At 41.0% G+C, this 121,513-nt stretch overlaps 2 protein-coding genes and 1 long non-coding RNA gene across 6 annotated transcripts; 2 read left to right on the top strand and 1 right to left on the bottom strand.

The window, feature by feature from the left end:
- The first annotated feature begins 8,909 nt into the window (after positions 1 to 8,909).
- LOC142600785 (uncharacterized) lies at positions 8,910 to 16,787 on the top strand. The gene is made up of 3 exons (XR_012834344.1): positions 8,910 to 9,108; positions 14,726 to 14,831; positions 15,537 to 16,787. It is a non-coding gene; the product is annotated as an uncharacterized LOC142600785 (long non-coding RNA).
- Positions 16,788 to 33,429: 16,642 nt separating this feature from the next.
- WIPF3 (WAS/WASL interacting protein family member 3) lies at positions 33,430 to 70,309 on the top strand. 2 transcript variants are annotated; one of them, XM_075745904.1, is made up of 8 exons: positions 33,430 to 33,549; positions 47,169 to 47,298; positions 61,555 to 61,687; positions 62,317 to 62,445; positions 63,987 to 64,748; positions 66,283 to 66,429; positions 67,117 to 67,218; positions 68,161 to 70,309. In XM_075745904.1, the coding sequence occupies exons 2-8, from the start codon at positions 47,224 to 47,226 to the stop codon at positions 68,199 to 68,201; spliced, it is 1,389 nt and encodes a 462-aa protein (XP_075602019.1). In that variant the 5' UTR covers positions 33,430 to 33,549; positions 47,169 to 47,223; the 3' UTR covers positions 68,202 to 70,309. The 2 variants fall into 2 exon arrangements, with proteins under 2 accessions (XP_075602019.1, XP_075602020.1); XM_075745905.1 differs by lacking the exons at positions 33,430 to 33,549; positions 47,169 to 47,298 and adding an exon at positions 59,958 to 60,094 and having other exon boundaries at positions 68,161 to 68,338.
- Positions 70,310 to 72,540: 2,231 nt separating this feature from the next.
- Positions 72,541 to 111,596, bottom strand: SCRN1 (secernin 1). 3 transcript variants are annotated; one of them, XM_075745906.1, is made up of 9 exons: positions 111,501 to 111,596; positions 100,690 to 100,849; positions 89,770 to 89,951; positions 82,396 to 82,598; positions 79,175 to 79,369; positions 77,361 to 77,526; positions 75,333 to 75,513; positions 73,123 to 73,282; positions 72,541 to 72,845 (listed from the first exon to the last, which is right to left on the bottom strand). In XM_075745906.1, exons 2-8 carry the CDS (start codon positions 100,846 to 100,848, stop codon positions 73,124 to 73,126), a joined length of 1,245 nt encoding a protein of 414 aa, XP_075602021.1. In that variant the 5' UTR covers position 100,849; positions 111,501 to 111,596; the 3' UTR covers positions 72,541 to 72,845; position 73,123. The 3 variants fall into 3 exon arrangements, with proteins under 3 accessions (XP_075602021.1, XP_075602023.1, XP_075602024.1); XM_075745908.1 differs by having other exon boundaries at positions 111,412 to 111,540; XM_075745909.1 differs by lacking the exon at positions 111,501 to 111,596 and adding an exon at positions 111,309 to 111,406.
- Positions 111,597 to 121,513: the final 9,917 nt, after the last annotated feature.

The following is a 121,513-nucleotide window of genomic DNA, read 5'->3' as shown; positions in this document are numbered from 1 at the left end:
CATGCTCTAGAACAGTTTCTAGATGTGAAACCAGGAAGTGTCTGCTATTTGGGGAGAGGCTAAAATGGCAGTACAAATTGGGTTTCTTGAGACTGGGTACTTATGCGTGTGAATGCCAGGTGTGCACTAGCAAATGGAGCATTTTCAGGACGTATGTGACACCCAGCCTTTGGTATCTGCACGTAAGATGCCACCTGCCAATATGTGTGAAGGATTTGCATTTAGGAGTGGACCTGTGCAAATCAACATAGGCTATTACACACAGGAAGCATTTTGAAAACGTTGTCTTTCCTGTCTTGCTTGGGGGTTGTAGCATAGGCTGGAGCGTCCCTGCACACCCCGCGTGACTCCTCTGTGGCACTGTACCTGAGAAGGCTCTGAGTCTATCACACCTCTCCTAGAGCACCTTGGTAGTCCCTCGAGAGGAAACAGGGCTGGCTCAACCAGCAAAATGGAAAGTAAAAGCTACTACTGGAGAAATTAGTGCCATGGGGATCCTGAAGGAGCATGTCTTAATTACTCTTTGCCAAATCAAAGCTACTTGTGCTTTGGCTTGTGGGAGCTGTGTTGCTGTTGCCTGTTGCTGTGACACCTCCCCTACCTGCTTTCATCTGCCTTTAAGTAGTGCGGTAATATATTTTGGATATGTTTGACAGATCTGAGAAGGGGTGTGGTTCACTAAAGGCTTGACTAAAGAATCATAGAATATCAGGTTGGAAGGGACCTCAGGGATCATCTGGTCCAACCTTTCTTGGCAAAAGCATGGTCTAGACAAAAGCACCGTCTAGACAAGATGGCCCAGCACCCTGTCCAGCTGAATCTTAAAAGTGTCCAGTGTTGGGGAATCCACCACTTCCCTGGGCAGATTATTCCAGTGGCTGATTGTTCTTATTGTGAAAAATTTTCCTTCAGAGTCCAACTGGAATCTCCCCAGGAGTAACTTGCACCCATTACCCCTTGTCTTTTCCATGTGAGTCCCTGTAAAAAGGGAGTCTCCATCTTCTTTGTAGCCACCCTTTAAGTACTGGAACATGGTGATGAGGTCTCCCCTAAGCCTTCTTTTCTCAAGGCCGAACAAACCCAGTTCTCTCAGCCATTCTTCACATGGCAGGCTTCCCAGTCCTTTGATCATCCTGGTGGCCCTCCTCAGGACCCTCTCCTGCCTGTCCACATCTTTTTTGTATAGCAGGGACCAAAACTGAACACAGCAAACTTGGAGAGAAGCCATATTTATGTGATAAAATAAAGCTAAATTTATGGGGAGGGATCCCCCTGTCTCAGGTCCATATCTATTCACAAACACACCCAAGAAATTCTTGTGAATGAGAGCTGCGGGATCTTACCTGAAGATGCAGCTGGTCTAGGTGCCCTTCTCCTCCAGGAGGAAGTGGTGCATGCTCTGAGGGACCTTCAGCCTGAGACTCGTTATCCTTCCTAACGGATCCAAATGCAATGTGTAGGAAACGTGCAGGCTTTTCACTCACATAATTGGTTTAAGAAACGCACATTGACAGTTCGCTTTTGTGCTGATGGCAATGTATCATTGCTGTGCAATTTTGATCATCTTGCTTGTGATGTTTGCTCATTAGGTCAGCTAATTGCTCTCTGCTTTAGACAGCTGCTCCATTACTCTCTGCTGTTAATCTTCACTCTGAATGTGCCCAGAAGCTATTAGAAATATGCCTGAGGATGAAGATGCTTTGCTCTATCAGACAGAGAAACCTGCCCACCCAACAGGCTGGGAAGATTTACCGCCTCAGGTAACTCTCCTGACAGAGGTAGTTTTGAGTTCCTGGAGGCATGAGGGAAACACAGTTGAGGTAGCCAGCTTCCTTGGTAAGTGCTTTAAATGTCAGGCTAGCTATCTCAGTGCTGTTGATGGGGCTCAAAAATCTATTAGGCAGATTCCAGTGAGAAAAGTCCATGGACAGCTATTAACACAAAAATGGGGTTATAACCTCCCAATGGGAATTTCTTAACCAGAAAGTCTTGATCTCGTCAGAAGTGGGAGAGAATAGCAGAGGTAATATCCCATGTTAGTCTTGTTCAGGAGATGAGGAAATGGAGTATTTGCTATCACTTACTGTCAGAGGGTACTGTACTAGATGGACGTTTGGTCTGACCTGGTAAAAATCTGTCTCTCTTGTTACGAAAAAAAAAAAAAGCAAGCCCTATGCACTTCTGTGGAAAAAATGGTGCTGGCACCTCTGCTCAGGAGGGGATCCTGGGCTCTGGAGTGTGCCCTTATGATAGCATGTCCCAGCAGAAAGAGAGAACACAAAAAACTTGTGCCTGTCCCCAGGTCTTCCACCCAAATCCAGCACCTGAGCTTTGAGGAGTCCCAGCCTGGAACAGAGTCCAAAACCAAAGCTCCATAGTGAATCTGGGCTGTGCTAGCAGGCCAAAAGTCATGCACTTTATTTACACCAGAGCAAGGACCATTTGCACAAAAACACAGTAAGGTCTGCATTCATCAGTGCTGATTTCTCTGTGGTTAAACCTAGCAGGCACCTTTTGCAACTGCTATGACAAGCTCTATCTTTGCTATGTTTTATCTGAATGTGGCTGTACTTTTGCACATCATGTGCTAATTTCTTGGCAGATATTTGCTAAATGCTTTTGAATTCCTCTGCATGGGAGCTGCATGAGCAGAAGGGACGGCTTTCTGCTCCTAGGGGTGAACAGGTACTTGGCAGGAATTCCTGTGCCTGCACTAGAACATGAAGTATCTACAAAATGCCTTGTCATAGTTTTGAGAAAAGAAAAACCCAAACGAGCTCCAGGCATGTGCAGGGTGACATGACATGCTGTTTTTTATAGCAGTTAAACTGTCCAATGTTCAAACAATAAAATATTCACAATTACACAGCAAGAGACAACGTCCTTCCTGCTGTAGGGAGGGGCTGATGGGAAAAGCTTTTCAGCCACATCCTTTGGGAGGAACTCGCATCCTCAGCCTCCTTCCCAACAGAGACTCCTACGCCTGTCAGCTCCAGGGGCTTTCCTTTTGCAGTAGATGACAGCTTTTACACTCCCGTACTCTTTCTGGTGACTCTCCAGATTTTAAACTTACCTACCAGGGAAAGTATTTTTTATATCAGTTAGGGTTTAACCTTAAGATGATCTAGAGTGCCCTGGTAAAAGTTTAATCTGCAAGAAGAATGAGAATTTTACTTGTATAGCTCCAGCTGTGTAAGGCTGACCATTGCATAGTCCCTTTTGTGTATGCATAAAATTGCTTAACTGATAATTTCTTGAGCTGGTACACAGTAGCTCCTTATAATTTATGTTCTCCAGCAACAGCCTCAGTCTTATAGAGACTGGCTGTCTTTTTACACCACTGTAATAAGGCCCAGGAAAAAAAAAATCACTAAAAATACTTCTTTTGTCATAGGTACTTCAGGATCTGTTTAAAAAAAGAAAAAATGTCAAAGTTTTTTTTAAAGGAAACTACAAGTTCCTCTGGAGCAGGGGCTATCAGAAGTTGCATGGCCAACAAGGCAGGCAAGGAGGTCAGACAACCAACTTTTAGTAACTACTGAGATTTTAACCTGTATGAATTGTGAATCCCAGGCTCAATCTACTGCTCACACAAGTTTTTTCTCACCCTCTTATCAGTTTGAAAACATGCCGTTTACAAGCTTTATTTGTTGACAATAGTTGCTGTTACTGATTCTGATTCTCTGTCAGGAGTGATCCTGTTTGTTTGGAGGATTTAAGCTCTCCATAACACTTAAAGCTTTTGCTATTTGATGCATCAGGTTTAACACTCACTTTGCCCTCCAAGGTCCTGAGAGGCATGCTAAAATTGCTGATTGGTACTTCAAGGGCAAATATAACCCTGGAATTCCAAGAGGTTTTAATCAGGCTTTTAATTACATTACACATAAATATCCCATGCAAACCTCATGAAGTTCAACAAGGCCAAGCATGAGGTCCTGCACGTGGGTCGAGGCAATCCCAAGCACAACTACAGGCTGGACAGAGAATGGACTGAGAGCAGCCCTGAGCAGAAGGACTTGGGGGCGTTGGTGGACAAGGAACTCAATGTGCGCTTGCAGCCCAGAAAGCCAGCCATGTCCTGGGCTGCATCAAAAGAAGCATGACCAGCAGGTCAAGGGAGGTAATCCTGCCCCTCTACTCCGCTCTTCTGAGACCCCACCTGGAGTACTGCGTCCAGCTGTGGGGGCCCCAACATAAGAGGGAAATGGACTTGTTGGAGAGAGTCCAGAGGAGGGCCACAAAGACGATCAGAGGGCTGGAGCACCTCTCCTGTGAGGACAGGCTGAGAGAGTTGGGATTGTTCAGCCTGGAGAAGGGAAGGCTCCGGGGAGATCTAATTGTGGCCTTGCAGTACCTGAAGGGGCCTACAGGAAAGATGGGGAGGGACTGTTTACAAGGGCATGGAGTGACAGGACAAGGGGTAATGTGTTTAAACTAAAAAATGGTAGATTTAGATTAGATATTAGGAAGAAATTCTTTACTGTTAGAGTGGTGAGGCACTGGAACAGGTTGCCCAGAGAAGATGTGGGTGCCCCCTCCCTGGAAGTGTTCAAGGCCAGGTTGGATGGGGCTTTGGGCAACGTGGTGTAGTGGAGGGTGTCCCTGCCCGCAGCAGGGGGGTTGGAACCAGATGATCTTTAAGGTCCCTTCCAACCCAAAACATTCTATGATTCCATGATTCTATGATTCTACGATCCTAAAGCTTTATTTGTTAGGAACACAGGTATAAATGTTAATTTTTGTGTTTGCAGGCCTTCCTCTTGACATGGTAAAGTGGATAAGGACACAGCTTTCACATGTTTTCTAAAGCTGTCTCCTATCCACAGCTAATAATACACTGCAAGAACAGCTTAATTTAGCTTAAATTTAAGAGTACTGTGTATAACTACATCAAGAGTAAGCCAGGCCTATAACTTCATTAGATTCCTTGGGAAGGGAGAGTTAATCTGATGTTCTTAACACTTCTGCAAAAGTATGTCTGAGTGCTCAAGGCATTACAAGGGACAAATAGTTCACTCTGCCAAAAGTGACGAAGGGAGAGCTTTAAGAAATAGCACATAATCCTCTCTCCAGTTCAATATATCAGCCTTGTTTTGTCTTGGGCCCGGAGCAATCTTAGTGGGCACCAAAATAGTTTTTAATCTCTGCTCTGTCGCCTTCCCTAGTAACTCGATTCACATCGTGTGGTTGCTGTTGTCCTCTGTCCAGCTGTATGTAGCTGCTAAGGCGTAGGTGAAAGGTCCTGCACTCTCACACTTTCCAAATTCTGAATTTTCTGCATAAGGCTTTTTAATTTCCCATCTTCATACATGAGAGGAGTGACTCCTTCACGTGCTAAGTAGCTCTGCTTTTTGATGGCTTAGAAAACCTGATAAATGGATGTGTCCCGCACTGCCAGCTCCACAGAAAGCGATGACATGCTGCACACGACCAATACCTGATCGACATCTGCTTCTGAAAATGCCCCAGAAGGCACCTGGAACAGGGAGCCAGAAATCTGGAGGGAAAAGTCCTTCTCTGTCCTACCTGGGGCATGAGGAATATGGTTCATTCTTCGTCCATTTGCCATGAGTGCTGCAAATGCTGCCAGGTTTGAACTGTAAGTTGTGCCAGGGCTGGAAGGTTGAAGGAGTAGGAAGACCAGCAGGTGAGGAGTAGGACACGATGTGTTGGTTACAAAGGGTAACCTGCCAGAAAGGAACAAGACACAACGCTAAGTTTTCAGAAGTGACATCCATTATAAAACAGGTTTGGATGTAAACATTGATGCATGTTGTATGCAAGCAGTCTAATTTAGTACAGTCAGAGAAAACAGACCAATAACGAACTGGGGGCAGGGTTGACACTCATTCCGTCCTTTATTGTTATTTGCCTTTTGAGCATGACTCAGTGCCTATTAGTAAATCCTATACTGGCATTTTAAGTAGTAATGTGCTAAAGTTGTTCCTGATCCGTGGCAGATAGATGAAAGGACATTGAATGTCCAAATTGAGAAAAGCTGCTAAGGGCAGAAAAGCTTTCTTATTGTACTGTTGATATGTGATATTCAGTGGAGTATACCAACTGTTCCTGCTGGCCTCAACCACAGTAGAACAGCTCGGAGGATTTTCTGCTTTTATTCTCCAAGTTTTATATGCAGAAAAATCTAGGTTTCCTGATACTTCTGGAAAACAAATTATTTTTGGTATGTATGCTGAGAGCTTTATTGTGTTTTACAGCTATGGTACCACTGGACCATAGGACTACATGGCCAAACCAATGCTTTGAGTGTGCAGCAACCACCATATATATATTTTTAAATGATACATATTTGATCTTAGGATCAAGAGCTGTTCTGTTTCAAGAAAGACATTTCCTTTTAATTCTGAGTGTGAAGACTGAGGCTGTGAATGTATAAAGGGCATAGGATTAAAAAGTTTTGTCTTCCACAGCAACCAGATCTGAACGGAATGATTCCCTTGTTACTTGGTAAATAAATTATTAAATTGGATAAGAGGAATTGTCCTCTCATGAATCAATATTAGATTAAAAGAAAAAATACAAAAAACAACATCCAAAGGGCAATAAACGGTCAATTTTCCAAGTGCAGGAAGTATCTCGTGGTGAAAAGGCAGTGGAGGGCGAGGTGACAAGACTGCGGATTTTTCAGAAGAGTCAGAGTTTAACCTACAATCTCAAGACCTGGCAAATAAAATGACAGGTGAAAGTCAAAATCAGTACAGTGATGGATCCAGGGAAAACAATCCTTACTATAGACTTACAATGGTAAACTCTCCAGAAGTTGCTACTATTCGGTAAAGAGAGCTTTGAAACTTGTGTTGGCTATTTCAGCAAAAATGCCAGCTCAGTACTGTGCGGTAGTCCAGAAAGGTAAATAAAATGTTAAGATTTATCAGTAAAGGAGCAGAGAGCAAAACAGAAAACTGCAAGCTCATGATGTGACCACAGTTTGACTCTTGAAGGCAGTTCTGGTCCTTACTTCAGGGAAAATATGGTAGGGCTAGAAAAGGTATAAAGAAAAGTAAAAAGATGATCATAGGTTCAGAAAGGTTTTTGTTCAAGGTGAGTGTAGACATATTTGCTTGGAAAAAGTGAGGCAGAGAAAAGACACAACACAGCTATACAAAATCATGAACAGCAAAGAAAGGTGAGCAGGATACCATGATTTTCTCCCTCTATGCAAACGCTTGAGAAAGCTGGTTTGAAGCAGTCAGGAAGTATTCTTCACAACCAATGAATTAAGCTGTGGAACTCCTTGCCATAGGGTGTCGTGGAGACAAAAAGTATAATTAAGTTGAAAAAAGTGAAACGAATAAATTTGCAGGTGAAAAAAAAATCCATCAAACCCTATTAAATACAAAGATATGAATTAAACCTCTGTCTCAGGTAGTCCCCAGCTAGACTGTTAGGGTCTGTGAGGATATACTGGAGGAAGTATAATTGTGCACTCGCTTTATTCTTACGCTCTTTCCCTAAACATCAGCTGCTGACTGCCGGCAGAGGCTGGCCGCTGGCCACTGGCCTGGACGGACCTTTGCTCGGATCCAGTATGACTGCACTTGGGCACCATAAATCTGATTGTTTGACAGGCAAATACACTGAAATGAAGTTTATGCATCAGATAGTACTGGAAGATATGCACTATCTTATGAGTCCCATAAAAAGTATACAAGCAATCTATCATTCTCTTGCAAAAATATTGCAGGCAGCTATTATAAAATGGCATGATATGCTCGTTATCTATGCTCTATCACACTATCAGTAGTAACTCAGTACTATTATATTGCCTCAGATTATATTACTTTCATAACACAGGTCACAGCAGAATCTTGGTGCCAGAACTTATGATACTTTAAAAGGTTATTTCTCTTTTAAAGTCAAATGGTTGCTTTGAGATCAAGGTCTTACTGCCAATCGGTCTGGTTTAACAATATATTAACATACACCATCTTAAAAATTAGGATATGCCTAAACTGCAGGTCTGAGATGCATTAGAGTTCACAGTTTTAGATGAATCTCTGAAAATAAAACACAACTTCAAAGAATTAAGAGTTTTCAAAATATTGCAAACCCGAATGAATTAATATTCTGAACGCGTGTGTTGGAGAGGGCTGAGAAAAGGATTTTTTTCCCCATGATTATAGAGAGATCCAGACTAAACAGTGGTTTATCTTTAATAGAGATCAACTTCATTTTCCTATTCATGTAGTGCCATTCATTACCTGAGGAACTCAAAGTGCTTTGCAGACATGAATTAGCTAAGGGCTGTGAAGGAGGCAGACACTAGGGTAGCCTCTCTTTTACAAAGAGAAGACTTCACTGCAGAAAATTCACATGGTTTAAGAAATTTCCCCTGGCAAAAGGCACCAAAAAGTGAATTTTGTGCAGACAGCTTTCTCTTACATCCATATCTCCACTATGTTATATTTTCACATTATTTTAATGTTGCACTTTGAATTAAGAAGAGACTGAATATTTACTAAAGGGATATCTGATGGTTCAGTAGAATACTGTGTTTTGTCAGAAAAGACACCTTTCTGTAGCTGTGGTTGAGTTCAACTGAACTTCACTCTTTATAATCCTGTTCCTGTTGGCAAACTTCACATCTGCCATTGAATTTCCAATGAGCTCGTGACTCATGGGGCTGAAATGGTAGGCGCTAGTTCAGAAAACACTCCTTTCTCCAGAATATTCTCTGTAGGTTAAGTTCATATACTTGAAATAGCAAAGCCATTATTCACCGATCAACATGCATTCCCTTTTTGAAAGGGGCAGAGAGGGTACGGCATTTTGGGGAAGCTGGAGGCTGGTGATTCAGGTGGAGCAAAGCTGGTGTCTGCTGCTGCCCTTTGCTATGAGCTACCGAAAACGGATGTTTTGTTTCACCTAGAGGATCAGTAACTGGAGATGTTTTAGCAAACAGGCTTTGGGGTTGGAGACAATGAATTGCTCCACTTCAAACAAAAAAAACCCACAAAAACATACAAACCCCACCATGACCAGACTTTCAGTGGAAGCAGCCTTTGCCCTGGTGAAATGGCTTGCGAATGTAAACAGTGAATGTACAGGAAGGGAGAGGAGGGAAAGCTGGAGGAGAGCACGGAGGTAAGGCTGGTCCTGGTCAGCCACATCGTTTGACTCGTGATCTGCCAAGTTTTGCGAAGTGGGTGGGAAACGTGGCTTCCTACTAAATGGATGGGATATTTCCAAGGGAAGTTTAAAGGCAGGTGAAAACAATCCTGAAACTTAACATTGCCAGGCACAAGCTGGCGGAGCTGGCTAAAATGCTAAATTCTGCCTCTCTTTTGGCAGTTCTGGTTTTCAGGAAAAGCTGAGCTCCTCCTTGAAAATTCAGGCCCTTTAAATTACTTTTCAAGTTGAGTACCCAGACCATGAATCACTGCTTCTTGCATTAGTTAGCGGTCAACTCATGCTCATATGCCTTGGCGTTTTCTGTGGTATATTTACCACAAAGTACTAAGATGCATTTTAATGTCTTCTATTTTAAATGAAGAACATTTCAATGAAAAAAAAGCAGCAGAAAAAAAGGCTGACTCCAAGCGAGATGGAACAAAATGTGAACCTATCCCTCTTTAAAATCCTTTACCTTTCATGGTGTGACTGCTTTATGCTCTCCATAAAATGAATTGTGGAATTACTCATGCGAGTAGGCAGAATGTTCAGAAATGAATCACAGTATTTTCAGGGAGTTACAAACAGCACCCTTTAGGATTAAAAATCTTTTATGAATAACAAGTGACCACTTGGCTTAAAACCTTTCACATAAGCCAGAGGCCAAGGGATGCTTTGCAATTTAGGTTTACAGAATTCTTATATCACTTCTTAAATTTTTAATAGGCTTTAGACATGCAACTTCTGCTGCCTTCTGTGGGAAAAGGAGCATGAAATTCCCTTAGTTATTCTTGAAATTTCCTTTCTAGGTTCCTAACCCCTCCAGCTGACCTCAGACGAAGCAGGCTGCTGAATTTAAGGGACCAGAAGAAAACAGGGAGGAGGATAGTCCTTGGTTTAGAGGGAAAACACCATTCAGAACCATGGGAATATGACTGTTAGGAAGAACTTTGCTATAGTATGGAACTTACCAGGAAAGTAGTGCAAGGACTGCATACAAATGACAGGCTGCAGTAGCAGAACAACTAGGGCAGCGAGAATTGCTGCAGTCTGGATGAACTGCATCACAGAAGTAACTCAATGAAAGTGAAGAATGACAGTAATTTACCAAAGAGTCTATATCCTTAATGAGCGTAAGATCCCTATAATTTTACTGACAATGCATTTGATGTACTGTTCTCCAGTTTATTGCAAAAGCAGCAGGAAGTCTCTTTGAAAGCAAAACGACGAAGACAAAAAAACCTGTAGACAATTATGTGTCCAAGCCTCTGAGTCCTTTTCTTCCTGAAGTTGCATTCTGACCCCTGTGACCAGGAATGCCATGTTGATACTTGGAGTCCCTTAAACACTGTGTCTCATTTTTTACCCACCAACAATGCCATTATACTGTTGCAGAAAAGGCGTTGAATCAAGAGTAGCGTGGGCTGGGAAGCAATTCTTCAAGTCTGTTCTGCATTGATGAGATTGCAATTGCAGCATGCATCCAGGTTTGAATCCTTCAGGCATTAAGAAAGAGGGAGAGTAAGTAAAGAGTCTACAGGAGGTACTTAATATGCATGAGCAGAAGCCTAGAAAGCATGATATATGAGAACAGACTGAAGAAATGAGAGTTTTTTAATCTAGAAAGCAAAAGAGCAGGAAACATAATGGTCTCGAAACACCTATAAAATTGCTGCAAGAAAGAATAATCTGCTTCCTGTGTCCTTGGTAGCTAATGCATGGAATAATAGGTCTGGACTACGAAAAAGGAGCTTAGATTTGACATGTGAAAAAGGAAAGCTTGGAAGGCTTGCCTTCGCCATATACAGCTTCAAGATAAGGTCCTTTCTGAAATATAGCTGACACTGCCTTGGGGCAGGCGGCTGGAGCCAGGGATCTCTTTGGTTCCTTCCAGCCTTCCAAGCAGTTGGTCATAAAGGGAGAAATAATGGCTGTCTGTCTCTGTTGGCTGTTTTATGGATGCAGTCCCACCAAGGAAAGAAATTTATACTAAGCTGATCTTGCTAAAAACATTTGTTTGGTCCTGGGAAACATGCTGAATGATTACAATCCCTGTATGGACCCAGGATAATTTTGACACCATCAAAGACCATAACCATCTTCATGATACCTGGCATGTGCTATGGGAAGGTAGAGTAATATAAAGAAAAGCCTCTGACTGGGTATGATCTAGGATCTTTCTCAGCAATAAAATTTGTAAGGCGTTGTAGATGCCAAAACTCGTCCCTTTCCAGAATGACGCTGAGGAGTGCAGCTATCTGGCCTTGGGGAAGCTGAAGCCATAAAGGACTTCTGCAAAGTCCATATTAAAAGGAATGACTAGCTCTGATAAAGAAGCAGTAGATAAAAGCTCTGTAAGAACTGGTGAGTGCAAGTGTTTCCAGAGTGCAGAGCAAACCAGGTGGGAGGATTCCAAATTTCACGCCAGTGCATGTGCTTTACTCTCCCGGCACTTCTCACAATGTGCCCACAAACATTTGCCTTCTCCAGCCTGAGCTGAAAACAGTCATTTCCTAACCAAGCAAAAATGCTGTTCAGATAGCTTGGTCTGCAGCCAGAGAGCCCTAAACCAGGCATGAACCAACATGAGGGAACGCCTCAGCTCAGCCCCTTGCAGCAGTCCCTGGATGTTTCCTTTACACAGCAGGCAACACAGTGCCCATCCTGCAGCTGCACAAATCTGAGGAGACAGCAAATATCCATGGTCAGATCTGTCAGCAGCAAGCACAGCCTTGGAGCAGTAAATCTGCCAACTCAGATTAGGGATTAGCAATAAAAATTCAATTATTAAATAGCACTGAAAGGCTTTGGCTGAGAAGTTTTAGAGCATGGAGCAAGAAGTGGCATTTGCTGGCCACCCATTCGGTTCAGCAGGAGGTTCATCTGTTCATGTAATGTGGCTGAGTCTCCTGACAGCGCGATGAGGACGCGCTGTCGCTGCTTACCTGTAAACAGGTTTCACAGACTTCTCACTTTCTTGTGGAAAAAGGAGAGCAGGTTAAAAATTGTCTGGGTAAACCTGTGTCCTGTCCGACTACCAAAATACCAGCATCTTCAAATAAGACTTCAAAAAATGAGGGAGAGGAGTTGGTTGCAGTACTAGTGGCGGTCCAAGAGGAAGCTAAAACTGTCGAGTGCTGGAGGAGACTGCAGAAGAGCATGTCCCTGAGGGGGGGGAGCGAGATCTAGGTGCAGACGGGTGCTCCTTTGGGAGCAAAACCTCTACAAAAAGAGCCAGCTCTCAGCTGACTTTGCTGTTGCTGATGTGGAGCTGGCTTTCAGTTTTGAAGATTAGGTGGAGAAATTGCAGAAGAAACATCTTTTATACTTAAATACCTTGACTATAAAGTGTGGCCCATAAGGTACAGAAACCCTTACGTGCAGAATTATTCATAGAAAGACACAAGTTTTTTAGTAAGAGTTAAAAGAATACAAAATAATATTGTACATATTTTTAATAGTTACAACTTGACAGGTCTAAAATCTCACTGTCAGTGGGAAATTAGCATGGTTGTGTTAAACCAGTAAAATCTCACATGAATTGGCTCTTACTTTCATGTCATTTAACATTTTTCATCAGTGACATGGAAGAAAAAATAATTTCCAGTCTTAACGATTACTGAAAGCTTGAGCTGACACTAAGACTGGAGGTAGTAAGTAAAAAAGAAAGACAACGGGTCATGGATAGAGACCACTCTGGGTCTTCTGGTGACATCAAACAATGTATACAAACAAAAATGAATTCTTACAGAGATTGGAGGGCAACCAGAGCAGGAAGGGCCAGCCCTCTTTCCAAGCTTCCAGTCATAAAAATCTTTGCTTCCAAAGGACCCTGATGCCCTCCGGGTGCAGGGCCGTTGGAGGAGTGCTGGGCAGACTGAGATCAGCAAAGCACGGTCAGGTGAGGCCAAAATATCTACTATAAACCTTGATGCGTGAACAGGAGACCGGTGAGAATGCGTGGGGAAGGCATATCGCCTCCATCATTCCACTGGTGTAGCCACTTCTAAAAGAACATCTAGTTCATTTATCTGGGAATGATTAGAGAGAAGACTGATCATACAAGATCATACAAGAATGATTAAAGCACTGGAAAATATACCTCATAGTGTAAGACAAGAGGAGTTCAATCTGTTTAGCTTAACAAAGGAGCCACAGCATGACAAAACTTTGATCTCAGGCTCCTTGATCTAACAGACAAAGATGTAACAAGATCTGGGACTGGATAGGAGCAAACCTAGATTATAAATAAGATGTAATTTTTTTATAAAATCATTGCAATTTTAAGCTAGTAATAGAATTATTTATAGAAAAGAGGCTCTAGTTCAATCAAGAAATCGTCATGAAAACCTCCTAAATCATGGTATATATGAGGTCAGATTCAATAACCAAAATAATCCCTCAAACCAGATAATCTATGGGTTACTAAGAAAATTTCCCATGACTACTACATTATTTTTTCATTATATGTTACAAGCATGTCAAGAGACTCTCAATAAAATCCACAGTTCCTTGTAGTCAATACTCCACGGCTATGTCTCAGAGACAAAGTCTCTGCCCCAAAAGGGTTCTAAAAGAAGTTATTTTATGCCCTATTTTGCCCATTAAGTAATTTGACCAAAATCAGACAAGAGGCCTGTAGCACAAAATGGATTTGAATCTACATAGTCCTCAGGACTATCTTAACCAAAATGTCATTCGCACCTCACTGAGACATCTGCCGATGTGTGCTGACAGAGCAAGTGCACTTCCTAAGATCTTTGTGGTGCCCTTATGTGCTGGTGGCTCACCCCTTGTGCTGCAAGATGGTGATGGAGGGGTGCAGAAGGAAACGGATGAGGAATACTGGCATGTGCACACAGTTCATAGGGAAGGCATCTTGACCATTGATGATGGGACAATACTGATGGGATATCTGGATCGGTGTTCCTTTTTTTATTAGAGCCTGCAGAGGACAATAAAATAAGATTCACATAATGTGAATTAGCTACTAACCTGACAATGCCAGATACAGAGGTAGATAATGGGGTACATGGGAACTGCAGGTGCATGCTCTTGATGTGCACAAAGCTGAGAACACCTTCAGGATTTGTACTGCTCTGGAAGTATTTGAAATGCAATGTATCAACTACGTCTCAGCTCACTATTACCACAACGACACTTTGCTCATTGCATCAGACTGACTGTATCTAGACTTTGGATGTACAGTGCAGTGTGCCCTGGGGTCCTAGTCCCATCACCTACCCCAGCTCTCTCCGTGTGCTGTTCCCTCTGCGTTGACAGCAATGCAAGGGGATGGGGGCAGAGGGGCTGGGTGCACAGCGAGGGCTCGCACCAGCTTGCCTCCAGCCCAGCACATCCGATGCATTCCCAGGGCACGGCCTTTACAGTGACGGGAAAGGTTTGTCATGGAAAATTGAGCATCCCTCAAGAGCTGAGGGGAACTATTTTTTATTGACAGCTATTCCTAAAATTATTGAATCTCTACAGGTTTGAATTTATTCCCTGTCTTCCTTCTTCTCCTCATTTACAGAAGAGGAAATGTTCTCTGCTTTTGTTTTAATTTTCTTTTTTCATCCTGCCTCTTCAGACTGCATTTGTAATGAAGCACCACATTTTGAGAGCTGTTTCTGCTTGGAGGAGGAAGCAAAAAACTGGGAGTTTCACTTGAAATATGAAGGCCCATTGTCAGAGAGGTATTGGAATGTATATACTATCCTCTGGGGACATTAAATCTGTAGGAAAGAATCACCCAGACTCGGTGGCTATTCCTTTGGCGGGGACATCCATATGCTTCACGGCTAGGTGTCGTGCACAGTGGGGGAGAGAGGCCTTTTCACATCCACTGCCTCCAAACATGCATGTGAACACACACACGCACTCTCAGACATGCTATACTTTTCCCTGTGTCCTAAAGAGTCGGCTGGTGCTTTCAAGTGTTTATGTAACACCGTCATTGATAGTTAATGCATTGAAAATGCTGAACGGCAATTAAATAGCAATTAGTAAGCAGAATGCTTTTTGTGGTCATAATTCCTTTCCATTTTGCTCAGCGAAGGCAAGAATGTCTTGGTCGCGAGCCAGGTGGTTGCTCAGAAGGGTGATTAGGCATTTCCACGGCATCGAGAGGGTTAAGTTTCCTGATGAAATCCAAAAGCCAACAAGGAAGAAGTAAGTCTGCGAGATGCAGGGCAGGAGTGACTACTATCGTAATAACATGTTACATACGGACAAACATTTTGGAAACAGTTCTCCAGCAGAGAAGTCACAGTCCTCCAGTCTTGTAGCTAAGCCAAGTGCTTTCTCTTCCCTTCTATGATACTGCTTTTTTATTGTATCATACTTTGAACACTGTCTTATGAACTCCAAAAATCATGGCACTTATTTTCTTATCTCATTAGGATAAGCAACAGATGAAAGATTGTAGAGATCCAAAGACCCTTATCCAGTTGGTCCTGTTGACCTCTCCAGTATATCCTGTGTATCACAAGCTGTTCAGCTGTAACTAAGCTGACTACATGAAAATAAAAAGGTAGCCGGGTGTGGTGGCAACCTTTGCTCATGCGCTTTTGTTTGCAGTTGGCAGAGTCCAAGCTCAACTTACTTATCTTATTCACTGAAAACCATATCTCTAGATGTAACTGTTGTCAAAAGGAAATGGGCATGTCTTGTGGCTCCTGACTGGCTTGGGAAAAGGCAGTGGTCAACTTACATTAAATCTAAATTTTTTGCTGCGGGACTGAGTTGCCTTCCAGGCCAAATGTGGAGCTTGCTATCGCTGGAGTTTTTAAACAGTCGTTAAAAACTTTAACAGAAGTCTGGCTATATATAAAAGATTTCTTCAATCATATTTCAACATTAATTGGAATTATCCTTAAACAGCACAATAACGCACACATCTGTGAGTTTTCACTTTTGTTAACCTTCTCAAACCTGGGAGATCTCTTGTTTTGGGATGCAAGACTGGCAGCTAGTTTTGTATCTAACCTATACCTAACTCTCATTTGAAAAACCTGCTAGTTCAACTAGTTCAGAGAACTTGGAGTATTCAGCAATGCTTCTATACAGACCGTGGCATTTTAAGGGTATATGATAAACCCATTTAGAAATCCAGTCTGTGGACAATAAATACAACCAGTATATTGAAAACCCTGATTGCTATGTTTCTTGAAAAAGTTTCTCTATTTTTGCCTGTCTTGTTGCTCACATTGCCTCCTTCACTTTCATATCTGAGGGCACGATAAAGGAATGAGTGTATCTATCTGCAGAACGGCACTTCGTATGCCATCGTTGCAGGTAAAGCCTTCCTGGTGGCTTCCTAATCCAGACAATAATCAAAGAATGAGAAGAAATGTATTTTAAGCAGCTACTCCACTCTGACTGTTGAATGTAGAGAAGGATGGTAAATAACAAGCACAGCAGCATTGCATATACTGAAAGTATGGTAAAAATCAGAAGGACTTTGACTTTAGGAAGCAGCACTCTTTTGTGAGAGAATGGTCACAGTTCACTCTCAGTATTACAAAATTTGCAAAACTATAAAAGACAAATTCAAAGACAGATCAGCTAATGTGACATTACACTCCTAGAGAGCTTGATTTCATTTAGGTGTGTCTAAATCTTTATTAATTCTTATACTAAATAGGTATACATTTGGGATTTGCTGACATGACAAAGTCCCTTCAGGGTGCAAGCAGAAAAGTTTTGCTTATGTGTAAATGCGTCCGGATCAACAAAAACCCAGCAGGTGATTGAAAAGCAACTACAATTCACTTCAAAATGCATGTCAGTCAGAGAGAATTGCACCTAAAACATTTCTCCAAAGCTGTGAGTTACATCTGGCTGTGCAGAAAGCCCTTTGCTTTTTCTGAGAAGTCATAATAAACTCTGCAGCATTTGAATACTTTGGCACAGGTGACATTATAAAATGACGGTATTGTTTTCAATGTAGCCAGGTCTGCTGGGAAATCTTGTGCTTAGAAAGCAGACTTTTGGATATTGTTTTCCTTTAGATTGACTTTACCACTGCTATTCAGAAGTATTAAAGTTTTATCTCTGAGTTTTTCTTTAGTTATACCGAAATTAAAAGATCGGGCAAGATACTTTCAGGGTTCATAATTTTTAAGAGATCGCCACCCAGTGGTAATAGAGAATTAATGCCATTTTTCAGCTCCTGTAGGCAGGCACAACGTGTATAGTAATGCTTAGAAATTATGGCACAGATCAAAATATCGCCATAATAACACATGCAAGGCAAATATTAAGGATCATGCAATCAAAAGAATTTTTTATTTTAGGGGGGGGATTAATCAAGGAGGTAAACTATTTGAAATGTAGATGAGATAGCTTTCACTACTATACTCTGCTGTAAAAGAAACAGCCCTAAGTAGGTTACTTGTCATTTGAACTATTGACATTGGTTATTATGAAGACAAGAACCACCTGGACTGTACAAATCTAACTTATCGCCATTCAGAAAATTCAATAGAAATGATTGCATTAACACACCTACTTCTTTAGCTGGCTGGGTTTCAAGTAGCTAAGTCTCTTAAAAATTAGCGTGCTATTATTTAGTCACATTTTTTTTCTGGACTAATAAATGTTACTTGTAAGCTGTACAATTGCAGTGGAAACTGGATTACTTATAGGGGGTCCTGGACAACAAGTTGGCCATGAGCCAGGAATGTGCCCTTGCAGCGAAAGAGTCCAAGAGCATCCTGGGCTGGAGCATCTCTCCTAATAGGAAAGGCTGAGAGAGCTGGGACTGTTCAGCCCAGAGAAGAGAAGGCTCAGGGGAGTTTCTCATCTATGTGTACAAATATCTGAATGGAGGGTATAAAGAAGATGGAGCTCTTTTCAGTGATGCCCAATGATAAGACCAGAGGCAATGGGCACCCGCTGAAAGATGGGAGGCTCTGTCTGAACATCAGGAAACACTTTCATACTATCATAGAATGGTTTGAGTTGCAAGGCACCTTTAAAGATCATGTAGTCCAACCCACCGACCATGCGCAGGGACAACTTTCACTAGATCAGGTTGCTCAAAGTCCCATTGAATCTGACTTTGAACACATCCATGGAATCAAATGGGTTGGGTTGGAAGGGACCTTCAACATCTGATAGTCCAACCTTCACTCTGAGGGTGACCAAGCACTGGCACAGGCTCCCCGGGGAGGTTGTGGAATCTCCCTCCTTGGAGACATTCAAAAGCTGTCTGGATGTAATCCTGGGCAACTGGCGTAGGTGACACTGCTTGAGCAGGGGGAGTTGGACTAGATGACTTCCAGAAGTGCCTTCCAACATCAACCATTTTGTGATTCTGAGGTGGGGTAATCCTCTGGTTTGCTTCCATTTACCACACCGAGCTTACCAAAAGCTATCACTTAAAAGTTCTTGATTCACAAAAGGAAACTGTCAACTTGGAAGTGCTTGAAGAACAGGAACTTCATATGCTACATCTACATAGTGGTCAATGCATTTAATCCACTGAATATGACTCTGCAATTACTTTATCCATTCTTACTTGCTTGCCGCTTAAAATTTTTTTTCAATATTCTATGACAGAAGTCATAGCATCGAGTCTTCTGCAAAACTGATGTACCTTCACATCACTTTTAGATTATCTTAATGCTTGTGATTACAACTAGCAATTTCTTTAAAGCAAAGTCATCTTTAAATAGTATTTTCAGACCAGTTCGACCCTGTCTTCCACAGGATCACTGGAAGGCTCTGCAATTAGAAGGTCTTCTCTGGTCTCACATTATTTACTGCTCACAAAAGCCAACTATGCAGAAGGAAAACATGGTGTTCAGGGAATTTGTGTTTAGGTACAGTTACAGAATCCACCATCAGAGGTGGTCAGCTCCTGGCCCATGGTGTGTCCCTCCTGTGTTTCTGGACTTCATGAGAAATAATTTCATCCAGAGCTTCTGCAAGCTGCAATCTGCCACCTAACAAAAGTGAAGGTGTTTGGGATCCTGCCCTATGTGAAACGTGGTGCTTACATAATCATTAATTCTCTCCTGTTTATCCCAGTTTTTTAAAATGTCACTCACAAGGTGGGGGAAAAGTCTCTAGTTTCAGATTATTTATTCCACGAAAAATAAAAATGCCAAAGAGCAACGTCTTTCTGGGCACTTAAACAAAGAAAGTATTTTGTGTCTCCAGTGATCCATGAACCTTATCATCATGAAATGTTTGTGTTGGTAATTCATTGTGATGTGACCAACCACATACATCACCTAATGCAATCAGCTCCAAAGATGGAAAAACACACACACATACACAAGATGACTTTTCCCTCATTCTCTGGAATAAAGAGCCTCCTGCAACACATTGTACCCTGTTTTGAGCCAGTGATCCAACACAGACAACTTTGGCTTGGGAACCTTGGCTTCTGTTTCAGCAAAGACCATTCTCCAAACTGCTGATACCAACAAGCTTCCTGTTGAGCAACAAGGACCAAGCGCCTCCCAGGAGCAGACCCAAAGGAAATTTTACATAAAGATTGCTGCTTTGTAAAATAACTTTATCTTTCAAGACAGATTGCATGCTTAAGTCCAACTTCTGGCAATTGCATTGGAAGTCACACCTGAAAGCAAGCTCCAGCTCCGGTCACTGCATGGGTTTCAGAGCAGACTGTGCTCAGGATGTGGCCACTACCTGTGTCACAGTCACACTGTTATGTACAATTCCTGTCCTGAAGGTACTGTTACAAAACGAAAATACCTGGTGCTTTATCATGCATGTAGCTATACAAACGTTACTCATAGTTGGAATATGTTCATAAAACCACGTAGCTAGGTATGTGTTTGTTTAAGACCTGGGAGGAATGCCAGACCTATATTTTCCTGCTTCCCATTGGTTGCTCAAAGGAACAGGGTGCTGTTAAAATCTGTTATGCAGAGGGCAGGATGCAGTCCTAAAGAGCGTGGGAGGTGTAAGGCTCCACCGCTCATGGGTGCATACAAACCTGTGAGGATTATATTGGATTACGACAGTGGCCTTGGTGCAAATGAACGCTGGTTGGGAATAAATTCTAAATTCAAGGGACTCGGTCAGGCTTATTTTAGCAGGGTGATGGTTAGCATGTTAATTGTATTTGTTTTTAAGCTGATATACCTTAAACAGCACAAAAACTAAAAGTAAACTGGGCAGCAGTAGGGAATAAACATGCAAAGCACCTCAATATCAGTGTATTATCTGTCCTCTACTCATGTAGCCGTTGGTGGACCAAGCTGCCTGATTTGTGCACCTTGTAATAATTACGCCTCCACATTGATCACACAATTGCAATTCCAAGCTTTACTTGGTGCAGGTACCATTCAAAGTTAATGCCTCAGTCCACTACATGGACAACTTATACATCAAAAGATGCTGATGCTGGCTGCCTAGGATGTGGTGTTGCCTAATCATATTTACTAGGCTGTCGTCTCAATCATATCAAGGTCTTACATGCAATTTCTTTTTTGCAGTGGAAGCTTGTGTGCAGGCTGCTGCCTTGACTGATACATTGAGGAATGAACCAGGGACCTTGGGGGAAACAAACCTCGAGGATGTATGTGCTGCTGCAGTTTGAGCTGAAGAGTTACAGCATCGTAGCTGTGAGCTGTAAAACGCCTCTGTGAATCAGCACAGATGGGATCTGTATCACATACCACAAGGGGTTTGCACTTCAATTCAGCCGAATCTGGCTACCTTAAGTAGATGAAATTTGGCCAGGGGGTTGAACAATGAACTGCTATGTTTAAACTTCTACTGGTTTAATGAATAAATAGCTATGAACAACACTATCAAAATGGTCTCTTAGTCTCTTTGCCTTTATTCTCATTTCTACAGTTATTGCAATAGGAGCAGTGTCAGTTTGTGACTTCTGACCTCTGCGATGCGACAAGGTTATGAATCCTTTTGTCAGCTTAAGCCATGTTAAGAGACTGAAGCAGAAAACGAGGATCAGCTTTCTTTACCAGCATCCTCCTGTGTTTGGGTGTGTATATACTTTGCTACAGTAATGACAATCACATTTATGTCAAACCAAACCCTTTTTACATATTCATATACATTAACAGAAATTTAACATGTTATCACAGATTTTATTTCTCTGTGTAGGTGAGTATGATGAAAATAGTCACAATTTTGGCAACTGCCTCAGAATATAAAGATCTGCTCAGGGTCTAAGGCAATGTTTGGTTGTTTCCATTTAATCTGTGCAATTCCCTTGATTATAATATGTTTATACAATTTCATTAATGTTAAAGTAATGAAATAACGTAGGCCAACTGTCTTCTCTTCACAGACCCAATGCTGCAATGAACAATCTGTCAAAGAGATAAAAAACTCTTATAGGAAGTAATCACCTGACTGCAGACATTCAGGGCAGATTTTGTAGGTGTCCCATGATTGCACTAATCTCTTCTGAACATGTGGCAGCCTCCTGGTGACTTGGCAGGATGATTTTGCCGCACCCAGCTCCACCAGCCGTTGACAGGTGGTCTTGTTCTTCATTTCACAGTAGGCTACCAAATAACTGCTGCATTTCATTACACAAATGGTGAGGGAAGAATATTCCTAGAGTTAATAACTGCAGAGAAGACCCTGAAATGCAAAAATTCGATCTGCATTTGTTCCATACTTAGCTCATTTTTCGAAAGAAGGTTGAGTTTGGACTCTAGTGAGGCTTGGATGTCAGGATTGCTTTGGTTCCACCTCTTGTGTGTTAGCAGGGTAAGCCAAGGCCCCAAAGGCTGAAAACATGGATAAGACGACGTTTGTTCAAAACCAGTTGTGTTCATTTGTTTCAGACCTGTTGTGTTTCATGCCAGGAGAACAAAGCGCTCTCAACTGAATTCCTCCCACAGCTCCCCCCCGTGCTGGCTGCTCCCCCAAGGTACGCCTCACTCCTGCTCCTGGCTCTCCAGGGTGCAGCTGCTAAGCCACAATTGGCTGGTCCTAAATTGATTTCAAATCCTGTTTTTTCCAGGAACCAAATTCACTCATAGACTTGCTCTGCCACAGAGCTCAACTTGACACCAGATTTATCACTAGCCTTACTTTATTAAGACGGGATAACAAACAGCAATGGTTTACTGTCAATCAAGCAGTGGTCAGTTGTCCAGCTACCTGAATCCCATAACCCTCAAGCTGCAAGTCTCTTTCGTATACATTTATTTAGTTCCTTACATCTTGTAGCATATTGCTGGGTATTATCTTTCATCATGCCCTTTCTAAATAGTTGCATACTTAACCCAACCTCCAAGGAGGCAAACAAGCTCCAGGCCTCAGCAATGACGGGTACTCAGCTCAGGTTATGTATCCTTTAACGCTGGACTTGTCCCAGTCTGCAGACACAATACCACGGGCATCTTTTGTAGACCATTCTTAGTCCCTGGATGGACTACAGACATTCCGTTCATTTGGCTGGTATCTGAGCCCTTAGCAGACACACTCTCCTCTTTACTTCAGTTGCACAACTGTAATAATTAGACTTGCTGTTTTCCAGGCCCTTTTTGCATTGCATTAACCTATGCCTCACTGCAGAGTCTGCATCTCCAGCATTTGCAATACAAATGCACCTGCTGCGTGGCCTGCAGCCCTGGCAGCCCCTCCGAGAGTTACCCCATAACCAAAGAAGGACTGCACCAAGGTCGCCCGCAAACAGCAGCCACACACCTGGTCTCGCATCTGTTGGGTGGCCTCATGCTCTTGGGTGCACCCATTATACTTCCCTCTTTGTCCATCATTTTTGGTCAGACCTTTGGAGCCTCGTGCATCAGCAGTCAGGTAAGATGAGAGCTCTGCTATCCAGCGGTAATTTGTTTAGAAAGGGATTTGCTGCCTGTGTGTACAGACATGTTTGCATTTACTCTTGTTCTGTCTGTCTGTCTTCTGTACTGAAAACCTTCCTCTAACCAGCCTGTAATGTTTAGTACGGACTTCCACGTAAGAGCAAAGTATCATAAGGCATCTGCAGCAGCAGCCAATAAAAGTGAAGTTAAAAAGGAAAGATTTTAAAGGTTAAATGTATAGCAGAGGTGATTTAATTACTTACAGGATAGGGGGATAGAGAGCCCAAATAGACAAATCAGTGCAACTGGAATAACGACACCCAGCAGCCTCCCAGGAAAGTACAGAGAGATAAGTCCATCATGAAAGAGGCTTAAGATAACTCACATCACATCATTACACCGCATTTGCTGTGGGCTAAGCCTGCACACAGGACAGTTGCCATGGTTTAGCTGATGTGCAGTTACTTCTTAAGCTCTCATACCTCAATCATGTGTGTGAGCCCTAAGGTTGCAGAAACACACTGGATGAGATTGGCAGAGTTCCATAATAGCATGCAGAACTTTAAAAACTAGGAAAAGAAAACAGAATTTGATTCAGAAATGGAAAGATAATCACTTTCTTCTGTCTTTTGTAGTTCAGTTCAGATTTCCACAACACCTGAACCTTGCAGTACTGTGATGGGTAAGAAGGGAACTGCTACAACAAGGGTGGGAGCCAATGACATGAAAGTATCTTGTATTTAAAATAATGTAGAACTAAATATAAGTTTCAATTGTGTGCTGAATAGGGTTAAAAACAGAATGGAAAAATGGGAATTTTGGTGAGAATCAAGAATAATTCCATGCTTTGGGAACCAGGAACCACATCCAGGTTTAGGGCCAGAGACACAGCAACAGGATTGTTTTCTCACAGTCCTTCCCACAAGAGTCGTTCATACACTTCAAATGTTCTTTGGGGCAGAGAACAAGCAACGGTGCTCTGTAAGACATTTGTCACTTCCAGGGCCAGCTGCAAGGACTAGAGTTAAACAAAGTGGATGGTTTTAAGAGCAGATGTTCCAACACACCCTGGCTTTCCTGAACTGTCCTCTTCACTCTTCACCATAGCTCTGTCGTTCCGCTCCCTCCCTTTCTCCCTTCCTGGGGTAGGAAGAACCCAGATGTCTTCTCCAGGTAGCCAAATTCATTTTTGCTGATGCTGCTAAGATGCCTTAAGGTGAATCCAGTGTAAGCACAACACTTCTGCCTAATAAATCTCATTTTATTCTGAACTGTATATACTTTTATTCAAATTCATGCAGAAATGAACCACTATCCAAGACGGAAAAAAGTTGTTTAATTCACAGGATATTTGTGAACTGCAAATTAAAAAAGTTTTCTAGTCAAACAGAAAGGATTTTTTTCTGTCTTTGCTTCAAATAACAAACTAAAAACTTGGAAATCTTAGAATGAAGTAAAATAAAGGGGCAAATGAAAGAGATATAGCTGACCTCAAAGATGGGTAGAGAAAAAGGTCTGTGGAAGATCACTAACTACATTAAAAGCAGTTGCTGTTGTAGAAGCCACATAGTATGAAACCTCTGATTTCAGCAAATTCTACGTCAAAATCCCTCCTTTTTTAGTGTGGACTCCAAAACTGGCCCCCAACTGGAGAAGAGAGTGGTATTCAATATGCTGGAGAGTACCAGAAGGCAAAGAAAAGGCAGAAATTAGCTGTTAAGACAAAGTAGCTGCCTGCTGGGTAAAAAGCAAACGGCATAACCGGTGAAGACACGGTGACCTTGTTGCCTGGAAACATTCAAAGTGTGTTTTGTTAGTGACTTTCCAGTTGGCTGGAGTAGACTTGGCAGCCCAGTACAACCCAGAGGTGTCGGCTGATTGCTAGCAAGGCGCCGGCGGCTTGTTTTCTGCAGGGTCATTCTGCCCTTTGTATCGAGACTAATTCAGCTGGTGCAATGTGCTGCATGAGGTTTGTCGCTGCAGAGCACCTGCGGAGTTTGGCACCCGCCTTGCTGCAGTGACTTCTAGAGGGAAAGGGTTACCTGGGTGGCTTCAGGGGAAGACCTTCCCCTTCTACAGCCTTCTTGTGCTAAACACCAGAATAATCAGCCTGATTAGTGCTGAGCTGCTCCTTTGCACAGCGGGTCTTTGCTAACCTTGGAACTCAATTAGGAATTATTTCATCTGGGCTTGTTCTGTTTATTTATTCGTTTATCTTTTGAGCTGGAGTGCACGCCATGCTTACGAGATGAGCTGATTGGGCAGGTCTGGATACTGCAATATGTTCTAAGGGAACAAATATTCTTACGGTTTTTTTACTGTTGCAGTATCTAGGATCCTCAGACAGTCTTCTCTGACCCTACCATGAACAGCACACTCCAGCCTCAGAATAAAACGGTGATGTCTGCCTTGATACATTTCATCCCCCAATAGTTTCTAAGAATGTGTTCAGCTTTTTAGCTCATATTCACATAAATTTTCTTTTTTTGTGAGAGTTTATCTGAGGATGAACATAGTAACTTGATAAATATATGATCAAAAACAAATGACAAAGCACAATAATAGCACTAAATGAAAGGGATTTTGATGGCAAGTTTATAATAGAGAAAGTGGAAAAAAAAGATCTTGCCCCAAATTCTGTTCTTAGATTTTCCATCTGTGGGACTTCTACATTTCTATAAATTACCATCTCCTCTGCAAATGATTTATTAATCTTATTTTTCCTAGGGAGAGATGAAAGTTGCAGTGTTAATCCCAAAATTTCATTTTCCTCTCAGTATCTAGAAAAGATGAATTGGCAATTAAGCCTTTTCTATGCCCTAGAGGGGAAGTGGATGCAAACAAGAAGATGAAAAAGAGTGGTTTTTGACACACCGTGCCTTTTACAACACTTCCAGGACAGTTACTGCAAGGCAACTGAACTCCTTATCTGGAGAGTTTTATCCCAGATACTTAAACATCTGGCTTTTAATGCAGAATTCATTAGCACTTTAAGTCATAATAACAGAAAGTGCATTGAGATCCTGAAACAACAACAGTTGTTACTGCAAAGTATTAAATGTTGAGTAAAAGAAGCAGCTCCTCAGTGGCATGTAATAGTTACAGCTCTTATTCCACAAATCACTTAAAGCCACTTATAACTACTATTATTAGCTATAAAAGCCCACTTGGGTTTTATGAATGCTGGAGAACTGAGACAAAAAAATTGCTTAAAAAAGAATGGTGTCTTGATCATTGTAAGTCTTTTGCCCCCCGCCCCCCCCATGGTCAAAAGAAAAATGGAGATTATACTAGTTCAATTACCTAGAAAAATGTCTGAAGATTTAAATGCAATTTATCTAGGAAGATTTTATTTTAATTAGAACATAGCAGAATAACAGCAGCAACCTGCAGTGATATCATCAAATCAAGGCTGTTTCTATGGGAACACCACCAACTCCCAGAAATTATCGTGTCAGTTTGCCATAAATAGAAAAAAAAAAGATTAAAACAAAAAAGAGAAAAAAAGAGAAAGGAATGAAAAAAAAAAAAGATTACAGGAGAAAGAGAATGAGGAGGAGAATCCAGTCCTCTCCTTTTGATGCTTATTGGCAATATGTTGTCAAGTTTTATTCTGCAAACAATTGTAGTGAGATAAAAATTTCAGTAAAATTTACACTGCTCCTGCCACACGTGAGGCCTTGAACACCTTTTCTGAAGACTTTCTAAAGGGTTTTATGAAAAAAAAAAAACAAAAACCAACGTGCAGTGCACTATTCTATACTGATCTCTGTGCTTCCCGCACTTTCTACAGCACAACTGAGCTCAAGATTGGTGTGGGAGAGAGATACTTTTGGTCATAGATATTTGCTATTATTTCCTCATTTCCATTTTTCTGCTAGCTCTGTACTTTGAAAGTCCGGTCTGAAAGGGATACAACTACAGAGCAAGGAGAGTAAGCAATGAATATCACAAACAGAAGCTCTTCCTTCCCTCCATCTGCTTATCTGATTGCCTTCCTTTCCCAACAATCTTCTTCCCAATAGCTGCCTCCAGCCTGGTGCCCTCAGCAACCACATAAACACAAGGGAAACCACTCGAGTTCCTCCCAGGAGCATCTAGAGATGCCCTATCTGTTTGAGACTCCAATCCAGCAGCATTTCTGCACTCTGGTGCTCAGCGGGCTTGTTTCTCCTGCTCTCCTCACCACTGCAACACACTTCCTTCTGTGGAGGCAGTGCCTTTCCGATGAGCTGCCCAGGCCAGTGGCAGCAGCTTCCCAGCATTGTATTCCCAGCTGTAAAATTCTCTCTGGCTCATGGTTTGTGACTACTGTTTTTCCGTTTTATAAGATGCGCATTCTACTCTCAACGATTCTCATTTATTTCCCCCTCGCCAGTCATTCCTCCTGAAATTATCCATTATAATTTTTTTCAGCCCTGCCTTATTGTAGCTAGTAATAGTGCCTGAATGTCACACCATAACCTGTATCATTTGCTTCATATGTACTTAGAAGAAATTCTCCACTTAGAAGTAGTCCATGACAATAAATTATTATTGAATTTTATGTCATTGAATGACTGACAATAATAATGTCACTTTAGGCAAAACCAGACAGTGACAATGTCGGTAACTGCTGCTGAGAATATGGACAGTGAATTTGATGATAGTGCTTCAAATGTAATCTTTCCCCTTTAACAATTTGATTGAAACTCCCATCTGCATATAGCGCAGCAGAGGGCACTCCCTTCTTCAGATCCCTACAATGAGTCTAAAGCACTTTTAAGTGCTTTCACTGGCTGGGACAGATATCAACTACATTTCAAAGAGAAAAATGCCTTTAAACATGCATAAAAATGTTGATATCACCACTTGTAAAGAATATGCGTGAATCCGTTTGTTCCAACAGGACTTACATGAATATTTTTCATATGCAGCAGACTGTGAAATAATGTCAGATTTTATTGTAAAGTGCTGAAAAGCTGAATAGGCATTTACTAACAGTAAGTTCAAAACTTGGTTTCAAATGAGGCTGTATCTTTCTTTAGACACAGAGGGCCAAATTATTATTGCAAAGAAAATCTGAAGGATTTACAATAATATATCCACATGCTAAAGCTGCAAATTTGCTTATGCAAACAAATCATGAGACCTGCTGCCTGCCCATCTCCTGCTATCCAACAACACAGACTGGTCCCTCTATATGACCTTCATTTTAAGAACTACGGAGTTGAACAGTATTTCAGGTTTGACTGGTGGTGAACTAGACAGAGAAGGGGGGCTGTCCAGAGGCAAAGTATAAGGGGAGTACAATAATTTGCTGAGAATAGTCAGTTATGCCCGGGTTACTGTCAGGAGCAGTAGGAACTACCTTGGCACTTGCACCCAAGAAGAACAGATACAGACTCCCACCTCTCTTTGACTACGCTAATACCTAAGCTGCATGTGCAGCATTAATAACTGTGTATGCCATTATGTAGGAGACTTTCATTTGCTGTTTAGCATCCTGTTCTAGGTAAACTCTGAGCTAAATCTTTAAACATTCATGCTGCCTCTTTGCCATAATGTGATTTGCTAAAGCAAAAGGAATTTTGGGGGGGGGGGGGGGAAATGCTCGCAAAGACCACAAAGTACCTTTCTATTTCAAGAAAGTGGCAAAGGAAACCATCCTCTTCAAACACACTATTTATGCCTACTAATTATTATCTTCAAGTACACTCCCCCTGGTGGGGATGAAAAGGTTATACTCTGAAAAGTGAGATTCAAAATGGTATTCTGATTCTTGCTGTATTTCACTTTTCACCCTAATTGCAGACTAGCAGCGGGCATGCTTTCAGCTCATTATTCTCTACAGAGGCCTGCTAATGGTATTTCATCTACTGCCTAATTCTACAGCTTTAACATGGAAAAATTCCTTTCAAATTCAATACCGATGGAGAGCGAACAGTAGGTCTGCCTCTCTGCTTTTTGTTTAGCTGTTCAGTAACTGGATAAACATTAACCAGCTGGATAGTGCAATTATGATTTTTTTAAGGTACTGTAAATGCTTGCCACAGCGTAGTATCTGGCAGCCTCACAAATATTAATGAATGCATTCTTGTTCCACTCATGCTATTAAGAGCGATTAAGTACTTTCACAGAGGTCGTGCAGAAAATGAATGGCAGAACCAAGCACTGAAGAAAATCCAAAGCTTTTTTACTAATAGATACTTTTTAAGACATCCCACAGCACAAACAGAAATAAGCAGAAGAAATACAATTAGTGGAAGAAATTGACATTAGGTACTAATTATTTACTATGAGCCTGAATGTACTTAGACATCATTTCCAATGAACTCAGCAACAGCTTGCTCAACAAGACCAGGAGTAAGGGTTTAGGATATGGATTGAAAACACAGAAAAAAAGTAAACACTAATATCCCCCTCTAGGGAAATCATCCCTACTAATTATTTGTCTACAGCTTTCCTCAGTATTGCAGTCTGAATTGCATTTGTAAACATCGCTCCATTGTTCTGTAACAAGCAACTCAGTCACTTTTAGGAATTTCTTACTAAAATGTATTAGAGCAAAATTAAAGTTTTGAGTTATTATTAACCGTCTATGGAAAAGACAGAGTTTGTACAGATAACAAGGAAAAGATCAATACTGGAGACAAATATATGGGAATATCTCTCTTCATACATGGGAATGTTTCTCTATAATTGTGGAATTAGAGCTAACAAAGTCATCAAACACAATGGCTGAGACTATTATTGTAACAGAATTTTCAAGTGTTGAAAGCTATTCAGAAGTGTAATCAAATGGCATGCTAAAAGCAAGAAACTTCTTTTATTTCTGTTCTTAAGCTGTTAAGTGTCATGCATTTTTATGCAAAACCTATTTTCTCAATTATGCACAAATGCTTCGACCTATAGGTATTTTTGTTTTGTCTTAAAAATTATGCATAAATAATGACAAATATAAACCAATCCATATTTTCTGACAGATATATGTAGCCTTGATCAAAGTTTAAAGTAATTTTTTTTTACTTTAAGGTTAAATAATGTGTTGCTTATGCCTAGTGGTGACTGGAAAGTTTTACATGTGCTTCTTATTCAAAATACAAAGGTACAAATGTTGTAAGGGAATGAAGATTTTCAGCTTTTTCTTATATTGTCCGGAGGGGAAAAAAGTACAAGTACTTTTGATAAATATAAGTACTTTCTTCGAAAACTATTTATGTTGATGCATACCAGTGAAGCATCCCAGATTGTTCTACTCAAAATAAGAGATCTGGTTCTTTTTCCTCTGTTTGGGACAGTCTTTATCTCCTCTTAAATGGTTTCATTTATTTCAGGTATTTTTCATTTTCTTCTGTGGGATTTTGGGGAGTCTTGAAGATGACAGTGTCATAAACATGCTCATAGCTTAGAAAGATTTTTAAAGAAATAATCAATGATATATTTGCTAAGAATAATTATCGTCTAGTATTGAACAAGTTATGAACGGGAGGAATCTTCAATTAAGTAATATGCATTTTAAAATTTAATTTTCCTTTCATTTGTTTGTAGCAAAAGCAAATGAATCAAAATGAAATTTCTCTTGCTACAAAGCATCACTCACCCACCACGCGCTATGGCAGGTCACCACAGGCCATTCGCATCTCTCCTGTCTTTAATGATCATGGCTTTTCAGTATAGAGGACAGAGATTCAGCTTCCTCCTGTTTTAGATTAAGTTTATCCTGCCATTCATTCATTCGTACTCTTGTTAGACAACACATTGGTAATCTCTTAGAAATTATAGGCTCATAACGAATTTGGCTTTTCACAGAAGGGCTAGAACCAGAAATGGAAGGGTGAAAAATTTCTCATTTAGGCTGTCAAGGGTGAAGGTATGAGCTGGGGTTCAGCAGTGCAAGATACAGCAGGGGAAGGAAATGCAGGACAAAAATAATGGGTATAGCAGCTGTCTGTGCTGGAATAAAAAGATGAACAACTGAGGCTGTTATGTTGCTCAGCACAGCCATTCAGAAAGCACTCCCCAGACTGACCTGAGACATGTTCCCAACCTGTGGCGAAACCCAAAATAAACCTTGCAGTTGCCTGCAACATGGCACCAAGGAACCACAGAGAATGTCGCACCAGTAGCCTGAGTCTAGGACCAATGCAGAGGTTCTCCTTTTCTGGAGAAATGGATATATTGTTTGATCCATGTAAAAAATTAATTTGTGAAGAGTAAAAATATAATTTCAGTATACAGCATAAATTTTTAATAGTTACGCAGACGGAATGTATGGAAAATAAACTTGTATTTATGGCTATGTTTTGTAAAACACATCAGTGTTAGCTACAAATATGTTTGAGGCAAGTTTTTTATATTTGAAACGCTTCGAATAATCTTAAATTGGTAGATAATAAAACCCAGGAAAGGCACATCCTATACAATGATTTGGGGCCAATTTTGTCCCTGCTGCATTGCTTTTTCTGTGATCTTGGATGCAGCTGTGAGGATGAGGATTTCATGTGGGGAACCAGAAAAAAAAGGGGGTTTCAGTGCACTAGCCTTCACAAAGCTCCTTGCAGTTTGTAGGGAAGTCTTTGTCTTCTTCCACTACCACCGTGTGCTCCAGAAGTGCCGTCATTCCGATTCAGCAGCACTCCTCATTGGAGAGGGAGTCCTTCTTTCCTTTTCACCTATGTCTCTCAAAGACAAATCAGAAGGAGGAGACTTTAATAATTCCTAGGCATACAGTCCAGTAGGACTCTTTTAAAAAACTCTAACGCGCAACAGGTTTCTGTAACCAGCTACCACTAGCCAAGAGGCAAGTATTATGTACTTCAGCGTATTAAATGTATGCGAACTATGTACCACGGGTAAAGTTGATTGTTTCAGACTAGGCCAGTGCATAAACTTCATACCAAGTCAGTTCAGCTGCATAGGTGGAAACGGTCACTGTTGCACTGTACAAATTCTGCTGTCATTGTGTGGACCTCATTGGGAAGTGCAAGAAAGGTCATAGGAACAGGAGGAAACCAATTTTTTTCCTGCACTCTTGCAGTTTGTTCCTCTTAAGGTCCTTCTTGATCTAAACCAAAGTGGACAAAGTCCATTGCAGCATTAGCAATCTAACCCTAAATCTCAGCTGAGATTAAGTTGCATGAATAATGAAAGCTACTTTCAAGTGTGGCATTTTATATATATATATATTAAAGTAAATGCTTACATTTTTATTTTTCTGGGGCACTACTATGGCACTCTTGGCTTTATTTTGTGCTTTGAAATTCAAACTAGTGACTAGCTGGAAATGGGTTTAGAGCTCCCTGACTGCTGTGGAAGCAACTGGGGCAGATACTTAGGACTGAGAATTATTTAGTCTGACAAGCAATCAGGAGGATATTTTCAGAATAATAAATCAAGCTCACACCCCTAGACAGACAGGCCAGAGAGATCCAGAGCATGGATTTTCGTGCCCCCGCCCTGATAAGCAGCGGTGCTACAGCTTGTCGGTGACTTTCCACCAGTCTCAGAGGCTGATATTGCTGTCATCCAGACCCAAGCAACACTGATTTCCCCAGAATACTTCATAATCAAGCAAGGCAATGAAAAACTTGATTTGGCATTTCTACAACAAAACAGGTTTCCCAGAGAAATCCAGAGAAGGTGGGCCTGCCTCTCAGCCACCTGAAAGCACCACCTGAAGGCCACCGGGCAGTCAAGAACCCGCGCTATGATACGTCATTCAGTGGCATCCTCATTCCTGCAGCGTTCGCCGCATGACAAAACAGGAGTGCCTCGTTCCTCCAGCTGGCTGGGAAGCCACTCGGCAGCAACTCCGCAGGATCAAGGAAGGCTAGCTAGGGCAAGGTTATAACATTTCTATCTGCAAACTGCCTTGAAAAAAATCCGGGAGAACAATTTTTTTTGTAATTATTTTTTTTTTAGATGCTTCCAGTGCACAATCTGGGGCACAAAAAACGAGGGCACCCAGCAGCTCCAAGCGCAGGCCCTCACGAGGCTGCTGGGCAGAAGCGGTTCGGCAGGTTGACAGCCTTTTGGCAGGGGGTCTGCATAGTGGCATCTTTTCTCCGTGCACGGGGTAGCATTTTGGCTTCCACGTGGGCTTTAAAAAATAAGTAGCTCTGCCAAGGCACCCGCTGGTGCGATGGCGTGCCGGGCTGCAGCTGGACTTCACCCTTATGTGTGCTTCAAAGCGCGGGGATGGAAAATGGGGCCGGCGGGCGACTGCCCGCGCAGCGCCTGCTCCCGCCGGAACAGCCCCGCGGAGCCAGGCGCCAGGCCCGGGGCCAAGGGCCGCGCTGCCGCCCGGGGCCGGCGTGGCGCGGCGGCACCCGGCGCTGTGGGGCCGTGGGCGGCACAACCGGCCGGATTCGGCCGGCGCTCACCTGCCCCCCGCTCACATCCAGTTCGTCTCCCGCGCGGGGAAGTGTATGTTAGATTACTACTTTAAAAAAAAAAAAAAAAAATCCCCCTGGGGGCCGGGATCTCCCTCTCGCTCCTTCCCCCCGCCTCCCAGCCAACTCCCACCTCCCCTGAGGGGGGGCGGGCGGCCGCCGTACCTGGCGCCCTCTGCCCGGGGAGGAGCGCGCCGCGCCGCTCCGGCCCCGGCCCCGGCCCCAGCGGCACCGACGCCGGCACCGACGCCGAGCAGGTGGGCGCGGAGTGGGCGCAGCGCTGGGGCTGCTGGGGCTGGGGGATGACCGGTGCCTCCGACCCGCCTCGCAGCCTCAGTCAGCCGGAGGCTGGGGGGGGGGTGTGGGGCCGGGGCCCCGAGGCCCCGAGGGTGAGGCGGCCGCTTCCCCTGGCCGCTGGGGCCGGGGGCTGCGGTGGGTGAGGCGGCCCGAAGCCCGGAGCTCCCCCCGGCTCCGCGGGGGCCGAGACAACTCCGCGGACAAACTTGCTGACGCGGCTCGTAACCGGCCCCGCGGCAGCGGCCGGACACCGCCGCGCCCCCGCCGCGCTCCCCCGCGGTCCCTCCGGGCAGGACCCGGCCCCGCTCAGCGTCCGGCCGCCGGGCCAGGGAGGACGCGGGGGTGACGGGGATAGCCGAGCCTGACGGGGATGTAGTTACTCGCAGCGGTGGAGAAAGCGTGGCTGCGTGTTAGGTACAGGGTTTGCGTGGTGCTGCTCTGCTGTTTTTCCAAGTAAAGGAAAACGGGCAGTTCTCAGGCGGCGGTGGATAGGAAGAAGTTTTTTCTTAGTTTTCCCCTTGAAATAGATGTGCTAGAATAGGTCAGTTGGGAAAAGGGGGGCTGAGTAACAGTCAAAGCTACCGTGTGGTTAATGCTTGTGTACTTATTGCAGAGGGAGTGCTGGAGAGGTGTTAGAAAGACGCTTTAAAGGTTTATTATTTAATAATAATTAACACGGGTAAAACAACTAAAATCTTGTCACTTGTGCATCAGTCTGTGCTAATATAGAGTGACAGTGCACGTGCAGGTAGAGGGTAGCAAGAGGTTTTTTTGTTATTATTCTTAGGATGCGGTTGAGTTTGCAAAGGCACAGCAGTGGTAGGTTATGTCACAGCTCGTGCCTCTGCCCGTGGAGGAAGGGTGTGTGCGTTGGTCACGAAGTTCAGGAGTTTTAGGAATGGGAGGGACACATCAGGCCAGCGTGCCTTCTTTTTTGTTTGTTACTGCAAGTGGAATATTACTAAGCGAGATTTCTGAAAGGTAGCAGAATAAATCTGAATTAGAGAAGACACTGAGATATGAGATGAAGGTTGATGATTTCAACACAGAATGGTCTTGGGACAGTGTGGATGTATGGGATAAAATTTGCAAGTGCTTCTGCTGATTCAGACAGTGAAATATTGCTGAAATTGTGATAACAGTGATACCTGTTACTGTGCATGCTGCATGAATAGAATTGTTGAACTGCTTCATGATACAATCAGTATTTTCAGTTTCTCCATCCATATATCCAGCACAAACTCCCGTTTATTTAACGATGTGTGTTTGTATAATCATTGCTAAAAATCTTCCGTTTGCATCCTTTGTACTGAAAAACAAGGCACAGGGTAGATGATCAGGGAAACGAATACAACTTTATTCCATGATGGCAGTCCAAGCTGAGACACTTGTTAGGTATGTGTGTGTGAGGCTGGTTCCCGTTCGCTGTGTGGACCTGTGACCCAAAAGAGTATCTGTCCCAGCTGGAATGTGCAGGCTGTGCAGACACTGCTGCCACCCACGGCTTGTAAGGGACATCACCCAACATGAGGCAGAAAGAGTCCGCTTTGTCATCAGTTACCAGCTTCCATGTACGAGATAACATACAAGAAGCTCAGTGTGGGACTGACGAAGAGGATTTTGTAAGTGTGTTTTGTTTCACTGATGGAATGCTTTGGGTGTTTTGCTGTAGATGATGATGACAAAATGTGGGTTAGACTTACAACCAGAAAGAAATTCTATGGGAGCTGATCTTCTCCTGTAGGAGGTCCTGGAAAGGAGTAGGGGTTAGCAACCAGCAGGCAACTCCTCTTGATGTTACGGTAACCTTGCTATTAAACATTTTTTTTTAAAGTATTATCTACAACATCTTATTAAGATTGAGGCTCCAGTAGGCTAAGTAGCATACAAAAGTGCAGGTCCCTGTACCAGCTTGCAATATAAGTATGAAACTTTCCTTTTTTAAAAATTGAGGATATACATTTTATGAAGGCAGTGTATAAATAGTCTGGTCAGCTTTGTATACCGACTTTGGTTGCTTAGGGGCAGATGCAAAGCTTAATTCATTAGGTGCAATGTTCAAGTCATTGCTAGTTTCTGAAAATCATTGATACACACTTGAGATTCTGATTCTGTGATTGTGCTGCGCTGGAAAGAGCAACATATGACTGTACCTATCAAATCATATAGTATAATACAAAGCAACTCCCTCCTTTTTTTTTTTTTTCCTCTCTCTTCATCGGCTCCCCCAAAAGGAAATGTAAATAAAGATCCTGTAGCATCTCAATTTCTATTACTGTACTACATCAGGAAGGGCCATGCTAGGATTGTGTACATAATGACTACTAAATATGAATTTGCAAAAAGTATTTAGACGTTTTTTTAAAACAGTAAATCAAAGCATAGCAGTGTTGCATCTCAGTAATCATACCATAAAAGTCAACAGTGTTTACTGAATGTCCTAACAGAACATAGCTTAGGTCCTGAGAGATGCTCTTTATGCTTAAAAAGAATTTTTTTTTGGTTGATGAGGTCAGTATTTTGAGAAATTCATTGTGCTCTGAAAAGAAGACCGTGAACTGAAAACAATATCTTAGTCATAACAAATAGAAAAATATTTGCACATTTTAAGAGATAGATGTTAAAAGCTCTGAAGTTTAATAACATGATTTACTATTTTATATCTAAAATAAATATTATATTAAATATTAAATAGCTAATATTAATATTTAAAAATATTCTAGCTCCAAAGAGAAGCAGAGCAGTAAAAGGATTGGCATCGAATATCTTTGTGTGTTTGTTAGTCATAACTCACTTATAAGAATTACATGATTTTTCAGAAGCATCTGCTTCTGTGGAGGCTTTTCTTCCCTGTGCTCAGGGACTGGGACAAGTTCTGTTCAGTTATCAAAAGTAGGTGAGACTGGACTAGCTCAGTTCAGCTCTGTTACCCTTGACTTCCATAAGTTACTGATCCTGGATGCATGTGAGCTTCTGCTGCATTATTATGTGGGTATTTAATGCCATTCATTTTAAGGTCTAATAAATGGCATCACAGATGAAAAGTTGAAGCTGCTTTGGGAAAATGATACTAGGCTCTGTTGTGCCAGAATAAAGAATCCTAGCTTCTTCAGAGTATATGTAAAATTAGTATCTAAATAAACATAATAATCAACTATAATATCCAATAAATTATTTATTCTTTTAAGAGTTTTCAGTCCTAACCTTACACTGAGTTACTAGTGATTGCTATGCAGGTTTTGAGGTATAGCTTTCTGGAATGCCTTTACCACTATTCTTACAGATCTTCCTCAATTAGTCTGTGCTCTTACACAGGGTAGTTACTCTCTTTGAAGGACTGAAACTTTCTGAAAATTGGCTTATAGCAGCAACACCTCAATGGGAGTTCACAACATCTATGGTCATTCTGCGTCAGGGTTGTCCAGTGGCTTCATAGCCACGGTGATGTAAACAGTGCTATACTGCAAACAGAAAAAAATGTCCTTGGGGCTTCCAAATCAGAGAGGAAAAAGAGTGTATTTTTACACAAAATTGTATTCTTTTGAATATGCCTACTTTAATTTGATTTCTGAGTGTCGTCGAGTAGATTCATTCAATGTTACATACGTGACAGCTGTAAAGCTGCCTTTGGATTGCTTTGAACGTACGTGAAACAACTGAAGGATTTTCATCAGGTGCGAAAAGTGTGTTTTCATGCCTTGGTAATTCAGACAACAGCTGAAATGGATTTCCTTTAGACTACCAGAAATATGTATCTCAAATAAAATCCTTCATGGCAAGCCTGATTCTTCTTTGCATTGACCCTGTGTCAACTTTTGCCACGGTTATGAATAGATAGATAACCCTCTGTGATGAGAAGGGTGTCGTTTTGTAGCCAGCCCAGGCAGAGCAGAGCAACAACCCAGCTATACTGTAGCTACGGTGTAAGTGATAATACCAAGTGAAAAGCAGAGGAAAACTGCACCAAAGGTCTCTACAAGATAAAGTTCACTAAACATAAGAACAGAAAATTCAGCAGAAGACCACTTGCTCAGTCTTGATGTTGCTTTTACAAATGTCTGAGAAACCTACCTCCTGTGTCTGCTCTGCAGCCTCTATGTAACGGATATGCTGTATCCTTCGTTTACACTGCTGGAAATTGGAATGTCTCCCTTGATAAACCAAAGTGATGGGTAGAAATTACAGTGCTTCAGCTTGATTCATAGGATAGTGGTAAAATGCTTCCTTCTAGATGAACAAAGTGAATGAATGGGTTTAGAGATAGTAACCCCTTTGTGTTGGACCCTTTCATGAGCTATACGGAGGTCTGTAAATGACTGCTGTACCATTTAACTTCTTCTAGTTACTGTATCATGTTTTACTCTTTTCATTATAAGGAACAACAAAGGAAAAAAAGGAGAGCAGAATATGGTACTGGATCACAAAGGAGGTCTTGGGATCTTTTATTCCTCCTTCTTACCCTGTTGTTTGAAAGGTATTATGTTACTGCTTTTCTAACTGGCATAGTTTTGTGCAGTGAAAAATGTACATGCACCAGCGCTATTGACTGCATAGAAGATAGTCCTGGCAGGTTTTGGGCTTTTGTCCAAGACAGTTACACTTTTGTTGTATGCTAAAGAAGAAAAAAAAAATACAAAATCTATAAATCTGCTGTGTTAGTTGAGTAGACACGTAAAGAAAATCATGAGGTGCAGAAAAGGCAAGCCACACTTATGTACCGGGAAAACAGACTGGGTTTTTAGCAACTTCTTTTCAGAAAGGATGTTTGCTCCTCCTGGGGATGTGTGAATCACTGCAAAAATACCTGTGAAATTCTGCCTAGGATCTGGACAGAAGGTTGGTTCAATTGATCAGTTGTGCGAGCACAAACGGCTTAACGCACATTAGTGATGTTACTTGTGTTACTGCAGCTTGTATTTGCTTGAGTATTTTCAGAATCATATCCTAAAGAACTGACCTCACTTCTACTGAAAACAAAGGAAGATTCAGCATAAAAATTAATAAGAGATGGAGTAGTAATTGACAGAGGGGATGGAGACTATGTCTGTAGTGTGCTGTGTGAGTGACAGATGTGGGGCCCAACAGGGCGTTTAATGCAGAATGAAAGCCTTTTTTAGCCTTGAAATGACTAAGTAGCAAGGAAATTATGCAAAAGCGGATTGTACAAAATATTCTTGGATCAAGTGATCATGAGTTTACATTGACTCAGCAGTAGGATAAATGCTGCAGTGCCATGTGGGGATACCCGAGCTTGCTCTGAACGAGCTGTACCAGGAGCTGCAAAGGCCAGTATAGCTGCAGAACGCGTATACTGTGGTTGCTTTGCCCGGACTGTTTTACCTGGTTGTTTTTCTCAAAAACTTCAGTCTTCTGTCATGTCTGTCATGTGAGGCTTTGTACATTGGCACTAATACTTACCAACTCTAGACAGGATATATCTCCTGGTACCTCCTAGAATCACATTTCCTTTTTTCAGAGCCGAATCAGCCTAGTTCTACATTTCCTTTGATTTTCTCAGTATAAGCAACCTGTACCGAACCTCTACCATCGTCATGCAGAGTTATTTACTTTTGCACCATGTGCAATGTTTCTTTCCCCAGGGCGGACAGCTTTTAAATGAATTGTTTCCATTTGCCTTGCCTTGGGTTGGCAGCAGGCAACTGGTGAGGTCAGTGGTGAAAAGAACAAAGACAAAGAAGAAAGTGGAGAGGGTGAATGGAGAGACTAGTAAACCACTAGGAAAGGAGAGAAACATTCACAGAAGGAAGTAAAGAAAGAGAAGAGCCAGATCCAGACTGGTAAAAGTGAAGGCCAGAGACCAAAACCAGCATAAAACTTGACACCAGAGTTGGTGGAAATGAGGGAGTCCTCATCTTTGCCCTGCTTTGTCTGATGGTGGCAGATGCTGGCTGTGCTGGAAGTAATCGTGGGAGCTGATTCTGGCAGCTGATTCTGATCTGCTTGTTCAAAGAAGGAAAATTGTACAAAACCACTTTGCTACTTTGTGTCTATAATAGACACAACTTAAAAAAAATCTTCATTTAATCCCTCAAATTACTTTCCTTCTTCAGCAGGCAGTAAAGTTAGTTGAATATTTTTGGATTCCTACTGTTCATTGCTTGTTCTATGTGTACAGGTAGATACCAATCGTGTCCTCTCTGAATATAATGACTTTCACAAAGAATTGCAGCTGAAGTCCTTTAAGTCAAAGGACTGAATCTCCAATTTAATAAACCCCATATTGTTTCTTCTGAGGACTTCGTTTTACTAGCAATTCAGAACTAGGCCTACAAATCCAAACATCTTTTGTCAGGGATTTTTTAGGGAATTAACAGTTGGAAATGACTTTGCCATTTGTTGTTCTTTGGATAAAATGAAATCATTGTCCTGAGTAAATGGATGTCAGTCTGGAGCTAGATGTTTTGTCCATTGCCTTTAAAAACAGGTATTTTTTGTAGAAGAAAGCATATTTACACTTTTATGCACATAGGAAGTTTTATAAATGTATCAGCTATGACACTTAAGGAGCAATAAGAACACTTTACATTTTGTTGACTTCAGAACACTGTATTAGTTAAAATACTAAAAATGCAACATGATGGTAGTGTAGCAGGGCTTCCTTCATAACATAGGTGTTTGTATACCTTTTGCTTATAAGTATGGAAGCCTTACCCTGCTGTAAAGAATATCTAAGATGAAGTTATCAACTATGTCATTGAAATGGAGCAGCAGTTTCAACAAGATTGACAGCTAAGAGCGTGAAAGTAAGAATGTATAAGCATGGACAGAAGTTGTGCTTTAATTTGTCAGGACAGTAGGGCTAGCTTTTTTATCATTCAAAATAGATTTGGAAGGGAAATGAAGTAATCACAATCTCACTGAAAATCAGGATCAAAGCTTCCCGTTCTTTCTCTGAGGTGAGGATTTCCCTGGCAGCTTATTCCTGCGGGTGACCAGGCCATCATCACCTTTGACATCCCTTATGAAAGACAGTTCTCCTTACAGCATGCGGTGGCAACAACCTGTGCTGGGACATGATACTGATACTGTATTATCGTTGGGAAGAATGGCTCATGTTGAATTGCCAGATTTATTTTCCTTGCATTGCGAGTGTTAGACTGTGTTTCTTAAGCTGATAGCTATCAGCCTGACGTGGCATGCATACAGATTTCTATACATTTGTATTTCCAAGATGTACAGCTGCGAAAATAGGATCTTTGATGGAACATCATGTGGTTGAAAGTGAAAATTTTAGAATTGAGACATAGATTTTGAAAGTTCTGTAGTCTTCTGATACCCATGTTTGCAAATTCTTTTCACTTGACTGGCATTTGAAAACAGACATTTGTTGAGCTGTGTATAGCAAATATAAAAAAGCAAGATGCTGAATACTGCCTTGTTTGGGTTTTCTAATTTGATGCTAGCTACTTAGTTGGAAAGCAAAACTTTCTTCTGTTAGGGGAATTGATTAAACAACTTCAGGAATTCCTTTGGTGGAAACCATTCTGTGTATAGGTATACTTTTCAAATCTCTCTCTTTATATTATGTCAATGGTAGTAAATAAATAGATTAATAACTATAAAGAAATATATTATTAATAATTATGTGAAAACATAGCATTTACTCCTCTGCAGAGACCACAAAACTTGCAAGTGTTAACTTGAAACACCAGATTGCCTCTACTAAGAGAGGTCAAGTGCTGTTCACAGTGGAACTCTTGAGGAGTATAAAAGTAAACAGTTGTCTTCAGAATGTGCCAGTGACCTTGAACTTCACTGAGCTGCACTTTCTTTATTTAGCTTAGGCCAATAATTAACTTTGCTAATGACTGTGTATCGAATTCACCATTGTATATCTAGCAATGAAATACGCTGTGTCAGTCTTTGTGTGGATGATACAGTATATTTAGAGGAAACCCTTTGTATAGATTGTTTCCTTTGCAAAGTTATGTCTTTGCACAAGTCCTGATTGCTTCTAATTTACCTCATTTGGCTTTGGACTGTTTCACTTCGGGTTGACACTACAGTAGGCGTAATATATTTCTTCTTATGTGTCGCTCTTTTCTCTTACTCCTTATTTAAAAGAGGATGACAAATTCTCTTATTCTGCTCCCTTACAGCAATTAGTCTTCTATGGCAGATCCCCACGGAGCAGAGGAAGCTACACCCTGAAATAGTCATGTATAGGGACGTGAAGTCATCTGCGCAGCTTTGCCTCTGAAGGGAGGTTTATCAAGACATAGCACTTTAATTTCTAGCCTCAGCACCATAGGGAACCCAGCAGAGAGGTCTGCCCACGGCACACATGGAAGCAACGCATCTTCAAATTCCTGTAATCTGTGCTAAATCAGCCCTGGACGGTTTGTTGCGGTGTTATCAGGATCCTGACAGAACAAGAGTCATGCTGTTTGTTCAGGCAGAAAGGGGATGCAGCCCTTAGCTTCCTTGAGCCTTGTGAAAACAGTCCAAACTGGGGAGAACTTATGTTCCTTGGCTTAAATGCAGGATACTGTTACATTCTGTGAGACAATCCCACAGACCCTGTGTAGACAAATGATGCTTAAGAGTGTTTCATCGGATATTAAATGGAGGAATCCCTGAGGTTTGTACCTTTCGACGGAAATGAAAAAGCCAGATTCTGCCTTTAGCTGCAATGATATAAATGGCAACTGAGAGCAGAAATTTGTATAAGTTATGTGCAATCCAAGTACTGTCTGTTAGGAAATGGTGAAAGGCTAGAGTTTGCTTCGTCAGCTGTAGGAATATATCTGTGAATGTCTTAAAATATATCTAGTAAGATACATATGTATATGAGTGTTTGCATTTCTCATGAGCTGTAAAAGAAGGTAACAGTTTCATGCTTCTGCACTGCTCTTAAATCTCTCAGATACAGCAGAGACCATCAAGTATTTTGTGGATGGGAGTATTTTGCAGAGGGTACTATGAGGATACTCAGAGGCTCTACCTCGATTCTTCCTTGTTCTGTTCTCTAAACACACAAAGTCATTCACACTGAAAATGGTAGAAACAAGTGTAGCATCTGGTGCTTGAAAATTGCATAGTTTGATTCTGTTATACTTAAAATCTAAACTGGTTCATTTCATACAGAAGCTTTTTCCAAGTCATTTCCAGTTGTGTGACAGTGACAGAAGAAAAAATTGATCTGTATAACACACGTCTACTACTGTCTGGTTTTCCTTTTCTCTGCCTCTACATGTGTTGTACTGTCTTTAACAGATCTGTGTTGTGCTTGTAGCAGTGATTTCAGCTGTTCTTCAGTGGTGTTTGACAGGAGCAAATGGCAGCACAGTTAGGCTCATTGTCTACTTTTCAGATCATGAAAGTTGAGCAGATGCTCTTTCTCCTGTGCAGTTTTGAAATTCTTAAAGTTTTCTTTTAAAATATAAGAACTTCAAAGCTGTAATTTAGAACAGTATAGTTAATGAGGAAATTATATTTGATTATATAAAAGCTTATCACAAAGTTAAAAACAGTTTGTGATCTACTTTTTTCTTCAGTATTTAATCAAGAAAATAAAAATAAATTAGATAAGCTTTCCTGCACATCTGTGAAATATCTATCCCAGCCTTCGCTTTGAAGCAAAAAAAAATAAATCTGTAAATGTCCCCAAAGCTGAATTACTTACCTCAGAGTGCACAGTTGCAATGATTGCAAATCCAGTAATAATGAATCAGTTATTTTGCAGTTCTTTCTCCAAATTGATTAAAAGGGTTGCATTTTCAATTCCAACTGTGTGGTTAATATATTAACAAGTATACCACCTAAAGACCTTAGGACTATAGCCATATAAAAGCAAAAACAAAAACCCCAAACAAATAAATGCGACAAAGAAATACTTTTGTGTATAAATGCCTGTTACGTGCATTTAAGTAGTTGTTATCTGTTTCCTCTGTCCTTTCCCCTTCTAGACATTGTTCCAAATTGAAGTCAGAGCTGTTCCACACCTTGTCTTTCCACGGTGGGTGAAGGTACCTCAGCACAGCCTTTGCAGACAGACTTGTGGTGGTTCTGCTGGGCATCAGTGTGGCAGGAGATGAGTCAGCTACCGGCAAAAAACCGCGTTGTTTGTGTGGCTCTGTGCTCTCAGCAGGACTTGGTCTTAATGTGAGCAGCGACACTTTAGAAGGAGACCTTTGGGATGCTTTTGGGTCAGAGCTTGTGTACACCTGCCTGATGGCTGGGCAAGGTGAGACCAAATCTACATAAAAGCTTAGGCAGACATATTGAGTTTAATGGAGGTGAATCCAGCACAGAGCTGAGAACACTTCATGAAGAAGAAACATCTGCATCTACTCTGTCTTGTCTGACACTTCAGAATGAAGGCCTGTGTGAAGACTTTATTTGGGCCTTCAGAAATTTGGACCTTGAGTTCTATATTGAGGACTGCATTTGCGGTTCTTTCCTGAACCCAGCTGCTATTCAAGCAAGCAGTGTGAGAAGTAGCAAGGAACAGTCTGTGACACCTGAAACTACCAATCTTAGAACTACCCTTCCCAAAAAAAGACCAGTTGTTTTGAGATCAGAGAACAGTAATAATGTTCACTGACTGATGAGATGACTTCTAAGAGAAGTAAAACAGCTCAAAAAGTATAATTATTCCTTGTAAATCTACTTCTGAATTATAATTCTTATATTTCATGAAGCTGATGCTGAGGGGTAGGAGAAACTGTTTTGCCTGGTACAAGGTAGAGTCATCTGCAGTGGAGTTCAAATGGGATCAATTTTAGAAAAGGAGAAATTAGGCTGAGTGTCAGGCTATATGAACTACGAGAGTTATTTGACTGTTAAAGACCTTCCTAAGGGAAATAATACAAGCCACGTTATTTGGGACACCTAAAATTAGACTTCAGAAAGCACTAAAAAAAAAAATGTGCAACCTTGCTTTGGTAGGGAGGTGAATTAGAAAAGGCAGGATTTGGGATTCTCTTTTTTTTATTATTTTTTTTTATTCCAATAAATTCTGCAACTGTTGGGCCTGATTCTGTTTTGTGATGTGGAAGTCAAGAGATGATTTGCATTACTTTTTACCTGAGAAAACTAAGGCTAAACACACAGGCTTGTTCCCTCCACCTATTGCCAACTTTTTAACCTGTATCTTTTTATTTCTGTCCCTCAGGGATAGTTCAGATCCCTCTCTTCCAATTATAAAAATGTGTATTTGGAGGAGAGGAGAAAGGGCACGTGTGCCTTAAGGACCCTTCCTGGCATTTCCCTCCTGTCTGGCTCTTAACAGACACTAGAACTGATCAATGTGATACTCCTTTTTTTGGTTTTAATTCAGAATTTATTTCGCTTATAATGTGCAAATCTGTAACCCTGGCATGTTCTGAAGCTATTTCTGAAATTGCCAACCATATTTTAACAAGCAACTTGACGAGGCGGGGGAAGAGCCAAATGAAATACAGCCTTGAACCAAGGACTAAAGGCCTTCAAGTAATCTGTGTTGATATATTGAAAGTGTTGCAGTCTTCTCCATAATTTTATTTAAATACAAACCGTGTAAGTAAGATAGGGGCAGTGGTACAAAAGAGGTTCTCATACCCAGTCCTACATATTCAAATGTGTAGACCATGCAGTTATGACTAAATTTTAAGAGCCCATTTTTTTAATGCAAATTAGTTTGAAGATGCCTGCCTTTATCTACAGTCTTTGCCATCAGTGTCTGCTTGTGTGAATGACAGCACTCCTGCTTCCAAAGCTCGTTTGAACAAATAGAACCCTTACGTGGAAAATGTTTCTTCATTGTGTAGGTAGTAGATGTGATCACCTTCACACTGTAGTAGTACCAGTATAAAAAACCATGTGAATTTGTGCACACAAAAGCATGCCAAGTTCAGGACATTGAGCCTCTGAATTTGTGATAAGAGACAAAGGAAGGTACCTACGCAGAATTTTCTGAAAGATAGTTCACTTGTAGAGGATTCAGAACAGCATGGGAGAAAAGCTATAGGGTGTCTCCAATATTTCATTCAAGGGTTATGGGTTATAGCCCCCCAAAATACATTCTTCTCCTGTGTCACTGGACAAGAGGATTCAGGATGGGGGAGTGGGATACATGGTGAAGTGAACACCTCCTATGCACTGAATTTTGGATTCTAGATGGCCACACAGTTTCTGGCTGCATCACTTGGAGGAATGGGTGCTGGGTCTGGGACTGGTGAGAGAGGCAGATAGAAAAGTCAACTGATTGCATTTCAGATGCAAGATTGACTTCTAAATACCAGGAGCTGGTTCCCGTTTCCTTTCTCCCACTGCTGCTCGCCTCCAGTGTGCTTTACCTCCTGCTGCCATGCACATGGTCTGCCACAGAAGCGTGGGTTGTATTTTTTTTTTCTAATTTGACTAAGAGCATATTTCCCAATCTAAATCCTTAATGAAGACAAAAGGCCTGTATTGCAGGGTAGGAAGATACTAACCCGAAACATATTATTAGCAGGGAAGACTCATTCTCCTTATGTCTGTGTTTTTGAATGACTTAATTGAGGAAAAGAGATATCTTCTGATAATAGGTTTTTGCACAGGGCAACAATGAGGGTGGAATGGTGGAGATGCTGCGATGCCGGCTTTCTTGGAAAGCTTCATTAAGCCATTATTGAAGTGATTGTAACCAATTCTGTTACAGATCCAGAGTGCTTTGATATACTAGTCCTTTGCACAGCAGTCTCTCAAGGGAGAAAACAAATGTTGCAGAGGCTCTGCATAGTTAATTTATGATCGATCTCCCATAAAGTATTTTACAAGATACAGCAGAAGGAAAATACTTGGATATTATCTGGATATTGTTCACGTACACTTGCTAGGAAGTGGATGAGGCCGCACCTTTTAACTTCATTGCCTCTTCTAATCTATCCCCCTCTAACAAAATAGCCAAGTATTCCTTTACAGATCATAACTTGTCTCAGTTCTGTCTTGTCTTCTCTCCTGAAGAGGAGATTGAACTGTCTCACTTCTCCTGCTTACACAGGTGATTCTTAAATTACTTGACCAAAAGGTTTCAGACAGCCGGAAAAGTGTAAACAGAGTGCCTGCTTTTGAAAAAGAAGGGAAGGTTGAGGTCAATCCTGTCTTTTTTTTTTCGTGATTTTTTTTTCCTTTTTTTTATAACATTGGAGCAATTCCAGTGAACCTTACAAAGTTCCTTACTCTATTCTTGGAGCAGCAAAACTCTGGCTTAAAGTCAACGGAGTTTTTGTCCCAGCAGGAGTGTCTACATGTGGTTTACTGTGATTTGTTCTCTGCAGAATTGCATTTCAGGGCTATGGTCTAGATTAAGGCAAGGCATAATAGTTAAAGCTGGATAGGCTGGCATCTATGCATTTGGTATTCATGGCACTTGTCCAGATCCGTGAGCTTGCTCTTTAGATGAGTGTTGTCATCAGAAAAATATAATGAGGCTGTTCGTACTGTAGTTTTGGAAGCAGCGCAGTATAAAAGTCTTCAGTCTGCTGAGAGCTAGAAATTTGGCTGATCTTCAGCGTACAGTGTATAAACACATTCCTCATCTTTTTTTTCTTTTTCTTTTTCCCACTTTTCTTTCTCCTCCCTTCTTCCCCTCAAGGACAGAGACTTTGGCTGTATTTTTCATAACTGCGTGAAGCTAGAAATCTTAACGGATGCCTGTGCCGCCACCACCTCCTCCTCCACCGCCTCCACCACCTTCTGGAGGGCCCCCTCCACCACCGCCTCTGGTAAGATTGACTTTTCATCTCTATTAGCAAAAGCTTGGTTACGGTAGCAGTTCCAGAGCCCCCAGAATTTTGGTATGCATATTCATAGCAAATATCTGGGACAGATGCTTGTTTTGCTGGCCTTGGTTCTTCTGCTCATTAGAACTGTGGTCTCCCAAGTGGGGTGCATGAGGTGATCTATTGGGGTGCGGGAAGAAAATAGTAAAACATCAGTCATGCATGTGTATAATTTATAAATAAATAAATAGATTTATATTGGGGTGCATGCTCAAAAATTTTTTTACAGCTAGGGGTATGGGGTCAGAATGTTTGGAGACAATTGCATTAGAGTGCACGTGGTGAGAATTTAACGTTTGTGAATACTTCTCCAGCTACAGGGAGCTCATTTTTGTATTGGTAATGTGCAGGTGGTAAGTGTTAATTTCTTCATTCTCTTTCTTACAGCTTCTGTTAAGACTCACAGTGTTGAGCTGTAGGTGTTGCTCTTTCTAGCACATGCCATCTTCCTGGGGTACAGCACAATATGCTTTTATATATGTGCAGGAACAATTAGCACTTGTAGCAGATCATTACTCTATGTGTCATGAAGTAGAACATGTGCCCTGCCTGCATGTTTGCAGTAAAAGGAGGATGCTCTGAGTGGAGTTTCAGGGTTTTATGTTTTCATACCTTCACAATCAATTACTGTACCTATGGTAAAACATGTGTAAGTCATTTCTTGTATTCTGCAATCATTTGTTCATGGTCTGTTTCTGCATTGAAATTCTTAGACTGTTTTTGAAATAGAGCAATCTGACGTGGTTGTGTTCAAGACAAAATCTCTCTTGACTTTTTTCATGTATTTTTCTGTTCCTGCTGTAATTATTTGCAGTGTATGTTAGTCTCTCTAGAAAAACAGTACATGGTACTTCAAGTGTACTTCAAATTAAATACATATTAAAATTTTTTTAAGAACTTTATTTCTTCCTTGCATTCGCTGGTATCTCTACCTGTTTTATTCCTGTGACGGTCTGTGGATTTTGTTTTATAATGTTCTTATATTATCTTCGTCCAGGAGGAGGTTCCTTACATGTTTCTCTCTGCTACTTTGCAGGGAAACTGTTTTGTAAAACTCCATGAGTTATGGAGATGAAGAAGAGGAAGACAAAGACAGTACATGAAATCAGCAGTGCCTGATTCCTTTTATCGTTCTATTTTAACTTTGGGCACTGTGAGCAGAGCTTTCAGTTAGCAGTTCTTCTGGGTTGGTACACAACCTATAGTTAGATACTGAAATAAGTGGGCTGAATTTTGTGAGCAACTGTATGCCCAAAACTGCAATTAAAGTCAACGGAAGCTGCAAATGTTCTTGTCCTAATACATTTAGCTCAGTAAGTATCTGGAGACATTTTTAGCCTCCTCTAACATATGCCAATTGTAAAAGATTTGAGAAAGCTAAGAGGACCCCTAAGGACCAGTATGAACAAGATCAGGTTTTTTTGTTCCCCCTTCTTTTCTGATGACTAAACCCACTACTATGATAGGGTTTTGATACAAGAAGGCTTATACTGTATTTCCATATTTTAGTTAGATCATTCTATTGCTAATGTGATCTCCTGCAGGTAAGACATACAGAATTTAGGGTCAGTTTTACCTTGGTGATACGATACAAACTAAACGTATTTCTAATTAATGTCTGATATTAAAGCCTTCCTTTTAATAAGTGTTGACACTAAAAAGAGCATGTGAACCAACATAAAGAATTAGTAAAATAATGAAGCAGAACATTGTTTTTTCTGTAACAGCAAAAGGATTTTTCTCTTGTCAAAACTGAATGAGAGAGGGCTAACTTTGAGAGGATCTGGTGAGTTCAGCAAAAGCGTAGTATGAGAGTCAGCTCTCCAGTTGGTGCTAAGTCACAGAGTAAAATCTTCTGATGGGGAAATCCATGAAAACTTACTAAAGACCCTATTTTCTTTTACTGGGAAGCTATTTTCTGGAACTTGGCATCTGTCTTTTACAGCTGCTAAACTGCCCAGCTGTTGTTACAGCTGCTAAGTCTACAGTTGGAGGATGGAAGAAGAAAAAATTCTAACAGGCATGTAGCTTTAAGGAAAACCTTCAAAACAAATACGTTTTATTTGACCAACACCTGGAAACATTCCAAAGTAAACAGCACTGTGATTTTTATTATACTGATATAATTAAACCAGAGTAACATTTACATGTTAGCAATTAAAAGTTAGGTTTTAATTTCACTATTGATATGCGGGTGAGCCACTAGTTTAACTTCATTTACATTAAAAGAGGAATGTCTGTGCATAGGTTGAGGTTTTAGAATCCTGGCATTTTGCATGATGCCGTTGCATAGGTACCATAAAGTTATCTTGTTTTTCCAATTATATGGATAATAGCCATGCTTTCCTCTCACTTTCATTATTAAGAGATTTTTAGCAGAAGTAGTCACCACATTATCTTTTTTTCTGCACATTTTCTTAGTGAATAGTATGAGCAATGATCCCAAAGGACTTTGCAGTCCTTACTTCACTGAAATCCTGAGCACTGTTGGTACTTGACTTTTTTGTACTGTTAACTCCCTCTTTAGGCAGAAGAAAAGTTAAGTTCTTTCCTACCGTTTTCAAAGATTATGGACTTGCAGATACTCTGTAAGTACTCATACTGAATTCTGCTCACAAAAGTTGTTGCAAGACAATACTAAAGTGATGTGGAGATGGTATTTAAGACATGCTAGGAGCTACCTGTGCCCAACAGCTGAAAAGCTACTGGTTGTTAGAGTGTACTTAAAAGAAAACCAAGTGGATTTTTCAGGAGGGAATGGTAGGGTGTCTGCAATAGCAGATGTAGGTGGCTGAGTCAAAATGTAAATATAGCTAATTGGATTAATTGAGCATGTCTTCAAATGCCTGCCTTCTGGGGTCATAGATAAAGATGAGAGGGATGAGTAGGCAGAATAAAACTGTGCCCCAGCGCATTTTCTGGCACTGGCTTACAGAATTCAGGCCTTTTCTCTTTCCCTTTTCCCCTCCACTCTAATAAAGGAAACTTAAAAAAGAGGCGTTAGGGCATCTGTCCTAAAGCTCTTTCAATTTTATAGGCATATGTGCATCACATAGCGTGGGTTTTTCAGGGTTTGTTTTGTTTTGTTTTGTTTTTTTAAGTTTTCTGATCCTGAAAAAAGTTTTCTGATCCTGAAAAACTTCTTTTTGTTCCCCCTCTATCTCTTTTATCCCTTTTGCCTTTTAGTTTGGCATATGAGGCATTCCGGTTAGTTTTGGTTGTCGTGTTTCTAGAAGTAGATACCACCACTGAGACTGATTAAAAATTTTTCTCTGCTTAATCTCCCAAGAGAAGATCAAGAGAGAATTTTCCTTTGATAAAACATGTTCACTTTTTACATGCAGTGGAGGCTGCTCACTGCTGTGCTGCCTTTGTACATTTGAGTTCCTAATGTTATAATCAGTCATCACCTATTAAAATGTTAATATTGAAGGAAGTGTGCATGTGTAGCAGCCCTGCTGGGTTGTGCCTTATTCAGAGAAGATGTTTGTTTAATGATTCATATGTTTGTGGAGTTTAAGAAAATACTTCGATTCTCTTTAGAATTGTTATTATTAAAGTCTTAGTGTAGAAATTAACCCCCAAAATCACAATGGATCAGATGATTAAAGTCAAGTAGCACCAGGAGTTCATTTGCTTTAATGGTGTACTGAAAACTAGGAGAGCAGAAGAAAGGAATATGCTTACTTTGGTGAGAGAAATGTGAAATTTGCAATATTGCTGAATGCTAGAGTGGCATGTAGATTAATCTTAATGATTACCTCACTTTTATTTAGTTATAAAAATAGAAAAGAAATAGAATTCCTGCTGTAGATAAACATATGTCAGTGTTTACCAAGTTTTTTATTCTGACCTTATTTTCTACTCTTGTAATTAAAAACTCAGAAAAGCAAATCCTCATGGTATAACACTGTGATAAATGCATAATTTGCACAGAGGTAGGATTTCCAAGGCTAAGAAAAACATCAGCTGACAGTTTTCCTTGGGGAAATGTGGGTTTTTTCCTCCTTCATGCAGTTGTCAGAGTGCAAACCTTGTTGAGCTGTTTCCTTCAACCTTCCCAAGAAATGCAGAGAGCTACAGTGCTTATCTGAAGTTGTGTGGGAGTTGGTTTTGCTCCTGTGACATTTAGCACTACTGTTCTTTGGAAGGAGAAAAAACAACGTATGTAAAACAGCTTGGCTGAAGATAATGATGATTTATGGTGTTTTGATTTGGTCTTACCAAATATAATAGGAGAAGGAGAATGTGCACATGTAAGTGTGTGTATGCATACATGTATGTGCATGCTTGCTGATTATTTATTGTAAAAATTAACGTAATTTCTCAAGTTTTCATTTGGACCCCTAGACCTGCAAGTGTAACACTGAAAGAACGGAATCGTGCATAGTGCTAACTACAAAATATGTAGGAATGTGTTTATTAAAATGTTATGTGAGCTGTGAGTAAGACGATATGTAGTACTTTGTCATGAAGTCCCTAGGTCAGGAGATATACATCATAATATTTATTACTGCTGGGTAAAACATACCAGAGAGTGGAGGCTTGGTAATCTTCTTGATGATAGGCCATCATACAGACTGTGCTAAGGGCTGGGCAAAGTGCAGCTGAAATTTTTGAGACTGCTCTGTTCCAGCAAAAATAAAGGAAACTGGTTTATAGTGTTTCAATAATGTATGACGTCTCACACCAGTCTGCTTTCATAAAGAAGTGAGGGACAATTATGCAGAAAAAATGCTGTGTCTTTGTGTGGTTTATGTGACTTAGTTTTCAGATAGTGGAAAATGTGGGATTGCATAGCTATGGCATCTTGAAGCGTAGCTGCTGTAGTCTTCTGCTCTTGTGGTCAGCAAACACAGGGTAAGTGGGAGCCATGAAAGGTGGAGAAGATGTAAAGAAAACATAAATACTAGGTTGGCAGGTTGGCATTGCTCCATGTGTTTCATCCTGACAGGTACAGGGGGATGTACTGCACATTCATATGTGCTAATTTTCTTGAATGCTTTACTTGAGATCTCATAGGTAACCACTTTCAATGTATTTCGGTGGTGAGTTCTGTTTTGCAGGTTTCTTCATAGTGTCGTGTACGTTTTGTCTGAATGGAAATTGCAGCATGTCACAGAGGTACCAGCTGTAAATGATGAAGCCCGGGTACTAGAGGCAGTCTACCTGCAGAGAAGCTAATAGGTTAATTTACCATTCTAATCACAAGGTAACATTGCCCTGAAAAATCAGCACCCCATCTGTAGCGTACGCATTGGCTACATATTAAATTCCATCTGTCAATTAGTATTACACTTGTAGCCTTTTAATTAAAAGAGAAGCCAGAGTTATAGCAATACATGAGTTGGACTTCTTTGCAAGGTGACATTGCCATGTTACTTTCTCACTATTCTCCTATCTTGGGCCGACCGTAATTTTGCATGGATGCTAAAAGACATTTCAGAACGATCAGTAGTTTCTACACCGGTAACTGGGTAGGACGAATGGCCTAGCGTTCTTAGAACAAGATTAAATTGTGATATATGTAGGTTGTCACATGTTGAATTTTTTATTATCACTATTGCCCTTGTCATTCTGGGGGTCCTGCTATGGTAGACAGAATAAACACAGGTAGTGGCTCCGGGTCCCACGGCAGTATTTGCAGCCTTGTGCTGTTTGACATTTTCATTGCAATGCCAGGGCCTCACGTTTTCTGGTTTACGTAAGTAATTTTACTTCTGTTTTAACTGATGCAGAGAAAATCTTGGGAATTTGAATCCCAAAAATTTAGAAATCAGAAGGTAAAGTTCAAAATTATTTTTTTAAGCCAGTCTCAGGGTATTTTTGGTATCTGACTTGTGATCTTTCCGAACTGCTGGGAAACACTTTTTGAGTAGTTTTGATTTTATACTGCCTCCATTTTGGTGTCTTCTGTTACTGCATATTTTCTTTTTAGTGAAAGAACAGCAAGAATTTATGTATAAAATGTGGATGTCAGTAAGTTAAATACCCATAGAAAAGCTAAATGGCTCAGCAGGTATAAATCATCATATTGATTCTGTTGCATTTTTGCATTCAGGTACAGAAATTTAGCAACCCACGCTGGAAAACTTAAAGTACACCCTTGTCAATAAGCCCACTGCTCCATTTGTAGCAGGAGCAATTGAACCTTTAAGTATACAAGATTTTACATTGTCTGGTGAAGTGTTGCTAACGTAAAATAAAGAGGGTTTTATTGGGTGCCATGGTGTTGATTACTGGTGGTGTTTGAAATTAGCACTGGAATTGTAGATGTAGAAGAGAGTAACCCCTGCTATGCTATTTTTTTATCTTTTGTTCCCTGCCATTGTGTCTGCTGGTGCACTGCAAGCAGGTAGATGCTAGTGCAGAGCAGGCATCGTCTCTGCTAACACTGAAACACTTTATTATTTGGGACTAATGCCAGGATTAGGCGGTGGCTAAAACACCGGGAAGAGATCTGCAACAACTTTTACATGGTACTTCCCTTGCTAGAAGTTGAGGAGTGAGGCTGGTGTAGACCCAGCCTATCTAAGTACACACATTGCTCGATGACCTTTTCAACCCGGCAGGTTCAGATTGCAGAACTTTGTGTGATGGAGACTGAGATCACGGTTAATCATTATTGAGCTGAGCATAGATGGAATCGTGAAACGCTGGCCTGTCATTCTCTTGAAACAATGACTTCATTAGCTGCCAGGAAGCTATTTGGCAGGTCCCCTCATGTGAGTTCCCTCCAAAAAAAATGTTGGCTGGAGAGTGACCCCTCGCATGGGAAGCGTTTGAAGCTCAGCTTGCTAGAAGGCTGAGAGACTGCTGTGTTTACCCAGGTAGACCAAGTGCCAAGAATTAATTAGTTTCATCCTATGCTACACAGCAGAAATACAAGAAGTGGCTCTCATCTTGCGATTGACTGTGCAGGTGGAGTCTTGCACCGTGGCGAGGCTTCCCATAATTAAAAAGTTTTAAATCAGAGGTCGGGGCTCTATTGTGAATAGATGAACCAAAACTCGCACGAACCAGATCTCGCAAGCTTCTTTATAAGCGAACAGTTTAAAATACTTAAAAGGAGTCATGTGCTTTGTTGTCGAGACTTGTTGGATTTTTCCTTAAGCTGGAAGGGGGGATTGTTTTCATTATTTTATTTTGCATTTGACAGTGCATGAGTGGAACCACACCTGATGCATATTCAAAGTAAACGCAGGAAGGATGACAATATTTTTCTCTATTGTACTTCTGTTTGTGACTTGCTGGAAACTGGGTTTATTTTATTATTTTAATAAGCTCCTGGGCTTTTTTGCAATTGCATTTCTCGGCACGTTCCTGAGGGAGACTTTAGCTGCCCGTTTGAGAATTCTTTGTAAAAGCAGTGCTCTTGCCTGCTGGGCAAACTGCTTCTGCTGCAAATACAAAATCATGAATTCTTGGCATAATTCTAATCTAGTAAAGGTGGATTGATCTTGGGATAAGAAGTTCCTTTGGCGTTTCAGATTTCATGTTGGGCTACAAATGCATAGATGACTTTTATAATCCTGTTCTACATCAAGGAAGACATACTGGCTAGCTTACACTGAGATTTCTGGTCATCTTCTGTATTCTACCTTGTTCCAAAACAACCTCATTCTTTTAATAAAAAATAGCAACATTGTAATTTTGTTTGAATGTTCTGGCATCTTACTGTCAATATTTTTTTTTTCCTATATCAGTTCTGTTTTTGAAAAGGACACAGTCTCTTAAGAGTTGAATTAACTGAAATACATTAGTCCTGATGCTTACAGGGATCTCCTTATGGAACACTTGTGGTCAGCAGCTTGTGGTTAAGTGGAAGGAAGTTATGGAGTAAGTTGCTCCCAAGCAGGTCTCCCCTGTTCTTAGTCCACTCTTTTGCATCAGCAGTGTTCCCAGAAGGGTGTTTTAGCAGGATGTTGCCCCTTACAGCCCCTTCCTTTGTCAGTGCCCTTTGAGACTGTTGTGAGCACCAACCCTGTGCCTGGCTTTCCCTCAGAGGAGCAGGAGCTTTATGGCTGGATGGGGACCCAGTCATCACTTCTCCCTCCGTGCTCTCCTACTTGGAGAGCCTTGCTATGCCATATGGGCGGTGAGAACACTCATCATCCTTCCTCAGATGATTTACCAACCCCAAACAAGCTGTGTTTTCCTCTTGATATTCTTACCCATCTCTGACATGACGCACATACAGCTAGCTTCACCTTTATTGTCCTCTTTCCTGAGCAATCCATATTTGTCTACACCAGAATTCCAGTTATTGTTGATATAGGAATAATATTTGGGAGGGGGTTGTTGTATTTCTAGTTGTTCAGGCTCTTCCTTGATGCTTTGCAGGTCCTTGAATTGATGCCCATGGTTTCTTCAGCCAGACGTGGCACTGTCAGGTCACTGACTGCATTGCCTACGCGGCTGTTGCTGGTTTCGCCCTGTCTGTTGTTCTACATGCTGGTTTTAATTGTCCACTGCTATGTTTGTAGACTTTCTTTTGCATTTCTTAGTTTAAGTTTGGTCTCTGAATCGTGTCAGATTGGATGCCAGAGAAGGCCAGGACTGGCCCAGGAACTCTTGTTTTCACAAATGTGTGTCTGTGGTCAAGCATCCCTTATCTTAGTGCTTTCCGTTCATCTTTCTTTATCCTGCTGCAGCTTCTTTCCCCTTTCTTAAAAGCCATACCCGAGGTGGTGTATGCTGCAGTGGTGAAGATCCCTTGCCTCAGCCCGAATCTGCAGATTTGGCTGAGCATGGCAGAGAAAAATAGTAAGAAAGCAAAGGTTTGTTAAGGGGTGTCCGCAAACTCTTCTTTTACTAAAATACACACTGCGTATGCCTTCTGCCAGTATCTGTACTTGATCTGATCTCTGCATTGAATCCTTTTTTTTGTCTAGGGGAAAATATTGGGCACAGGAGAGAGGAAGGGTGATTGATGCCGGGTTACAGAAATAAATGCAATTGTCAGCAAAAGAGAGAGTTCTCTTTCTGCCTGTAAAAAACATACTGCATGTCTGATGATTGATTGATTTTTAATTTTATCGATATATGTCTCACCAATTAGATAGTTAGGGATAAGCTAAATATATTTTGACTTCTTTTTTGGTTTAGTGGTTTTTTTTATCTAGTTCAGATAAATTTTCTACACAGCTGTATTTCCAATATTTCCTATAAAAAGTGAGCAGGAAAGGGAATCTACTGTGATGATAGAATTCATTAAATGTTAGGAGTATAAATACTCAATTCTATAAGTTCTCTGAAATAAAAGAGAATGTAGTACCTTTGGATTTTATCTTACTTACGGCTCCTACTTATTTTATCTTACTTATGGCTCCTACCTATTGTAGAGCTGGAGTACTGGATCCTCGTTTCCCATCAGCTAATGGGTTTATTCTGAAACAAAGTTCCATGACTGACTGGCTACTGGACTGTCCAGAAGGCTGGAGGTACATTTTTGCTGCAACTGTCATGTTTACGAAGAGCTACACTATCCTGAATTACTTTACAAATTCAGTAAAGAGCATATTTAAATATCAGAGTAAATATTTCCCATTTATGGGACAGTTTATGCATCTACTGTGACCTGAACTACCTGCCTGGAGTCCAGAGGATTTCCCCTTTTCTGTGTGCAGAGGTGCTCTTTAAACTCTGAAAGATAATAATTAGTGCTTCCCTATATCTAGTACTACTGTCAGCTTTTTCAAATGCCTGGTGCCTTCTGCATTTGCATCATTTCAGTATCTGAGCACGTATACCTCTTAAATATTTTAAGTATCATAGGAGCCCAGAGGGTAGGTCGATGCTCCCATCTGTCTTGCAAGACGTAAAGTGATTTTCCCAAGATGATGCAAGTATCGCAGCAGTAACGTGCCCACAAATGGAGCTCATTGCCATAGATTAGAGTCCATTTTCTTTTAAAATGTCTCTCTGACCTTAATTCGTCTGATACGACCCAGTTTAAGGAGGTAAGATTGTGATGTTTTTAGGGCCGAACCTTGTATGGTCCATATGTACAGTGTAAACAAAGTTGTTCTGCTAAACAAAATTATTCACAGAACTAAAAACTGGAAGAAACTTATGAACCACTTACTACCTCTCCACTGCAGGGTATTGCATGTCAGCAAGTAGCGCTGCCTGGGGCCCAGTGACTTGTGCTTTACAAAATGCTTCTGCCAGAGAGGATCCAGCCTTGATCTGAAAACCAAGAAGTCGATAATCTGCCGTCCGCAGCCCTTTGCTGCAGGGAGCGATCGCTCTGGCTGCTTCCAGATTTGCTGCTTTCTAATCGGAGCTTGTCTGGCTCTGATCATTGGTGGATTGGTGTAATTATTTGGTGAATAATTACATTCATCCACCACATGCCTGCCTCTGCTGGATTAACAGACCCTGAGTCCTCAACCATCACTTGCCTGTAAAGATTTGTGTGCTGTGCAGGCAGACCACCCCTCAGGCAGACTTCAGGGCTGATGGACCAGGCTGAGCTACTGAAATCTGAACTTTTAATTCCATTAATTCCTCCAGCTTTTTGAATACCACATTGGCTCTTTCCTGTGCATCTCCAGTTTTTCAACATCATTTTAAAGATGTAGAGACCAGACCTGAACTCGTAATTCCATTTTTGCTCACATTATTTTTTTTCTGAAAGGATAAAATGTATCAGAGGAGCATGCAATCCCTCCTGGCCATGGCATTGTGCTAGAAGGTCAGGCGCGCTTGCTCGTGCAGGCTCAGTGCTGGAGCCCGCTGCCAGGTTCAGGGTTGTGGCACTCTGGATGCAGGCTTTCATTTCAGAGGTACGGCCAGAACTTTTCATCCAGTCATTTTCGCTTTTACAGTTGATATTTGTATGTTGTGCATCTTTTTTTTTTTTCCTTTTTTTTTCTTTTTTTCTTTTTTTTTTTCCTTTTTTTTTCTTTTTTTTTTCCTTTTTTTTTCTTTTTCTTTTTCTTTTTTTTCTTTTTATTTTTTTTTCCCCAGCAGTGGAGGAGCACATTTTAGTTTGCTGTTCTTTTCAAATGGCCTCAAGCTGCAGTGATTTCGATCTGTCTGTATAACCGTGCTGTCCTCATTCATTTCTCTGCCAGTCTAAGCTATCACCTGCACATTTTGAAATGTTTATTTCCATCATTGATGGTTTACAGTCTGGAACATCACTCTAAATACTGTGATTCGATGGTATTTTCCTGTTTACAGGTACTTTGGAGACCTGTCAGGTAGCCCAAACATTGATCCTATACCTTACTGAATGGCATAGCTGAGCATGTGATGTAGAACACTGAAGACAAAAGTAGTGGAGTTTGGCGAGAAGAAAAGGGAGTAGTTTTCTTATGTTCAGGCTATTTATGTGTATGGTTTGTTCTGTTCCATTTCCATGTACGTATTGGATGTGCCATTCTTTATGTTAGAAATAGTAGCAGAATAACCTGATGGTTACTAAGGTGATGAGAACCTACTGTTCCTTTACCAATTCATGTAAATGAAGTATGGAATTTAATTTCACTCTGTGTTACCTGAGGCTGCTCTGGCATCTGATAAAACAAATGATCTTCGCATTCTTCTTCAGCTTCCCTTCTGATTTTTGTTGAAAGATTGAGGTGTTTCTCTTTTTGTAAATAAACAAGGCTGCCCTGCAGATGGCGGGGTAGAAAGTAGCCTCAGAATTACACCTTTTGTCTTGCAGTTGTTTTTCCTCTGTGACTCAAAATGTATTTGTCTTCCTGCTGAAACGCTTCTATTGCATGTGATCGGGATTGCAGATTTGACACCCATAACAGCTCCTCTTTTTATTTTTCTCATGATAGACAACTTACACATTTAGTTTCTGTTCTTGTGCTATGGATTGCAGGCATAGCATGAGTGTGAATCCCAGATTAATTTCTTAATCGAAGGAAGGAAGGTTCCTTTCTGATTGTGTATCAAACAGCAGTATGATAAAAACATGAATTTACAAACGCAGGATGGCAGTAGATGAGTGGGTGAGATACTTACCTGGTGAAATGATTCTTGACAAGAATTGTCACCGGCCTTGGGAACACAGGCAGCAAACAGGAAATCCGAACGAGCTCTGACCGCTGTGCAACCAGGCAACGCTACACCCCAGACCATCTTGACTTTGTAATGGAAAAACAGAATCCGTATCAAGCTACTCAGCAGCTAATCAATCACCCGAGTCCACCAGGCTGGGCAGGGAAGATTGTATCTCTTAGGTACATGAGGAGGGAGAAGAAACAGCTGGGGCATGGGATGGAGTTGTGCTTGAAGTAAGGGCATCTGTTGTAAGAGAAAGGCAGCTTGTTACCCCGTGTTACAGGCCTGCAGAATACTGTTCCTGCTTTTTTACTCTACAAATGGTGACAAATGAATATCTTAGCCACGTTAAAGTGATATCAAGTCATGGGTCATTCGCAAATATAAGTTGCCACAAGTGGAGTATTTTAGCCTAATAGCTATTTGGATATCAAGAGTTTGTATTCCAGTAGCCTACCTGCTCAGACAAGTAGATCAGGGAGATGAAGCGGACAGCTGGCATAATATACGGACACTTGAACCCGGAAACAAAACCACAGCTGCTGGATCTAATTTTAAACATAGGTCTTGATCAGATCCCTCTAGATCCTGGTTGTCCTGCTACAGCACAGTCATTAGTGGGAGTAGAGAGGCGTGAAATTCAAGATACCGGTAAAAAGCTTTTGTGAGAAGGGGAATCACCCTTGTTCTAGTTATGGTATTTCCATTTTTCACAGTGAGTATTGTCAGCTTATAGAAAACGGGAGTGGAAATAGTTTCTGGCTGGTACAGGGTCTAATGCTGCTTACACATAGAGCTTTTCTGGGGTGGCTTACCGGGCAGTGGGACTCGCCGTCTTGAAAGCACAAGGGCAGGCAGTGCTGTTTCAAATTAGGAAACCATGTAACAAAGTGCGTTTTTTTAAAATATTTTTTAAAAATACTATATGGTTACAGTATCAGTCACAAGATTATAATTCTGAGTTTTTACATCAGGTGTCAGGAATGCAGCAGACACTAGCAGCGATCTGGAGGGCCATCTAGTGGGGCTTGGCAAATCTAGCTTGCTTTTTATTTTTTTTTAGCAAGTTCAAAAATAACCACAAGTAATATCGTACCAGTATAATTCTTCATTTAGGATTCACAGGGTAGATATTTTCTTAATTCAACAGCTGGTTAACTATTTTCAAGCATCTGGTTTGCTTTCAGAATGCTATTACCAAGTTATATTTTTTTTGTTTTAAAGTGTGACAGTATTGTTCTGCTTTACTATGACAATGATGCTAAAATTAAGGGCTATGGAAACATCTTTGGTAGTCATTCTCTTTAGGCAGTTAGCTAACCTATGGGAATTTGCAGTAGATGTGGAAACATGCAGCACATTGTTCCTCTGACATGAAGATTCCCCTCTGTTAGACTACTCTGTTAACCACATGATAGATTTAGAAATAACAGCTTTGGTGATTTATGTCTGCTTCAGGAAAGTGAGTCATCCAATTTAAAGATTTGATTTTTATTTTTTTTTATAACAAGAAACTTGATGGTATAAGACTAAAGAATAAAAAAAAAAAATTTGTTTTATTACAAAACTTTAAACTACAACCTGACTTTACATTTATGGACCCTGGTTAAGCTAGAAAAGTTACTAAAATACAATTGTATTGTTCTGAAGACAGTCTACTTAAACTGGTGTAAATCTCCGATACAGAGAGACACTCTAAATTAATTCATGATGACATTCAAATATAAGTGCAGTAGGCAATTAGCCATCTTTTTTCCTAAGGCAAAGTGGGTAAAAAAGAAAGATGTTTTTTCTAAGGCAGCATGTAAAATCTTTGTTGTAAAGCATTGGAAATAGCGTGAAAAGAGCTAATGAGAGGGGCAGTCTGAGCTGGACTTGTGGGGGAGAGACCATAAATGGCCAAGCAAGAGATCATGTTTTATTTAAGCGTGTCCCCTAATTTTCTTTCAACAGTATTAGCACAGCTACTATTAGATTTGTGTTATATTTAAACTTTCAGGTTTCCTGCCTCCTGTACAACTGAATGCTGTGCTTGTTGATTCGACTCAAAGGCTTTGAAATGACAGCTGCCAAGGATGGTTTCTTTCAACTCTTCTATCCCATGCTTGCTTATGTGTCCTCTCCAAGGCTGTATTTTTGTCTGTACCTCCCATCTAATGTTCTTATTGTCAACAGGCAAGTTCAGAAGTACCAAAATTGCGAAAGGAAGACCAAAAAGCACGAAATGCACTCCTAGCCGATATCCAGCAGGGAACTCGCCTAAGAAAAGTGACTCAAATCAATGACCGCAGCGCACCACAGATTGAAAGTAAGTACTTAACTGAGTTAAGGCCCCTGGGTGAGCTTTGCTGAAGCCTCAGCTGCGGAGGTCAGCCGGACAGTTTTCAAACTGAAGGGCAGGTTTGAACTTCAGCAAAGGTCTGTGTCTTCATATGGCTTTGGAATGTGGGGGGGGAGTCTCTCTAAACTTGCATCCTGCTCTAAGATCAACAACTATTAACACTTCATGAGTCTATAACTGGATATCACCTTAACAGGCATTCCTTGTCCCCAAAAAAATCGTGAATGATGAAATCCTTGAGAGTTTCTGAATAAAATAAGCAGGAATTGTTGGCTCTGGTAAAAGAGTTTTTCTTTACTAGATAAAAAGAACAAAAAATGCCAAAAAATTCTGGAAGCATAAATTGAATGTAGTCTAACACTTCTTGCTGGTGTCATCATTGGCATGAAATTAAAAAAGCACCAGAGGGTGCTGTGCTCCAAGAGAGTGGAGAGTAATGGTATTGACAGTAACTTCCCTCGCTGAGCCTGCCTAAAGAGGGAAAAGTCTGGCCTTGGCTGTGTTTGTTGGTTCTAAGTCTTAGCAGTTTGAGGGCAAGGATGAAATGACTTTCATACCTTGGGGGTTTTGTGATTTTTTTTATTTTTTTTTAACAGAACCTAAAGGAGCTAACAGAGATGGGGTTAATCCAGCTACCAATAAAAGTGGCTCTCAGCAGCCTCTGGGAGGGTTATTTGCAGGTGGCTTTCCTGTTCTCAGACCAGCAGGCCAGAGGGATGTGCCAGGTAAGGGCTTCATTTGTGTGAAAGAATAACTGGAGGGAACAGAATTTGGGATCGAAGTACTTTTGAGGTTAGCTTTAGTGACTGATTTTTATTGGGGTTTTTTTTTTCTGAACCCTTAGTTCATCATGTGACCATTGAGAGCTCAATTAATAATGTGCTTGGAATCATCTTTCTAGATCTCAGGTGCCTTATTCCTTAAAATGTAAATAATCTGTCTCTACATTGGGTAGGAAAAATTGAATAGATTGTACAGAGTTTTAATGGAAACTTTTTACATTGGTGTAATGAAAACTTGTAATTGTGCCTCGACTAGAAGATTGAAACCTGAGCTTATCAACTTCAGCACAAGTGGCAAAGAAGTCGTATTTCCTTCCCTCCGTTAGCGTGCATTTCTACGGTATTACAGGCTTGTGTGTTGCTTCAAAGATTCATATTTAAGATTTTTGCCCTCTGCGTTTTATAAAGTACAGCTTTGATCCAGCAAGGTAATTTATTGACCTGAGAAAAGAAGGTTATTGTTGCTTCACAAAGACAGGAGGAAGGCGTGTGTAGGAACCCCACATGTTTTCACCTCAAGAAGTGCCAGCATCAATGAGGGTGACTTTTAGTGTCACGGCAATGACCTCTGGTGCTGTTGGGCCCCTGGTGCCCGCTCAGGCAGCACAGGGCAAAGTAGGCATTTGCAGGGAGAGGCAGAACTGGGCTCTCTCTGCACGTTGTTGGGTTTTTTTTCCTGGAAGGCAAGCCCAAGATGCGCAACACTACTTGTGACTGGGCTTCCCCACATAGCTTCAGCTGCGTAGCTACTTTGTTGTTCTTAAAACTATGACCGTGTCTATCAGACTAGGTTAAGATAGAATGAGATGCCTTTTTTGACATCTTGCTTTGTGAAATCTTTGACATTTGCTCAGGAAAATACATTTTGTACAGTCAAGAGTCTGGGTGTTTGCTTTTGAAAAGGAAACATTTATATGCGTGCCTTCTGGAAAGCCTTTGAGGCACTACATTTACAAGCTTGGCTTTTGTCCATGGGATTGAGATTTATGTAATGTTTGTGTGATTTATTTTTTTTTTTAATCTTAAGCGAGTACTTAACTTCAAGGATGCAAGTTGATGTGTGTCAATCTACTTGTGTTCTTTGAGGCCTTTTCACGAGGACTCTCGATTCCTCCAAGCAGACGGCTCGTCCACGTACAGACAGGCTGTCCTAGGCAGACAAGGCTGATATGAAGGACCTCTGCAGAAAACCACCTTCTCCTCAAACTGTTTCATTATGCAGAAACTGAGGAGCAGGGAGGGGAGCAAGGGCTCTCAGCCTGTTGCCATGTAACTAACCGCAGTCCCTGGCACCCACCGGAATTCATCACCTCCCATGCCCCGTTATGTCAGGGACAACCTGTTGGACATGAGATGTTGTGGGAGGATTAATCACTTGGAGTAACCACCGGGGAGGGGAAGATGAAGAGCTTGCTCTTTGCACTGTATTATCTGATGAGCAGGAACAAAATGCTGATGTATAACGTGTCATGCATGTTTTTCAGCTGGGAGGCCTGCGCAGCTTTCTGGGGCCCGAGCAGCGGCTCCCAGGACCTCCGTCCCACCAAGCAGCAGTGCCGCAAAGGCGAGCAGTAACCCCTCGCATGCGGCCGAGGCCCCAAGGGCAGCAGTCCCACCAGAGCCCCCCAGCACCTCCCGAGCCGGAGCTGGCCCTGGGCGGCCCAGCCTGCCCGCCCCCCCTCCACCGCCTCCTGCTTCCAGCAAACCTTCCCTCACTTTCCCTCCTCCTCCCCCTCTCCCCCCTCCAGCCGAGCGCCCTGCCAAGGGGGTGTCCCCCAACGCTGCTCCTCTGCCCCCGCTCCCTCCTCCTCAGGCTGACAAACCCACAAAGTTAACAGCAGGAGCTGCACACCCGCCCGCACCGCCGCCCCCTCCTCCGCCTCCCCTGCCCCCTGTGCCCCCCTGCGGGTTTCCCAGCAGGACACCCAATTTCTCTGCTGCCGCTTCCTCTCCACCTGAAGGAAGGGATTGTCCACCTGCCACACCGCCCCCCCCACCTCCTCCTCCTCCACCACACGGGCACCCCCTGACCTCAAACAGGCTCTCCTTTCCACCCGCCCCAGCCTTTAACAGTGCCGTCAGCGGCGGTGACGTGCCCCCTCCGCTGCCCCCCAAGTCTCCCCACTTGCTGTCCCAGTTCCATAAGCCAAGCAGTATTCAGTCACTGCCGCTTCCTCCCACCCCTGGCCTTCCTCAGACCACAGCGGTGGTGGAGACCAGGAAGAAGAGACCAGGCCGAGGCGCAGGTGAGAGCGGCATTCGAAGAAGGGAGGCGTTCTTCTCCCTTGGGCTAGGGGGAAAATGGCACTGATGGCTGGAGAGCTTGGAGAGATGGAGATGAAGGGCACACATAGCAGGAGGGCAAAGCCCATCGTCTGGGAGGAATACCCGTAGGTTGCACAGCATGTAACGAGCATGTGAGATGTCAGGTTGTTAGAGCTGGGCACGCACGCTGTATAGTTTCATTCTTGGAAGCAAAATGCTGATCAGTGAAACAAGATTTTAGGAAGGCTGAGTTGCTTCTTGCTTTTGTGTTGGCACTGCTGTGTCCCCAGCAGCACAATGACCGAGCTCAGGAGAGGTTCCCTAACAGAGCGTGCACCACCAATGTTGGCCAGATCTGCCACTGCACGAGTGCCAGGCTGCCCGCGACATCCCTGTACTGCTATACGCGTGCAGTCTGAAGCAATTCTGCCAATGGCTGGGAAACATTGCAGGAGAGAATAAAACAGAGGTGGTGTAGCTGCAGCCATGGATGAGCAAAGGCAAATATAGGTGCAGCCAGTGCCTCCCTGACCAAGGTGGTAGGGCCAGAGGTTTCTCTGACCACTTGGGAAGTGGGGATATTAGCCATTGTTTCCTTGAGCAGATGGTAGAAGGAACTTTTGTCAGACTTCCCTGATACAATGAAGATTAAAAAAATGAGCCTAGATCTGTGTGGGTTTGAGAAATGGAGACAGCTCCTTAATAAGGAACATCTGAAGAGAACATTCTGTACCCTATATTTTAGCAGCTGCATGCTGAGAGAAAGATTACTGGTTCCCTTTGACAGCCATGGGAAAGGCTGTGTAGGTACAGCAGATCAGGTGCTTCCTGGCGGTGATTAATGCTGCTCAGGAACTGCCTGATGAACTGTTAATTTAGTGAGATGCCTGTTTCTCATGGTGGTTCAACTTTTGAGGTTTCCATAAAATTAGTCTGCCTTTCTCTTGGTTACCTAGGGGGAGAAGCAGTTTTGAGAGGCTGCTAACTTGGAGGCCTTGGGCTCCCTCACCCTTACACAGTTCCTGTGGTAGCTCTGCTCAGATGATGTAAAGTTTGATGCCTCTCGCAAGTCCTCAGTGAAATGCACAAGAATAATAGTAATTCCACTGCATAGCTGCCAAAGTGTCAGGAAATTATTTTCTTTGAGAGCTACCATCTAGTGTGGTTGGGTGTTGGTTTCTTTCTTAGAGAAACTGCTTGTTCTTGTGAAAGTGGAAGGAGAGGCTCCCCCTCCAGACTGGGACAAAACCAGACTTCAGAGTGTCAGACTTTCCCTAGAACTAGAAATAGCAAGCCCCAGCCAAGTCCAATAATGACTTAAATTTAATACTTAATGCTATAAATCCATGGTCAGGCTTGACAAACAGCAGCTATGAAGTACCCTACAATAGCTGGGTTAAGTTTGCCCCAAGTATGGCATTCCTTCTATGCTCTCTCCACTTCTGTGCAAAGCTTACTGGTGAGTTTGTAAAGTCACCACGATGTTTATGTGCTGGTCTGCTGCTTCTTTTTAAGGAACCGGTGCTGGGAAGCTAGTCGTACCTCCACAGCCACCAGCAAGATCACCAACAACTGAACTTACGAGCAAGTCTGGAGTCTCAGCCTGGGCTGCAGCTCATGACTCGTACCCACCACTTAAAAATGGAAATATGCACATCATTGGTAGTATCACCTAAATGAGATCTCTTAACTTTAGTTAATAATTTTAGTACAAAGCCTGGGTGTGTCTCAGACCTCAAAAACTCATGTGAGACTTTGTCATGGCAATAACAGGGTAGTGTAACTAGACCCATTAGAAACATTTTTGTACAACCTTACACAGTGAGAGAAAATTAAAGCCTTGTCACAAAGGTTTTGAATCATCCAGCAGACAAGAAAAGCATGCGCTACCTGCAAAATTATTTAAGATTGTGAAAAGTTGCTGTAGCGTGCTTGTATTACTATTCTTAAAACCAGTTCATGGACATTTAGTAGCTTCAATCCTATAGAACAAAGACTGCTAAGAATTATTTTTGTGGTCTGACGAAATGGCCATTCATTCTTGCTTATAGCTACCTGGCCTGAAAACCACCTAGAAATACTTCTATTGCTGCAATATCATCAATACAGGAAACTGGAACAGCAGCTAGAAGCTTAACTTGAGTTAGTAGCAGGCAGTGTTTGCAATTAAGCCAGAAAACTTGAATGGCTCACGCAAGTACTCATCAAGGTTGTTTATATGGAATGAGCCACTATCAATTCTGGAGGAAAAGGAGTCAGCATTTTTAATTGAAATTACTTGTGGCAATTTTATTTTTTTAAAGTATCTCTCTAAGAGTGACTAATGTTTGTTTCCCTGAAACTTCCCAGATGACTTTGAATCTAAATTTACTTTCCATTCTGTGGAAGATTTCCCCCCACCTGATGAATTCAAGCCATTTCAGAAAATATATCCCAGCAAGATAGCTAGAGGTAAGTGTGTAAACATGAAGAAGTCTGATAATTATCCAGTAGGATTAAAAAACAGGGAGTGAAAATAACAGAAACCAGCATTAATGTGAAGAACTGGGCTGCTAGTGTAGGCACAGAGAGGAATGGGATTTGTTCAGTGGTAACAGGGACCAAAGATACAATGAAAAGCACTTATTACTTTAAAGTCTTAGTAGCTAAAAATAAAATTATATGGCTTGACATGCAGTCTGTATTCTTTAGATTGTTGAATTTGCAGAGCCCTTGATGTTAAAAAAAACAGTGATGTCACGTAAAAAGACTTAGGCAGCTGCCAAGTTGGTTTTTTGTTCATTAACTTGTGAAATCACAAAAGAAAGGTGACTTGATCCCTGTTTTCCATCATGTGTTTTGATTTAAATCATATGCATGGTCTTTTACAAACCTGAATAACAAAGGGACTTAGTACCTGAACCTCGCCAGGAAAGTAATGACTGACTGAACTTGGTTGGTTTTTTTTCCCCTTCCTTAACTTAGAAACTTGGTATCATGTCACTGTTGCAGGAGCAGAAGTTCACCTATACAGCTTGGAAAACTGGTAGTTGAAGGTGCTGAAAGATCTCATGCCCATATTCTGCTTTTCATAACCCCCAGTCTCTTCTGTATTATTATAGCAACTATTTATCTCCAACTTTTCGTTAAGGTTTTTTTGTTTGTTTGTTTCCATGCCAAGGTACTTTACATGACTTTTGATAGTAACTTCAGTCGGTCTAAATCATCTGCTGTATGATCTGATCAAAGACTTTTTACTGAAGGGCTACAGAGCATGAGCCAAATATATATATGTCAGTTGAAGGGTAGGAGATAAATGCAGCATCCCTGCTATAGAACTGCATCCGAAATATATTATTTCAAAAAAATGTATCTGTAATCTCCTCTGATTAAACCTGTCCTATCTATTTACAGATCCCTCCAAAAATCCTCCATTAAGAACACATGTGAGATGAGAAGAGTCTTCTGATGCTCTCCAGATTAGTATTAAAAAAAGAACAACAAGATAATACATAAAACAGAAGGGGTCCTGATTACAGTGAGAGAGATTATATTTGAATTGCAAGTGCTGCAATGTTAACATTTCTGTAAACTGGAAAAGCGATGTAAATGATACTTTTTGAACCGGCCTGCATACTACAGGAATGTTAGTACAGGCTTTTAAATTATTGTATATAGGTGGCTATTTTTTAAGCAAAGCAACATAAAAGTTAAATTCTTTGTAGTGTTGAAACAATTCTCATTTTTATCATGCTGACAGATGTTACCTCAGAATACTTTCTGCATTACATGGCTGTAGTTTATTTTTCCCATTCCATCATCATTTTGAAGTATTTTGGAAATAAGATCTTCAGTTACTATTCAGACATTTTTCAATGAACTATCAGACACTAACATGCTACCTTTAGTCTCCTTGTACATTTCTTCACTTCTTCTATTCTGCCTATGCTCAGATTGCAGCAGAATGTCACTTTCATGAATGGAAAAGCCCACAATCCTTTTCTTGTCGAGGATGAAGAGATGACAAGGAGTGGTGGCTGCTGTTGAGCTTACCTCCTGTTGATTACAGATCCTTATGGGATAGTGTCTGAAGAAGCCCAGCTGGGTAGGGTGGTCATGGACTTAAACAAGACAGAACTCTTCCAAACTAGAGGAAAAGAAAGTGGTTCTACTGTAAGCAAAAAAACCAAGTGGTGTGTGTGAGTGCGTATGCCACGAAGTTTGTATGTAAGGGCACGCGTCCTGTCTTTTCCTGCTGGCAAAGTGGGTATCTACCATTTGTGTGACAGACTGTCTTTACCCAGCAATTGGGAGGCCTTTGGATCAGGAGTCCAACACCTACATCTTAAACAGGCAACTAAAGCTACTATTGTTCACCCACAGCAGCAGTGAGGATTCATTGTCCAAAACACACCACATGGAACAAGCAGTCCCTAAAGTGGTTGTTCTCTTGTCACAACTGTACTCGGCACCGGTGAGGCTGCACCTTGAGTCCTGTGTTCAGTTTTGGGCCCTCACTACAAGACAGACATTGAGGTCCAAATGTCTGGACCAAAGAAGGGCAACGAAGCTGGTGGAGGGTCTAGAGCACAGGTCTTATGAGGAGCGGCTGAGGGAACTGGGGCTGTTTAACCTGGAGAAGAGGAGGCTGAGGGGAGACCTTCTCGCTCTCTACAACTACCTGAAAGGAGGTTGTAGAGCCAGGTGGGGGTCGGTCTCTTTTCCCAAATAACAAGCAATAGGACAAGAGGAAATGGCCTCAAAGTGTGCTGGGGAGGTTCAGATTGGATATTGGGAAAAGTTTCTTCACCAAAAGGGTTGCCAGTCACTGGAACAGGCTGCCCAGGGAAGTGGTTGAGTCACCATCCCTGGAGGTATTTAAAAGAAGGGTAGATGTGGTGCTTAGGGACATGGTTCAGTGGTGGCCTTGGCAGTGCTAGGTTAATGGTTAGACTCAATTGATCTTAAAGGTCCTTTCTAACCTAAAGGATTCTGTGATTCACCAGCTTGAAAAAAAGGCACTGCTGTTCCAGGGTGAGCCTGGTGCTAACAGCCAGGCTATTTACAGTTCTGGCATTAATTTATATAATTGCCATAAATTCCTCTCAGCTGCAGCCATAACAACATTATAGATCACAGGTGAAGATCCTTCCCCATGGCCATGCCTTTGAACAAAACTATTTGGAAGAGACAGGTAACTGCATTATTACATATGTCTGCTTTTCTCTCAGTTCATGCAGCAGCTCAGTAATGCTGTAACTCCTACTCACACACGGGCATGCTCATGGTGTGGAGATGGTGGAAGGGTAAGCTCATCACCTGTAGGACTCTAAGAAAGCATGATTAGTCTTTTTCTAGCCTCTTATGATACGTTGCTGTATGTCTTGTGAAAAGAAAAAAAACATAAGTGATGCTTTGACCAATACTTACTGTCATTACTATAGTTACTTGATAAATATGCATGAATATAGTAATAAGCAGGGATCAGCATATACATTGCTTCAACAACTGAAAAAGTTTAATACTGCTTTGAAGAATATTTTGTTATAGTACTATTAAAGGTGACTTTATTGTTGGTTCTCCTTTGTTCTGGAACTCGTGTACTGCTCTGTAATAAGTACCTTCGTAAGGATTTTAAAACTACTTAATGCTAGACTACCTGCCAGAAAATATCTAAAGGAAAAAAAATTACTCCTGTTTTTATTATGCTTAGGGGTATTTTAGAAGCAAACAAGATCTTTCAGGGATTAAATTAGAAAGCCTGTACATACTTGCAAGCATTGGTGAAATGTTATTTCCATATATACTCAATTGTTGACGAAGATCCATTGAAGCTTCTGAAGTTGCTGTTACCTGGAGATAGAATCCCCAGTGGCAGTTGGTCCCTCTGTGTCCTACACTCAATCCCATTGGAAGTTTTAAAGTCATGGGGGTGCTCTGGTTTCTCAAACTTGTAGGACTAGTGATTGCACTCCAGCATGTTGCTGTGGCACAGTATTTTTTTTTTTATTTTTTTAAAACACACTACACAGCTGAAGGAAAAGCAACATACTATTAGAAAATTACTACCTGGGTCACTGTGCTCAAAACAATTTATTAGATCTGTCATATAAGCAGTTCCAAATAAGGACATGAATTCCCACAAGATAATTGCAAATGTTGGTTTCTTTCTTAAGAAATGGGCAAATAAGATACATTATGTTTTCAGCAGGAACACCCTCTTCTTTCATCTTGCCTCCCTCCCAACTCTCCAAGGTTAGAGATCCGGAGCTGTGCAGAAGAGCTGTGTGAAGTAGTATATTCTAATTTCAGCCCTCTGGCTGGGGCAATCATTTTATCCCTGTTTTCCACTTGTTCACAAATATCCAGCTACTCCTATCAGGATGCAAAGTGCTCAGCAAGCAACAGTTTATAGAAGCAGCTTTGAAGTTCAACACTGCTTTCACCTGGCTTTGTCCAGCACAACACCCTCTGAAATGAAGCGTGCTCCTTGAAGTCCCTATTCTGGCTAGGTAGAGAGAAGCTAAGTTTTAGTGTTTAGTTGCCTGTTTTCTCCTTACCTTGTCTCCACTTTCAGAATACCTAGGCAGAGGAGCTGTTCCTGAAATAGAGAGCAGGGGAGGAGTGTATTGTGAATGGGAAGGTTCGTGCTTGTTTTCTGTAATTGAAAAGGCCCAATGTTTTCTTGTCCAATTGCCAGCTGTCGTGTAAGGCAATGCCAAATTAAAGAGTCTGAATAGAACAATTTCATAAAAAAAAATTCTGAGAATACAGTATGCCAATATGGCAATGACTATTTCCCTAATGCACAACTCCTACAGTTTCAAGTTGAGGCATTGCTGCCTTCTAAGGAGCTTTTATTTCCTCAATACAAAATTCTGTGGTTCTTCACCATCACCTTCCCTGAACAGTGAAGGATTTTAACTCCATATGCTAACTTTCACTTATTAAAAACATGGACTTCTTGTCTGAACCTCCTGTTAAAAAACCCAACCATCTTCACATGACACAGGAAGCAGTGTTTACTGGTTTAATTCTTAAAGTGTTTGCCCTATCTCACTTCTACAAGAAGAAAATACATGAAAAGCAGGTCTGTCTGTAGGACTGTCAAGGAAGGGAAGCATGCTGCAGAACTGCACATAATATAAGGAAGCGTAAGACAGCCATTTATTTCTAAGCCTAACCAGTTGGATTACCACACCCACCAGTAACTCACTGGTACTTAACGGATTCATCAGCCATGTATGCTCACCACAGAGATTACTAGGAACTACTCAGCAGTACAAAGGCAAAAAGATTGATCAATACCAGACTATTCTCCATGTCCAGCATCTATTTCCTCAAAAAATTCCAAATTTGTAGCTTGTATATAAATATGACACCTTATTAATTGCATCTTAAGAGCCACTAGGTTATGTACAGATGGCTTAGGTATCCAGGCTGGCTCTGCAGTTTAGTACTCAGTACTAGAGTGGCAGCCAGGTGCATTACAAACACAAGCTTCCCTAAGTTGGGTGCAGGTAAAGGCAAAACTTAACCTGGGGGACCTAATTCTGATAATTTATACAAGCGTAATGTCAGATGCTGAGTTACTGTAACCAGATATGCCCATATGAGGCCAGTACAGCAAGGTCAAGAAAAAGGACTTACCTTCCCATTCCTTCAAAACTAGGATTTAAACTCTGCCATTCTTTGTATGAATTAGCAAGAAGAGAAAAACTCAAGTCAGCTTTGCTGCAAGCCAATAGAGGAAAAAACAGATTGCTTTCAATGACGGTATGGCAGTTAGCCTCATGAAGTTAATCTTTGCTTTAATTGGTTGCCCAACATACATATTTAAACATTCTGTACTAAATTAGCCAGCATGCACACAGTAATTGGACCAGTCAGTGACTTTCTCCTTTCACTATATACATACACAAACAGGAACACCACAAGATTGGACAAAGGAAAGCAATTTGTTAACCGGATACAGCTAGCAAGTAACAGTTTTTCCTCTATAAATGTTTTCCTGCAAATTCACAAGTGTGAAGACTTTCTTTCAAGGCTTGAAGAACTTTGCAGTCTTCCAGTGAAAAGGCTAACAAGAGCCACCATAGCTGAAATGAGATAAAATCTGTTTAAAATCCATTCCAAGCAAGAGTGCAAATGAAAAAAACAAACCCAAAAAAACCTGCCTGCAATGTGGCACAGGGAAAAGGGACTTTGGAAACAATCCGAGCAGGTGCACTCAGGTAGAAAGGTGGCTTTGGACCCAATTGAGAACACCCTTAGCTTAGTGTAAAAGAGGAGGATCAGAACGGGATCCAACATTTCACATTCACTGATACCTGGTACCAGAAACTCAGTAGCTAAAGAATTGAAGTGTTTGCTTACTTTATTTGAAGAACTTTAGTTCTGTGTCAACACAGTCATAGAAAAGATCCACTACTTCAGCAGGATCCAGAACCTCTGTACGAGTTAGGATATCTTCCATTGCTTCTAAGCCTTGTTTTTCCAGGTCTAACATAATCCTCATCAGTTTCTGGCCTTTATCCTAAAGGCATGAAACAACTAAACTCAATTAACCAGCAAACAGGCTCATTGAAGTATTCTACTGTTCGGTTATGGAGATCTTTTCAAGTATTTTGAAAAATGAGAAAGCCTTTTTAAGTACAAACTATTTCTGTTATTAGTTTTTTGGATGGTCAAAGGCTAAAAGGAACAGTGCTGGACATTTTATGCATTAAGAAAAATAACCAAGGAGTTGCTAAGTTTAAAGCAGAGAAGGAATATGGAGTGAAAGATGGATAGAGGAAAATGGTGTAAGGCTTGTACACATGACAGAGGTAGAGCAACTTGTTAAGCCTGTAAACCCACAAGCAGAAGTATATGAGAAGACTAGAAGCCCGAAGGATTGTACAGATCATGGTATGTACATGTGGTCCTCTCAGATAATCACCTGTAAGATGATTAGATCTGAAATGATGTGTAATGTAACAGCATTAAGACTCCAGATCCCAGAGGAGGCTTTGTGTGTCATTCTGACTTCTTTTCATGTTTCTGGGCAGGAAATTCACTCCTGAAGAAGGTGTAATTTTGTTTTATCTAGATGTTATTTAAAATCTCGGGTTTTGGGGTTGCTTTATTTTGTTGTTGTTGTGGGTTTTTTGTTTGGGGTTTTTTTTGTTTGGTTGGTTTGGTTTTTGGTTTTTTTTTTTTTTAAAGGAGAAGTGCTGTTTGTCTTGCTTGCAGCTTTCAAAATTGAATTCCAGGGGAAAAAAAGGCATTTAGAATGAGTGCCAGTTCTTAGCATTCCAGGATTTATACCAGCATTTGTGCAGAAAGAGTAGAGCACCTAAGCTAAGGTTTAGGCTCTCAGGTCAGGCTTCATGCTATAAAAACTGCCCACTAAAAGCTACATTTCCTTTTCTACCATAACTTTTGGTGTCACACCATGGGACTTTAACAGGGAAGAGTTCACATGATGCTAACATACCTCTTCTAGGTTTTCCCTAAATTGGTAATTCGCATAATGTGCAGCTGGCTCCCATAGCATTAAGTCAATGTTACCACAGAGGCCACAGATTTTAAATTAAACCATATCTAGCCAAAACTGCATTCAAATAAAGTTGGTACTAGCAAAGGTTACCATGGTTTCCTTAATCACTGATGGGTAAGTCTGAATTCTGTTATGATCTTAGCATGACTGTGTCCTACCCAAATATGCACAGAGGAAAATTGCAGAAAAGCAAGTCCTTTGTGGAAGTTCAACATGACTATGTGGGCCTTCCACAAATTGCCTGAAATACCAACACCAGCATCACTGGCACACCCTGATGATCCCTCCCTCTATTTTACTTCCTTATAACCAGTTATCCAGTTTACTGCTGTAGTTGTAATTGCAAATGTCAAAGAACAGTTATGGAACTACTTGCACTATGACAGCAAAAGTTGTATCTCAATCAGTTGGAAAAGCTACACGGAATAATCCCTTTCCTGCCTGCCTTTATTCCAAAATATATTCCCATAGGAGATCTTTGGTACTTCCGGTTTTTATACTGGAAGGTTTTCAGTACCTTGGGTACTGTTGCATAGCATTGGAAAGCGTTCTTTCTTCTCACATGGCATTTTCATTACATGGCATTACAAATTAACAGAAATGCATTAAACTGAGACTTGCAAAACTGTCACGTGCAAATTATTCCTTCAAGGAAAAAAATCCGTCAAACTATCTAGTTCTTAATCCAGCATGCAATTTAAATTACAACCTTCCGCCATCATCCTATCATATAATTCTGAAACCATGTTGCACTAGCATCCAACGTTCAATAATCACTTAAAAAGACTATATATACAATGGAGATTGAACAAGCTAATCAGCTTTGACTTTGCACTTTGTAAGAGTAATGGAGCAGAACAACACTCAGGATAACAAAAAAACCTATGCGGAATAGTTTGTCCTTCAGGAAGTGTTAGTACTCAAGCTAAACTTGCAAGGATTCTAAGAATATTGAGAGAAGGTTTTTCAATGAGTGGCCTTGAAGTAAATTATGGAGTTAGGAATCTACATTTACTACTTTAATTCCAAGTCCCACAGCTCTTACCTGATCATTCTCAAGGAGAGATCGGGCCCATTCATGTGCCTTGTACAATTCATGCCTGCGATCAGGTTTCTCCTGGAATCGAGGTATCTTTTTAGCAGGATCATCATTGCCAAAAGAAGGAGACTGTACTTTTGGTACTAATTTTACATCATCAACAAAAATAAAGGGTTTAAATATGGACCTGAAAGAAATAAGAATTACTGCTTGCAGTAGTAAGAGAGATTTTATATACTTTATTGAAATGTTCACCAGGCTATTTTAAAACAACAGATAGAGAACAGCATAGGTAGTTCATCTACACTAGGCACAGACTAGGTTAGAGAATTGCTACTGGTCACAAGCAAAATAAATCTATGTGCTTCAAAATAATTGAGTTTACCCATTACTGTAAAACTTTATTACCCCTTTTTACCTATAGGCGTCTTTGGTCTCCTTCATGCCAGTTCTGCCACTTCTTTAGAAGAGTAGCACTGTATTCCTCTCCAAGTTTGTTTTTTTTTATTTAATAAATCTCAGCATTCAGCCTCGCATCAGTTTTTCTCCTCTGTTGATGCTGCCATCTCTCCTTCTCCTCCAGATTTAAGTTTCATTAAAATCACACAAATGTGTGTGGAGGGGGGGAAGACAATACCAATATTGTCACACTGCTCAAACTACTTCAACACTGAGTTTGGATCTAAACTCCAGAGAGAGAAAGCGTGCGCAAAACCCCAGCAATCCAGGATGTGAATTCCTGAGAATCTGAGAGCAGGTATTGGCAAGTGCATGAAGAAACTGCCTTCCTTCTCTTTAGATACACAACAAAACAGCACCCTGCATTCTGCAGTAAAGAAGCTGCCAGAAGTGCAAGACTTCTGCAAACATGATTAATAACCACTGCCTGCATACAGTCAGCAGGTTCATTGCTGCTACCCTTTCCATCACTGTCATGAAGCATTGCTGATTAAGAGTTTACGTGACTCACTAGCTGCACGTAAAATAATGCTTTTTTAATGCATTAGAGTGTAAAATAAAGCAGGAAAGGCCTCTAAACAAGGCTTTTTTACAGCTAGACTCTCTGCCTTTAAAAAGGACAGAAATCCCACCAGCACAATTTGAAGCCTTGTTCCTTTCTATCTTAAAGGATTTGCATCAAGTCAAAGAAAAGTTTTGGTAAGCAAGCTCAAACTTCATAATTAAACGTGAAAGTTTGAGTTGCATAATGCAAGGTGGGTGGAAAGTCCCTTTGGCGTGGATGACTTCTGTAGCCCTCGGTAGAACCTAATGCTTACTACCACTCTTCCCATAGCAATGACTGTCAGCTGTTCAAGGGCACTGTTTTCTTCTCCCCATAACCTCTTTACCTCAATGCAATTGGCAGATCTGAATAACTGCAAGTGGTTTAGTTTAATTTCTGTGAATCCCAGGTGGATTCTGTTTAAAACACAAGATAATTCATTAGTTCTTTGATGATCTGGCCCATGAGTTCCCTCATCTCCTATGCTGCTTTCAACCAGAGAAGACATTATTTAAACCAATTGACAATTGTCCCTCCAATAAAAACCATACTTGGGATACGTGGGAGTTGCAGATGCTTTGCTCCCTTAACATTTTGATGTCATATGAGGCTACCTACAGTACACACCCCCTCTTTGCTCTTTAGACACTTTATTTGTTTCAGTTTTGCACCCACCTGTTCAAGAGAAGTGATTAAAATGGTCCACAACCTCATCATCTTAGCAAGAACCCACTGGAAAGCAACTATGCTGGAGTAGTAGTTGCCAGGTCCTCCCTAAACTGCACTAACTTTACAAGCTCTGAATTTAGGCAAAGGCAGATCTAGCCTTTCAGCCCAGTGATGTCCATGTAGAATTACAAGATGTAGTTCAGTAACACAGGATTGTCAGATTGCACACCACCAACAACTGATTGCATTTCTGGTTATAATATTCTCTTGAAGCATGTTCCAATTTGTGTAGCAGGGTTTGTTTAATATCTTTCAACCCATCATCTGCTCTGCACCCAGGGAACTGCAGTGCTGTGGCTTACCTTGAAGGGTCTGGTGTGCCAGTGAAGTAATGAACACAGGGAAAACTAGGGTCCTGAGGCAGAACAGACACTATGCTAGCTGTAGTAAGGAAAGATTCAGAGTCCACACAGACACCACTATCCTTGTCACGCAGGACATCAATCATAGTTTGTGCAGAAACATCACCTATATGAAGAGGGAAAAAAGAATAATCCTGAGTGTTCCATGACTTGGACCCCAGGTAAGGATTTTAGCCTGAATGGGCTTTGGTCTAATATGACCAGTGACACTTGACATAGGCATGTCACAAATCCCAGTTAATAGTTTCTATTTAAACAACGTAAACCCAGAATAAACTTGCCTAGCTAGTAAAAGAGAACAGTAAGAAGCATTAGTTAGGCATTACGATTGCTAGGTAGGGAGAAAAGTCATTGAAAGGTATTTTTCAGGAGAAGGCCATCATGTCTGTAATATTGTTTTAGCAATTACTATGAACAGACTACTTACATATAACACTCATTTTCCTCTAAGAAGCTATCTCTACCCAAGCCCAGGCAGAATGGAAGCACCCTGATCTCCCACTTCTCATCTATTTCCATTAGGTCTCAGTCAAAATTTCAAAACATCATTTCACATTCACAGGGTGTTACAGCAGCAGACCTAGATACTGAGATTTTTCTCCAAAGCACTATCTACAGGAATCCCCTGTTCTCATCCTATTTCCTGCCTGTGTTTTATCACAGCTTTCTCCCCACAGCACCTTCATGTTTTCTGGGATTACCCCTTTGGCAGGTACTGCTTCTTCCCCAGCAACTTCTCAAACCCCACACTGACTCACCCTTCTGTGCACAGATGCCTCAATACACCAGAAGACATGGAATGACCCAGCAGTCTGCAAGATTTGCAGCCACAGCCATCTGTAAGGGCCTCAGGCTTTTTAGTGCTATAATCCAGGTTTATTAAGACCTTTAACCTATGAATGTATCTGCCTCTCGGACACAAACCACACTCCATGCAATTCTATAGCCTTAGCAGGAACTCTGCATTGCAATAAATATTTCATCTCTACACTCTTCTTGACATTTGCCAACATGTGAAAATGCTAACAATCTAGTAAATTCACATCTACAGTGAAGGGCTTTTTATAAAAAGACAATTTGTATCATTTTTCACACACGAAAGAGCAGATACATGTCAGCCATGCACTGCTGCAGGCTGGTAATTTCAGAGCTATTTTGGCCAGCTGCAGTAAACTTAAGTCATTAATAAATTTTGGTCTGGAAATAAACCCTTCCTTTGATTGAAAGCAATTGGCACATTCCCTGTTCTGTTAACTTAGTTCTGCCTGACAATGAAAAGGGGACTTCAGTTTGCAACTGACTAGAATTACTCTTAAACTATAATCTTAATTCCTTTCCCTAAAGCTTAAGCAAACCTCCCAAAACATAGAATCCATTGAGCTCAAATTTTCATACATGAGGCCATTTTTTATTTTTTTTTTAATACTATAATTTTCATACTAGGTAGGGCCACTATAATTACACTGAAGCACAAATGCAGTGGCACATCATGCACATCAGAACAACAGTGAACAAAGTTACTTTATAAATTGCAATCCTGTTTTAAAACCTTAGATTTGAGGGGGGACATTAAGGGCTTCATCATAAATTGTGGCAAGTTCAGGAACAGTCTTCAGTTGTGGTCTTCCTTTCCACACAGTTTATATGTCAAGATGTTGTCCTCAGTCACATGTAGTTCTGGACAGAATGTTTGAAATGGGGCAGTAGTGAGCAAAAATCCTGCTGCGCAGACAGAAAGATGGTTCAGCACTTACCACCTTGCTTTTCTAGGCTCTCCCTGCCAGAACAGCAGGCTAAATGGTCATCAGCAATAGAGAACACTTCAGAAAAATTGAAGTCTGAGTCTCCATTCCACCAGCCTTGACTTCTCACATAATTCCTTAGTTCAGGATGCTCAGCATCAATTTTTGTAGTTAATGAAAGCTGATTGCAAATGCATTTCACCCCCTCTGTAGAAAGAGCCACATATAAAAAAAGAGCATTAATACAGTTTTTCTGGGAGAAGCTGGAAGGATAATGTAATTTCAGTTAGGAAACAAACTAAACCATTGGTTAGGGTGTACATTTGGCATGACTGCATAACTACACAGCTACATATACACAGAGTTACTGGTCACTGCAGGTTGCAGAGCTCAATTATCTGTGCCCTACTTAGGTATTTACACTGCCTTGTGATTCATAGTGGTATTTAATCAGAATACCAGTTCCACAATCCATACCTCACACATTCTGAGCATGAGGTAACAGTGGTCTCCAAATGCCAAAGGCACCTGCCTAATCTTTTCTCCAATGGTGTATTCCACTGTCACAAGGCTCAAGGTCTCACTTGATTTCAAATGCAGCTTTGCTGAAATATATTTTAGTTTAATGAACCTTCTTTGCCCCCCAAAACAAAAATTTGGTTTTTTCAATGCTTACCAATTGCTTTAAGCTTCCCAGTGGAAAAATAATCATAGAATCATAGAATGGTTTGGGTTGGAAGGGACCTTAAAGATCATCTAGTTCCAATCCCCCTGCTGCGGGCAGGGACACCCTCCACTACACCACATTGCCCAAAGCCTCATCCCACCTGGTCTTATTAATGTTATTGTAAGCAGCAAGATAGGCTTAAATTAAACTGAATTTTTAATCTTAAATTTTAAAATGGCATGAAGTAAAAAGACAGTGTAAGTAGCCTTCACAGAATATTAAAGGGTTTTTTAATTTGCTTTTCTCAAAAATACTGCAGTGCTTATATCCATATATCTACAGCATGACTAACAGTGGTTGCTGCAGATACTCCTCAGAGAGAATAAAGCAAATGCTTTGGAAGCCAGAGAAAGAGCTGATAAAGTAAATCTGCAAACTAAAATAAAACCAGATTTTGGAATTTGGCACAAACTTTTTCTTAAACAGAAACAAAAGCAGTATTTGTGAGAGTTATTAATACTGACTTCCACAAAAGTAAACCTGCTTTTGTAATGCTTCATGCAATTTAAATAATGAGTAACAACTTATAGTAGGAAGTTCTGTGCATCAGTCTGCAAAAAAGTCACTGTCATTCAGTTCTGACCCTTATAATAGGGTCACTGACAGCTTGTTCTGATTCACACTTTCAAAAGCAATTTTCTTGACTTGAGTGATAGGACTATTTGTGTTTGTATCAAGCTAGGCAAGCTCCTCCTTAAGAGCTCTTTAAATATTACATTTAGTAACTCATGTAAAACAGTATTTTCAAAAGATGAAAATTTGAGTGGAAAAACTTGTTTGCTTGATAAACTGAAGAACAGTAATAGGAAGGATTTAAAAGTGTTTATCCTTAAATTACCATCAAAGAGTTGCTTGATAAATATTCACTATAAGCTTTACAGAACTGCAGCAGTAATATTAGAAACAGAACAACTCTGAGGACAGAGTCAGGGAAAAAAAATGCCTTCGCACTGGGAAATGACACATTTTCCCTGTTTTAGCAACATTTGTGCATTCATTTGAAAGCTTAAGAGGCACACTTACGGTTGCAAAAAAGAACCCCCGAACAAAATATGAAATATAGTGTTCTTACATAGCCAGCGTCCTTTCCTCCTGACAGCCTCAGCAGGCTGCAGGAAATGGAAACTACTTATCTGTGGCTCACAGGGATCTCCTGAAGAGAAATGTGCTGGTAAAAATCAGAACAGAGCTGCAGTACCATTTCAAAAAGCTGCAAGCAGCGGACGAAGGCAACACTTTATTTGCTGGGAAGAAGGACGTGAAGGTTACGTATTGCTGATGCAGCTAAAAAGGCTAAGTAAAAAACACTGATCAGCCAGGTAGGTCAACAGAAGAAGGCAGACTGTCATTGCATAATCCCAGGAACCTCAGGAGCCAGCTGCTTTCCAGAATTTGGATTTTATCAGGACAGCATTATCAGTTTTCCCTCCTCTGTGTTTGATACCCATTTGTGCTAGAAGACTTCCTCCATCTTATAGGTATCCTTAAAATGCAAGCTTTCCTTGGGAAAACACCATCCCTGTTAAGGTAAGCTGATTTGTATTTGATGGCATAAAGTGACAACAGGCCATCACACAACATTACACAGCCTGGTGTTATTTCTTTGCTTTGGTATTTTCGAAGTTAAACCTCCCTCCTCCCCATATCTGCTATCTCCTACCTTTCAGTGAAGGGGAAATGAAAAAGAGACTTGAATAGATCTGTCATAGCTCCAAGCATGGATTATAAGAATCCTCTTAAGTTATCTGAATTTTTAATTCATTCAAATGTGAGTAAATTTTGAAAAGCTCTACTCGTATGAAAATAAAAATATCTTCAAAACTAAAAACAACTGAGAATAAATTAAATATACAGTTTAGACAATCGTATTATATTAAGGCAGCACATATTTAAAACTTTGCTGGCAAATAAGTTCAGCCACCAAGCCAGTGAAATCTAGAAGTTTGGCAGCTCTGGCTTCACACATACAGAAAAAGAAACCACCTACAAGTTTAAAGAGCAGAAAAGTATTGCTTTGCAGTATCAGATAAGAAACGGGGATACGAGGGGACTATAATCTATTGCAATAAAGTAACCAGCAGCAGCCCATTCCATTTACCACCTAACACAAGCCCTCTTCTCAAACCTATCAGTGCTTATCCTTCCTGTTTCATATTTTAGATTTGTAAGTAACCATTTGGGCATTAACTCCATCAAAAAGACACTCAACACATTCTAAACAGTAAATAAATCTGGGAAAATACAACACTTATGAAAGATAAATTTTTAAGCACGATGTATACAGGTAACAATTTCCACCTTCACAGAAAACACTAAGTTGCATCAGCCAATGCAAATCAACATTTAAAAAAAAAAAAATAGTAGAAGGTCAAAATCAATGATTTAATCAAACATTTGCATAAATTAGTCACTTATTTAAACTCAGTCACTTTAAGACCAATTCTTCCATGACATTTCTTTACAGCTATTTATAATAAGACAGGTTTGCTGTGAGTGATAAACTGACCTGTGATTTTTTCTGCTGCCCAGTACTTTCCAGAAGTCTCCAGTATCCAGGCTTCGTTTCTGTCCACAATCAAAAATGCACTTTGGAAAGTATGGCATGAACTCCCATCTTCATAATAATTTCCACCTTGTCCATGTTCTTCCAACAGTGCAACTATTACATCCAATGCTTCTTTAGCTGTTGCACCTCTTTCCAGGCCAAGTCTGTAAGAAAAGGGTAAAACAGAGATTCAGACAGACATGGAACAGTGAGGTCTCCATAAGTTAACAACTTTAAACATCAGCACTGATCTGCTTTTAAAATACCCAAGTGTCAGGTATGCCTAGTATAAGAATTCTTGCTTTAATGACTTACTAGAATTACAGGATGAGATATTAAATTATTTAATTTGTTTCAAGTCTTTATTTTCTGCACTGATTCTTTATTCTCAAGCCTATCATAGCTGGTTTTTAGTTTTTTTAAAAAAAAGAGTCCAATTACCAACCAACAGTGCCTCAACTGCACTGTAAACATGGAATGCTCTATTTATCCCCCCCTAGGCAGAATAAATTTGAAGGACAATTTGCAAAGGTCCATTTAAAGTAACAGCTGCATACAAGTTTACTTTTCTGTAGAGTGGGAAATTGCAAATTAATCTTACCAGAGATCAAAAAAAGGGAAGGAGTATTCACTACTACAATCTCTCTACAACCTCTCTTTCCCAGTGCTCCAATATTTAATTGGCCAAGGAAGCTAGATGTATGTTATCCTTTGATGCATATTGCACACTGTAGACAGAAGCATTTGTGCACAGTCATGCTTCAGTGTTCCTGCAGAGGCTTCCCGAAAAAAACATTTAGCAATTAAACACCAGATACGGCTTTTGTCTGAACTAAGAGTAACCATGTATCTAAAAGAACATGATTTTAAAAGGAAGTTTGAGCAAAGCAAGGCTAATTTAGGGAAAAGTAAACTGAGGCATGAAAATAGGCTTTACAAAGCTATAGGGAATGACCATATCCTGCCTTGAATAAATGAGATTAAATAATCCCTTTAGATAATTTACAGCCCTAACCAAGTCAACAACAAAAGCAGTAACTGAAGAGTCCAAATCAGACCTGCAAACGATTCCACTGGTTCCAAAATGCAGTTACTGGTAATGAGGAAATGCAGTATTTCAAACAACAGCATATCCATGCCTCCATCCTTTGGGAGAGTTACCTGGATCAGTCCAAAATTTCTCTCTGTTGGTGTCATGGTTTAACCCCAGCCAGCAACCAAGCACCACACAGTCACCTGCCCACCCCCCCACACACACACAACGGGATGGGGGAGAGAATCAGAAGAGAAGTGAGAAAACCCATGGGTCGAGACAAAGACAGTCCAACAGGCAAAGCAAAAGCTGTGCAAGCTAGCAAAGCAAAACAAGGAACCCATCCACCACCTCCCGTTCACAGGCAGGTGCCCCGGCCACCCCAGGAAAAGCAGGGCTCCACCACATGCAACGGCCACCCGGGAAGCCAAAAGCCACAACCCCAAACGTCTGCCCCCTTCCCCTCCTCACTGCTTCTTCCCTCAGCTTTATATGCTGAGCATGACATCATATGGTATGGAATATCCCTTTGGTCAGTTGGGGTCAGCTGTCCTGGCTGTGTTTCCTCCTGACTTCTTGTGCACCCTCAGCCTACTTGCTGGTGGGGTAGTGTGAGAAGCAGAAAAGTCTTTGACTCTGTGTAAACAGTGCTCAGCAATAACAAAAACATCTCTATGTTGTCAACACTGTTTTCAGCACAAATCCAAAACAGAGCCCCATACCAGCTACTATGAAGAAAATTAACTCTATCCCAGCCAAAATGAGTGCAGATGGTTATGTCACCTTAATGTTTTCCTCTGTGTTTATCTTTCTCTAACAGCTCTATGGGAAAAGTCATTTTGACTGAAGGATAGTTCCAAGAAATTCACCTTTGTAAATTTAAGTACTATGCTAGCCCTTTCCATTTCCCTGGAAATCACATGACAAGAACACACTACTCTGTTTCTTTCCTAAAAACCTACAGTACACATATCAGATCCTGATAACTTGAATACAAAATGGTTGATCTAAACACTTTTCAATCTGATCTGTGCACTGGGCCTGCTTTGTTAAATAGTTGGCCACTATTAGCCTTGTTTTAGGTTGAACTAATGAAAGCAGTGTTTTCGTCTCAGCAGCATCTATTTATCACTCAGTAGCAACAGAGAGCCAACTAGAATTTTAGGTTCTAATTTACAGTGACAATTTCTTCCCCATCATCATCTTACTTTGCATTTATAGAGTCTTTCCCTCTCATCCTGTTTCTCATTAGTTGAAACTTGTTTTGTATTGTTGCCTCCATTTTCAGTCATTTATGTTATTCCTTCATTCTTTTCATCATTGGTGCAATCACTTTTTCAGAGCAATACAGAGATGCCAGTCTTAGCACATACCATAGATATGATTTAAAAGCCAGTCCAAAAGCATGTCTTATTTATTCTCTGAGAACAATTCCAAGAGCTTTCACTGACACAGGTAAATGAATGGGCTGACAACTACCTTGGTGACCATACAGTCACTAGATACAGTGATAATCTGCTCCCTTCTCCCCAGTTTATGACCAAAAGCATTAGGTTATAATTAGATCAAAACCTGACAAGAGACATAACATCACACTAAAACTTTTAATAATGTCTCCCTGAAATTTTTCTTCTGAGATGGTTATAGTCCAGCTTTCTCTGTCAAAACTACAGCAGGCTGAAGAAATATCTTTTAGATCATTTCTTTTGCAAATGGCTCCAATGTTACATTTACTTCCATTTAACAAAGGCCTAGGCTCTGCTTTTGTTTGGGTGCTCCATCAGTCACAAGGGACAGCAAGAAAACAATGAAAACAAAAAAAACCTACTCTACACAACAGCCACACAGCTCATCTCCACAGAACTGTAGGTCTTGCCAATTATCTCAGCATCAGTGTCCTGGGAAACTGCAGCATAACGCTCCCACAAACACAATTCAGAGTACCCTTCAAGGCAAGCTGGAAGAAAAGTTTTAAGTAATTTCACCCTCAGATGAGAGCTTGAATTATTCATTAAGGAAATTTCAGTGACTTAGTACAATCCACTGCCTCAGTGCCTCCAATATGCTATCACAGCATATTATAACCTTGTCAAAACAACATTATCTTAAGCTTTTCAACTTCACATATCAGTTACAGATCCAGATTTTCCAAACGAAGTAATTAACACACACGATGATGACATTCTACTTATTTAGTTTTGATGTCTCCAAGGAAAGAAACTGGTAAACAAATTAATATCATTTTAAAGAGCATTCTTGACTCCCTGCCAAGACTGGCACCTCTGTGTGGCTCCGAAAAAGTGATTGCACCAGCAATGCAAAGAACAAAGAAATAATACAGAGATATAGGGATTAAAAATGAAAACAACAATGCAAAAGTAAGGCTGTATTTTACAGGTTTCTTCAACTATAACTTTTGTATGATAATGTTGTGTGGTGTTCTAACTGTATCAGCATAAGCAAAACAGCACAACATCTCTTCATATGAATGTACTTCCCCAAGTAAACAGGTGCTTTATAGAGGCAGCTGTGCCTCAAAAAACCCCCAAACCCAAACTGCAGCCACACTAGGAAGAATATCTGAAGAAAATCCTAATAAGCTAACCAGTGCAGCAATATTGATGCAACTTTCAAGGACCAGCTTTTGAATAAAACCCTAGAACAGAAAAGAAATGTTTCTTATAAATTTGTGCTGGAATCTGTTTTCTCTCAATTTTTTTTATCTGTCGTGACTAGGTGCATGTTCTCCATTTAGATAAACTGGGATGGGGATAAGCCTGCACGGAGTAGGATCAACTTCTACCCCTCAAGTCAATCACACAAACTGTATTTATTTTTTAAGAATCATTCATATGTTCTGGCATGCTGTGATACACTATCAAGCTACAAATCTATAAATTGTCTGTCCAGAGGGACCCTGACAGGCTGGAGAGGTGGGCCCGTGCGAACCGCATGAAGTTCAGCTAGGCCAAGTGCAAGGTCCTGCACGCGGGTCGGCACAATCCCAAGCACAGCTATAGGCTGGACAAGGAATGGATTGAAAGCAGCCCCGAGGAGAAGGACTTGGGGGTATTGATTGATGAGAAGCTCAACACGAGCCGGCAGTGTGCGCTTGCAGCCCAGAAAGCCAACCATGTCCTGGGCTGCATCAAAAGAGGCGATGACCAGCAGGTCAAGGGAGGTGATCCTGCCCCTCTACTCCGCTCTTGTGAGACCCCACCTGGAGTACAGCGTCCAGCTCTGGGGGCCCCAGTACAGGAGAGACATGGAGCTGTTGGAGCGAGTCCAGAGGAGGGCCACGAAGCTGATTGAAGGGATGGAGCACCTCTCCTGTGAGGACAGGCTGAGAGAGTTGGGATTGTTCAGCCTGGAGAAAAGGCAGCTCCAGGGAGATCTAATTGCAGCTTACCAGTACCTGAAGGGGACCTACAGGAAAGACGGTGAGGGACTGTTTATCAGGGAGTGTAGTGACAGGACAAGGGGTAATGGGTTTAAGCTGAAGGAGGGTCGATTTAGATTAGATGTTAGAAAGAAATTCTTTACTGCTAGAGTGGTGAGGCACTGGCGCGGGTTGCCCAGAGCGGTTGTGGAGGCCCCATCCTTGGAAGTGTTTAAGACCAGGTTGGATGAGGCTTTGGGCAATGTGGTGTAGTGGAGGGTGTCCCTGCCCGCAGCAGGGGGGTTGGAACTAGATGATCTTTAAGGTCACTTCCAACCCAAAACACTCTATGATTCCATGATAAATATATGTCTTAATCCTCAGATACAGCAGTATCCTAGGTAACACACTGTTTTCAATCATTAAGCCAGCAGCCAGTTACTAAACAAGCTAACACCTTTGTGAAATATATTTTTGCTGATGTCCATCATGATCTTTATTGAGAAAAATGATTTGTCTATGAGGTTGCAGGATGAATTTTCCTATTCCAACAACAAAACATGCCTCTGGCCTGTTTAACGCCATGTGCTCTCACAACACCCACCTACAGCCTTCAACCATGTTAACTGGATTTTAAATCCTGATTGAAAAGTGACAATTCCAGATGAATTCAAAGAGGGAGGAAGTCTCCCCTAAAGAAAAAGAAAAATCACTTTAAGAGAATGTAGAAGCAAACTCTTAGGGGAGCCTGAGCATTCAAGCAAAATTTGATTCTACTGCCTTGATGACATTCCCGGGTTGACAACTCTTACACCTATTCTGAAAAACATGTTTCAGAGTATAAAGCTTTTTTAGTTTCTTTTGCAAGCAGCTAGTCATACATGCATGTAGTATGTCAGTCTTCATCCTTCAGCTAAGATCTGACACAAATGCAGAAGTCCAACATATACATAGGTGTGAGAAAAATACGTCCAGAGGTGTGCATTTCTTAATCAGGCTTAAAATGCCTCCATTTTTTATTTCAATAAATTCTGAGCAATAGAATTAGTCCGTTCTGCAGGTGGGTAAAAAGTGGTAGAGCTGGTGCCAGCTGCTTCATCGCAGCCTATATGATTGATTTTGTACTTGATGGCTCTCTATCCTATAAAGTGATCCAAAACAGAGAAGCTTAATGCAACTGGCCAAGTCTTCACAGTAAAAGGAAGAATCACTTTGGCTGGAACAAGAGGCAGATGGTAGTCTGCAACACATCTCGAGTTCTCCTTGCCTGAAGCGCTCACTGCTTTCGAGCTACGGACAATTTCTTCTGCAGATGAGAAGGAAGGGAGAGAGGGTAATATCTACAGGTGATGATCACTCATAGCTTATAACCAGTTTCTCCTTATTTTGATATCTCCTGATTTGCTAGTGTGGGTAAATCTAGAGCTGCTGGGTGACATATATATTTGAATATTAAACTACTCTGAGACTGCAACCAACCATTGCAAAAATAAGCACAATTCTGCACCTAAACCAATGGTTTGTTAAAGTTTCAAAAGGATGGTAGTAGGAGGCAAAAAATAAAGTAGGAGCTTGGAGAGTCATCTAACATTCCTTTTCTTGACAAAAGCTTGTCCTAGATTTTCTTAACAGAGCCCTCAAGTCTATTCAGTCTCCCTCAATGCAATTAAACTCACTAGTCCTCCTAGGTACAGTTTCTCCACAGCTTCCTTCAGTAATACAGAATTTAGAGAAAATATCGAAGAGAAACATAACCCCAATTCCCTCATGATTTTCTCATTGGTCAGATTCTATAGACCTCTGATCTTATTTCCCATTTCCACTGCATTCTCTCCAACTGGTTCATATTCCTCTTCATTTATGGTAGCTGGAACCAGATACTGTATTTCTGCAGAGCCATGGTTAGAGAACATTTACAATTACAGTTTCAGGCAGCTAACAACTGCTGTTATACACCTAACAACAATTTTTTTTAACTCATGCTTCCCAGCTTGCTTATGAGAATACCTTCTAAGGTTTTAATGCCCTCTTAAAAGTCAAGGTATCTATGTCCTATGCTCTATCCATAAAATTTGTAAATTAGAATGATTTGACAGGACTTTTCCTGACTAGCAGTTATTATTGAACATTTATCAACTCCTTGATATTTAAGTGGGTTTTTTCCCCTTCAGGAACTGAGGTTAAGCTGGTCTATAACCACAACTCTTTTTAACTCTATTAAGTATAGCCACAACATTTAACCTTTTCCAGTCATCCAGAACCTCTCCCATCTTTCATTAGCTTTCAAGAAAAATGACACCTCACCTGAAATAGGTTCAGCCCACTCATTAAGTATCCTAGGGCATATTCCAGCAGGATCACTGGGTCTAACACTGATTTGCTTAAACAAACAGTTGTTGTCCTGTAAATTGAGTCCATTTACTCCCTTTCTCTTTGCAATAAGTTTGCACCATTTTCTCTTGTTCTTCCATTTTCAGCTTTCTTCCCCCACCCAACTCCTTTAAATTCTCTTCACTACAGTATCAGCATGCAGGTTGAGACTTACAGAGCAGCACAAGCCTTTTAGGCAGACAGCCTTCAATGAACAGATTTAGAGGAGTTTGTTTGCCAGCATTTGAATAAGGGCAATGGTTTGCATTGGAATGCATGGGCTGAAGTGAGGCATAGTAGTTTGTTTATGCCTACAGTTGGCTATAAGCCCAGGATATGCTTTTTAGGTCAGAGTAGGCTGTTGTAAAGTGGGGGAGAAGGAAGGGCACACCAGCAGTCTGATGTTACAAATTAGTTAGCAGTTCCTTACTAACAATGTAATCATTTCTCTTATTCTGTCAGAATAGCCACTGCTAGAAGCTGTTACCCAGTATCATCATAATTTAAACCTTTGGTGTTTGACAGGCCGATCACATCTTGGCAAGCCACCCACCTGACAAGATCCATTCCAAGCAAGGCTTCAGATTCAGAAGCTGGTTCTCTGGTGACGACGGCTTCATTAGCTACACAGACTCCATGCTCGTTAGCTCCCATTTCTGCCCCCCAAAGCCAGGAGGGCTTGCTCAACACAACAGCATGAGTCTTCGGCACCTGCTCAATCTCAATATATGTGCACTGCAGAGACAGCAGGAAGAGAAAAAGGAAAACAGTTGCAAGCACTTTATCTAATGCTGTGACTTAAGTAACACAAGACTTCAACGTACAGACAGGACACGTTATTTAAAAACAGTCCATGTCTTGTGTATGAGCAGGGAATTTTTTTTAAACATTTAACTGTCATGTTTGAACCTTTACATCCTTATATTGCAAAAGTCTGGGAAAATACATCTATTCTGATAGTTGCAGGCTTCAAAGAGTCAAGCAGAACCCAAGTGCTAGAATCAGTGGAAAGCAGCAGTAGACAGAGTGTACTGTTACAGATCATGTTTGTACATAGTAACAACATCAAACCCTTCTACCACCACATCTAAGAACAATCTCCAGTACTTTATTAAAGTACATAGTGTAACAATGGTAACTGGGCAAAGTACATTAGAAGGCTTCTCCCTCTCCCTTGCTGCCTCCCCTGCAGCTGCCCCCAGGACTGAGCCTGCTGCTAGAAAGGAAAAAAAAAAAAAAAAAAATCAAGACTTGAAAAGATTCAGTAGAATGCTTTGATAAACAGTCACAGGAAATAAAACATAGACATTGGTTTTGCTTAAAACTGATGTTTCTGGTATTTTAAATAGTCCACTGTAATCAGAGGACTGTGGATGTATTGACAAGTCCAAAATGCAGAGGAAAGCTTCAGAGAAGTCATTGAAACTGCAAGAAAGAAGTAAATATATTTGAAAGATAACATATATTTTTCCTTTGCTCTAGGACTTAAAAACAAGCACTGTTTTCCCAGGCAGCATGGAAGAGAGCTTGATCCATCATTAGATCACTGGCTTGTACAAGCCAAAGGAACGGGCTTTACTACTGAGGTCATGTTAAGTTCTTCAAGGACCAAACTTCACAGAAATTTCTTTTGAGGAAACTGAAGCTCTCTGCGGTATTTATGAGACAGCTCTTAGTGTCCAGCATTCCTGTCATAACATCTTCCTTGCAGAAAGTATTCTGCAACATTTTTCTGAAGGAGTATTTGGTCAGACATATCAAAGCAAGCAGGATGAGCAGAATGGACTTGTGGACTGAAAGTTGCTTGCCATGAAAATAAATGGTGTGTCTACATTAAAACCTGAAACCAAAGGAATTAGTCCAAGACCATTAGCTATGAGAAGCTTTTTTTTTTTTCTAACCTTTCCCCCTGTAAGAATTACACAGCATAATCACCTTCAGCCTCCAGTCTTGAGCAATGATTTTTACAGTAGTAGCTAGTCTAGCATGCAATTCAAATGTATAACAGACCATCTTTGATCAGAAATGACATTTTAAAAGTCCTTCACTCTGACCATGCAAGGACACAGGAAATGAGCTTGCCACCTTCAGTAGGCATTGTGTGTGAACAGGTCAAACTGTCATCTTTCTATAAAACCAGGGAAATTATAGGTGAAATTAGAGGACAATTTCTCACAGAGGACACATCATTTAAAAAATAAAAAAAATAAAAAAAAGAAAAGAAAAAAGGGAGGGGCAAGTAACTCATTCTAAGGCATTAAAAATAGAGTAGGGACATGCTTCCCCCTTCCTTTCTGCTGTGTGCTTAATTTTGATTTTCGGCTTAGGTAATAAGACCCTAGCAGGGACTTATCTGCTGTATTTGTTGGAGAAAAGCTCTAATATTTGACGAAGCTGTTTGACCAAATTGCTTGTACAGTAATACATCATGATTCTGTAGAAGCAGATTCCTCAACAACAACCCTGGCACTGGCCAGGAGCTAAGATCTGACTAATACAAACACTTTACACAGTTCACCCTTTGTTTCATTTTCTAACCAAGCCACACCAGACCAGACATTTGTTATCAGGACCCCTCCTTCTCCACTTGAGCTGTCAGCAAGCAAATCTCATTTTTGACATTCTGTGCAAATTTTTTTTCAGATTTTTTTTTTAGGTCAGTGCTGTTTGGATAAGCACTTAATGCATGTGTGTGAGTGAACAGAGAATAACTATTTCCTGGATGTGCAGCAGCAGGAAAAGGGGTTGGGCCAAGCACCTTCTCACACTACCTGTGAAGACATGGCTGGAACAGCTGTCAAGAGACAGGTCTGCAGACAGGCAGACACCAACCCCTGCACAGCACAAGTCTTGGCTCCCTACATCTCCCAGGTAGTTGGCTAGCTGGATCCATCCTGCAGAGCCATACAGGACATGAACCTTCTCAACTCTGCAGCAGAAAGCAAAAACCTAGATGCAGTGTGGAGGAGATTTCAGTACTCCATAAATCCTACTTGCATAGAATTCTCTGGCTAAATAGCCCTATTATACAAACTTGCTTATGCTGACGCTTTGATTTTCTAGAAGGAAAAATGATGAAAACGCTCTGAAAAGTGATAGTTAGGCTAAAAAACTGCTGAATGCCTTTTCTCTGCAAAACATATTCTGGCTATCCTTGCTACCAAACACTTATTACTTGGGGCCTCATTCCAAACCCAAGCATTTCCAAAGCTGCTATTCATGATAAAGATTTTACTGTCAGTGGCAGCAGCTGAGAAAGTGGAAAGAGGAAATTGTTTGCTCTTGCTTGAAGGATCCAGAACATTCTGGAAAAAGTGCTTTTGCTTTGTAACTATATAATCAGAGGCCAAAAAACATCCAGAGGCCTCTCTACACACCTCAGAATACAGCTGTCACCTTCTGTATTGCTTCTTTACATTCCCCAACCCAACAACAAGTGAACACAGACCACATTTTCACATTTTTATTTTCAGCTTCCATACAATAAGTCATGTACATAGACATTAATTATCTAAATTAATGACCTTAGAAGACCTAAATAAAAGAAAACCATTCTAATCTGATAATAGCTCACAGCTCTTGTAAAACTACGATTGGCTTGATTCTTGTTCAACAATATTTGCCATGGTTATTGACAATTATGAAAAAGCCTTAATGAGATTTTACCTTGCCATTAGAATTATTTACTCCAGTAACCAGAAAAGTAGGCACTCAATAGGACTGATGTCTTAATGCAGGTGTTTGATTCATATTTGTTAATAATAGGTATGAGCTTCTCAAAAAACTAGGGTTCAGATGTGACTATAGATTATTAATTTTAAATATAAACCTCTCAGTCTTCATAACTCCACCTCGACCCTTAACATCAGAAAACTCTTTGCCAGATAAGAGAATTATCTTCATGCAGGAAACAGGAACTAGGCTATTCGTCCATAGTCAACATATATCAATCATAAAGGTAGGTCAACTAAAGCCAGTCACTGGCTTTGCAGAGCAGCAATTGCTACCTATTCCACAGAAACCAGAGCATATGCTTATAACAGCCCAGACACAGAAGGAAATAGTGGGGAGAAAAACAACACTCCCCACCAAAAAACTTCACTGGCCACTAGATCTCTAGAAACAGGAGCTCAGATGATGACAAGATTTCAAAAGCAAGCGCAAGCCACAACCTCCCTGTCCCCTCTCCTGCACCCCACCAATCTGGCAAATCCCTCCAGCACAACAGCATAGCAGCCTGTTCTACCGAGAGCTGTGCCAAACTAGGCAATGACAAATAAAATAGACATAAGGTACTGCTGTGATTCTGCTTGCTGCCCACCCAGTCTTTAGAATTCCTGAAGCATCCAGCCTCAGCATTTCCTAACACTAACATTTTCTTTGAGTATGAATGCTAAAAATGGAAGAATACTGATACATTTGGTGGCAAAAGCTGTGAGTGGTGTCAGGCTCCATTGATTTGCTAGAACTCCAGCCCTGAAAGCAGCATAACTGGCATCATGCCCTGTGACAGCAAATTCCCATCAGGAAATATCAAAGTAAAGAACAGAGACTTCACATACAAAAGAGGCAGCCAACAACTTTAAAGAGAATTGAGCAGGCTGGAAACTAATGACATTTCTTTTATTTCACTTATGCTATCAAGAAAATAATCTTATCAAGGCAGTTCTAAGTATAGCACCAGGCACAAATGTACCTCCCACCCTAGCTAGGGCATGCAGTTATGTTGGAGGTATTCCAAAAGCAGACACGACAGTCATAAGCACAAGAGATTTCTTCTTTCATTAATGAAAAGAAACTATTGTGCAGCTTCTACTGTACTCAGGCTGCAGAAGCCTGATTCCTAGCACTGTCAGTAAGGTCATTATGAAATATCTATGAAATCACATAGGCTTCAGCCCTGGATAACAAAGGCAATAGTCAGGGAATGCTTTAGAAAGAAATTATCTTTGAAGAAGGGCCATAAGATTCTAGATTACAGAAAAAGTTCCCCTACACTATGCCCTCATGAGATCCAGGCTCTAACCTGGCATTACCTCTTTGCTTAACTACTTCAAACACTGCCATATCATTGCACGTATTTGAAAATAGGCAAAATATCTGTACTATTGCAGTAACTTGAGAAGTTTCACCATGGCTGCATATAGCCCCTTCCAAAAGGGGGATGGCAAATGTAATGAGGCAGTCTTGCAGCCTGCTGCCTCCATGGCTATCAAGACATTGAGACTGACAGCCTGATTGGAATTGTCTAGAGAGGCTATTCCACAGGTGACATTGGCTACCTGGGCCCTCGCATCATGGTGAAATGGAGGACAGGAAAGCTCAAACATGGTTGTTCAATAAAGCCCTCAGATCATCTCCTGTGGATGTGCCTGATAGAATGTGTTTTACAGATAATTCTTTTGCAGCTTATTTACAGGAACAAATGCTCAAAGGAGTGGGAATAACCATTCACTGAAAAGAGAAATATGCAAGCAGTAGCACACAATACAGAAGATGTGGCTAGCTGATGCTGTTAGCACTGCTTGCTTATACACTAAGCAGCACTAAGTATACAGTGGAAGACACCTGGATGCCTTTACCACACACATTAAGCATAACCGTGACATCACCTACTTGCAGCCAAAGTGTTGTGCCACAGTGGAGGGGACAGCCACATGCCAGGATAAATCTAGTCTGGGTACACCTCAAGTAGTCAGCCCTAGTTCTAATGGTCACAGAGTCAAACCAGAATGGTGAACAAAAGTCTCTTCAGTGGCAGAACGAATCCTCAGGTAGCTAGCTTTCAAAAACACGCGCTATGCTAGTACTTGTATCCTCATGCTGTAGCCAGATATAAACAGCTGCAGCATTTACTAAGTGTACAAATACAGAACAAAACCAATTTCTGACACAGTACAGTGTCTCTTACTTCATATTAAGAACAGTTTTTCCCCTTCATGAAGGCCCTAGCACACTTTACATGAGCTTCTGTGTTTGCATATTGTCCCTAGCTGTTTCTATTCATTGCAACTATGAATCTGTATGCCTCTGATCTCTAACAGTGTCCTTTATCTTGAAGGCTCAGGATGACAGATTTTATTCTGGAAAAGAATTAGAGAGGCTAGAAAAAGCCAAACAGTTCCCCTGTCAAAAAGCAGAACTACACACCCTCTGACCTACTCTAACCTATTCTATCAAGCCACCAAGGAGTCTCAGGCATGTGAGCCACAGTAAGGAAATGGGCTATACAAAATTAAATATAAAAATCTTTTAACAAATGAAATACCACAAAGTGTAGCATGGTATCCAAGGCTGAGAACACTCTCTGGAGACACTACATGTAAGAGTTGATTTAGCAGTCAAGAATTCACCTTTTGGTTTTTAAGTTAGAAATCTAGCAGTCTTCTGGGTGATGAGCAAAAATAAAACTGAAATAGGGATGAAGCTTATTAATTTTCTAAAACGGTAAGAAACGGCTTTCAAAGAAGCAACAAAAAGCCCATCACAGAGATATCCTTGGAACTCTAAGATATCCTAGGACTGATTTCTTTGCTTGGCCACTTTCAAATGCCTGCTAACATATCCATGGAGGTATCATAATGGGGGTGCCCAGGTTCAAGTTCAGTAACATGACTGTAGGTGTGGCACTGTCAATTTAACCTGGAGGCTTCCCAAAGAGCAAATTCTCAGTAGATTCAGCTGATGATGACTTCTGTTACCAGATTCTGAACATCTTATCCCCAGATATAATGCAGATAACCCAAACCGCTGGCACAAGAGGGAATCAAAGTATACCAGAACTAAACTGCAGTACTGGCATGATGCCTGGTTACAAATACTAGAATTCAGATACCTCCAGGTAACACAAAGACAACTTTAATACAGTCAGAGTCAACTTTCCAAGCTTTATATCTATCTTACAACACCAGACAGAGAATTCTGTTAGCTTCAGGTGAGTTATGTCTGCAGTGCTCAGACCAATGCACAGCAAAAATCTTACTGCTTCTCTGAAAACTCAGAGCAAGAGGAGGTAGGATGGTATCCATTATATATATACACACATATATATAAAAACCTATTAAGAAAGAGAAAACAGAAAAACAACTAAGGCATAACTGTGCCATGAAGTTTTAGAGAACACAAAATTCCTCCTACCCCACAGAGATCTGGCTTTAAGCCCAGAAGAGTGTTTAATACCAACAGTAGAAAAATTTTTCATATTCCACAATTTGATAGACTTTGTTGTAGACCATCCTTTCTATTTCCCCCCTTGCACTCCTCCATAAGAAGTTGCATGCTATTAAACTAAAAGACCTTTAACAGCTCTATACTGAAGCAAGCAACCATGACTATTTTCAAATCATGGATAAAAGGTCAAATTAGAAGAAAGGGAGGTTGATCTAAAATAAAATAAAAAAAAAATCCACCTGCAAAATTCATCTAAGAAAAAATCATCCACCCAAGACTTCTTCAGGGAAAGAAAACCACAGAAAGCAGCAGGTTACTAGAGAACAATATAAATCTAGTCAGTAAAATATACCTTAAAAATAAGACAGAGGGGCTTGCATCTTAAAACTCATACAACATGAATTCTCAGTAACACATGAAAAATTCTTGAAATCCACATCTGGGGAAAAAAGAACACCCTTATTTTTAGTAGAGGAAGTCAAAAAAGGATCCTATTTATGCTTAAGGGAGCAATATTTCACCTGCATGCACAAATTTGCTAGACTATCCACTACAACAAGGAAGAGTGCTGATCAGCATCTGCCACTGCAAAGTTACAATGCAAGACAAGAACAAACTTTCTCAAAAGTTGTCACACACACAGAGAACAGACCTTTATGAAAAGCCCCATTGTTCAGGGTCTTGGGAACCTGCTGACATGGAGGGAAGGAATTATGTTGATGAGTTAGCTGCAGGGTTACTTGTCTGGTAGATTGAGCCACAAAGATCAAGCTTAAAATGACTTGCAGTATTCACTGAATTCCCTTGTTTGAGGCCCTGCCACAAACTAGCTGATAGCTATATAATATAGCCTGCCTGATTCCTTTATGGCAATAATCTAGCTGAACTACTGTGCCATTTTTGGTTACATTGTGCATTATCACATTTGCAAATGCGAGCAGCACAGAACATAAATAGGACACAGACTTCCTGAGAGAGTCATAAAACAACCCATGCTGTTATTAGTGTGTTGAAAACCACCTCTTAGCAGAGGTTCAGAATGTGAGTGACAGTCACAGAGAAGTAATCAAAATTTGATACACATTGGATTACTTTACCTGCAAAGAATAGAATATAATGAAAAGCAAGTCCACTGTCATTGCCCAGTGTAGGTAAAGGATCATGTATCTAATATAAGAAACCAATGCAAATGTACAATATAGAATGGAGGAAAAAAGCTGTTCATTTGGAAAAAAAATGCTAGGATGGATGAGAGGGAAAATTTAGTCAGAGGCACAAAGGATTACTGACTTAGAAAAAACAGTAGCATGAAATTGGTCAAACACGTTCTTCTATTTGCAAAATATCATACATTTAATTTTCTCAGACCTGTTTAGTTACTTTTATAAAACGCAAGGGAAGAAAAGCTGTAGCAAAAAAAATAAATCCCACCCAACAATAATTGAACTGCAGTCAGTTTTCACAGGTTTTAAAGAACAAAGTAATAATTCTGAATATGTCAAAGGCTATATCTAGAAGCTTTGACTTCCTTTCCACTCCCCCATTAGCTAATTACCTGTGACAACTCAATAAGTTTGCTTAAAAGGTGGATATAGTGTTGCATGCCTGCTACTTATAAATGTGAAGCAGCTGAATTCAAGCCCTTTCTTAAAGGTTTTCTTAACTTTCAGAGGTATCACTAACAGTACACAAGGAATTAACGGGCTTTGCACAAGCTCTGCCTATAGGTAAGTATGCATTTTTCATAATACAAGAGTAGTCTTAGACACATCCCTACAATAGAAGAAATACATACATTTCAGCTAATCAGCAAAAAATTAAGACCTGTTCTGCTATCACAGAGAATTAGTGTGTTTGAAATTGCAATCTTCTTATTCGCTAGCATCCTTAAGTTCATAAAGCAGCAAAATCTAGAAGCAAATCTAGCAGCCTAAGACTTGGATTGTATTTTATTGATCAGTCAATCTTTCACAACTCCTACAGCAAAGGGGATTATGATACTTTTTTAAAGACCTTTGAAATGGCCAGATTTCAAAGAAAATAATAAAAAAGAAAGGTTATTTCTAAAGAGAATTACTCTGCAACATTGATATTTGCTAGACTTGTTTGATTGAACAGATTCTCTCTCTCTGAAGGTGGAAAAAAAATCTTGAACTGTAAAGAAAAACTAACAACTAAATCCATGCTTAGGTCTGTCCAAAGGCGAGCAGTTGAAGTACTGTGCAAAGCTACCAGACAGCCTTTAGATGCAATAAAACAATTAAAATCACTATCTTGTTTTAACCAGCTTACTCAAAATACTCATGAGAAAAAAAAAAAAATACATTAAAACTACTTAGTTCTGAGTGTGACAAAGATGCAGTGATAAGTGATTGCTTGCACTACTCCCAGAGCAACTGAAGATGTTTTTATTCTGTGCTGGGAGGAAACAGGAAGAATTTCAATAAATATCTGGAGCCTGTATGTTTCTGTATACCACTGTACTTCCAATACCTCAGACTAGCTAATTAAGAATTATGCAGTAGCACAGACTAGCAGAGGCCAAAGTACCCATCTAATTAGGGCTTAAACTCTTATTAAAACAAACAAACAAAAAAATTAGCCTGCTCTTCCAAAAGGACTGGCAGAAGAATCCAGTTTATGACTGAATTCTATAAAAGGCATTAAACTGGTTAATCATGGGGTGGGAGAGGGATAACAACAGATTATGTATGGCTTAATTATACCCTTCACCAAATTATGACAATCTCATGAAAGATATGGGGCAAAAGAATCAAATACTCTAAGTTCCAATAAAGTATTCTCCTTTAAGGATACAAACACTCTAGAGCAGCTTTTGGAAGCTTCTTCCACAATAACAGATTTTTTTTTTTTCCATTTCCAGTTCTACGAAGAGAAGCTTTATAAAAACTGTTCTGAAGTTTTCTTCTTGTTTCATTGTCACATTTGTGTTCTGTATACTAGCAAAGGTCTACAACAGTGCTACCAATACAGCAATGCAATTAACAGCAGTTAGTGCTTTTGGAGAGGGGGAGGGGATTTCTTTATATCCAAGATTAAACCATCTAATAATTCATGGGTTGTACTTTATGTTGGTAGCAACAGGAATCAAGAGAACATTAACTGTTAGAAAGAACAACACCAAATCCTCTGAGATTTGGAGGTCATCCCACTTGAAAGACAGAATTAAAACTGGCACTGGCCTTAGGATCTCTTTTGGGGAAGCAACAATGATCTCCATAAAGGACCTGTAGGGATGAGAGACACCAGCCTGGTGCAGAACATCTAGTGTCCTCAGCCTTCTGCACAGCCACAGGGACAGGAGAAGCGGAATGCAGGGAAGCTCACAGCTCCTGCTTTCCCAGTTGCCAGCCAGAGCAAGAACCCGTGGACTCTAAAAGCTCCTGACAGTGTAGATCAGGCTCTGTGTCCTCTGCTAAAATAGCTACCCCCGCCAATCCTTGTCTGTCTTTCTGTTGCCTCAGTCTCTTCATTCCACCTTCACTGCACACTTTCTCCTCTCCCTGTCTTGTTGCATTTGTCCCCTTGCTTCACCCTTCCACATCTGATTATCCTTTCATTTCTCCTGTCATTAAAGTGAGGCTGCAGTAACAGACTATAATTAAAATTACTTCCAGCAGGGTCCTTTTCAACCTGTACCCATGGCATCAACATCCAGCTTCAGGACTCCACGTCCAGCCTGGATTCAGAGAGAAGCCACAGCACTGAAAACTGACCACGATGCGGGCGCCTCAGCTGCAGAACATGTCATCAAAGCCAACTGTATGTACCAGAGTTATGTTTGGCTTACAAAGCTTATGCTCTTCTTTTCCTCCTCTCATGTTCCCTTACTAGAGCACACATTCTTTGAGGCAGAGGTTTCTGGCTACCTGTTTTGCAATATGCCTAGCGTAGTCAGGCCCCATTACAACTGTCAAACAACAACCATGAATGACAACAATTCATATGGCGAGTGACAAACTTTGAAAATTTGTTTTTAGTTCCAGCTAGCCAGGATATTTTTCCCTTAAAAGGAAAAGGCAAAGGACAGGCTTGGAATCTGAGATGTGAACAGTTCAGCCTGTCTTCTGGAGAAAGTACTTCTCATGGATTTGTCCTCAATTAAACAAAACAGTTACATTCTGAGTTTTACTTTCAGGACTTTCAAAAATCTTTTCTCTACTCAAGAGAGGTTTGAGTGAAGGGAACGAGGACTGCATAATATGACAAGTAAACAAGACAACATTAATTTCTTCCAACAATAGTAGTTTCTCACTGTTTGAATGTAACAATTCATCCTTACCTCAACTTTGCTTCCTGGATCATGAGCTGCAGCAGCAAAGTAGACCACCTCCTGTACTTCATCCCTAGGCCGTGCAGAGTTCTTTCCAAACACCACCAGCCCATCTTTAGAACATGGGGGAAAGGCTACAAAACAGTAACTTGGGGGAGCTGCAGCCATCCTGGAAAGGAAAGGAAGAATAAACAAACAAAACTAGTGTTTGATGAATTCATAATTGCATGCATGAGAGAGTCATTCAGTCTACTTCTACTTGTTGTAGCTAAGAGACAATGCATTCCCTCTATCTGTCAGTTGATTGTTCAATGATAATGGAAGAAGAGGTCAGCTCAGAGGAAGCTTATCTGGATTTAATAAAAATAATTATAGTCATTTTCAGACATTTTTCTATATGCCTTGTGAAGACGTAAAGAAGATGAGAAAAGATAACTGTACCTTAATGAGTCTACCTAGTCTGCACAGAAAGAAGATATTCTGCATGAGAGCTGTTTGGGAACATATGACCTAGATGTATTCTGCTGACTCAGACAAGTGCGGAAACACAGAATAATTTTAAATAATTTACTTTCTCTGCTCCCATGCAGTTCAATATTTAAAAAAAAGGAAAGAAAAAACATATTTGCGGGATTGCTGAGGGAGGACAATAGTGTAACTGGAAACAGAACAAAGATACAGCACAATTATATCAAAAACTGTCTGTCAATTTATCTACTCAGATCAGAGAGACACTGAAGCACTTTATATTCTCTGTGGTTTGTCTACATCGCTGCTCTTACCTAAAGTTAATTGATTGCAGTTCATTTGTTTATGCAGGCTAACATGAATATTTGTTAAAATGCTTATAGGATAGCACAAACATTTTAAGATTTTAAGTGCTTGCAATGATAATATATTAATAAAAAACATGAACTGTTTCAGGACTATGACACTACTATAGCTGGTCTTGTGTATATTGCCATATCTGACATTTTTTCCACCAAACAAGTAAATTTCAGGGAAACTTCTAGCACATACACCTATAAAAGAAAAAGGTGGGGTGTTTATTGCTTGTTAAAATAGCACTCCACACAGATGACTGAGATTTCTTCGTAGATCTTATCATTGCATCAGAAATTCCAGCACCAAAATGAACAAATACATTCCTCTTCTCCCTCCATGATATCCTGAAGAAGTAAAATTATCTGCACACATTTGGACTCCCTAGAAACAACCTATACAATCAAAAGTTTCCCTCCAAAGGGTGCTAATTTATTTGGAAACCAATGCTGGGGGTGGGGGTGTGTGCAAAGCTGGTTTTGATCATTAACTTGGACATCTTTCAAAGCATTCAAATTTGACTTATTTTTTAAAGCAGTACCATTTGAGCACACACTTCTCTCAGAATAGCAGGCTTCCAATATTAAACCAAAGAAAGAATGCCTTTTGGATAAAGGCTATAATCCATAAAGTGGTAATTGTTCATGAAGAAAATACTTAAGAGTTTGCCTATAGACTATGAACAGGTCACACAGATGGTCAACCTTGCAAAAAAAAACTTCAAGACAAGATGTGTGTTGAAGGTGTCCTCTACCAACAAAACGCTGGGTGATGAATTGTCTAGGGAACTCATACAACCTTTTAATTTAGGTAAGATTATATACAAGACTAATCAGCCAGTTGCATTGAAAATGCATTAGGGAACATGCATTTTTTTTACAAGCAGAATTTTGACTAGTGGGAAGGGACAAGCTACTATAAGCTGGAATGACTTCAGCTGATAAAATACATCCAGCAGAGGACACCTACCTGCAGACTTGCATATTGTGCCACGAGGTCTCAGTACATTACTGGTTCTAGATGAGTGTCTTGCAGACAGACATGAAGACAAAGCCCCACTTCAACTGACACTCTTATCATGTGCGAGTCATCCGAGCATTTGTAATTAAACTGAAACGAGCAGAGCATTGCCCAAGCTTCATCGCTAATGAAACCATTTTGCTATGAATTATTCTGAGTAGGTACATTTATTTTGCTGTGTTGGTGATGTCAATGTATCTGCTTTCCAGCACCCTAAGAGTTCACATCTACCTTCAGGTAAGTCATCATTTAGTGCTCTAAATTTGTCTTCTGATGCCTTGTCAGACCAGCCAAAATCTTGAATAACTTGCAGGCTTACTGTGGATCTCAGCATTCAAAAGAAATGTTTATATTCTAAACACAAACTAAGTGGATTTATTTGAAATACATAAGGCAGCTGAAAGACATTAGATATCCAACAGCCTAGAAAGGCTGATACATGGGACTAATTTTTATTACATGAAGTTCTTCAACTTGCATAGCAAACATATTGCCAGGTAGGCTCAGAAAGATGGGAAAGAATGCTTCAGCACTGTGTTACTGAATGAATTGGAAGGTATGCAAGGCAGACTTTTACATACCTACAGACTGAGTAGGCAGGGCAAATAATTAAGAACCTGTAGGTATCTAAATGTTCTACAGACTCCTGAAGTCCTCCTTGGAATAAAGCAGGCTCAGCTGTATTTGTAAGGTTTTGGGGTTTTGCCTTTAACTACACCAAGAGTTATTGAACCAAAAACAAATCGCCATTTTGGTAATGCTTTTTAAGTATGAAAGTGTGAGTAAGCTACTCTATCTAGAGTTCACTTCAACATACAGTATGTTTCATACAAGCGGGTATAAAACAATTAAACACTGCAAGCTGAATGTTACAGCCTTATACTGAAAATATGATTGTCGTAAGAGTTGGCACCGAGATCTTAAATTATGTTTCTAGATAAGGAAGCTAGCTAGCAGTCTACTACAGTTTAAAGCTACTCAGTTTGCTAGGTGGCAGTTTTTCCTAGAACCTCATTTGGTTTATTTTAAACATGACAAGGATGGCAGTTTCTCAGATACGCCCACAACCTATGTTTGTTCAGAACACTAGTGAACTTCATCTTCCTCCATCATGTAACTAAAGCAGCCTGTTAGCAGCTACCTATGTAAGCAGGACATTTCTACTTGCCTACTTAATTTTCCTTTTTTCTTAGTTCAACTTCAGGTTGCCCTCATTCTCATTTTCATGCATTTGCCACCTCTTTCCCCTCTCACAAGGTACCATCCTGACTCAACACCAAACAAGCATCTTTCATCTACAGGAGGAACAGAATACTCCTCCTTCACAGCACCTCTGATAAATCTGATAATCCCCACTCTGATAAATCCCTACTCTTTTTTTCATAGATTATTTGTTCCTCCATCAAAAGGCAATCCTGAAAACCTTAGAAAACACTGGGAATGACTGCAAATAGATCTCAAAGAACACCTTGTTGTTCATTCACACAGTTCTTTACCAAGGAGCATGTTAGCATACAGGCCTGATTTTCTCAACAGTTCATACCTCGGACCTACATTTTGGTGTAGACAGAGGTAAAGCTACACTATATGTCAACAGGCCCTAGATTTGATTGCAGACCATTACACTCATGGATGGGCCATTGCAATTTAAGACAAACAGGCACCATACAGTCTGTTACAGGCTATATCCAAAACCATTCTACATATGAAAGCACTAGAAATAGACAGAGATATATAATATAGATAATAGACATAGATTATGCTATGCCACTATGTAATGACTGCTTCGGTTTCAGGTAGTTAACAGGCATCACACTTGGTTGACCTAGAATGACAGCAGGCACAAGGGTTGGAAAACCAATTCTGAGTGACCGCCACTAGGTAATACACTCCACTTCCTATCTTTTAATTCAACAAAAATGTATTACAGCAGGGATGCAATATTGCACATGGTCATATTTTTTCCAGAGTCTCCTGGTCACTACGGCACTTAGCTTAGTTTGTGTTCTGACACTATGAAGAAGTTTTGTTTAACGAGTTCCTTTATTAAGATCTTCTCTCATTGTAATAAATCTCATTTAGAGACTGCCAAGACAAATTAATTCTGTGAACAAATCACCATTATTGTCAATGGTAAAACAGACAAGCTCATAAGTACTTTGATGCAGAAAGAAAGGAGTAATATCCGCTGAATAAAGTCTGGCTCCAAACATCACGATGTGAAACAACAGGTATGACAACTATCGGGGCATTATAAACATGTCTGAACATCACTATACTCCTGAAATAGGGTGAACACAGAAGTGCTATTGCCTAGCACCACCTCAAGAAAGCTAACCCATAAATCTTGATAGGTGTAAAATACTAATCATCAAGTTGAAACTATCAAGATCTGGAACATTTAACTCGAGTATTTTCCATTTCACAGTATGAAGATCTTACAAATACTACCACGTATTAATAAGGGTCACACATTCTAATCAGAACAACTTGCACTTTAGTCTCAAAATTTGTCTGCAATCATACTTTTAGAGTGGTCAACAAGGAATAAAATTGTTATTTTTTAAGTCTGTACCAAAAAAGTTCAATCTAGTGAAAGCTTCATTTAGATGTCATTTTTCACTTGTTAAAAAAACCCCAGACAAATAATGCTGTTATAGCAACAGAGACAGAGGACAGATTGCAGTATCCCATCCTCCCCTTGTGAACACATGACTGTCAGAGACTGAAGCCACGCTCCTAAGAGAATAGGGATGGGCATAAATTATTCAATGTGTTTTGGAGCCTTCCTCCCGACCCAGGAAAATTGAAATAGCTATGTATCCACAACAAAGCACTCTGAGCTTAGCAAGTCAGAGTCCAAACTGGAGAAAGGAAGATTTTCATACTAACTTGCTCAAGACTTTTGAGGGTTTTTTTTCCCCACAATAACACTACGTACTGCTTCTCTGAAAGCTGGAATGTAGTACTGAAATAATATTTTGTAAAATTCAAGAATTTGACTGCAACAATAAAATTACTTATCAGAAGAATAACTTCATCCTCCCATATCAAATAGATATCAACTCTTCCCAAGCCAACTAATTTTCCTTGTTTGCCAAAATACCCCAAAGACATTAAGCACAACGTAATTACTAGTTTTACAAAGTTACAAATTATGTAAAAAAAGGCTTGTCAACAGTAGCTTTTATAGTTGCTATCTTATTAAAAAAAATACCAAAAATAAAAATTCAATGTTATGAACTATTAGGCTTTGAACCTCTTCTAATAACTTATTGTTCAAGGAATTCCAAAGCTTATTTCTAAAACACTACAACTGCTTTTGCCAACAGCAAGTTCTTGTCTCTGTCTTTTCTTGCAATTGGAAAACAAAACAATAGGCTTATAATGAAAGTGCAGCACTCACAAGGAAGCAGTGGGCAATAAAAAGGATTAGTGTGAGAAAACAGGGTCAAAAAAAGGGTCTGTCTTGAAATTTAACTCATTGAACTGAACCAACATTTGCTCTTCACACTTTTTTAATTGCCACCAACTTAATGCCCTGCAACTTTATGTCAAGAAAAACTAAAGATGCCCCTAAAGTCACATATAAAAACCCTTTGGTTTTAATACAAGTTAGGTTAGCTGCAGTTTCTGAAATGTTAATTAAGATTTATTGTTAATGTTAATTAAGATTTACACCAAATGAAAACATTCTAAAGTAGCTATTCCCATGTGTAGAGCTACTCCTTTCCTGACAAGGCACCATTTAGGACATGTTAAGTGATGCACATGTACAAACAGTTCTGCCCTTAATACACTATGCAAAATTTTTGTTTTCTACACCAATATAGTCTCTTGCCTAAAAATTTAATAATACCCAGTCACCACCATGTAGAGCAATACCAGATCAGTGAAACATACTACAGAAGTCAGCTACTGCCATTACAGCTCCTCTTCACAAGAAATCAAACCAACGCTCAAGTCGATATTAAGGAAGAAAAGTTCAGTGAGACCAAGCAGTCAGCACTGACAACAGAAAAGCATTCACCTCATGTTACTATGAGCAGAATTTAACTGTAAAATTTGCTTTGTATTAATATGATTTGACTCACAAGCTGGCAAAGCTTCAGCTTGATCAAGCCAAACCTTCACCTAGGAGCAAAAGTTCTGCATTCATTACTCAGCATAGCTAGGCTAGCAAGTCTTCCAGCATGGATGGAACCACAAACAACATGCTTTGCTTTCATTCAGCTTAGTGAGCTTGCACCGATATATCACACAAACTCGTCTTCCAAACATTTTCTAAGTTTGTCTTCAAGAGTTTTGCTGGCATTACTGTTGAGCTTTCTGAAGCACAGATATAACCAGTGTTGTACAGGGTGAAGTATAAACCTCTCCTAACTCCCAGGGTTTCAAGCACACATGTGATTGTTCTAGATAATCGATTGTTAATGCTGGTGATAATCAACATCATGTTTTCAAGACAATGCGGGTGTCCACAAAAACAAGAGTGGGAGGTTTAACACTGGGGTTTCATCTCGGACCACCACAGCAGTTTGGTGAGAACACCAGTTTTACTGATCATACAGCCTACTTTTTCCACTCTCACTTCTATAGTTTCTTCAAATTAAAGCTGGTCTAGAACAGGGGCTTTAGGTATCAGAAATACAGAGGCTGCTAAACTCCTTATTGATTATCCTTGTTGATAAGTTCCGAGTGCATTCTGGTGAAGACAGCATTTTCTTTAACATTTATATTGCAGAAGAGATTTGAGCTGCTTTTAAAGTCCAGGAAGCATGTGAAACCTTTTATGAAGACATACAACTTATTTCTGTATATTAAAGGATGACTTTTCCTCACTATATTTTGGACTTTTATAAAACAGAAATCCAGCTGTACTAATACTTCTAAACTATTTCAGTAATGTTTAAAGACTTCAATAAATCTGTTTTCATTGCTACTAGAAAGGCAGCTTCTTCCTAAGCTGCAAGAAACATTTACAATGAAAAACTGAGAGGCAGCATCTGAACAAGGGTCCTCAGATTTGGATCAAGGCTGTCTCATTAGGAAAGGAAGAATATATCAAATAGGTCACACATTATTTATTCTCAACTCTTCCATATTTTTAACAGGGTAGCAGGTTAAAGGTCAGTTACAACTGTCAAAACTTTGTTCAGGGTTTAGTTGTTGGTTTTGAGCCTCTATTTTAACTTTTAAATTAAGATGTTTCCTGTGCCTGAGACAAGCTTGTGTTTCCATCTACAAATCAAGCCTCACATCTTATGCTCATAGAGACATGTGATCTCTGCATCCTGCAGAAAAGCAATGTTTCCAAAAACAGAAATGAAAAGCAAAATTCTTTCAGCTGCAGGCACAGAACAAAGACAGCAGACTGAAAGGCACAATAATAATATTGTTCCCTTCTTAGGAAACACTGAAAGGTTATTTCTTTAATTGACAATTTGGACAGTTTTAATGCATGACTTATCAGGAGAGAGGAAGGTTGCATTTATTAAGAGATTAGAAAGCAGAGACTGTTCCTGAATATAAAGCACAAAACCATGCCATATCTCTGTGTCCCTATGGTTTGGACATTTCATTATTAGATCTTAGTCAAACTGACTCTTCTCTTACCATCAATGGATGAGATACCAATTTACCACTTGAAGGTGCCACACTCAACTTTGATTGCCTCTGTTCCTCTAAGCTGTGTCTGAGAAGATATCTAAGAGGAATTATCAGCAGCTGAAACTCAGCAAGCCATGCACAACTTTTTTTTTTGTTTTGGTACATTAACTACATGCTAAAAATTTCTCAAGAATTTGCTCAAGATGAGCAACATCTCAAACTTCTGGTCAGAGATTTGGGTTGGCCATTTTCTCCAGTAAGTTTACTTTTATTTTTTTAATTTCAAGAAGTAGCAATTCCCTACACAGGCATAAAATCAAGTTGCACTTCAAAGCTTTCCTAAGCAGTATGCCCGCTTCCGCCATTTAACTGAGCAAATGCATAATAGGCTGGAAGGAATTGAAAATATTTCTCTTGCTGTATGCATGTAGGAAACTTTGCAATATTCCCAGCAACAACTGCCAGATTTCTTAAGACTGTCTAACAGATTAGATGCTGGCCATCAAGTGAGCATGGTAAAACTCTTCTGCATTTAAAATCCTAACAAATGGTAAGATTTCAGCTGTTACTAAAGTTTACAGTCCTTTGACCAATCAGTTCTATTTTAATTGTCTAATACACCCTCATCTGACCTTTCAAAGTAGGCATCTTTCAAAAGAAGATAGGATCTTATTTTTTGCCTCCAGTAACTGAATTATGTTAATGAAAACGTAGTTCTATTTAAAAACAAATCAGGGTCAGTCATCCAGAAGACAACAGATTTCAGTCTCATTTCCATCACAGGCTGTGCATACAGGGAAAATTCATTACTTATACAGACTTTTCACCAAGTGGATGTCAAGGCACTCAATTAAGTTTCCAAGCAGTCACAGAACTCTATTCCTTTTGTAGCTGCTATTCCAGCCTGCAGTCTAAGGTCATATTTGTAACACTCTCCATTTTGCAGAGAAGCACCCATTTTCCTGCTGTTGTCACTGGGGCAGAGACCCTTGTTAGGAGCTGCTGGCATCTAAACTATCTTTGTACAACACGCAACTTCATAATGAGAAGTCGCTAACTGCTGCATAATACTTAGTCGTATAGCTTTCCCTCTTTGTAAAGAGACACCACAATCTAGTTTTGCAGTTCAGTTAGGTCTTTATCACCGCACAGGAGAGACTGTCCACTTCCACACACAACTGGCTAATGCACACTGACTGATGTCATTTCAAATTAGCAACATTGTTATGCTAACAAGGGGTAAAAAGCATCAAAGTTCCTTGTTGGAGTTCAGCTTAAAATATAACCTGAAACAACAGCAAGTGTTGCAAAACTAGCAACAGAGTGTGCAAATGTTAGGATATAATGCAACATATTGTGGCAGAAACCAGCCATTTAGGTACCTTACAGAGAGGCAGTTATAGATAGCGATTCTGTACAATTTCTCTGCTGAATTTACAAAAAGAGAAGGCCAATACACTACAGAAACAATGTCCAGCTTCTCGACCCTTCAAGTTCATAAGAAATAAAGAAATTCTTACTGGAAGCTTCTAGCATAAGCTAGCACACTTTCCCACATGCAAGCTGTGTAAAGCATCCATGGTTGATGACTTTTGAAGGGGAGAGTGGAAAGCCAAATTCAGTACCCTTTACCAAAAATACCAAACTCAGCAAGAGTAAACAAATGGAGCCTAAGCCATGCCCTACATTACCAGGAAAAAAAGTTACAAATGTCTTCCAAAAAATGAAATTACCATAAAAATCCTGAAGTCTAAGCATCAGAAATACTTTTCTGAGGAGGACAAAATATACTCATATCAACAAAGGATTTTCATTCACCAGAGTTGCCTCAATATAACACCTGTATTTTTAGACAGTCTGTGTAAGCTCTGGGATCTAAACTGCTTGGAAAAAGTTCGCAGCACTATGAATGGTTTAAGTTAGCTTCAGTTTTGATTCATCTTAAATCAGTGGAAGTCCTGTGCTCACAGAAATCAACTTCCTAAATATATATGATTGAGGGTTTGTTTTGAGCTTTCTTTTTGTTTGGCTGGAGGGTTTGAGGTGCATGTTATGAACAAACTAGCATACTTAAAGGTGTTTTAAATCCCTAATTCTAAAACATATTCTAGACCAATAGTTGAAACGGTAATAGTCTATAACCAAATGAGTCAGTCACTCCACTCCCCACAAGTTCATGTATTTATAACCTTCTAAACTACTAAGTAAGTTTAGCATACACAGACAGTTTGCATCACAGAATTTACCAACCATGCTGCAGCACACCCACTTCTCTGGGATTATTAAAGTTTCATATCTTACAGGTATGGATGGTTTTACACAGTTCTAAGGACACTTTTCATATGGACAGTTTTATACATATGTGCACGCATAGGATTAGGGCCCTAACAAAGCTGTCTTCTGAGATGTTGTTTTAACATGATTTTTTTCCCCCTCTAATTATCAGTACTGAAGAAAATGTCTGGGTTTTTTTTTTTGTTTGTTTTTTGTTTTTTTAAGGCAGGTTAATCACGGCCTCTAGTATTATTATAGTAGCACAAATAGAGATCTCAGTTTTGCAGACTCTGGCAGGAAGGTATGTCTGCTCATCAGCCTGCTCAAGTAAATGAAACCATCGCATATCTACCAGAGCATAACAGTATGTGCTTAGAAATGCACATGAAGACATCTAGATTTCAAGGTGACTATATGAAAAGGCACCTTCAAAAAAAAAAAAAAAAAAAAGAAGAAGGGGGGGCACACAACCCACACCAGGTCCTTAAAGAGCTGAAGGGAAAGCAGCAGCTGGTAGAGAGGGCAGCCAGGGTAGACAGAGACTGGAGAGCCTTGCTTCAAAGTGGAAGGCAAGGGACAGCCGGGGACGACGTTTGCCGATGCCAGCCCCAAACACCAAATCCTCCCCCCGCCGCAGGACCCTCACCCGAACCACCGGAGCCCAGCCCCCGCCGGGCCTGCCGCCCCCGCGGGCCGGGGGAGGCCTGCGGTGCAGCCATATTACGCGTTGCCCGCAGCCCCCACCCAGGGCGGCGCGGTGCCTCCCGTCGCCGCGGGAGCAGGTGCGCGGAGGCGCCGAGGGACATCGCCGCCGGGGAACGGCGCCCGCACCGACTCTGGGAAACCAGCTCTGCGCCATCCTCCCCCACCATCCCCGGCGGCCCCCTCCCTCTCTCTCTCACCGCCGCCGCCCGGCGCTGACGGGGCGAACCCCGCCAGGCAGGTTGCTGCTCGCAGATCCCGCACCTTCTCCCCCCCTGCCGAACAGCAGGGCACGGACCCGACCCGACCCGGCCCGGAGCCACTGCTGAGAGGAGGAAGGAGACGGGGAGATGCCGCCCAGCCCCGCAGCGGTACCGGCACCGCTACCGTACCTCAGCTCTCCTCACGCTCCACTCTGCTCTGCTCTGCTCCGCTCCCCTCAGCCTGGCGGCAGAGGCGACCCCTACCGGTGGGAGCAGGCGCGGCGCGCGGCCGCCTCCCCCCTGCGCGCGCAGCCGCCGCCGAAGCGCTCCGCGCGGCGAGTCCCAGCCGGTGTGGCGGCGGGCGTGGCCATGGCCGTGCTGCGGCCCGTCCCTCCCTGGGTTACCGCGGCTCGGCCCGCTCTCCGCGCCCCGCTACGGCGTCGCCTGGGCGGGGGTTGCCCCACGGTCACCGCGGGCCTCGGGGACCGCTCGTTTCTGGCGTTTCACCGCAGAGCTGTCCGGCTGCCCTGTTGGCACGGAGCGTTTCCTCAGAGCCGTTCCTGCCTTCGCCCGGGGTCTTCCCGACGCTCCCCCCGTGAGAGAGAGCGCCGGTCCTGCCTCCTGGCGGCTGCCGGCTTCCCTCGGGGCGAGAGGTGGTGGCCGCCGGTGCCTCGTGTGGGTGGCCTACCTCAAACGCTGCACCAAGGCAGAGGCCACCAAAGCATGAGGACACCAAAGGCACCAAGAAGATGTGCCCATCTTTCACAGGTGTGGGTGGAGAGTGGTGCATGCATTGTCCCTCAGCCTGCCTCAGGGACCAAGAGGACTTCACTCTTGGTGCTGAAAGGGGCTCGTTTATTCAGTTTTGGTCATATCATTGGATGGGTAACTCGTGTGCCTCTATCTCACACGCAGGATCAGTCTAGAAAGTAAAGTAGGTCATTTAAAATGTGGCTGCTACCTCATTCACCAGTCAAACCGCCAGATAAGGAGTCCACCAAATATGGCAAAGCTGAGGGGATGACCTCACAACTGGGGACTTCTCTGCTGGCCGTATGTGAAGTGTCATGGCAGGCGCCTGCCCCTCCGATGGCTGAACCCCCGGGGACCTCTCAGCTCTTTGGGTGCAACAGCACCAGCACGGCCAGGCCCAGAGCAAGATGGCGCTGACTGTCCCTCTGAGGCCCCATGCACAGCACAGCATGCCTTGGCCGCGGTGCATGGGGCGTGTGGCCTGCTCTGTTTGCCAAACCTGCCCAAATGGGGCTGTCCCGTGTGCTCCATCCTCGGCGCGCAACCTGTGCCTCCGTACAGAGGTGAAAATAGTTTCACTGCTAGGTGTAAGCATGCAGGTCCCCAGCTACCCGGTTAAACTGCTCTGGTTTAAGAAAACAAGCGTAGTTTGCTGGTGTGAGGCAGTCCCCTCTGTCTTCAAGGGGAGGAGCCTTGCTGCACACTCCACCAATGTCTGCCTCAGACCAGACACAGTGTGGAGAAGAGACCGCCAAGTACGTTTGATGGGAAGACGGGAAGGTTAAAAGGAAGCTGGGGAAGAGGTCGGAAAGGCAAGGATGAGCCAGTAGGCAAAACAAGTCATTAAAACCAGAGTGTTTCAGCGTAAGAGCGGGAAGAAGCAAGTACATTAGGTTGGTGCAGCAGTGTGGAACTTGGGGAAGGCACAGAAAATACAGAAATCTGTAAAAGAGCTTTGTACCTAAATCCAAGAGGTTTCTCCTCAGCTATTACCCCATTTCACAGGTTTTAATGCTTTTTGCCAGCAAAACTAATTACCTGAAAGTACCCTGTCAGCATGTCCTCCATAGTGCTGCACAACTTGGTGGTCAGAGTTGGGTTCCTCAGAATATTTGCTTTTTTTCCTGCTTCCTTTCAGGACCCCAAGTCATTAACAGGGGCCCAGCCAGCCTAACATGTCTGCAGAATCGATTACCACAAAAAGCACAGGACTGATAGTCACTCCAAATTTCAGTTAGTACTACACATCATGCACTCCTACAAGGCAGGAATCAAGACACTTCAATATCACACAGCTTATTAGATCAGTAGATCTAGTTTAGTAATCTGGCAAAAGAAAAAAAGCCAGACAGAATCTGTGTATGGGACCCTACACATAAAGAAAATTTAGAAGGAAAGATCCTAGAACCATATGTGGCAAAAAGAATTTCCTCTCATCACCACAAGTAGCAGAAGGATCCATGGTGCTGTGAGTGTTAAGAAATTATGGATCTTTGGACACTGTTGCCGTCAAACTTAGCTTGCAGACCAGAAGTTGCAACTTCACTATATAACCAAAAGAGAAAATAATTTGCTGTTCCCGGTGTAAATCTCAGTGAATGAAATACTGTGGCATCCGCACCTTTTGGGGGTATATCAGCAACCTGAATAGGGACTAGTTTAGAAGTCAGGCTCAATGCTTTTTATTAAAAAGCAGGGCTGATCATTAGCAACATGGAGCACCTCATACTCTAAGATCTCCCATTATGTATTTTAAGCAAGACCTTTGTTTTACTCTGCTATCAGTTTGCTGTCCTCAGAATTACAGTTCAATGTCTTTTGCAACAGAAAAAAAGGCTGCATATCTTCTGCTTAATGTATCTAACTGAAAGGTGATTTGAATCATTGAAAAGCTGTGGAGTTCATACCAATTTAATTCTAACAACTTCAGTTGAACATAACAACCCAAATTCCTTGCTCTGGAGTTACATCAAGGATGAACTGCATCATAGGCAGCTTGCTTCTTAGAATCAGAGAGATAGCCGATGAAAAGAGCAGGTGCAATTTAAAAGGGGGTTTAAATTATATCCTATAACACACCACTTACATTACCCATATTATGCTCACTTAGATGACTAAATCTATTCTCTAATTACACTGGAAATGATTATGGCTGAGTATAATCTACCTAAGAATTATTAGACTGTCTACAGAATTACATACCGGCGACACAGAAATCTTTGATGCTTCCTTTCTGTGTAAGCTGTTGTGAACTGCGTAAAGCAGCAAGGATGAGTGGTTAGGGCATGGTCCTGGGAATCAAGAAAGCCTTGGCTGTATGTTGTTCTGCTGTAAGCTTGCTGCTTGGCTTTGGATAAATCTTGTAACCTCACAGCAGTTAAATTACCTCATACATGAATTGGGGAGTGCATTTACTCACAGCTGCATCTTTGAAATCTTTGGAGATGGCTGCATAAACAGAAAATATAAAATTATAATAATTAGGTTAAAGCCACAATGCTTATCTATTCATTATTTGCTCTTTGTCTTTAATATTGTAACAGCAGAATTTACGGATATTAAAAAAATGTTTTTTTCTCCTGTAAAAGATGAGTTTCCAATAGGATGCAACATCAAAGAAGCAGAGTGGGAAGGGCATCTCTCTTCTAAAGAGAATTTCAAAGAACCTTTGCTCCATGTTTTATCTGTGAAAGGAAAAGACCAGAAGGCAAACACAGCAACATAGAGTTTAAGTTACAGTTTATTTTTGTTCTTCTTTAAACACCTCCTTAGTTGGAGATCAAAGCCTATTCAGCAGAACTAGTACCCAAAAATCCTCAAGACACTGCAGTACTAATCTTTGACTCATCATTTCCAAAATACTTTCTTCTGCAAGTTCAAGACAGCAGCCATGCAGGCATACAACCAATGAAATGAGTTTTCTCAGCAAATAGTGTTTAGGACAGAAGTTGGCTTAATGCAGATGGTAAAACACACCATCTAAGTATTGAAACGATATTAAAAAAAAGTACTATGATAGATTTTGATGAAAGGGTAGTGTAGCCAAGAAATCCCTTTTGTTGGTATTCATTTTTGTTATTTCAAGCCAGCGTCTTAGACAACTTGTCTCTAGTGGAGCACTGATTTGAAGTACCTAAAAATCAGATGAACTGGAGTTGTACAGAACAAATCTACTTAATTGCAGGTCAGAATTCTAAGCCTATGCCCATAAAGGCATCCCACTGAACTTAAATGATTTCTCTTACAGTGAGTTATAATAACAACAACAACAAAAAGCTTATATACAGAAGAGTTAGTTACATTGACAAATCCTGTGAGACCCTAAGATAATAATTACACCACAGGCCAGTAAATTCCACTGATGTCATAGAACAAATCTAAAGAGCAAAAAGTATCAATGGTATTTGGGTGTTTTGGATTTTTTATATAGTCAGGAGACCGGAGCACAGAATTGAGAGTACTTCTCCCACACTAAAGGTGACTTTGCCCATAACAAAGAAAGAAGGTGGCAGGTGCAATATTGTGATGTGAAGTAAAGATGTCACCTGCTGGGCTCAGTGAATGTTCAAAACAAAAAATAAACGAGAAATCCCGGCTGCAGCCCCTTTATCCAATTACACCATTGAAGACTGATCTATGGAAATGGCTGCAGCTGTACATAAGATGTCATTGCAGGCACAATGGCAGGCTTAGATGCTGAGCTCTTATTCATGCACCACAGAAGGTGATTCATTTCTCTATTGCACAAGTGACATAACAGAACACAACTGCTTGGCCAGTATCACAGGGACAGAAGATGGTGTGCTACAAAGACTCTGGGCATGCAGCAGTTGCCCTTGGTGTCTAGAAACCTGTCAGGCACAGCACTGAGCTCCATTGCCCATTCAAAAAGTTGCCTTTTTCTGGACTAATGGTTAGATTTATCAAAAAAGCATCAGTCTGTTGCTTTGTTTTCATAAATTTTGTAATTTTCCTTGTTTTAATTTACAGTAACCTGTGACAGCATACTTGTTTTCATAACTCTAAAAGGTACCACAAGACAGATTTATTTTTATTGGCTTATAAAGCCTTTGAGCCTGGAGCTTTTTTAGTGTGTTAGAACAGCACCTATAACAATGAGGCTAAAATACTTGACAACAGCTTAAGAATCATAATAATAAATAGTCAAGGTGGGTGGAAGAAGGAAATGTGTCATCCTGAGAAGATAAGTCAGTAATGACAACAAAGCAGCAGAAAATACAGATAAAACAGCATTACTTTCTTGCACAATGATCCTGTTTAATCTTCATGTATGCTTCCATTGTTATGATGCTGCCTGTACAGAAATGCTTGTAGCAGACCAATGAACTGGAAAAGGCATTTCACATCCCTCTGCAAGGAATGTGCTATAGTAACAATGCACTATATAGTTAACCTTATTAATATTATGTTAAAATTCAAGATAGAGTTTTTCTCAGCTTAGCATTATTCATAAAATTGCAACAGCTTGAACATAAATCCATAAGATAAAAACAGTCCTGGTGTTATGCAGGTGATACAGGAGTTCATTAAAGTGACTGCATACCCGAAGCAGCTTTATGTTGTATTTTAGTGTGTCATGTCTGAATAATCTACATGTAAAATTGCTGCAAATTAAAATCACAGCACTTAGAGAAAAGATAGGACAGTAATACCAGGGACAGAAAATGCCATGATGTGATTTATCAGCCATCTGGTGCAGTGCAAATAGCATCCTTCAGGGGAGGTACAGTCTTCCAATTAGTTACCACAGCAACAGGTTTGCTGAGTATGCTTAAAAAGTTCTGCATGTGTCAGCAACCTCTTTTCTTCTCCCATAAACATCATACACTAGGGGCTGTAAGCAGTGGCATGTCCTTCCTAGCCTATGTGCATTTTTGCCGCAGCATTTTCCATTATTCTGCTTTTCAGGAGACTTAAAACAAGTCCAGACTCCCCAAAAAATCCCTCAATGATTAAGTCATTTTCCACCACAGAGAAGTGGTAGATAGCTGCAGGTGGGGAGAGACCTCTGATAGCAGAAATACTTCAAACTAAAATAAAAGGAAAGTAAAACAAAGAAGGCCTTTTTTTGGCCATTGCCAAAAGGATGGGAAAACTATATTTAAAAAGAAATCCACAACTGAGTATCATTTTCTCATAAAAGAACCCACATGTGCATTATGGACAAGGCCAGTTGTGTAAAACTGAATAATAGTTAATAGGAGATGGGAAAAATAACAAAGCTCACGCTGCGTTGTATGTTTCATGCTGGTTGCATGTTATTCCTTATTTACTGTTCACACTCATTAAAATATGTAAGATACCCAGGAGTTTTTGATCTTCCTTATAATAGCTCAGGTATCAGCCAAGAAAACCCCGATGGTATTGAGAGTGTTCCCCTGCCTTTCTCTTTCCCCTGGTGTTTTCCCAAAGCCTGCCCTTGGATTTACACCCGAGCAGTGGTGTGACAGCAGGAGCCAGGCTGGGGCTGACCACACCTGCCTGTGTCACCCTCCGGCAGCTGCCTGCTCAAGGAGCAAGGTGCAAAGGTTCAAAGTCAGCAGAGTTCTGGGAGAGCTTATTAATTCGTGTCCTAGAGCCCACCTCACCAGCCTGCCTTCGCACAGCTCCTCTGGCACGTGAGTGGCTAGTCGTGGCTATGAAAGGGTACTGCTGTGAGCTGGATTTGGCCCAGGTTGGCAATAACAGGATCTGGTACCAACCAAATAGAGCATTGGCCATTTCTGCTCCATATGTGCTCCTACTGCAGTTTGTCCTCATGTGTCAGCTGCAAGATGAGCACCACATGTCTGGGAGCTTTGTTTTAGACTGAGTTTTGCAGAGGCAGAGTGTTAAACTATTTCAGAGTAGAAGTCTACATTGCAATATCCATGTGACCATGTTAAGCCCAGGTTTTAACCCAATTAATGATAGTCACAATAGCAATGAGGACACGATGGCACATAAGGGGTGAAATACTGAATGCAAATTCTTACTTTCTGTTAAAAGGAAGGAACATTGCCAGTCTTACCTAAGTATTGTGGTCAGCATTGCTAAGAGTAACATCCAGCAGGATGTAGTTTTCTTTAAGGTACGATTAGTCCATTAGCTATAGCCTTATAGATTCCATACCGAGACGGACACAGGGTCACTAAGAACATTTTGCTTTGTATTTATGGAATGAAAACCTGTTCTCTAAAGACATATCCCAGCAGATTAGAGAGACCAGAGCTAAGCTGTGCTATTTACTCCCAGAGAGACAGCAGGCCAACCATGCAAAAGAAATAGGTATTACCTAGTTCACTATTCAGTGAAAGAGGCAGAAGAGGAAACATCAGCTGCTTTACAGAAGTTTCAATGGCAATAAAATGTAAGAGGGCAGGATTGATGTAATGCTTTCAGTCTGACTCCCAGATGAGGAATCAATTATCCTGCGTCATTTAATCTCCTTAAGCAGGTCATGACACAAACTAGAAATTAGAAGCATCATATCTAGTATGGTATCTTAACGGTAGTTAGCATCAGCCTCTGATTTTTTTAGATGAAAACATAACTGGGATTTGGGGAACTTTGAACAGTTGCATCCACTAGATTTCTGCAGTTAGATCCTAATGTTTTAAAAACAGCTTTGCTCGCTGTTTACTTCATGGAGATGCAGAGCAGTTAGAAGCAAAAAAAAAGAAAAAAGGAAAAGAAAAATTACTATCCCTGTGGACAAAGTCCAGCCCTCCATCAGGAACATGGCCTTCATAAACCTTGCACGAAATTACTTGACGTGTTTCAAACTGTCCTCTATTTTCACAGCAAATTTCTCAGCTAAACAAAGCTCCTACTTTTTTGCATCATTCAAGAGATCAGAAATATTGTAGGACTCCTAACTGGGTGCAACCCCTAGCTAAACCAGGCTGCTTTTGGAACAGAACCTCCTAGAAGGAAGAAATGTGATGCCAGAGGAAGCTCCATCTGAATCCTGCCAGGCTGGGAGAGCTGATAATGGAGGTCCTTGTCCCTGTAACAGACATATGGCTTCCCACTAAGCTTTTCAGTTATAGTTCTTATGTGAAACTGTTGACATAATCAAGCACAAGCATGAAAACAGAAGCAGGATAGCTAAAGAAAGATTCTTATTTTGTCAGAGAGCTGTTTTTCCTATGTACCAGGAAAAAACTAGGGCACAGAATGTAAGCATTACGATTAACTTTCAAGAGAAGCTAAAATTATCCAGGATTATACAAATATAAGCAGGTTTTGGTTTATTTCCGGTTACAAAAAACAATTTAGTGTTGAAGATATACAAAGGGGTCTGGGGTGGTGGGTTTTGCATGGTGGTCTGCGGGAGGTTTTTTTGTTTGGGTTTTTTTGTTTGTTTGGTGGTGGGTTTTTTGCAAAAGCTATATAATGGGGCTGATGTAATTTTAAGAAACAAACGCGACATACTTATTCTGAATATTCTTTAATGCACCTTGGAAGTGTGAATGTAAACTTTTGTCACAAGAGTAAAAAAATCTGTATCAAAACTGGCTGAAGCAGTGATTTCTAGTCAAAGTCAGATCAGGAACCAGCCTTACAATTTGCAGTACCTACAGCAGTGGCTGCCAGTGTTCTTTCTGCCAAGTAAAGATGCCAAAGGATCTAGGAAATAAAAATCTTTTGCATTTCTTACATCACTCTGCTAACTTCCACTCTCTCACACATTTCCCCCAGCTTTGCTCCTTTTCCCGGAATGCCCCAAAGCAGCAAGCTCTCCCCATCCCTCTGATACCTGCCATCTGAAATGGGAATTTCTGGGTCAAGGGATAGACCACCTCATGTCTAACAGCAGAAATTATGGGGTGTGGGGAGCACATACAACAAAGACAATTGTAATTTAAAGGCTGACCTGTACCACCTATTTTTACACTGAAGTACTCAGGAAACACTATGGATCATTTTCGTTCTAAGTGTCATGAAGAAGAAACTGTGGTATCAGTTTGTTCAATATGTACTTAACACTGCAATTTTATGACTCTCACATACAGTACTCACCAAAACACCTCTATACTGGAATGTTGCTGGCAGCACAAGGATGTAAGGTACTGAAAAGCAAAGATTTAAGACCCAATAAAGTGATTCCTTCAACACTGTTTGCCTTGTCAGTCGATCTCAGAGAAGAAAGCTTTAAAAACCATTTCAGATTATAAGCACCATTCCTGAAGCTTTGCCAAAAGCTTTCTTGTGTCACTGCATTGCATATCAAGAATTTTCAAATAAAATGAGCTCTGAAGGCTGCTTTAGTACCCTACAGAAGGCAGCAACTCCCACTGTAATTGCTCAGTAGTGGCTCTGAATAACAGGGCTGCTGTTCTAAAGAACATCAGTACATATTTTCCTATATAACCACAAAACAAGAATAAACACGTGAAGAAGGCTATAAGCTGCAGAAGGAACGATCTGGTACATGCTCACCACAGTTTTGAGCCCTCTCTGCTTTTCCCAAGTGCTGCATTTTACAGACAAGTGGTGAGGGTTTGTTTCTTCAGGGGAAATACACCTTGCACTTCACACATAAGCCAGCCAAAGTGTTGCTGAGTGCTACTGAAGTTCCAATATTCCTTCTGCCCTGGGAGGACATGCACTACCCGCCTCTGCTCTCCTGCAGGTAGTTAGCTGGCTCCTGCTGGCACTGCAGCGGTATGCCCTGTGGACTAAGCAGCAGATGCAATTGAGGATAAGACAGGCAGTACTATTTCTACCTAAGAAATCCCTTCATCTTCACAGGAGGACTTGAGCAATAGCAAACGGTAATAAAGTTGAAGTGGTTTCTCGAATCTGCTGCTGACTCTGCACTTTTGAATTTTTTCTTCAGTTCAGTTTCAGAAATTTAACACAGCTACCAAGAAAAGCACCAAGAACAAACCCCATCCACTCATCTGGCATAAACCTGCACACAACACCAAATAAAGCAGCTTGGTCCTGCAGCTTTAATATTCTGCTGGCATTAACAAATTTTAAAAGAAGATAACGCGTATGTACATTTCACAGCATTCACCAACTCCAAACTTCTATTTAATACAAAGGAAACCACAGTTGCCCCTTACTGAAGGCACATACTGGCACCCCATTACTTATGCTTAACTTTTTATATATTTGGTCAGCAATCTGGGCTAAGTTTTATTTCACGCTTTTATGCTTTCATTACCCTGCCAGGTGTTAGGAAAACATGCTAAACCCTGCAAACAATCATTTAAAGCCCCAACAGACCCAATGCAAGTCTCTGTCCCGCTCTTCCCAACAGCGCGCACACAGTATTTCCCCTTTTGTTGGTTGTGTACCTGCCAGTTCCCACATCCTAGGCAAGATTGCCTTAAGGGTCAACTTCATATTCTAGTAGCCCTCCTCAGCCTAGGCTATGCTAATTGCCTAGGCTCCCCACATAGTTAATACTTGATAAGGCATCTATCCCAATACAA

The sequence above is a fragment of the Balearica regulorum genome, chromosome 2 (genome assembly GCF_011004875.1).
Source record: "Balearica regulorum gibbericeps isolate bBalReg1 chromosome 2, bBalReg1.pri, whole genome shotgun sequence".
Taxonomy (NCBI): Eukaryota; Metazoa; Chordata; class Aves; order Gruiformes; family Gruidae; genus Balearica; species Balearica regulorum.
The sequence above is the reverse complement of the archived record's forward strand: the minus strand, read 5'-3'. Positions and strand labels throughout refer to the sequence as shown.

Bases quoted from the DNA above. Each gene is read 5' to 3' on its own strand.
- WIPF3 (XM_075745904.1), top strand. From the start codon at position 47,224: ATGCCTGTGCCGCCACCACCTCCTCCTCCACCGCCTCCACCACCTTCT. The intron at 66,430-67,116 runs GTAGTATCACCT...GAAACTTCCCAG, and splicing joins TGGAAATATGCACATCATTG to ATGACTTTGAATCTAAATTT. The intron at 67,219-68,160 runs GTAAGTGTGTAA...ATCTATTTACAG, and splicing joins TCCCAGCAAGATAGCTAGAG to ATCCCTCCAAAAATCCTCCA.
- SCRN1 (XM_075745906.1), bottom strand. From the start codon at position 100,848: ATGGCTGCAGCTCCCCCAAGTTACTGTTTTGTAGCCTTTCCCCCATGT. The intron at 79,370-82,395 runs GTCAGTTTATCA...CTCTTTCTACAG, and splicing joins GGCAGCAGAAAAAATCACAG to AGGGGGTGAAATGCATTTGC. The intron at 75,514-77,360 runs GTAAGCCACAGC...TATTTCTTTCAG, and splicing joins GGCACACCAGACCCTTCAAG to GTCCATATTTAAACCCTTTA.